Raw genomic sequence first — 110,748 nt, 5'->3', positions numbered from 1 at the left:
AGAAATGGAAGAGGCGAAGCTTTATCCAGATGTAATAAGAGAGTCTATGTGGTGCAATGGTTAGAATAGTGGTTCTCAAACTTTTTTCTCTGGGCCACACTTTTTTACGGGGGGGGGGGGATTGCTTGCACCACACAGAACTTTTTATTGATAACAAATACATTGGAAAACAAAAGGAAAGAACACCTAGCAGTGCTTGATTTATAACATAGAATAGAACTACTTTATAATATGATCACGGGAGAACCAGAAAGTATAAAACAATGCAGCTCAGCATCATCAATCAATTCTTCAGTTATTTTGCCTGATTTTTTTCTGTTGAGTAGGCAATTCAGCCACTTGGTAAGATATAATCTGCATCTTATCCGAGATTTCTACACATTTTTTAGAATATGATTGTTGTCATTTCTGCTGTACCAAAAGCCTTTCAAAATACTGAACATTCTTGTTTGCAAGATGTCCATGTTTTGACAACAGGTGTCTTTTCATATTGTTTGGGGCCATATTGGAATTAGAAAGGTTCTCACCACAGATCAAGTCCATAGGCTGAAGGACACTTTCCTTTCCAGGCCATGTGAAACTGAGACTCATATAGCTATCCACATTCCACATATAAACAAACTTTCTCTTTTTGGAGGTTTGCTTGGGCCTGCTATTGGTCTTGAATTAAATGAGTCTTCTCCAGCACTCTGAGCAGTGATTCTCGATCGCAGCTACGATTGTCCTAAGTATCCCTTGCTGCCCTAGGTATCATTTTGAGAATATATCTATCCATATTCTGCAAATTAAAAAATTTATTTTGATACTGTACTGTACTGGGTAAAAGTAAAGGAACCCTGGATGGTTAAATCCAGTCAAAGCCGACTATGAGGTTGCGGCACTCATCTCACTTCAGGCCAAGGGAGCAGGCGTTTGTCCACAGAGAGATTTCTGGATCATGTGGCCAGCAGGATTAAACCACTTCTGTTGCAACGGGCCACCATGACAGAAGCCACAGCTCACGGAAACACTGTTTACCTACCTGCCACAGCAGTACCTATTAATCTACTTGCACTGGTGTGCTTTTGAACTGCTAGGTTGGCAGAAGCTGGGAAAGAGCAACGGGAGTTCACCCCGTCGCGGGGGGTTCAAACCCCCAACCTTCCGATCGGCTAGCCAAAGAGGCTCAGTGGTTTAGACCACAGCGCCACCTGCTCCCCTTATACAATATGATACTACACTACGCCAGGGGCATACCCAGGATCAAAATTAGGGGGGGCAAGGGGCGGGGCAAGGGGCGGGAGGGGAGGGGCCACAGTGGGAATGTGGGCGGGGCTACATGGCCTGCGTCCTCCCAGCTCTTCTGAGGAGGCAGCCCCAGGCTCTTGTTCCCGGCGCGAAGCTCCAGAGGCGCGCGGGGAACGCAAGCCTGGGGCTGCCTCCTCCGCGCCTCCCAGGTCTTCCGAGGAGGCGGCTCCAAGCTCCCGTTCCCGGCGCGAAGCTCCAGAGGTGCGCGGGGAATGCGAGCCTGTGGCTGCCTCCTCCACTTACACTCCCCGCTCCCGCTTAGCGCTCCTCCGCTTACGCTCCCCTCGCGCCTCTGGAGCTTTGCGCTGGGAGCCGGAGCCTGGGGCTGCCACGCTGCGCCCCTTAGCCTTTTGCTTCTAGGGGGGCAATTGCCCCCTCCTGCCCCCCTGCCCACGGCACTGCTCGCCCCTCTGGGCAGCTCGCCCCATCCCCCGGGTGCGCTGTTTCTGCCCCGAGCGCAGACGGCTCAGCCTCCTCCTCCTCTGCTTCCCACCCGGCTCCCCACTGTGCCTCCTGGGCTGGCTCCGCAGCCACTGTCCCTGGCTGAGCTGCCCCTGCAGCTGCTCTGCATAGACATCAAGGCACCCAGCCAGAAAAGTGAGTGTGAGTGCCTCGATCCGGGGAGAAAGTGGGGGGAGGGAGGATCTTGGAAGGGTTGAAGGAGCCTGCAGTGTGTGTATGTGTGTGCGTGCGCGTGTGTGCGTTTGCTGCTGCTGACTGACTGTATTTCGAATTGGGGGAGTGTCTGTTTCTCCTGCTGCAGGGGAGAAAACTACAAAGAAGTGACTTCTTGGTGGGGGTGGTCGGGGTGGGGTGGGGAGAATAAGCGAGGATCCCTCCGTCTCTTACGTTTACACCCCACCGCTTTTGCAGCTCGATAGTGGGAGGGGGAGAGGAGAAAGTGCGATGGGTTATGGAAAGGGGAAAGGGGGGAGGGCTGGTCTGTTTCTTTCTGGCTGGGGCCGTGTGGCCCGCTTTTTGCATTGAGATTTCTTCTTTCTTTTTAGCTTGGGGGGGGGGCAGCTGGCTTCTAGAGTAGGGCAGCTGCCCTAACTTGCCCCGTGGTGGGTACGCCCTTGCACTACACTACACTACACTACACTGAAATGTTTAATTGTTTCTTTGATTGTCCTTGAATCTTCCTGCCTCACTTGCCACCCTCTCCTACCCTACACTGTGGACCAGGGATTCCCAAACTAAGGCCCGGGGGCCGGATGCGGCCCAGTCGCCTTCTAAATCCGGCCCACGGATGGTCCAGGAATCAGCATGTTTTTACATGAGTAGAATGTGTCCTTTTATTTAAAATGCATCTCTGGGTTATTTGTGGGGCATAGGAATTCGTTCATTATTTTTTTTCAAAATATAGTCCAGCCCCCCACAAGGTCTAAGGGACAGTGGACCGGACCCCTGCTGAAAAAGTTTGCTGACCCCTGGTGTGGAACATCACACCCTCTGAGAACCACTGGATTGGATGGTAGGGCTAGGAGTGGGCAGGCACAGGCTCGAATCCTCATTCAGTCATGAAGACCACTCAGGTCTTGAAGCCAGTTATTCTCTCTCTCTCTCTCTCACTCTCTCTCTCAGCCTTGTTTACTTCACAGGGATGTTAGGTGGGGAAAAGAGACCCCTGTATGCCACCATGAGTTCCTTGAAATAAGAGTGGTGTATAGTAACAGCAGTACGGAGAATTGAGGTATAGATTGCAGTGGAGGGGAGTGTCCTTCTGCTTGACCTGCTGCCCACACTAAGCCTCCCATGAAGCCACATCTAGCTTTTCAGCATGCCACCCTGGATGGGTGCACACGGGTGTGTGTGCAGAGCATGGCAACAATGGACTATCAAAATTGCTCTTCTCTATGAAATCTTGAAATTTGGTGCCCACATGGAATCCAAGGCAGCCATATTACTAGAAGAGTCTAAAAGCAGGACATTTATTTATATGCATTTATGGTCTGCTCTTCACCACATAGACAGGTTACATACAGTTTAAAACAACAAGCAAATCACATAGTGTGTAGCAACACCAAACTATCCATTAAACTGTGTCAAACAGCAGGCAAAACCAACAGGCAACCCAGCAGAGGGAGCGGTACATTGGACTCACATCCCACCCCAAGCTATGTGCAAAAAAATGTGCCTTGGCTCACTAACAAAATGCATGAAATGATGGGGGTCAGACATGCCTCAAGGGGGAGGGGGTGTCCCACAGCCTGGCCATTTGGTAGCCTCTCTCCTCAAATGGGGGGGGGGTCCCCAAGTGGTTAAAGCAAGAAAAGAAGAAGGTGTGGTACATTTGTATCCCAAGACACCACAATTCCTGGGAACATCTGAAAAGGGAGGTTATAAATCTCTCCCTCAAGCCAAGAAACTTGAGGTGTGCCCTTAAATACTTAAGCCCAGTGCTATTTTTCTAGATGGCAATGGCACCTGCCTGAGAGGTGCCAGAACTGAGTTCCGGTGAGTTATAGCTGGAAATAAACCCTGCTTAAGCAACTCCACTTTCAAAATCAGGTGTCCCCACAGCAAATGCAGAAAAGTGTTTTTTTCAAGGAATTTCAGAAATAGACTGGAAAGAGAAGTTGCTGAACTACAATTTATCACCAAACTTAAAACCACAGAGAAACCTGGTCTGAATAAAGACATTGGATTCTTATCTCATTATACATGATAAAGGTATCTTTAGCCATCTCACCCCTCGCTTTTCCTGTGGGACAAATTGCAGGCGTAAACAGTCGTAAATTCTTCCTATAAGACCAAATGCAGTCATAAACAGTCTGGTTTCCCACCACCCTTCTTTGTGGTGCCCCCCACCCTCTCACTATATGTGGGGATCTGGTGAGTTCTGTTTCAGTGTATCTGAAGAAGTGTGCATGCACACAAAAGCTCATACCAATGACAAACTTAGCTGGTCTCTAAGGTGCTACTGGAAGAAAAAAAATATTATTATTTGTTTCAACAATGGATGAGTATCTTTAATTAACTAGCAGAATGACAAACAAGAGCTTAAAATGACATGGGAATGGAACTGACAGTGTCAGACATCAGGTGCTTTGGAAAACAGCCTGCTTTGGTCCAAAGTGCTTTGGAGGGAGGCTGCGCAACTCAGCTCAGGAGCAAAGTCCAAGGCTGGATCAAGAGACATCAGGAAAACCTCATAATGGGAAATCATGTCGAAACAGCAACATCTGGTGTCACAGTATTAAAATGCTGCTTTTTAAAAGAAATGAATGTCGCTGAGACCCAAGCCTGCTTCGTAAAAACAAAGGGTCCCCCCCCCCCTAGTTCCGCTTGTTCCATGATTTCTGGTCACGGGTCCGAAAGGTTCTTTTTATGTACCCATCGCTTTCCCCTGCGGAGACCCGCCGCTTACCAGTGAATTGAGCCAGCGTCACTTGGGCTTTCTGCAGTTTGGTACTTGTTCAGATTCAGTATGAAACAGCAGCTGTTGGGACCAGAAATGACAGGACAAGCGGGAGTGAAGGAGCCCCAAGGATTCCTCCTGTTTTTCACTGCTCTTAGGAAATCAAACTCCTTTTGGCAGAGGTGGATGAAGTTTGCATACTAGTCCCCCCCAGAGATTTGTTTCGTGGGGAATTGGTCTGAAAATGGCAGGCGTAACAAGAGAAGAGCCCCTAACTTGTCAAATTACAAATAAGACTAGGCGCTTTTGTGCTGGGCACCTTTAAAGTAGTCTAACCTGTCCAAAGAGGTGTTTGCTTGTTTGTTTTCCAGTGTTGAGATTATATTTCTTTTTGAACACAGGTAGATCAGAAAGAGGAAGCTTGCCATCTAGTGGCAAAATGAGGAAAAATTGTTTTTATTAAAGATTTTCTTGGGTTACAAAGTAAATACATTGTCTCCATTTTCCGATTATAAAGTCCCTTTGTAAACCAAGCAAATACTAAATAAAAATTAATATAAAGTCCTTTATGCAGATAAATTATATTCAGTGTGAGACTTTAATGTTTTGTCTTCATTTAACTCTTGGAATAAAAATTCATAATCTAAAAAGAATCAGGATAATACCTTATTAAAACCACACTTATTTTAAAAATGAACCAAATTGCCCCTAGGGGTGGAAGTGTCTCTAGGGGTGGTTTTTCCTATCCCAACGTAACCTGGGACTAACAAAATGTCCCTAAACCAAACCAAGAATGTGGTGTCAGAAGTCGGCTTCTCTGGATCAATTTTTTGCTTGGAAAAAAAATGGAGCATTTTTTTTTAAAATTCCAAGATATCAATAGTAGCTGGTACCAAAAAAAATACCATCTCAAAATCAAGAGCTTTATCAGATACAGTATATGATTCTACTGCATTGGCCCAAATATAAGCTGCACCCGAATATAAGCCACAGCTTTAAAATTGGAGGGTGGGGTGGGGGGGACACAAAAAATGGGAAAAAAAAATCATTCACAGAGGCTAACGTTTAAATATTTCAAAATGTCAACCCCACATTCTTATCTCTCAGGGCATCCTCTGTGAAATATTTGTCTCTCTCATATCCCTCTAGAGCAATTCAAGGCCTTCTTGGTGCAACCCAGATCATACCAAGAGAAATTGTTGTTTCGTGTGCTTTGGATATTTCCAGTGAGAAGCCACTCCCCAGAATATTGTAGGTTCCCGGAGCAGTGATTCTTCATGCTTCAAATTTGGAAAGAGACGAGAGACCAGATGGTAAGAAACAGTAGCCTGGCAGAATCACAAAGATTCATGGAAATATCAGATGGCAGAGTCCAAAGGAGGGCAATATGGTGCATCTGGCCAAACCACTAAATAAATTCTATTGTAGAACAGCAGACTAGAGCAGGTCATTTGATAGCCACATTGTGATGTCACAGAAGGTGTCCCATGAAACACACAACTAGCAGCTGGATCTAACCATCAGTACCAAAACAACACAATCATCAGACACCAGGGAGCTTGACATCAATACCAGGAAAGGTCCTAGAACAGGTTATTCAACAGTTGGTCTGTGAGCACTTAGAAAAATAAGTCATGCCCAACACACCTCATTTCATTTTTTGATGGAGTTATAAGCTGAATCAGGTGAATGTTGTGGACAAAGCGTATATTGATTTCAGTAAGGCTTTTGACAAAGTCTCCTATTATATTCTTGCAAGGAAGCTGGTAAAATGAACAGTTAGGTGGATTTGACCCAGCCCAAAGAGTATCATTCTTGGTTCCTTGTCATCCTGGAAAAAAGTGACAAGTGGGATGCCACAGGGTTCTGTCCTGGGCCCATTGTTGCTCAACATCTTTATAAATGACTTGGATGAAGGAATTGAGGGGATGCTCATCCAATTTGCAGGTGACACCAAACTGGGAGGGGGAGCTAATGCCACAGAAGACAGAAGACAAAATGAATTTCAATAGGGGAAAATGTAAGGTTCTACACTTAGGCAGGAAGAACCAGATGCACAAATATAGGATGGAGGATACATGGCTTACTAGCAGTACATGTGAAAGGGATCTGGGGGTCTTGGTGGACCACAAGCTTAATATGAGCCGAGTGTGATACAGCAGCAAAAAAAGCTAATCCTAATCTAGGCTGCATCAACAAAGTCTAGTGTCCAGATCAAGGGAAGTAACGGTACCGCTCTATTCTGCCTTGGACAGCCCATACCTGGAATACTGTGTCCGATTCTGGGCACAACAATTTAAGAAGGATGTTGACAAGCTGGAGCGTGTGCAGAGAGCAACTAAAATGATCAAGGGTGTGGAAACCAAGCCTTAGAAGGAATAATTGTGGGAGCTGGGTATGTTTAGCCTGAAAAGAGGAGACTGATATGATAAAACTACTTCCATGCCTGTGTCGGAGGTGGAGTTGTGGGCATCACGACCCGACCACGCGCGCAGGGGCTGAGAGGCATAGATCCGCTGTGCTTCTGCCTGGGGTTTCTCCCACTAAGCATGCTGTCTTACAATATCTAATGCATTTAAGAGAGTTTGGTTGCGCTGCAAAGGCACTCAATATCCATACTGCAGCAGTATCCTTCTTCTGCAAGGCAGCTTATTCCATTGACACCTGAGTAGATTTCCTAGTGCTCTCGAGGGTTGGTGCAGGCTACAGCCGCCAATCAGCGATGACGGGGTGTTGGCTATATCAAATTCATAAACAGTTGAGGTGCAATTGTTGGTCCAAATTCGAGACATGACTCTTCTCTGCCGCCTATTCTAATAGCCTATGTTGGGGTGGAGAGGTGGTTTGTGGGCCATCCTGACACAACCATGGGAGCATGCTGCAGGATGTAACATTGTCCAGTTCCCAAGTGCATATTCGCCACTCCAAGGCAGACCGAAGCAGGTCGCCTGCAGGTCGTAGGGGTCCTTGCCCAGTAAAGGACACAAGGTGATTCATCCACCGGGGGCCAGCTGGCCCGGCCCACCTCTAATTTTCTCATAGTAGTCTGATCACCAGGATGGTTCACGCGTGTAAGACGCAGGGCTATTGCCATATGCGATTGTTGGCCAAAAGGATTAAAGACCTTGGGGAGGTGGAAGTCTAATGCCTACAAGGGGTACGTGCAGGCCTCATGGTAGTCTGTGTCCCTTCTGACCCTTTGCTGTCCTCCTTTATTCCAGATTACCATCAACTGCAGGTCTGGTCAGTTGACCACAGCCTGGTTCACGGGGCCCATACACATGCGATTGAATCTGGCCTTGGGTGTGGCCTTGGTCTCCCAGGAAATGTCAGAGTGGCCTGGATTGTAAGGAATGCATTGGGATGACCTCTTGTCAGCCATAAAAGCTGGGGCTGCTTCACAGGGGTCCCTCCGATGCTCTGGTCATACAGCTCGGGGGAAAGAGACTTGGCCTACAGTAAAGCCATGGATTTGAGGTGGAAGATTGATGGGGACTTTGGCGAACTGTTGGCAGCTTACCCAGGCCTGATGCTTTGGTGGTCATTTCTGCTTCAGAGGCGCTCGTGGCGTGATGGGCGTTGCCCGGCGCCTTAAATAAAGCACGGAGGCTCTTGGACTCTGCTGTGGCACGTAGGGTGGTAATGCTGAATGGTCAGGTTACCCAGCACCCTGGTGAAGCACCCCCTTTGCCGTGACGATGGCGTACATCTTCCAGTAGCGGGAAACGATATTGGTTGGCTGACATAGTTAAGGGTATAAGGTGTTGGTTGCAGGTGTGAGGGTATTGGCGGCGAGCCCTTTGGGCTCAATTGGCGGTTAGGCACTGGAAATTGCGTTAGAGCGGAGGAGGGTAGGTAGCGCCATCGCCTACCCTGCAAATGAAGGAGTATTCCATTAAAGGATTCTGGGGGCACAGTCTGGTCCGAAGCCTAGGGAGGTTAGGGCCATAAGGCACGCCCCTAACGGTGATCACAGGAGGAGTTCCGGTTGATGTACATCAATGGGCTCCTTACTGGTGGGTTAACTCTTCCCAGATGTCCAACACACGGGCTGGCGTCCAATATAGACAGTTAGGGTCCCATGCCTAAGCCAATACTGCTCAACATCCATAACCAATAAAGTTGTGGCCTTTTCGCCCATTTAAATCTATCTGATGTGTTGTGTGTCTTTATTCTCACGGGGAGGGAGGGACATTGCCACACAACTATCTTCAAATATCTAATCAGCTGTCACAGGGAAGATGGAACATGCTTGTGTTCACCTTCTCTGGAGGGGAGACTTAAACCAATGGAATAGATGAAAACCTGTTCCTTGATCTCAAGAACCTTCCTGCAAACATTTCATTTCCTGCCCTCCTGACAACACTTCAGAAAGCAGGAGGGTCCAGTCCTGCAGGGTACTGCTTCATCAGTGAGGAAGAGTCCTGTGGCCAGCAAGCCTGCACTTTTGGCGGATCAGGAACTGCCATGCCAAATGGCCTTGGTACATCCAAAGATGTCCAAATTGGCAGAGTCTGGAGCAGTTTAGTCCACCATCTCATTCCAAAACATCGTCACAGAGGAAAACCAACTGCTTTGTGTTCACAGCTTGGGTGACAATATCTCAAAGCCCCCCCCCCAATAGAGAATAGACAGACAGATCACTCTGCAAAATGTATAAGAGATGTCAGTTTAATTAAATGAACACATACAAAAATGAATTATATATTTTAGCTGAAACAAATATTTTCTAATATTTGAAATTTGGCAAATATTTCCAACCTGCTTTTCAGAAAGATGAATGCAAATTCTAACACAGAATAGTTTGTTCTGAGTGACATTTCCTCTCCAAATTAAGTTCGTTGGATTTGTTCATAGTCTCTTGAATGTTTTGGCTGGTATTACAAAAAAATACCAGTCCCACTTCATGTCTATTTAATGTGTTCCATAAAATGCTTTCAGATACTAATATATCATATGCTAACTATCAAATATTATTAAATATAAAATATTGGAATCAAGTATCCCATGATATCAAATACAGATCTCAAATATCAGACAAATAATTTAGCTTCAAAAATATTTGGATAATATCTGCAAAGCAGAATTTGCATTTATTGTCAGGACTGATGTACAGCAAAATTATTTTGTTTAAGCAGACAGTGCACAAATATAGTTATTCACTTGAATAAAAAGTGCGGCTCAATTTACCACTTGGCATTTTCCCAGCATTCCATCTAGGCTGTAGCTATGTAAATCTCTCCATTCCATTTCACTATTCCACTGGGTCAGATTCTGGGCTGGCCCAATACATTTCGACACCTGAGGTGAACCACAAAATGGCATTTCCATCCCCACCAGTGTTAAGAAGGGCTCAGTGAAGATCTACATCAGAAATCACGGCTCCATCAGGATCTTGACGCCTGTGGTGATTGGCTCACCTTGCCAATCATTTGGCCTTGGTCAAATGTGCCACTCAGCTGAAGTGTCACAACCAATCTTTATGCACAACAAGGGGGAATCTGGTGCTTGTCCACAGATTAGGTAATCAACTTGCTACACTGCTATGAGGCAACAGATCAGCACACAAGGACTCTTCATACACAGGCTGCAGTCCTGTGCAAACTAAGCAGGGAGCAAGCCTTGCTGAACGTAGTGGAACTAGCAAGCACTGGATTGCAGAGATTGCATGCTTGGGCTGCAAAGACACAATCTTGTACTGCATTATGTTTGTGGTGGTGAAGCCTTGCCATGAGCAAGAAGAGCAAAACAGGCCAGTGCTGCATGAAAGACAGAGAGGGGAAAGAAAGAAAGAAAGAAAGAAAGAAAGAAAGAAAGAAAGAAAGAAAGAAAGAAAGAAAGAAAGAAAGAAAGGGCACAGTACCAAAGTAGTAATGGTATCAAAAAAGGAGATAAGGTTGGTTTGGAATGATCTGTTCTGGATAAATTCATGGCAGCTCCTCATAATCAACACATGCTTTTTAGATGCTCAAAAGCAGGCCAATTTCCCCTCCATTCCGGCTTATATTTGGTGCTAAAGCCCACCTGCTGGGTGAGCGACCAAAAGCTGGGTAAAAAACAGAAAGTGGGATTACATCCAGGGCCGTCTTAAGCACCTCTGGTGCCCTGGCGCCGTGGTGCGATGGATCCTTCTGGTCCCCCGCCCCCCCGTTTCCCAGCGCGGCGGGTGGGTGGGCTCCCCCCTGGCGGGCCGGCGCTGTGGCACCCTGTGCTACCCAGCCTGGCCGGCCCTGATTACATCAGCCCCGAAGCTGATTGTATGTAAAATTGCGGATTAAAATTGGTGAAATGCAAGGGATGGGGGATGCTGGGAGATTGGCAGTGTGAGAGGGGGAATGTATATTATATATTTATACAAAAAATTCAAGGGGGGTTCATTTTCACTCTCTGTTTATTACTGGGGCAGGCCATGTTAAGGAGGAATATGTGTGTGTTGTCTGGGAAGAAGCAAGATCTGTTTTTCAGATCCTTCAGGGCCTTCTCGGTAGTGGCACCCGCCCTGTGGAACGCCCTCCCAGCAGATGTCAAGGCAATAAGCAATTATTTTACTTTTAGAAGACAACTGAAGGCGGCCCTGGTTAGGGAAGTTTTTAATGTTTGATGCTGTACTGTTTTTAATATTCGGTTGGAAGCTGCCCAGAGTGGCTGGGGAAACCCAGCGAGATGGGCGGGGTATAAATAATAAATTATTATTATTATTATTATCAGGCAAAAGTGCTACTCAAGAGGCATCAGAGGGAAATGTTTCAAAACTGATTAATGACCATTATAGATAGATAAAAGAGGATAGGTTATAACAGGCCTCCCCAAATTTCGGCCCTCCAGATGTTTTGGCCTACAACTTCCATGATCCCTAGCTAAGAGGACCAGTGGTCAGGGATGATGGGAATTGTAGTCCAAAACATCTGGAGGGCCGAAGTTTGGGGATGCCTGGGTTATAACAATGTATAAAAGCCATAGCAGAAATTGGTAATTGGACAGGTGATGTGTAGGGAGAAGGGATGAGTGTATTTTGAAGAGATAGTTGTAGAAGTTATTTTATTGGGAGCAGCAAAGAAGGGAGGAAAATAGAGGGGACATTTGGGGGAGGGTGGGAAATCAACTTTTAAATTTGTATTAATTTGGTGGCAATTTGTTAAAGATTATGGAAAATCAATATAAATAATTGGCGAAAAAACAGGTCTGGAAGAGTCCTTTTTTGCAGGTGCCACTTGCATTTGTTTTATTTACAAGCAGTGCATCCTGGAAGCTAACAGCAGGCACTGCAACAAGGCAGCAAATTTGCTATCCACGTTAAAGCCTTGACTCCCAAGCATCTAAAACTATTTCTCCCCCACACACACTGTGCACACACCCCATACTTAATTTAAATCAGCTGACTATTTGAGGTTATTAACTATCAATCTAACTCGTGAAGTGGCATTCTGAGGACATTAAATTTCCTAGTCAGCATCACTGCCCTGCAACAAGTCTCTTGTGAACCTGAATGGAAAGCAGAAATCAAAAATTATCAAGCACATAGAGTTGCAAAAAGTGATCCACATGATTAGCTGTGACATGTCATTTCTGAATGTTTAAAGGCGATTGACATTTTACTCATAATATTGGAGAAGATCATTTTGCTGTTGAGAACACATATGAATAATCTGCCAGACTGTCCCATACGCAGGTTTAGCTGAGGAATCATCCACCTGTTTGCTCTTCAGCAGATGGTCAACGTGCGATAACGTTCTTCACTGCTGCAAGCACTGGCGATCCCACGGACAATGTATCTGGATGGTGGACCTGCATCTCAGGATGATTCATCAGGTATATTCCAAACTTAGTCTGAGGGGGGGGGAACATTTGTAAGTAAGATCAAATACCCAACAGGTGGAACAGTAACAACTGCCATGCCTCTGGATGGTTAAACTAAATTCCTATAAGTACCAGTATATTGACTACAAGCAGTGCAATGAACAGAAACAATGGTCAAGTTATTGAAGATGATGTTCAGAACCATTTCCATCTTCCTTGCTTAAATTCGGCCTTAATTTATGCAAAGATTCCAAGGAAGTATTTGCTGTGGGAGTTATCCAGACTTTGGCTTGCTGGCTTGCATCATGCTGTACTGTGGGACAATTTCTGGCCTGTTTTGTGGTGAGCTCATCCTTTAGTGGGCTGGGGTGGCATTTGGCCTTTCTATAGTTATCACTGGGTGAACACTATTAATAATCCCCCCCCCCAAAAGCAGGAGTAAGATAGCAAGGGGGGAGGAAAGGAGGCATGCTGCTCTGTTAAAAATTAAGCTTAACATTTATTATATTTACAGATCTTTCAGGGCTTGAGGGGGCAAAAAAAAGGCAAATGAAAGCTTGCCTCTCTCTCTCTCTCTCTCTCTCTCTCTCTCTCTCTCTCTCTCTCTCTCTCTCTCTCTCTCTCTCTCTCTCTCTGTGTGTGTGTGTGTGTGTGTGTGTGTAACTTTTCCTTCTCCCCTTTTTTAAAACCAAAAGGTTTTGTGGGAGTGGCAGCAAAGCTCCATTGAGCAGCTCGTTCACATTTGTATATTCCCTCATATGAATCTGCCTGGGTCCTGAGATCTTCAAGGAAGGCGCTCCTCTTGGTCCCACCACCCTCACAGGCATGCTTGGTGGAGATGTGGGAGAGGGTCTTCTCGGTGGTGGCTGCTCCCAGACAAATTTGGAACTCCCTCCCTGGAGTACATACATACATACATACATACATACATACATACATACATACATACATACATACATAGTTAGTATTAATTCTATTAATGTTTAATTGTATTTAAATTATTCTTTATTCTCTCTGTTTTCAGCTGTTCTTATTTTATCTGTAAGCCTTCCGTGTCAGGGAAAAGGGCGCATTATTATTATTTTTTTAAAAAGTAGTTGTATACTGACTTTTTTGTCTTTAGTGGCAGCCAGAGTCTGAAGAAATTCCTTGTTCCGTTCTCCAGTTTTTTGATCAATGCAGATAACCAAACACCTGTGGCATGGCCCGATAACCTGAAATATGCACAAAGAAGATCTTGAAGCCCCCACTTAGCCAAGAATCACAACACACCTGCTTCTAGAGGAGTCAAATGTCAGTAGCAACCATTCTGACCATATAGCCAGCACCAAACATTTTTGGCCTGCAAAGTTGAGCAGGGGTGGGGTGGGGGTGTAAACCAGGACATTCTATACAAGATCTCAAAGCAGCTGTTTTATTACAGAAAATTTTCAGAAACAGACTGGAAAGAAAAGTTGCTGAATTGCAACTCATTAGCAAGCTTAAAACCATGGAGCCACCTGGAATGAACAAAGACATACGCTTCTTATCTCATTATACATGATCAAGCTTTCCTTAGCACCTCAGCCCTTGCTTCCCCCCCCCCCCGCAAGACCAATTGCAGTCATTAACAGTCGTTAACAGTCATCAACAGGTTTACCACTCCTATCAGCCCATCACCCATTCCCATCACCCCACCCTCTGAATATACATAAGGGTCTGGTTTCTTCTGTTTCAGTGCATCTGATGAAGTGTGCATGCACACGAAAGCTCATACCATTATTTTCATTGCCATGCTCCTACACTTTGTTGAAGGGAAACTCCCCACCGGAGTACAAATCATATATCGAACAGATAGAAAGCTTATCAATCTGAGCAGGCTGAAAGCAAACAGTAAGGTTACCGTAACGTCCGTCATAGAGCTTCAGTATGCTGGTGACAACGTAGTGTGCGCACGCTCAGAGGATGACCGCCAAACCATCCTAAATATCTTTGCAGAAGCTTACGAAAAGCTTGGCCTATCACTCAACATCCAAAACACCAAAGTGCTGCACCAACAAGTACAAAATAACCCAACTCAGTGGTGTAATGTTGGAAAATGTTTATCACTTCTCCTACCAAGGCAGTTACAGGTAGGTAGCAGTGTTGGTCTGAGTCGAAACAAAATAAAAAAATTCCTTCAGTAGCACCTTAAAGACCAACTAAGTTTTTATTTTGGTACTAGTGTCATTCAACCCGTTAAGTAAACGGGCGCTAGAAAAGTGTGGGCACTCTGCACATGCTCAGAGGGGTTGCTACCCAGAAATGAGTTCTGGAGCGAGCACCGCTCCCGCCGCTGGGAAAAGGGGGTAGGGAGGCGAGACAAAGGGAAGGGGGCTGAGGGGAAGCCATGAGCCCCGCTCGTCGTCGAGGCATTTCCCCAGCCGGCCTCCGAAGGGGGCGGAATAAGGCCTGAGGAAGGTTTCCGAGCTGTCCGGGGGCCGAGGGAGGCAAGCAGCCTGTTTCCCCCTCCCGCCCTCAGACCACCGCGCTCGATTTTATTTTATTTATTTTTAGTGTGAAAAGCAACGTGGGCCAGAGAAGCTCCAGTCGAGCCCAGCCTCTCCCGTCCCCTGCCCTCCCCGTCAGGCACCGGAAGAGATCTCCGGGACCTGAGAGCAGCGCGGAGCGGCATGGGCACCCTTGGCAAGCTCAGGGCAGCGCTCCCGGCTGGCCTGCGGGCAGTTCAGCTGCCAGAGAGGCTCTTCGGAGGCGCCTCCGCCGTGCAGCTCCGCCCTCAGCCTCCCGCTCAGGAAGCGGAGGCGGCCGCCACGCTCTACGTCCACGTGAGTCCGGCGGGAAGAGGAACGCGACCCACCGCGCGCGAGAGGCAAAAAAAAATTTGGCGGTTGGCGGCCACAGGGAAATGGTTAGGGAAACGGTCCAGTCTCTGCATCCAGTCCCTGTGTCCGTGGGACACATGCGCAGTAGCGCGGACACAGGGACACAGGGAATCTGGACGCAGAGACACTTGCATATTATTATATAGGATGAGCTTTCGTGTGCATGCACACTTCTTCAGATACACTGAAACCTAGGCAGTTACCTTTCCACAAGGGCCAACATTGATGCCGAAATTCAGCATCGCCCGAGCTCTGCGAGTGCAGCTTTCTCCCGATTGAAGTGCAGAGTGTTTGAGGGCCGGGACATTCTCCCCCACCCCCAAATAATATTTATTGATTTTCAAACATTACAAATTACAAAAATTCACAAAAAAACAAGAATAAAAACATAAAAAAGAAAAACATATCAATTCTAACATTTTAATTAACATTGTAGACTTCCTCGATTCCCCTCGCACTGGCTCCATTTTTAACTCCAAATTAAGCAATTTTCATTTATTATCTTAAATCATTCTAACACATTTTTTCATTATCTCACAACTATTTCTATTCTTAAAAGCATCGACTGTCTTCCACCCATAATTCACCTTAGTCCAAATCTAAATTTATTTTCCCAGCCATCTATTTCTCTCCTTAGCCTCAAATTTATACCCAAAAATTTTCCATACATTCAAATATTATTTCTTTTATCATAATAACATTTAAACACTTAAATCTAATTCAGCCCCCCCCCTCCCCTGGACTCAGGGTCTCCCAGATGAATCAGCCAGTTCCATAGGTCATTCCAGTTTTGGGCCATCTTGATCAGTCAGAAAATAACATTCATTATATCCAGAAAATAACCACCAATAAGGAAGCAGAATCCACTGTGAAGAAGCCCTTCCAAAAGTGGCTATGAGGGAATAGTTGAGCGGGTGAGGGAAGTTGATAGAGTGAAAGGAAACATTGGCAGACTCAATAAAAAGAGAGCAGGATAAAAAAAGGGGGGAGGGGGAGAGAAACCTGGAGCAAACCCAGGGAGTTACTTGAGCAGCAAGGTTACATTTGTGCTTCCTGAGGAGAGTGGGGAGTGGTGCCATAAGTCTCTTAAAAGGTAAAGGTAAAGGAACCCTTGACTGTTAAGTCCAGTCGAGGACGACTCTGGGGTTGTGGTGCTCATCTCGCTCTAGGCCGAGGATGCTGGCATACAGCTTCCGGGTCATGTGGCCAGCATGACTAAGCCGCTTCTGGCGAACCAGGAAACGCTGTTTACCTTCCTGCTGGAGCGGTACCTATTTATCTACTTGCACTTTGACGTGCTTTCTTAGGCCCATCAATTGCAATCCTCCTTCCACCACAGCATAGCCACAAGGAACACCAGTGTACAGATCATGGTGCTGCTGGCTGGGCTCTTGGTCAGTCTTGTAGGGTTCCAGCCTCATATAATTTTAGCATGTTTAAATCTAATCAGTGCATGAAGGGGTTAAAATAATAGAGTAAACTGTCCTGTCAGGCTGAGCCTATGCCATCACCCTCCACCTTAGCAGCAATAGGTCACCTTTGCTGTACAGTGTATCTCTCTCTGAGGACTTCGGCATGTAGGGAGGTTTGAGGTGGTCATTCCAGCCAGCCACATGACTTTGACCAGCCTCATCTATTTCAGACCAGAGTCTGAAACTAGCATTTTTTTCAACAGTTTATCAATAGTTTAACTTTTACCTTTTGTAACTATGCAACGTCTTGACTGCCTGTGCATCTTTTCTGGCTGCTGTATGGAAAAGCACATGGATCTGACATTTGAAGAGTTTTTTTTAAAGTTAATTATTTTATGACTTACTCAAATGTGTGGTCAATGTCTATGCTGGGGAAGTGGAACAGTTTGGAAAGAGCTTTTGAAATGGGACATTTGAGGGACTCACTGGAAGAACAGTTTTTAAAGGCTTTACACCAGGTTTTCTTTGCTGAATGTTTTGCGATGCTAGTTCTCTGCTGGGGTTCTCTTACCATAGAGTACCTGCCCCAAACTTGGGTCTTGGCTCCCAGTATTCAACAAATCTGACAGTACCAGCTGCCTTCTTGCCCTGGCATCACAGTGCCATGCCAGGTCACTTCTGTGGTAGCAGAGAGTCATTGTACACACAAAGCAATACACTGTTGCTCAGACTACTGTAGCTGAAAGCTGTTCTGTATCCCAAACAGCTGTTCCAGATCCTTGCCTGAATCATTGTCTTGCAAGAAGCTGCTGCCTGCTATTTCTCAGCATGCCGCCTGACACTAACAAACCACTGCAGCCATTTGTACCTTGAAACGCAGGGGACCTACTGCAATCTCCTCCCACAGGTCTTCTTCGAACGGCTCATCTGTGCTGACTACAATGTTGGCACGGAAGCGGTGGACAAGTTCCTGCGGGGGAAGTGATTCGCCTAGTCTGTTCCACAGAGGCAGGGGAGAAACAATATGGTCTAATATTAACCCAAATGAGTTCAGTAACACTTGTGCTTTCAAGTTTCCCAGCTCAGTGAAGACAGATTTCACAAACCCTTAATGACTAACATGAACAAAGTTTGACCAAGTGCAATCAGTGGCGTAGCTAGGGTTTTTGCTGCCCGGGGCGGTCACTGAGTTTGCCGCCCCTCTTGCTGTTCCTCATCTGGGAGCCCCGTCAGCTTGCCACAGTCCTCCCCTCCGCTCTGAATTTCCTTTCCTTCTCTCTCCCCCCCCCCCACTTCCCAAGAGGCAAGAAGGAATTTGGTTCCTGTCACTTCAGACTCCACCTCTTCTTCGCTTTTCTTAATGCCTCATCATGTTCTTTGTTTCTCTTGTTTCAACCACAGGCAGAGCTCAAGCACCTATTCCTGCCTGGCAAAAGCACCCAAGAACGGTACAAAGCAGGAGCAATAAGGAAGAATGTGATCTCTCATACCTGCATGCTGCTTCTGTGAACAGCCATAATACTGCTCAAGTAAGGTGGATTTTTCATAGGCGCTCCACACACCCCCTCCCCATGCCTGGAACAAGTTCTCATGGCCCACTGCTGGCGTGTGACAGGCCAATGGGGCTCATCACAGGCAGGCGTGGGAAGGCCTGGTGACGCCTGCCACAGCAAAGCCTGGCCCCTCAAGGTTGGGGGGCTCCATAGAGAATTGGTGCCTACTCCACTCTGAGTAGGACTAGCATGGGAGGCAACCATATATATGTGTTTGTGTGTGGTGTAAATTTACATAGCAGGAGGAGGGCAAATGAGGGCTGAGAGCAAAAAAAAAAAGGATGAGAGCAAAAAAAGGGGGGTGGGGCAGCTGGTCCTCATCAGGGTCCCTTCCCACTCTACAATACTATATTTCTATGAGAAAGGAGCCAAAAGGGGGAAATTGCTCCCCAAAGGTGTCTTTCCAGGGTGAGAAAGGGTTTAAAGTGAGGCAGGAAAGAGTCGTGCGCCTGGTTCCTGGTTGTGGGCTTTCAATTGGCATCTGGTTGGCTACTATGAGCACAGGACACCGGACTAGATAAGCTACTGGCCTGATCCAGCAGATGCTCATCTCACATTTTTATTTTTTCTTAAGAATAATAGTTGCCATAATTGTGCATGTACAGTAGTCAGTGTACAAGTTAAAAATTAAGCAGGCTGGGCCGGAAGAAGCCTTGCTCATGGAAAAGGCAAAAAGGGGCAACACAAGGAAATGTGGCTTTTCAGGTGAGGAAGCTCTTACCTTTCAACAACTTTATCTCTCAGCTGTAAAATACTTGTTCTGTTGATCAGGAGGTATTGTGCTTCATTTACTAGCGAGAGTGAGGCCCTTACAGCAGAGGTCTCTCCTGAAATACATTCAGTAGAAGGTGATAGTTATTAGAAATACTGAGCACAGTGTAAGGAATCCAGTCTCTATGAAATGCCTCTTATAGCTAAAACAGACACTGTGAAGATGAGGGGGAAAGGTGCTCTTGCTACTTGCACAAGTGTTTCATGCAGTGCACATTTTTCTAGAAAAAGAGGTGCTGGAGCTTACCGCAAACATATCCCTTGTTCTTTTAGAATGGCAATGGCTATTGGAAAATAATATATATGATAAGAATAATAGTGGAGAAAACTGGGTATTGAAACTTGCTTAACCTAAATCATATATCCCAGTTTCCAGCGGCCCTTTAAAGTACGCTTCACGCAGAGTATACGCAGTCAGAAGTTGACCTGGCTAAGAAAACACCACCAAGAGCGTAGGGTATTATCTCCCTTATATGAAACCCCTTACTAGCTGCACACTTGTAAAAGTATGCAGATGAAAATACAAACGGTTGGGTTTCTTTAACTGAAAAACAAACTGAATCTAAAGAGACTTTAAACTAAAGATAAATGCTTTCTCCCACATTCCAAACCCCCCACAAACTCCCACAAAACTCCCATTAAACTACCCAAGAATTAACAGAAACTAGCTTTATAGCAACTCTCATACTAAGATTCAACTGGGAATCTCTTAAACTGAGAACAACTGAGAGAGTGATCTACTTGGAGATGAATCAAACTGAAAGATCTAACTAAGAGATACAGAAGGCTTTCTGGCAGAGCCTTATATACAAGAAGCAAAGCCCACGCCTGTGAGCAATTAACAGAAACACCGGCACCTGTTTCTCTTAAACAGACAGTATTTACATTAGACCTCTAAAGTAACTTGACTATTCAAAAAATCCAACAATGGCGCCCATCTGAGAGGTGCCAGAACTGAGCTCCAGTGACACCCTGGTTCCATGCATGCCATTTCATGCACCAGCATGTCAGCGAATTGGAAGCCAGGCAAGCACACTGCTTATGCACTAATGCTGTACATGAACAAGCCAGCATGCAAGCTGACTGCCTCTATATATGACAGGGCATGTGTTGAATATTTGCACGGCTTGGAGCCAGACTACATGTGATACTCACAAGAACAAACAGCTTAGCTATGTCCCTTGAGAATTCTTATGGCTCACATGCCTATAGGCAGAGAAAGTTGAAGAGGACTAAATTTGCAGTAAATCTCCTATCTCTGCCTTTCTTTCTTTCTTTCTTTCTTTCTTTCTTTCTTTCTTTCTTTCTTTCTTTCTTTCTTTCTTTCTCTCTCTCTCTCTCTCTCTCTCTCTCTCTCTCTCTCTCTCTCTCTCTCTCTCTCTCTCACACACACACACACACACAGAGAGAGAGAGAGAGAGAGAGAGAGGGAGAGGGAGGGACGGAGAGGGGAGCCCACTTTCCTGCTCCCCCAAACTTCTATTGCGAATCAGCTGCTAAACAGAGAAAAGCAAGGATTAAAGGCTCCTCCATCTCTCTGTGTGTCCATCTGATCTCTCCAGCTTTCTCCGACTGTAGATGGTGTGATTTGAAAACTCTTATCAGGCAGAGCCAAAATGTTCTCACATGGTGAGTGAGATGTGTAGTCCCACTCGATTCATACCAGGTAAAAAAAGGTAAAGGGCCCCTGACCATCAGGTCCAGTCGTGTCCGACTCTGGGGTTGCGGTGCTCATCTCGCTCTATAGGCCTGCTTCTGGCGAACCAGAGCAGCGCACGGAAACGCCATTTACCTTCCCGCCGGAGCGGTCCCTATTTATCTACTTCACTTTGATGTGCTTTTGAACTGCTAGGTTGGCAGGAGCTGGGACCGAGCAACGGGAGCTCACCCCGTTGCAGGGATTCTAACCGTTGACCTTCTGATCAGCAAGCCCTAGGCTCTGTGGTTTAACCCACAGTGCCACCTGGGTCCCTTATACCAGGTAAAGATATTAACTAATCCTTAGAAGCTTCAAGAAGATTCTATCTCTTGAAAGGCATGGAAGCATTGCTTGGGGCAATCATCATGAATGAGCACCACTCCTAATATGATTTATCCCTGCCATCCATGAACCCAAACTTCTCCTTACTCTGCATGCATCTCCAAGTCCTCACTCTCCAAATTCATTTTCTGATCTCTTCTCATTACCCATCCAACATCCCATTTACTATTCAATTTATGCACCCTTAACAATCCTGCCCTCCCACTGGCCTGGCCACAACCACTACTTGGTCCATTTGAACTGACTTGGCTCACTTCCATCAGCATCTGACCTCTCATCTGACTCATCACATGTCTCAATTCTAAATCCAGAAACCGAGGGGAAGGTTTCTTGTACCCTGTGTCCATTATAGCTCAAAAGAGGGCATTGTTCTTTGCTTATGCATTAAGAGCAGAGGGGAAAGTGGTAATGCAAAGGAGAAGAGCTACATACAATGAATGTGTTTGGGAAATGCTGGTAATAATATTGTTTTTTCCTGCTTATTCTTGGAAAGCACCCTATGTAAGGATCCCAGCAGCCTTCTATCAAAGCACTAATCCAACCCAGGCATATGCAGCTTCAACTATGCTGGAGCACATAATAACGTGACATAATGTTCAAGTCCTTGGTTTTCTCACAGAAACACACAATTTTCAGTTGCAGGTAGGTAGCCGTGTTGGTCTGAGTCGAAGTTTTTATTTTGGTATGAGCTTTCATGTGCATGCACACGAAAGCTCATACCAAAATAAAAACTTAGTTGGTCTTTAAGGTGCTACTGAAGGATTTTTTTTATTTTGACACAATTTTCAGATATTGTTTTAATTACAATTTTATTTAATAGGATATTCAATATGAATATAGTTTCAGTGATGGTTAGGGAGTGCTAACCATATGTTGTCGGATATAAAGGAGTGCCTCTTATTATGAAACCCAGAAGTTTCCCCTATAAGTAGTGTGGTATTAAAAGTCAGTCCATTGTGTGTGTGCATTTTGTAATTCCAGTGCATCCCATATCACTGGGGCAATTTTGATTTTCATCTATGAAAGAGCATATAAGCTATGTTGACACTTCACATTTGCGGAACTGGGGTGTTCATTTCCTAACAACCATGCAAAACGTATACCTTTTTCATCTTTCTTATTAGCATTTCTTTTGAAGTCTGAACTCTGCCTGATCAGGCGGCACTGCCGGCCAAGAAACGAAGAAAACCAATCAGCCACTCTTCCTCCACAATCGTGTGTCTGCACCCTGTAAGGGAAAGGTGTAAGGAAGTATTCAGAGCTCCCTTTCAGTTGCAAAACTAATGTCAGGCTGGTGGCAATGCATAATTAGATATCTTTTATGCCAGCCACCTACAATCCAGCTGTACCCATTATAACACAGTTTTAGCCGAAAACAGCATTTGGAAGAACTATTTTGTTAATCGAGAATATTACCGTATGTTCTGTTATTTACACAGCACAACTGTAAACCGCTTTATAGATTTCATTGTGTTTCTTCCTATTGTTTCCATTTCAGATGGCTGATTGAGGCTAAGTGATACTTGCATAGCTAGGGTAACAAGTTGGTGAGGTTTGGACACTCAGCCCTGGTTCAGGAAACCAAGGTTTATGGAGCTGGGGGCTGGTGCCACAGTTTGTGCTCTTCTTCCCTCACTTTCTTTGCCCCTAAACCAGGGGTCCCCAGACTTACCTGGCTTTGGGCCGGAGGGCGGGGGAGTGTGCGCCTGTGCGCATGCGCACACACACTTACTGGTGCAGTGGTGCGCTTCCAGGTCGGAAAAAGCGCCGGAAATCGTTTGTGCGCATGCGTATGGGCCTCCCCCGACCCGGAAGTGCACCGGAAATGACCTCTTCTGGGTTGAGAGAGGCCCATACACATGCGCACGAACAATTTTCGGTGCTTTTTTCCAACCTGGAAGAGCGCCACCGCGCTGCGCGCCGTAAGAGCAGGCGGTGGCAGTGGGTGGCGGGGGTCGTCACGGGCCGGATTGGGAGGCCAATTGGGCCGCATCTGGCCCGCGGGCCGTAGTCTGGGGACCCCTGCCCTAAACCCATGCTTGGCTTCAGCATAGAGATCCTGTCTTGCATTAACCCAAAGTTCCAAATTACTTCTCTTCCTTAATATCAGTTAACAATCCAGGATAACAAGTCAGAATCAGATCACATTACACACAGGTCCTGCTATCAAAACATTATCCACATATTCAATGATCTGGACATACAGAATTATGCCCAAACGTGTGGCTGATTCAGATATCCAAAGAGACAGAGTTTTCCCACTTCCTTACTTGTTGGCAGGGACTGGGCGGAGGAGGAATGGTGGAGACCGCCTTCCAGAGAAGAGGAAGACAGTATAGATTTATAACAGGGGTTTGTGGGTGGTCACAGCTCAGAGACAGATGAAGGGGAAAGTTGGGAAATAAAGGGAGGAGGAGGAGGAAGAGGAAGAACCAGGGGGGCAACAGTGTCTTTAGAAAGCATTCCACACTCACCCCCCCACCCCCCGAACCCGGTGAGCCTTGAAAGTAGAAGAGCAAAGAGCTCAAAGACAGAGGGCACTTCTCAACACCCATAAAAGCGGACGGTAAGAACATTCCTTGTCTTTGTATGTTCCTGGGCAACTGGCTGTGGGAGTCGCTGGCAGCAGCCTGACACTTGTTTGTTCTTTGCTGGTTGATGGCAGCCAATTTTGGGCATTTGATGGAGGGGGAGAGAGAGAGATTGGACAAATATCATTCATTTTAATTACGCTCCTATTTTTGAAAGTCTTTTCAGTCCATACTCTATTATAGATATCTTGGAATAAGTTCAGATTTTTAGATGCAATCCATACTCCTAAGTATTTAATTTTCTTTTCCACTTTAATTCCTAAGTAATTTTCCAGTTCTCTCTTTGTTTGGTTATGTATATTCTGAGTTAGTATTTTCATTAAATCTTTCATTTAAATTTTTTATTGTTTTTATTTGAGCAATCTAAACAAATGTATACAGCAATAATTGGTACGTATAGAAAGTAAAAGCAAACATACAGATGTATACACGTCTTAAATAAAATTGATTTACAGAACAAAACTTGTGTCGTGTCATATTTACCTCTCTTTTCTTTCCTATAAAATTTCTTCTTGTCCACTTGTTCTCTCGAACTAGACTTCCTCCTATTTCTCTCTTGGTTTTATTTCCCATCTCACCATTTTCGGTGCCATACTATTTCTTGCCTGAGTATTTTCATTTAATCTTTAGTAATATAAAATTGCTGGCCTGAAGTCCATATCATCTAGGATCTTTGTCATAAAGCTCCATGAAACGTTCTCGAAGGCCTTTTCCAACATCTAGAAACAGAAGCGCTGCTTGCTCCTCCATCCTTTTTTTCCAGATATTCAATTATATTCAAAATATTTCTAATAGATGGCAAAAACCTGCTTGATCTTCACAGATTACTGTATTCAATTGTGTCATCATTCTATTTGCTTTGATATTTGTAAATAATTTATAATTATTGTTTAATAAAGATATTGGCCTGAAATTCTTTGGGTGTATAGTTCCTTGGTCTTGCTTTAGAATTAATCCTACGAATGCCTTTTTCCACAAAGGTGGGATTTCTTCCCCTTGAAGAATTTGGTTCATTACCTCCACCAGTGGTTGAGCCAGTATTCCTTGGAAGATTTTGTAGTACATCAAGGATACTCCACCAGGTCTAGATGATTTTGATAACTTAGCAAGGTTATCGGGGCGTTAAGATTTTCAGTTTGTTCTTTGGTGAAGTGTGCTGTAGTCATGCTGGCCACATGAGCTGGAAAGCTGTCTGTGGACAAAAGCAGCTCCCTCGGCCTGAAAGCGGAGATGAGCACCACACCCCAAAGTCAAATTTGACTGGACTTAACCGTCCAGGCGTCCTTTACCTTTAACTGTGAAAGTTAGTTCAGATACAAGGATCTGCCCTATATTTTCTGCTGCAAAGACAGACTCTCCATACCTATCCTCCTTTAAGCACAACTTTGACTCCCTTGCCATCTAAATATGTTTCAAAGAGGTTTTTTCAGAGGAAGAGTGGGATATTATTATAGTAATAATAATAATAATAATAATAATAATAATAATAATAATAATACACCACCCATCCCCGATACAGGGCTGCTTTCAGATCTAAAAGTTGTGTAGTTCTTTATCTCCTTGACATCTGAGGGAGGGTGTTCCACAGGGAGGAACACCTCCCTGGCTTGTCTCCAACTACTAACACTTTAAAATAATGTTTCATTTTTTTGTCTTTATGGTTTTAGCAGTGATGAGCATTAAACATGACACATAAACATTCAACACAAACGGTTCTAAGGCACTGTTATTTAATGTCACCTCTTTGCCGTACATGTACCCAGTCTACATGTGAATAAATGAAGTCACCTATCACTGCAGCACTTCCAGTTTTGGATGCCTCCTTGATTTCATTCTTCATCTCAAGATCACCCTAAGCATTTTGGTCAAGGCAACAATAGCACGCCCCAAGTACTAAACTACTCTTTTCACCCAGTACTGCCACCCATAACAATTTTGTGGATATGTCTGCCCTTTTTACAATTTCTAGTTTGTTGGACTCTGTATCTTCTTTCTTTTTTGTTGTATCTGTATCTTCTTTGTTTCCTGCTTGGCAGGGGGTTGGACTGGATGACCCTTGTGTACAGAGTGAAATCATTCTTTTCTGTCCTTCCTTATAATCCAAAGATTTTGGATACATCCTTAGATGTATCCAAAGATAACCATACTCCTCTGGTTCTCTCCAAAGCCCTACTAAGCCTCTTAAACACAAATAATAGTGTTACATCCAAACACAGCTACTGTGCTCATACGGATTAATCATGGCTCCTCTTCACCCACGCCCTCTACACTGGGAAAAAGACCATTGGTTTCCACCAACACAGTGTCCTTTCTCTTGGCAGATCAAGATGAGCAGGAGACAGCAAAGGTTGCAAGGTTTTTAGCTGGGGCAATCAGAATAAGATCCACTATTTGACTATTGATTCAAAACCCTAAAATGTATTTTAGATAATTGACTTTTTATTTCTATTCTTTGTATATCATTTGTTGTTGTTTAGTCGTTTAGTCGTGTCCGACTCTTCGTGACCCCATGGACCATAGCACGCCAGGCACTCCTGTCTTGCACCGCCTCCCGCAGTTTGGTCAGACTCATGTTGGTAGCTTTGAGAACACTGTCCAACCATCTCGTCCTCTGTCGTCCCCTTCTCCTAGTGCCCTCAATCTTTCCCAACATCAGGGTCTTTTCTAGGGAGTCTTCTCTTCTCATGAGGTGGCCAAAGTATTGGAGCCTCAGCTTCACGATCTGTCCTTCCAGTGAGCACTCAGGGCTGATTTCCTTCAGAATTGATAGGTTTGATCTTCTTGCAGTCCATGGGACTCTCAAGAGTCTCCTCCAGCACCACAATTCCATATCATATTGTATATCATATTGTTGTTTTATTGTTATTGCTGATGGCTGACGCAAATAAAGATTCATTCATTCATTCCACCAACACAAGCTCTGTGGCTTCACTCCCTGCACACACACACCCCTCACCTGTGTGAGCAGACTTTACTCTGGCAGGTCTGCGTCAGACTTTCACTGTCTTCTTCCAAGGATAAAGAAATGGGATCCATCCCTACATAAAGAGTTATAGAAAACATTATTCATACAGTATATCCATTTTTAATAGAATTGAATAAAATGATCCAAGTCATGGGCTTCTGTAAACCAAATGCTTGCCTTGAAAATTCTTCACCTAGAACCTGAGAATGCATGTTGTGGTGGATTGAGGCTGTAAGCATATAGGTGGACCTGTGCAACTAGGAAGTATAGATCACCTGTTTGAGGCTTATGGGGGACTGATTCCAGCCAGTCCACAATCCTCAATAAGGGGGGAATGGTCTCTGAGCTAACAGCACTGACCATCTTGGAGATCCCTACATGCATCTATGAACAAGAATGTCTGGATTTAAGCTTCAATGTTTTTAGTGGCATTTTGAAAGGGTTCTGGGCAGAAGTTGGATGCAGATAGATTGTTAACTCCCTGCAAACCACAGTTTGGAAAACAGAATCCTTGTCAGCAAGTACATTCTGCCACTCTTTCTTTGCTGGAATTTAGTGTTGCACACATCCAGTGTTCTGGCTCCCGCTCCAAAACATAGCAGCAGATGTAAGTATGTACTTGTAAGTTAAGGAAGTGATCTTTATTGATGGAATAATGGTACAGACTCAATAGCAAAAAATAAACTGATCCAGACACCTCATAAGGGAAAGGACAGTCTCAAAAAGGATACTGTATAGTTGAAAAATAATTTGTAAAAGGGCAAGCAAAATGATCGAGGGGGTGAAGCAACTCCTCTATGAAGCATATGGGACCTTTTATTTTAGAGGAAAGGTGAGTAAAAGGTGACATGTTAGAAGTTTATAAAATTGTGCATGGTGTGTAGAAAAGTCCCCGTCCCCCCATAATGCTAAAACTCATGGACATCCAATGAATGTTGGACGATTTAGGTCAAATTTTTAAGAAAATGACTTCTTCATGTCATAGTCCAACTATGGCACCTGCTCCCCCAAGAGGCAGCTTGGATGGCTTGAAAAGAGGTTGTTGTTGTTGTTGTTGTTGTTGTTATCATCCTTTATCAACATTAGAAACACATTACAAAACATCAACAATAAAAAACAAAATAAAAACATAGTAAAAAACATACTGGCAGACATTCCAAAAATTAAATAATCATCTGGATACATAAATTGTTGAGCTTATGGGGTGGGGGGTGGGGCTGCAAAGGTTGCACATGGTTCTTGACAACAAAACTGTATCTGCCCCTCTGCCTTCAGCTCCTCCTGTTCAGTCCCTCTGGCTAGTCAAAGGCCTCCCTCCTGCCTGGCGAGGTTCTGAGCTCCTCTAGAGGAACAGAGGAGACACCTGGAGTCAGAAGAGGAGGACCTCTCTTCTCCATCCCTGGGTCTACCAGCCCCAAATCTACTGCTTCTTCCTTCTCCTCATGTGCCATCTGGGGCTGTCAAACCATGCCAGGTTTGACATACACATTCCTGAGGCCAGCTTCTGTAATGCAAACTATCATTTGCTACAGGAGCTAGCATTACATCTGTGCTAGATCAAAATGGTACAGCATAGCTTCGATACAGAAATATATTTTTGTTCCTGCAGGTGGCTCCAAATGATCATTAAACAAGGATATAGCAGAGTTTTGTGCAACCTTGATCCCCACAGCACGCTTGCACAATTTTAGCTTTTAGTAACTTCATTCCCTCTGTATTTCATACATTGGAATAGGCAGAAATTTCCTGCAGCCCTGATAGCTGCAGCCTATGAAAAGCAGTCTTATCCCAATTATGTCACCTCTAATAAATGAGAATATAGGCTTCTTTTAAGAGGGGGAAAGAGAAGTTCGAAAGGAAGCAAATACTTGACATTTTAAAATATGTTTTCGAAAAATATTCACTAGGAAAAATGAGGGCACACCAAAACATTTTTGCATGCACAAAGACATCTTCTCAGGTTAAAAACAGGGGTTCCCAACAAAATTTTCTCGAGGACCCCTCATCGAGCCGCTATTGTGACAAGGACCCCCATTAATTCCTAATCCTAAAATTAAAAAGTGAGAGCCAAATTAAGAGTCTTTTTATATTTTATATTTATACATTTTTTACAGTTCTTCCCCTTCATCTGTAGGCCTTTGTCGTTTTAACAAACCACTTTTTAACCGACGGTCCATTTTTAACTACGCGAACTGTAGCTTCCACGAAAAACAACGCTTTGTTTACAAACACTACTGTTTTGCAAAGAGGCAGCGCGCGCCAGGGAGGAGGGAGGGGAATGGAGAAGACAGGGTACCTGCGCAGTAGCGCACAAATGAAGCCGACGCGCGCAAAGCATCTTGGGGAGGTGAGCATTAGTAGAATGCGCGCACTGCCTCTTTGCAAAACAGTAGTGTTTGTAAAGCGCCGCCTAACAGCATACAGCAGAACTACTGCCTCTATCTAATTCTAATTTTGCGCTAGACTCTGCTCATGCAGGAAGCGGCCAAAACAAAAAATCTGTTATCATACGAAATATATTTAATATATTTTTTATTCTAATAGCATCTTGCGGACCCCTCTGGCATAGCTCGCGGACCCCTGGGGGTCCCCGGACCACCTGTTGGGAACCACTGGGTTAAAAAGAATTGGGGGGGGGAATCAACTCGAACTGTCTCAACTGTAATTTTCCCTTCTGGAAAAAATGAACTGCGGGAATGTAGATGCTGAAATGCTTTATGAGATAAGAGAAAAATGTGAATGGTATTGGATGTGGTTAATTGAAAATAATCTTACCTGGCAAAACAAATTATTTTACTATCTTGGGGACACATATTTGAGTACTTCATTAACCCAAAGAGATTTTAATTTCAACTGAATAGCAGAGGCATCATCTCAGAAAATATCAGGATAAAAGCAACAAGGCCATCTCCCAAAACTTTCTCATTCCAATGCTGTGTTTTATCCTTTAAAAAGGTAAAGGTAAAAGACCCCTGACAGTTAAGTCCAGTCGCGAAGGACTCTGGCGTTGCAGCGCTCATCTCGCTTTACTGGCCAAGGGAGCCGGTGTTTGTTTGCAGACAGTTTTTCCGGGTCATGTGGCCAGCATGACTAAGCTGCTTCTGGTGAACCAGAGCAGCGCATGGAAACTCCGTTTACAGTGGTGCCTCGCTAGATGAATTTAATTCGTTCCACGGGTCTTTTTTTATAACGAAAAATTCGTCTAGCGAATCCCATAGGAATGCATTGATTTTTTTTGCCCATAGGAACGCATTAATTGAATTTAAATGCATTCCTATGGGAAACCGCGATACGCTAGACGAATTTTTCGTAAAACGAATTCGTCTAGCGAGGCAACCTCCACTAGAAAAAACCTTTCGTTAAGCGGAAATTTCGTTAAGCAGGGCATTCGTTAAGCGAGGCACCACTGTACCTTCCCGCCGGAGTGGTACCTATTTATCTACTTGCACTTTGATGTGCTTTTGAACTGCTAGGTTGGCAGGAGCTGGGACCGAGCAACGGGAGCTCACCACTGCCAACCTTCTGATCAGCAAGCCCTACCTAGGCTCTGTAGTTTAACCCACAGTGCCATCCGCTGTGGGTTAAACCACACAATAGATAACATACTTGGTATCTATTATTTGATTTGCAACAACAGAAATTCTCAGCAGGGCATGTCAAAAACACTAGTAATTTGTGATACTACATATTTTACTGAAACCACCTAACAATGAAAGGATAATGAAGATTTGCATACCAACCTTCTGCTCTGATGATCATCACATTTTGCTCCAGGTCAATAAAGGGCTGCACAAGGCACAGTCTTGGTTCCTGCTTTTGAGTGATGCAAACTCCATTGTGATTTGCAACCATGAAGCTACGATCATACAGCAAACCTTTATTTCCAATGGGCCATTGCATCACCTGATGGGAAACAGACCACTTCTCACTTAGTAAGTCTTTAAACTATACAGATGTGCACAGATGCTGAGCGAAGAAATGGAAAAACAGAACTATTCATGACTACCTGATAATCAAATGAGTTTAAAATGATAGGTATTTACTTCTGGTTTTAAAATAGAGACTTTTAATAGTCAATACCTCATTGCAAGAGCTGAAAAGATATGATAGCATACTATTTGTCAACAGCAAACAGGATTAATAGACTATGGTACATCTCAAATTTCTCTGGGTTCAGGGAAGAAGTCCTTCTGAAATCATGAATGTCTAGGGGAAATTTAGCGCCAATGTTCTAGAGCAGGCATGTCCAACTTTCAAGAGACTGAGATCTACTCCCACTATAAAAAAACTGGCAGTGATCTACCAAAGTTGTTGAGCTTTTTTTGGGAAGCCAAAGTTGTTGAGCTTTGCAATCGACCTGTTGGACGTCCCTGTTCTAGAGGATCAGTTTCCCACTGCAACCCCAGCTTTTTTCTGCTGGAGGATAGAACCTGTGCAGGAATTTGGAATGCCACAAATTCCAAAACATATTTTGGGAGAATATTTTTATTTAGAATGCATTTTTAATACATTATGTTTTAATATATATGATGTTTTATTGATTTTATAACTGAAATTGATCTGAGTTTATTTCTTACAAAGAAAAGCAATATATAAATTATCAACATAAATAATCAAAGTAATATACAAATTATCATCATAAAAATAAATGTAACAAGTACAAAACAGAGATTATCCTTGGACTAATAACTTAGAGGAAAGACTTGGTAAAATTTGGGAAGTTTGGAATGGTTTAAGGCAGTGGTTTTCAACCAGTGTGCTGTGGCTGGCCTCTTTTTCTCTTTCCTTCCCTCCCTCTTCTGATGCCCTCTCATGTCTCTGCCTCCCAAAGGCTTGGGGGGGTGGGAGTTAAGAGACCAGGAGCAGCAGCAGAGGCTGCCCAGAGGCTGGTGAGGGAACACTCCACAAGGGAGGGTGTTTGAAAAAGGGTGAGGGGCTGTCGGCTCTGCAGGCAAGGGGTGACAACACGACTGGGCTCCTGAGCCTCACAAGGGAGCTGCAGAAAGAATGTAGTTGGTTAAGGGAGCCGTGGACTCAAAAAGGTTGGAAACCTCTGGTTTTAGGGCAGGCCCTCCAGATGTTTTGGACTACAATTCCCACCTTCCCCAACCACTGATCCTGTTAGCTAGGGATCATGGGAGTTGTAGGCCAAAACATCTGGAGGGCCGCAGTTTGGGGATGCCTGTTTTAGGACATGGGTCCTTCCCCAGCGGCAGAATCCAGTGGCTGAATGCACTTTATTGTGTTAGGCAGCAGGCTCAGGGCCAAGAGAAGCTGCAGTAAGGCCACTCTACCTGGATTGTTGCCCTTATCCTATATAATAAAGTCCCTGTGTCTCTGCGTCCAGATTCTGTGTGTCCCTAGGTTATTGCGCATGTGCCCCAGGGACACAGGGATTGGAGGCAGAGACAACCGCCAACCGCCGCTCTGAAGTCCCGTCTCATGCTGGAGGTGTGCTGCGAGGCGGCGGGGGAAGAGAAGCGCTCCTCCCCCCCCGCCGCCTTGCCACGCACTGCCAGCATGGGACAGCGCTTCCTCGGTGAAGGCAAGCAGGCGAGCTGTCTGCCTGCTTGCCGTAGCCGAGGAAGTCGAAGCGGCAGCGGGCAATTCGGCTGGGGGACTGGCTTGGCGGCGGCGGGAAGAAGGGGAGTCTCCCCTTCTTCCCGCCACCGCCAAGCCAGTCCCAGAGCCGAAGTATGGCGCGGTGGGGGTTTTCGCCGTTTGCCTCCCCCTGGGGGGAAGGCAAACGGCGAAAAGCCCCCGCTGCGGAGTTGCTGGCTCTGTCGGGTGTGGGGGAGGGAGAAGCAGAAGATCCGATCGGTCTTCGGCTTCTCCCTCCCCCCCCCCGCCCAACAGAGCCGGCATTTGGCTCTGTCAGGCGGGGGGAGGGAGAAGCAGAGGATCGGATTGCTTCTTCCTCCCCCCACCCGACAGAGCCGGCAACCTCTGTGCTTTCTGTCAGCGGTGAGAGGGGGAGGAACGAACGGAGAGAAATGGCTGCTTTCTCTCTGTTCGTTCCTCTCCCCTCACCGCCGACAGAAAGGGCTGTCGGCGGCGGGAGGAGAGGAAGGAAGGAGGAGAAAGGGCTGCTTTCTCCTCCTTTGTTCCTGTCTCCCTGCCGCTGACAGCAAGGACAGGTCCCAGGGTTCGGAGAAGCGCTGCGCAAGCGCTTCTCCGAACCCCGGGATGTTCTAGCGCCCGTTATTGAACGGGCTGAAATACACTAGTTAGGAATAATTAGACTGCAGCTGCCAGACTGGTGACTGGGAGTGGCCATTGGGACCATATAACACCAGTCCTGAAAGACCTACATGGGCTCCCAGTACATTTCCAAGCACAATTCAAATTGTTGGCACTGACCTTTAAAGCCCTAAACACCCTCAGCCCAGTATACCTGAAGGAGTGTCTCCACCTCATTGTCTAGCCAACTCTGAGGGTCTTCTGGCGGTTCCCTCACTATGAGAAGCCAAGTTACAGGGAACCAGGCAGAGGGCCTTCTCGGTAGTGGCGCCCGCCCTGTGGAATGCCCTCCCATCAGAGGTCAAGGAGATAAACAACTGGTTGACTTTTCAAAGACACCTGAAGGCAGCCCTGTTCAGGGAAATTTTTAATGGTTAATGTTTCACTGTGTTTTTAATATTTTGTTGGGAACAGCCTAGAGCAACCTAGTCAGAGGGGCAGCTAATAATAATAATAGATGATAGGTAGGTAGGTAGGTAGGTAGGTAGATAGATGATAGATAGATAGATAGATAGATGATAGATAGATATAAGAAAGAAAGAAAGAAAGAAAGAAAGAAAGAAAGAAAGAAAGAAAGAAAGAAAGATTTGGCTTTTCAGCCACAATATTGAAAACAGGATTGCAGGGCACTATACAAAATTATAAATATTACATAATTTAATGTTATCTGGATAATTGTCCCCGTGTTATAGAAGTGGGCCCTTCAACAAAATCTTGAAGCACTGAGTGTTTTTGTTCAGGGTTCCAGCGACTCCACTGTCCTTCCTGCTGGAGTTGCAGGACATTCTTATTCCTGCAGACAGTCAGCATTCTAGGCCCATTGATCAGGCTCTATCCTCAATGGCCACCATGCTGTTTTTCTCATTTTGTTTTGATTTTTTGCAGAAGGGGGGTGGAGAAACCTGTGCCCAGTCTCAGGTACATTAAAGTCTTTGATTTCTCCACTGACATCTATGGGCAGCATAGGATATTTTAATGCAGCTTTTTTGTGTGAATGAAGAAACAACATATCCTGATTTCTCTCCTCCCTCTTTTGATATCTATGTGTCTCCCCTCCCCCTGCCCCTTTTCCAGACACTCTCTTCTGTTCTCCCACCCACTCCCACTCGCCAGTTTCCACCCTCTCAGTCAACATCCTGTACCAGTAAGTTCAGAACCTATCAGCCCTGTTGAATCAGATCAATGGCCCATCTAGTCCCATCCAATGGCCAGCTACTGGTTGAAAGCAAAACCTGAACACACTCTCTCCACCTGTGATTCACTTATTCAGAGACATACTCCCTCCAACAACAGAGGCAGAATACAACCATCATGGCTAGCAGCCATTGAGAGCCTTATCCTCCCCTGAATTTGTCTCTTTTAAAAGCCATCCAAGTTAGTGACCATCTATTCTTGTGGGAGTGAATCTTTCAAATGCCCACCTTGGTTAATGGTTACGTCTGTTCTTAAAATAGTTTTAGGTGTTTTGCTGTTTTTAGATGTTTGCAACAGTTTTTAAGCAGGTTTTTAAAATTATTTTAAAAATTGTTTTTACAGTGGTACCTCACTTTACAAACTTAATCCGTTCCTGAAGTCCGTTCTTAAACCACAACCGTTCTGAAACCAAAGCGTGCTTTCCCACTGCCGGTGCCTTTCCACTGTTCGGATTCTGTTCTTAGACCGAGGTAAAGTTCTCAAACCAAGACACTACTTCTGGTTTTGCAGAGTTCGTAAACCAAATAGTTTGTAAACAGGGCTGTTCTTAAACCAAGGTACCACTATATTTTGTTTAAAGTGTTTGCTGCCCTGAACTCTTTTGGGAGGAACAGCAGAATATAAATTCAATAAACAGGAAAACAAATTGGAGTGGGGGAGGGGCAGGAGAGAGACTTGATACTGGAGCAGCTTCTGCCTGGATTTGAAGAAAGGCCTAAAAAGCATTCTGTGCTATGTTGTATATATTCACTAAAAACAAAAACAAAAAAATGCCAGAAAAAGTTCTTGTCTTCCTCCTTCCTTTTTAACAGCCACCCCTTTCTCCTGCATGTTATCCGACAAACATACCGGAAGATTTAATTTCCCCCCCAAAAAATGATGCCAAGCTAATAAAGCAGATTTTAACAAGAAAGATAAAGCTCGGCACAGTGGCGAGGTGTTGAAACAGCCTGAGGAAGTTCCATTAGAATATCCTGTTTTATTATTTGGCAAGGAGGTAGTGAAAAAGGTCGACTGATTTATTCAGGAAAATGTAAAGAGAACAATATTATAATTCATCTTAGACCTGGGAGCACTTAAAAATTAAAATAAAATCTAGTGCACAGTGATCTCAGCGAGTCTAAAGTATTTATTGCATCCGAGATTAAATACTCTTTTATTTATGTAGTCTTGAGCAAATATGTGTAGCCTGAAACCTGCTGTTACGACGAAGTTATTAATGTTTAAAATTTACCTTTTTTATTCTGCAGCATTTACAATGCAAAATCCATGCACTTTAAACGTGTGTGTGTGTGTGTGTGTGTGTGTGTGTGTGTGTGTGTGTGTTCATGGAATCATTTTCTCCATTGCTGATGTCCAGTCCCATCACTACTGTAGTCAAAACAGATTCACCCATACAGGCATGGCTACAGATGAGGAATTTGGAGCTGAAAGAGTTGATTGGCACTGAGCCCTGCTGGGATGAGCCGCACGAGGGGGTTACCCCACTGGGATTCCCTTCCTCACTATTCTTCCCACCCACCACAGGTCAACTTGAGTGGTGGTTGGGACCACCTGTCAGAGAACGGGACTCTCTGACAGGCAGAGACGAGACAGATACAGTGGAAGGAGGGAGAGAATTCCTAAGAGAATTCGACCTTTGCGCCCGCAGAGAAAGACGGAGAGACACAGAGAGCAGGAATCCAGCTGCAAAGCTCAGATAGTGACACAGACACAGGAATTGTGGGAGTGCAGTAATTTTTCCTGTTGGGGGAAAAGGGGGAGGAGTTCAGTTCCAGCAACTGTGTCATCGAAGGAGGACTGAAATTACGGTAGCTGAGCTCCAACCGGGGCTTTTTAAATGGCCAGTAAATCTGAAATACTTAACTGCCAGAGTCGTCTCATGTGTGTGGGAGAGACCCAAGCCTGACACCACCTTCCTTGTCAATCATCTGACAGCATAAAGAGCTGATTGGGCTTCCGGTCCGTTGCGCTGGTGCAGTAGGACACAGGGACTTCGCGCTCCGAAGTCCCTGGCTTCGTGGAGGGGGGGGGGAAGTCCGCAGAGCGAGCGGACTCCCCAAAAAAACACCGGGTAGAGTGTCCCGGTGACATAGCACCCAGCTGCTTGCTCCAGACGCAATTCCTCCGCTGCCGAGAGCTCCGTAGAGCGATCGAGAGCCAGCGGAGTGGAGTCACGGGAGCCATTTTTGGGTCTCATCTTACCTCCGTGAAGTGAAGCTCCGAGTCCTCAGCCTGCAAGCGGCGGATTCTTCCAAGAAAATAAAAGACTTTTCCAAAGTAAGTCAAATCTCTATTTGGACTTTAAAAATTCCAATTTTGAAGACAGGAAGAGATTTCAAAACAACGGAAGCCGATCTCTTCCAAATGGTCAATCAGGAGGCGCATTAAATATCCTCAAGTCGAAGGGGGAAAAGTTTTTTCTAGATTAAGGACCCGAGAGAAAGACTTTTCAAAACCTCCCCAGCCCCCGGTGTCGATACCCCTTGAGGTTCAGCAGTAACAAAGGGGAAGATGTTTTGACAGCTGTCAAAAGCTGTCAAATTGCTAAAAGGATTAAGAAAGTCGATTTTATTGTTGTGGACTATAAAAACTGACTGAAGAGGATTTAGAAGTAATTCAATGGGAATTTAAATTTGAACTGTGATGAAGTTAAAGACAAAGGGAAAGACCAGCCAAGATGGAGCCGACAACGTGGTAGAGAGGAATTTTCCAGTACCCTTTGGCCCTTATCTCTGGTCTGCCTGTGGCTAAGTGAAGTATGAAAACAAAGTTTTCTCGAGCCTTCCAGGAGGCAGTGCTGAACTATCTACAAATATGGGAAGATATTTACAAGGAACGCCAATGTTTGAATCCAACAACAATGGAGAATGAGGTGCAAGATCAAGATTTAGAGGACAATTTTGAGACTGAGATTGTGTGCGAGGAGCAACAATTTGACAATTTGGAGACTGATTTGGACCCAAAAAAAAATGTGTTGGATGATGAAAAACAAAGACTTGAACAAGGAGACGAGGCCGACAAGGAGAGGCAAAGTGAAGAGAAGACTGAAGGAAATGAAAATCCTGGAGGGATTGAAATGGGGAGTGGAGTTAGTGAGGGGGGGGGGATAGGCAGGAAGAGGGGGGAGCAAAGGCCTGGAAGTGGAAGTGGGAAAGATCTGGTGTGGGGTGAAAACTTTAGTTTAAGGTTATTTTTCTGGTGGATGAATGACGGTTTCTGAATCTTGGCTTGCTAAAGGATATGCTGATCCAATTGGGGGAAGGGACATCGGGAAGGGGGAAGGAGAGAGTTTTAAAAGTTTAGGGTTAAGAGTTTTCTGGAGGGAGTAGAAGAATGGCTGAGGAAACATGTTAGAGTTTGTTTTTAATATTTTTGGTGAGCAGACAGAGGTTTGGGTAGAGATCTGCCTGGCTCCCTCTCTCTACTCTCTGCACCCAGTGGCAGGGGGTGTTTTGGGGGGAGGGGGAGGGGTGGAAGGAAACCCAGACACAAAAATGGAACCTTTTGACTGCTGAACCCCTCGAGTTACCCTAGTGGCAGGAGGGGACTCGGAGGGGGGCAGCATGAAGAAGGAGGAGGATTAAGTTAATATGATAAGAATAAGATTTTGAATTAGAACAGAAAACCCGCCATAATCAATTGATGAAGTTAGGAAATCCAGGAGGACGAGAACCGGGGAAGCCGCAAACAAACTGTGATGAGAATAAGATATTGAATTTATATTTTTTTCTTTTCCCTTTTTCTTTTTTCTTGTTTTTTTTTCCCCTATCTGTTGTTTTGTTGTTAAGCAAAGTGATATTGAAGAATTAGCTGGGGGATAAACCAAACCCCAGAGATTTTCCGCCTATGTCCTCTCAGTGGCAGGGGGGGGATGAGGGGGGAGGAGGGAGGGGGGAGGTCAAACCCAGCTTAAAATGGACCCCTTTGTTTCCCAATGCCCATGGGTATCACTGGTGGCAGAAGTGGTCTTGTGGGTGGAGGGAAAATGAAGGGACTGAGCTTATTTTGTATGTGTTGTATGTTTTGTCTTTACAAAATTAATAAAAATTATTATAAAAAATAATAATAAAAAAGAGCTGATTGGCACTGAAAATACATATGCAGAGGAAGGTGTTGTAACCACTGCTAAGCTGATTGAGAGTTTACAGAGACCACATTTGAATTTGACAGGTATAAATCACCTGACATGATTAAGACATCAGGTGATTGGCAGGTGAATGGTCCAGCCCATGTGTCAAAGTTTGCCCATATGGGAGATTTAGGAATCTGGCCAACTAGCCCAAGGGCAGTTGTCCACCCTTGATTTAGGGATCAAAATTTATAGCAGTTGTACCTTTTGGAAGTTAGGTTTGGCAAGGATACTTAAATTATATAATCCACATGTTGTTGTTCCTCCCCTTCTTAATTTTCATTTTATTCATTTTTAAATAAAATGAAAGTTTGTACAGTACTTATTTTTTGCAAACATTTGTAATTCTTATTTTGAAGATTGCAGTGGTGTCTATTGCAGTGGTGTGCAGTGATTTTTTTTTTGTAGGGGAACAATTAGGGCCAGAAGTGTCAGTTTGCGAGGCCGATAGTTCTGTGTAAGTGTCTATAATTCATGTACAGTGAATGGGGCTTCCACCCTCTGCAGGGTGGAAAAACAATTCCTTTGATAACCAACAGCTAATCTATTTTTTGTTGTTCTGGAGTAAGGTTCCATATGATTAGGAAGTAACCTGGTAGTACTATGAGTTACTATGGCTTTACTGAATTATTTTGATGAATTTGTTGTTTGCTTTATATCCTATGGTGTTTGCGATTACAGTGATTGCAATATTTGTTGTTTCTTAACGCTGTTGTGATTAGTGTGAGACACTTCAACATTAATTGCTGGAAAAGCAGAATACAAATACTAAATCAACTCAACTGGGGAAAATGGGGTTCTAGACAGTTGGCCGGATGGCTTCTTGCCTGGGGTGTCTAGCTGCCTGCTTGGGTAGTTGGGCTGCTGGCTCCTGGACTTCTGTGACATAACTTCTTCCTCCCTGATTCAAGTTGTGAGTATACCAGAACTACATGGACTCCAATACCATATTCAATAGAACAGCAACTGGGGCCATGCTGGGAACCAGAAATGCATTTCCCCTTCCTCCATGTGTGGCCTGCTGGATGGGGCCATGACTCAAGCCATGTGGGAATGTGAAAATAAATATATTTCATTTATCTCCTGCCTTTCTTCCATCATTGATCCCAAACTTCTGGTTCCCAGGCAGCTTCAGCATGTGTCTGAGTCAAGGTTGGCATACTTGAGCTAAACTCGTGCTATTAGTACTTAGTGAAGAAAACCATGGAGAAATAGGGAAAGCTTTAAGCTGCTAAAATCCTTATTTGCATATGCAAATATGGTTATACTTATTTATCGGTTACTTAATGTGTTATCCCCCATTAAAGCCAGTACAATTAAGTCACGTGATTTTATGCAGCAGTTTGTGAATCCTTAATGTGGTATCCAATATGTTATATGAGATCCCTTATACCATAACACAAAGGTAGGCCTACAACACTAGGTCATAGGGTAGAAATTGTTTTTTAAAAAACAACTATTAAACTTAAACCTAAGACAAGAAATAAAGAGCAAATAGTTAAACGTACAGTGAGGGGGGGGAAGTATTTGATCCCCTGCTAAATTTGCCCGTTTCCCCTCTGACGAAGAAATGACCAATCCATAATTATAATGGTAGGTTTATTGTAGCTGTAAAGGTAAAAAGATAAATGTTTACAAATTTATCTGGGCAACAATGACCCAAAACAAATGGCCAAGACAACAAAGGAGTGGCTCAGGAAGAAGCACATTAAGGTCCTGGAGTGGCCTAACCAGTCTCCAGACCTTAATCCCATTGAAAATCTGTGGAGGGAGCTGAAGGTTCAAGTGGCTACACATCAGCCTCGAAATCTTACTGACTTGGAGAGGATCTGTAAAGAGGAGTGGGACAAAATACCTCCTGAGATGTGTGCAAACCTGGCGGCCACCTACAAGAAACGTCTGACCTCTGTAATTGCCAACAAGGGTTTTGCCACCAAGTACTAACTCATCTTTTGCAAAGGGATCAAATGCTTATTTCACTCATTATAATGCACACCAATCTCTGACTTTTATCTTCTGGGTTTCTGGGGTTTTTTCCTGTTGTTCTTCTGTCTCTCACAGCTACAATCAACCTACTATTAAAATTATGGACTGGTCATTTCTTTGTCAGAGGGCAAATGGGAAAATTTAGCAGGGGATCAAATACATTCCCCCCTCACTGTAATATGTGGTGTGCTGCAGCACAAATGGATGCCTTCATCTGCCCCAACAGCAACAAAACATGTCTCGCCCCATATCGGTCTCTACAGCCACATAGCAGGTGCTGCAACCTTCCATACAGTTTGGCCTCACAAAGGCACACTCCTCCATTGTCTCCTGAGACAGAAATGTATACAAACTACTAGCCTAGTGTAAAGCCCCCTTCCTAAAAGCACAGTTCATCTCTAACACATTAATTTTTGACACCCCCCCTCCCATGTAAGCTTTATTGGAAACACAACTTTTACCACGGCAAATAAAGCTGGCTTTATTGAGTGATTGTTGCATGTATATAAAATTAATCTGAATAATTCATGCAGATTGCAGAATTCAGCTTCATTTCTTTTAAAAAGAAAACTTTGCAAATTCTGCCAGAACCACCAGTACCTGTATGTAAATATTTGCAAAGTCATTTGCATAACTCTGCCCTCAGCAGTTGCTTTGCTATGCCAATGGAATTCTGAATTTGCGTTCGAGTCTTCATTTTCCAGGATTGCACCTCTGAATTAAGGGCTGTGCTCAGCGCATGCAAAAGTAATGTGCCATTTATACTTGCGAAAAATATGTGACTGCCTTGGTAATGTTTCTTATTATGTTTTGCTTTAAACTCCCAGGCAACTAAAAAACTTATTACTGAACAGAATATATTTTAAATGCAGGTGAGCAGTCAATGGCTTTGACCTCAATTTTCATGCAGATGCAGGGCTGTGATCCACAGCAGGAAGTTTTCATAAAAGAAGCTATAATAATATTGACATCTATTAAAGCATTGCAAAATACATCGCAAAGGAAAGTCAGATTCTAGGTCAGTGTGTAGACCATCTACCTATTTCATCATGCCTCATTCAAAAGACGGTGGGGGTGAGGGAGTGTCACAGGCAAGGTGGTAATGTTCTTAACTTTGAAAAAGAAAAGCAATTAAAATCTTCAAAGAGAGAATTTTCAAATAGCACCGCAACACTTAAACGCCATATTTTTGTTGCAAATGTATTTTTAATGTTAACATTTCTTTGTAATGCAAATCAGTATCCTCTCAATTATAACATGTTAATCAAGTGTTTCCTCAATTGCTGTACGCCCATCACCGCCTGCAGCCCATGTTATGTTAGTGCATACAAGCATGCTAATTATTGAATTAATATTTATTGTAAGTTTTAGGATTAAGCTATTCATTTCCATGCACTCTACTAAGCAGTTTTGGGGGATTTTTGTAAAATCGTCCATGTTACGTGAAGCCAGTTCAGGGAGGCTGTTCTTGAAATTCCCAACATTAGACCTATTGCCACAGTTAGTGGTCCTGGGATAACAATCTCTGAACAATTGCTACTGCTGCTGCTACTACTACTATTGCTGCTGCTGCTGTTGAATTAGAAGTTGGAGGCAGTTTCAACCAACCCTGGAAAGATCAAGAGCTCTTGACAGCCCTCTTGCATCCCTGGATGAGTATGTTAACAAAAGAAGGGTTGTTATCTTTGGGATGCAGGGGTGGGATGCCATTCAGTTTTCACGGGGATACACTGTCAGCTATGAATGATCCTCCTAGATTACAGAGGAGTCCCTGGTCCTCTGCTTGCCTGATTTATTTCTTTGTTTATTATGTACTTTAATCCCTTTCTCTCATGCCAAGGCACAAGCAAAAGACTCTTTAAGCCACTCCCTCCAGTATGAACATAAATGTAGGCTGTGTTTTCTTTCAGACTTCAATAAAACTGGGAAGATAAGTAGAAAATTGATAATCTCTACTACTACTATTTACGCAGGGACTGTCAGGAATGAAAGAGATCTTTCTTTGATATCCTGCCATCAGTGACTAGTGCTGTTGATACTGGAGACGAGGGGCATACTTAACTGACCAATTGCATTGCAAATAACTCGGTTCTGCCTAACATAATGCCTCCCCCCAAATAAATAAATAAATCCTGGTGACACCCATGGGGGGTATTGCGTTTTGACATGTTTGGGAGTGAGTCATGGAGCAGAGGCAGTGTTGCTAGCTTGTCAAACCCTGCTCAGTTCAAAATATGGAGCTGTTCAGCAACTGTCCCACCAGAAACAGTCATCAAGAATATGGGACTGTTAACACCACTGAACTCTTTGAGTAGACAAGAGCAGTTTCAAGATAACAGAATATTACCGTAATATTTATTTTGATACGACGGGTTCTCCATTACAGAGAGCACGATTTGCGGTGGGGGCTGGAAAACCACGCCTTTGGCAAAGGTGGGGGCATGAGTGGCCACCGTTTGATTGGATAAGGGCTGTTGTTGGGCATATTTGTATGTAACAATTTGTAAATCCAACCCTGGGGGTATATAAGCTTAAACATTGGGTTTTTTCTTTACCCTTCTCTTTGGCTGCGTTTCTGATCCCCGCCCTCCCTCCCTGTTGTTAGGCCTCTGTGTTGACATTGCTATGACTTTTCTTGGTTGCCTGTATTCAGGGGCCGGTAGGAATTTTTCCCATTTGGCTGATTGGCTGGTGCCATTTGGGTTTTCGCCTACTGCATAGCAAATAGTCACAACTTGTAAGGTTGGCGGTTAGGCATTGGTTATGTTGTTTGTATTAAGGGTCTTAAAGATTAGTTGGCCCCAAGTTTATGCCTGAGTGGTGGGGAAATCCTGGTCAGGAATACAGTGGCTCTATGCTGTGTCCGTAACCCCTAGGTAGGGGCCAGGACGGCATATTGAAGCCTCTGGGAGCCTGAAGGGAGAGGGGAGAGTTCTGTACACCCGGTCCCCGTCTCTCCCTGTGGGGATTTCCCCGTGTTGACAAGGCAAGTTTTTATTTTATTATCAGTTCTGTCCTTAGGTGACAGTTGGGAACCAATGCCTACGCAACCACTCACACATTGTTTTGGATTTAATAAAGTTGTGGCCAAATTCATGCCAAAAACCATTAAACTTAATCCTGTCTACGTTGTGATTTATTTAGAGGTGGTTTGGGGACCTCCACACGCAATAAGCATTCCATATATTTAAGACAATGAGTAAAAAAAAGGTTTAACTTTAGTTGCTGTGAAGTTGCCTCATGCTCTGACTGGTGGTCAGTAGAATTTGTGACCCACAATTCTATACGCAGCCTCCAGCTGCACAGTAGTCTGTGAAGTGACTGTCAGTTTTTGTAGTTTTATACAAGCAGCTAAAACAGGAAAATTATTGAGTCCTTCTTCCTCCTCCTGTTGCCAGAGAGCACAGTTCCACGGCCATTTTAATTGTCCCATTATAGTGCCTTGACTAAAAACACCATTTTTCCCCTGAATGTCACTACAAGTATATGCCCTGGCCAAATCTGGATGTGAGTTTCCAGCGAAAATTCTCATTTGGCATGGACAAAGGTGTGGGTCCTGATGCACATTTCAGCTAACATGGGACCTCCTGAAATTGCAATCACACACCTTTCTCACTGACTACCAGAGCACTGGGAAGTAAAGCATGCTGTAGCAGAAGTACTGTAAACCCTACTTTAAAATTAACCTGAAGCCCACTACCACCTTTGTCAACAAACCTTGGAGGTTGTCATCCCAAAAGCACCTCATTCTTTTTTCAGGTCTTCCATTTCCAGACTTACAACTGCCATTGCATTGCAGAGCTCTGAGAGTTCTTTACCTCCCTGGGTTTGCGTTTGCTCTCCATACGATCCCCATCTTTCTTCCTCCTCCTACATTTCTGTCTCCCCATTACCAATCAACCCTCAGTTTCTCCAAATTCCTCCTTCCCATTGTCAAGATTGGTTGAGCAGTTGGTATTCACCTTGCCCCACCTTCTCCATTGTCTCCAACAGGCTTAAGGAAGAAATATTCCAATTCTCCCTCTTTAAATCTCTTGTCCTGATTCCTCTGAGGGTTCTTTCCTCTCCCCCCCTTCTCCTCAAAAGCCAAAAGGCCCATTGCAGAGCCAAATAATGCAGCCCACACATCCTCCTTGATGGAGCAAAAAGTGAGTGAAGAGGTTGCAGGGGACCCTCTGAGCAGTTACTAAATGGAATAGGCAAAAGCATTACAGATGGGACATTACAGAGTACAGCCACTCTAGCCTCAGTGATGCAATTCTCCTACAAAAACACTAATAATAATAATAATAATAATAATAATAATAATAATAATATAGTAATTGATTCCCTATATGGAAAGACATTTTTCATGTGTACCCCAACCTGACATTGTACAGGCCAGGTGCAGGTTCACTACTTGAGTGAAACACAGGCCTTAGTAGACCACCTTTACCTGCTGTTGACACGCTGATGTAGCACAACACAAGAGTTTTGGGGATACATATAAGGATAAAACTGGTGTCCAATTATTCATGGAAAATACAGCTTTAGATGAACTGAAGCCTCCCTTGTGGTTATACCAACCAATGGAGCGATCCTTTCAGGGACACCAAAACGACCCTTTTCTGAGGACTTCCGGTCTGTCGCGGCGGAGAGAAGGACGCAGGGACCTCGCGCGCCGATGTCCCTGGCTTCGCGGAGGGGGGGGGGAGGTCCGCAGAGCGAGCGGATTCCCCGTAAAAACACCGGGTAGAGAGTCCCGGTGACTCATGCGCCCAGCGGGGTGGAACCGCGGGAGCCATTTTGGGCTTTATCTTACCTCCGAGAAGTGAAGCTCCGAGTCCCGACCCGGCAAGCGGCAGATTCTTCCGAATAAATTTGAACTTCCAAAAAAGTAAGTGGAACTGCGATTACGGACTTCAAATTCGTTAATTGGAAAAACAGGAGAGACTCTAAAGAAACGGAAGTCGGTCTCTTCCTAATGGAAAATTGGGAGGTGCTTTAAATAACCTTAAGCTGAATGACAAAAGACATTTGAGACTGTGGACCCGAGAGAAAGAAAGACCTTTTTGAACCCTCTCAACTCCCGAGTCCGGCTCCCCTTGAGGTACAGCATCATTAAGGGGGAGAGCGCTTTGACAGCTGTCAAAAAGCTGTCAAGCTGTCAAAAGACCGGGTGGACTGATTGTACTGTTATAATCGGAAAAATTGGATGAAAATGTGGTAGAATTATTTAATATTGGATTTAAGAATGGAGTTGTGATTGAGTTAAAAGACAAAGGAAAAGATCAGCCAAAATGGAGTCGGCCGTCTGAGAAAGGAATTTTCCAGCACCTCTTTGTTCTCCACCTCCTGTTTGTCTGCGGTCAGGAGAAATATGAAAACAAAGTACTCTCGAGCCTTCCAGGAGGCTGTGCTAAACTATCTACAAACATGGGAGGATATCTACAAGGAACGGCAGCATCCCAATTTACCAGCAGACGAGGATGAAGTCCAAGCCCAGGATTTAGAGGAAAATTTGATTTTGGAGACTGTGGAGACTGAACCTGGATGTCAGGAGGAACAATTAGATGAAAATCTTAAAGAGGACTTGGACTTTAAAAAATATGTTTGGGATGAAGCAAAGCATGGACCTCAAAAGGAAGAAAATCAAGCAGAGCAAGAAAATGAGAAGCAAAGGAATTTGAGGAGTGATGGACTTGAAGATCCTGGAGGGGGTGAAATGTGGGATGATGTTAGGGAGGAATGGAAAAGACAGGGGCAGGGGGGGACAAGGGCCTGGAGATGGACATGGGAAAGAATGGGTGTGGGGTGAATATTTTAGTTAAAAGACTTTGTTTTTAGCTTCTGAGAGACGGTTTTTGAAATTTTGGCTTGTTTAACGGAAATGCTGATCCAATTGGGGGAAAAGACTTAGGGAGAGGAGATGGAGTCTAAAAATGAATGGAAAAAGTTGTGCTTTCTGGAGGGAATTATAAGAGCAGCTTAGGAAAGAATTTAAGTGAATGTAAATCTTTGTAAGTTAAGTTAGGTTTAGGCAGAAAGCTGTCTACTCTCCTTTCCTTACTCTGAGATACTCAGTGGCAGGGGGTGCTCAGAGGGGTGAGGAGGGGATATAATGGAACCTTGGAAATGCTGTGCCCCACGGGTTCCTCTTGTGGCAGGAGGGGGTCTGTGGGAGGGCAGCATGGAAAAGGAGGAGGGTTGAGTTAATATTATAAGAAAAGGATTTTAAACTGAAATAGAAAACCCGCCATCAACCTTAGATTTTGTTTAAGGAAAACCAGGAGGAAGACTATCGAGGAAGTCACAAGTATAAGGTTAAGGTAATAAGAATTGGGGAGTTAAAACTCTCCCCTATTATGTTTGTATTGTGTTAATGTATACTTATGAATGAGCTGGGGGAAACCAATCCTCAGAACTCCTCCACCCCTGTCCTTTCAGTGGCAGGGGGGGGGAAGAGGGGGGAGGAGGGAGGGGGGAGGCTAAACCCAACTTACAATGGACCCCTTTGATTCTCAAAGCACACGGGTTTCACTGGTGGCAGAGGTGAACCAGTGGGTGGAGGGAAAACGAAGGGACAGTATTATATTGTATGTTTGTGTAGTTTGTTTAGTTTTGTCTGTAAAATCAATAAAAATTATTTTATAAAAAAAAAACGACCCTTTTCTTCTTTTTATTTGCTGGGCCAAGCCAGAAGAGACGGATATAGAGCATAGCCAATGCTCATTTAGTTTTACTTCAACTGATCTCTATTCTGAATTTTAATTTTTCTCTCTCTGATCTGAACAAGCCAAAAACATTTTGATGCATTAGAAGAAAATCCTAATGCTGTACTTCTCCTGCCCCATGATGGATACACATACACTAAATAACCAACAATTTAATATCAGTTAATGGTATCCCTAAAATTGGCACTGGGAGCTTATTGTTTCTATCTATGTGAAGGTGAAGCGGCTCTGGCCCTGGATGCCTTTGTGAGCTAAAAATTGCATGCGTGCATGCACACACACACATACATATAACACATCTATGTAGATATAGATATAGATATAGATATAGATATAGATATAGATATAGATATAGATATAGATATAGATATAGATATAGATATAGATATAGATATAGATATAGATATAGATATAGAGATAACCCACCCCATATCACTAAAAGCATTTACCTCAAATGCAGCACATGATTTGATTGGGTAGAGATAAATGTTGGTGACAGTGACTGGCCTTCTACCACTTGGCATGTCTTCTGCTGGGTTCCCAAAAACCTCAGTCATGTCTCTTTCTGAATGTCTCTTGGCCGGCTGTAGATTGACCTGCAGGTTCACGGAAGTGGAACAGGTACTAAGTCCAGAGTCCCCAATGCTCTTGTTCGGAGGTAGCTCATTTGCACTGTTGTTATCACAGGTGTGACCATTCTCCCTGGGAGACGCGACCAATTCTGAAATAGTCTGTGTTGGAGATGGAATATTAACTATGTTGCAGCCAGTGAGTCTGGTGGTTATAATGAACTTTAGGAAGGCTTGTGCATCTTCAAATGTAGACATATAGCCAAAGGAGATTCTCACAGACCCAGTGGGACGTCCATCAACTACATCTATGTCATCACCACAGACATGCCCAGCCTAGTTGGGGGGAGGGAGAGATAGAAGGTATTATAAACATTTTGTATACGCTATCAAAATGTAACGTGCTGTATTTTACAGCGATAAGATTTTTGTAAAAACACATAATGTCCCCCCTCCCGCAAGACTTCATTTTGGAGAGAGAGGTAATCTTGATTTTTATTCCTTGTGCCAAATTTGGTTATTCACAACCCCAAATCTTTGGAATGACCATACTTGAGAGACCCACCTTGATCTACCTTTACTGAGTTTTAGGTTTCTGTAAAAATGAACCCATTCCACCAGGCACTTGGAGAGGTTTACTTTTAAGTGGGCTGCTGCAGTTCCCGATTTTAAAAGGAGTATTTATTTTTATTTTAAGATGTTGTTTTCCCCCTTCTTATGCTTTGTATGTTGCCTTTAGGCACCTAGTAATATATATATATATTATTTATAAATTTTGCAAACAAGTCTCTATCGCTGCTCTCCCTTGGTTTTATAAACACCTGAAACTGCCGCATATGAAGTCTGGATTCTGGGTATCATTCTGTCTACTCTGACTGACAGCATGTCTCCAAGATTTCCCATTGGAGATACAAAGACTGACCATGGGACTTTACTCATGCAAAGCAAAAACGCTTTGTGCTTCACTGCTGAGCTCTGGTCCTGTTTTCATTATTCTTTCCATTAAAATGCAGCATGATAGTTACTGCGTCTTTTCACTAAGGTAATATGTACAACATGCTAGGGCTGTTTGTTTGCATTTGACAAATAAACTAGGAAATGGCACACATGGCAAAAGGACATGTGGCTTTACTAAATTTTGAAGTCCAAACTGCAGCTGATGTGTGAAGGTTGTCCTTGCTCCACAACAGGATACAGAGGAAAGCCGCCACCCATTCAGCAAGTTAAGGGTGATAAAGGCTTTGATTGCCCTGATAAACACATGAGCTTGCCATACAAACAGGCTGGGGGAGCCTTGGCTTGTGCATCTTCCAACTTACAGGACTTCCACCTTCAGCATGTGGCTGTGTGTGTGTGGTTCCATCCACCACTGACATGTGACTCCCAGAAAGTTAGCCACGAAGGAAAGTGGCTGAAAAGTGTTTCCCCAGCCCTGTTGTACAATTTCATGGCCAGAGGACTTTCAAAAAAGCAAAGTATACAAGAGGAAGAATGTAGGTTGAGAAGAGATTACACTGAATACTGTAAGGACCCCGAAAAAGGTAAACTACTGTCATATCTCTATGTACATGTTTACAGATGCTCTACAACAATCACAATCACAAAAAAGGATTTTTGTTGCAGAAATAATTTTTGCAGAATCTTGCCCACAGTTTATTTTGAGAGTGTGATCAGGATTCCTCTTATGTATTTGAGAACTAATAATACATCGGAGCAAATATTGTACCTGTGTCCAGTCCAGTGCTCACTCGTAATTCTTTAAGACTGCAACGCTGTGTGCACCTTGCTTGGGAGCAAACTCCACTGAAGTGACTGGGGCTCACTTCCCAAAAGGACTGCGATGCACAGAAACTACCACAGGGTAGCTGATGGCTTTACCTTTTCGTTTGAGAATATTGGACAGTTTGGAGCCTGTGAAAGACTAAAGACTGAAGACTTCACTTGGGAGCACCTAAATGAAACCATAATGCTGGACTGGGCAGGACTTGCTGGGATACATTGGGAAACCTTAAGATTAAATGGCACCCCTAAGCAGCGTAGCTGGTAGCATGAATGGACTAACCACATACTGACCTGCAGGTTCTTTTTGATGTCATTATTGCTGATCCCCAAATGCTGCTGACAAGCTCCAGTATTACAGAAACAGCCTGTGCGAATGTGTATGTTGTACAGCCCAGCCAACTTGTCTACCTTGTAGGTTCAGCAAAGAAAGAAAGATTCTCAACATAGTTAAAGATATCAGTTTGCTATCAATTAAAGCTACAGTTTGAGAAATCACAAAATATTTTCCTCTATTACTTAATAACTTAGCTGCTTTAGATTTTATGAATGTTCGTTCTAATGCAACTTGAGATTTTCCCCCAATATCACCTTTACATCCTAAAAGAGACTTTTCATTAAAATATATCATGATGTAATCCTCATTTTATAACTTCACAATGTACATAAGGCATGGCAGCTACCAGACTGGAATGAAGAAACATATTTGTCCCCTGTGCTTTTTTCCTAAAAAAATGTTTATGGGTACTCTTATTTTCGTACTCATATTGAAATACTGCTCCTCAATGAGGCCAAACTTAGATTCACAAAATGTTGAGGGGTATGCGTATCCCTGTGTACCCCAAGAAAAAAAGCTCTGTTTGTCCCTACATTGCAGTTTCTCTCACAAACTATTTTTGACTTTATATCTCAGCACTTGCCTAGATACAGAAAGTGAAACAGGGCCTGCCCAACACATTTTGGCACCTGAGGCAGACTCCAAAATGGCTCTCCCATCCCTGCCAGGGAAGAAGGAATGAGTGAAGATCTACTGTATATCAGGAACGGGAGGGGGGAGATTCACATTGGGATCTGCTGCCCCTGGGGATCTTGCTGCTTGAGGTGGTCGCCTCACCTTGCCTCATGGGTGGGCCACCACTTGAGTGAAAGCAAGTGAATGGACATAGCATGGTTCCTTGTCAAGTAGGTTCCTGTGAGGTAGGTTACGCTGAGAGAATGTAATTGGCTTGACCAATGTTGATGTATATATTACATATATGTGTGTGGCAAGAACAAATGCAGGAGAAGCTTCCTAATGTAGAATAAAGGTAAAAAGACCCCTGACCGTTAGGTCCAGTTGCGGACGACTCTGGGGTTGCAGCGCTCATCTTGCTTTACTGGCCGAGGGAGCCGGCATTTGTCCACAGACAGGTCATGTGGCCAGCATGACTAAGCCGCTTCTGGCGAACCAGAGCAGCGCACGGAAACGCCGTTTACCTTCCCGCTGGAGCGGTACGTTGCAGGGACTGAGGAACGGGAGCTCACCCTATCGCGGGGATTTCAACCGCCGACCTTCCGATCGGCAAGCCCTAGACTCTGTGGTTTAGACTAATTTCTTCAGATAAATTTTGGAGGGTATGCTAGTATTTTCAGGTTTTCTAGAATATAAAGGTAAAGGTAAAGGGACCCCTGACCATTAGGTCCAGTCGTGACCGACTCTGGGGTTGCGGCGCTCATCTCGCGTTATTGGCCGATGGAGCCAGCGTACAGGTTCCAGGTCATGTGGCCAGCATGAGAAAGCCACTTCTGGCAAACCAGAGCAGTGCACGGAAACGCCATTTACCTTCCCGCTGTAGCAGTACCTACTTATCTACTTGCACTTTGACGTGCTTTCGAACTGTAAGGTTGGCAGGAGCTGGGACCGAGCAACGGGAGCTCACCCCATCGTGGGGATTTGAACCGCCAACCTTCTGATTGGCAAGCCCTAGGCCCTGTGGTTTAACCGACAGCGCCACCCGTGTCCCTAGAATATAAGAGTTGTTAAATGCATCCATTATGTTGTCCTTTGATCATATGTCTGAGCCAAGATGACAGTTTTCCACCTAGTTAACTGTCTGCAGGAGACGTATCGTTTCAATACCTAGTCGGATTTGATTAAATACATTGCAAATGCACTTTGCCAGGCTGTAATAGCAAACCCCATTCTGATATCAGATCCATTTCAGTAGTGAGAACAACACAATCCAACTCTTTTGCCTTGGGAACTTGTGGTGAGATACCCGCTGGCGCTGCATAACTGTGAGGATGATACAGGCCCAAAGAATAACTGAACTGGAGGCATCAGCAGAATCTTTTCCCTCATCATCTGGTTTGTATTCTGTTCCTCCAGTCCATCGAGTTCTTCTGTCTGCCTGGAATCTTAACTGCTAAATCAATGGGGGGAAATCAATAGTGAATGATCACCCCCCCCCCGAGGTTTCGAGATGGCTGTTGGGAACATGGCCAAAAAAGCCATTAGGCTGGCTATGAATATTATCTTAACTGGACTCATCACATTTAATGTAATGAGTGGGTAGGCTCTTAAAAGCATTAGAATTGCTAATTCATATTCTTTGATCATTGTTGAACAATATATTCTTTATTTTTAAAAACGAGGAGGTTGGCCTTGACTCTTTCCAATATCACTCAAAAGACTCTGGTGACGTACCTCATGAAAAAAGGACAAAGGGGTAGGTTTTCATCATACTTTTGAAGATAACATGCCAGCCACACGGAACACTGTGCTTGGTGGCCATGTACAAATTCCAGAGGGAATCATCTTTGTTTAGACAACTTGTCCTCCACTTTGTCAAAAGATTTATTCCCTTGTTTGTTATTTTTAATATAAAACAACATGTGGGAGGTTCAGAAGGAATAATTCAGCAAGAAAAGGTATTTTGAGTGAAGGTAGTCAAATGATCACAAAAATGCATTAGAAGATAACAAGAGAATTATTAAAGCATACCTGTGAATAACCAACTATATCTCCATTTTCATCCAATACATTAAAATTAATGATTGGACCCTGGACTTCGGGGCTGCTGAAGTCTGTATCACTGTAAAGATGCACAACAGATGCCCCGTTAGGATATGTTAACGTAGAGAGGATTCTGTAGGTGTAGTGAGCTAAGGCAAATGTATGTTGTTCTATGTTCTTCATTCCACCTGCAAGGGCAGAGAGAGGCGAGAAAAATTCAACAAGTCAACTTCCAGTTTCATTTTGAGCCATTTCCACAGGGACATCAAAAAGTTCTCCTAAAATCAAGTCAATTGTTATTATATTTTAATGTAAGTTTTTAAAAGATGTGTTTATTAAGTTTACATAAACAACATAAAATATAAACAAATCAAAAAGACGTTTCAATACACTTTTGCAGGCATCATAGTAAAATAGATTCTTTGAAGAGACATTTTGGAAGTAAGACTCACATATCGGTAAGAGAACCTGCCCACATAGAAATACATTTTGTTGGGGGATTTTTCTCAAAAAAGCTACAGCAGCAGGCACTCCCTCACTTCGTCTTTCCTGGGCAAACCCAGCAACTCCAGTGTCATTGGTTGATGACTTCACATGAGGAGGAGGAGTCATCACAGATCTAACACCAGGGACAGAATTTTCACACCATTTTTCATAACTACAGAAGCAATTATTTTCAGTAGTCAGTTTTATGCATTTAGATTCATCTCATGAATTGTGGGAAATAAATAAAACAAACAGATTATAAGAATTACGCATTGTCTGTTATAAACAACAAACAAAGCTTGGTACATCATTCTACTGAAAGTTTTCTAGAACCTGTTTTGGCTTTTTTCAACACCTGTCACACATCTAATTTATTACTGACATGGGTAAACTAATATTAAAATAGGTCAGATATGCATTGAAACCACACATCTACTCTAATTAATGGTAGGAACATTTCATCTTCACCCGGTTCTAATTGGGTGTGCAATTACTTTTTGTTCTCTCCTCTCTTTCTCTGCCTCCTCAGCCGAAGCTTAATCCTCTCATTCACGATGGCATGCTTAGACCACATGTGATATGTTTTCAGTATTTATCTTAATGAACAGATGGCTTTTGCAAATTCCCCATCTTATTTTGTTGAATAGCTAATTTCTACTCCTTCTTTAAACTCAATGATGTTAGCAACTTGTATTTTGAGAGTCAATTGTAAAGAACCTTATATAGAAAAGCCATTACTGGTAGCCCTTGCTCAACTAACAGTCCATATAGAATTTGTTGGGAGGATTACACAAAGTGGTAATGGAATCTAGCTGAAGTGAAGCTGATCTATTAGATTTTAGATGTAGTAATCTGACCCAAAAAGACGAGCAAACCAATGACGAATCAAAGTAACTAGGAGTAATCACATCTCCGCCCATTTAACAAAAACATTGGCAGAAGCAGTTCCAGAACCAAAGGAGAAAGAGGGCTTTCAAACCATGGAGCTCAGCAATGTCAAAGATGCACAAAGCAGACATCTCCTTTCAGCATTTATGCTGCTGAAGGAAGTCGACACTCACACATGTAGCTTTCTGTTGGTCCCTACTGCATTCTGTTCTCCAAATCAAAAGGAGACTCCATATTCACTGCACTTTCCCCATGAGTAAAATATAATTTAGTGTTGTAAAATAATTGCTCCCACCACTGTAAAGCCAGGAACACTCTCTTGAAAGCTGTGTATGCCAAAAGCAGCTTTATTTTATTCCTGGTTTTTGTCGACATTTCCTATTTGTATAAAACTGATTTATCATCCCAGTGCATCACAAGAGGAAAACATTTTTCTGTAAATCTGATTTCAAAATGTCTTCTTTTTCGTAAATAAGCTTATGTATTGCTTTGAGATGTTTCCCAGGGATTCACAAACAGAATTAAATAAATAAATAAATAAATAAATAAATAGAATATCAGTGAATTTAATTAGGGTGGTTTGGGGGGGGGCAGGCGGAGGAGAACCTTGTAGTAACTGTTGATAGCAAAAGCAATGAAAACTTCTAAATTTAACAGTTTTAATAAATGCCTAGTAATGCATATAAAATATCACATAACCAATATTTGCCACTATTCCAAAAACTGCATTATTAATGTATCACTTCTAAAAGATATGAAAAAGTCAGCTCCTTGATGTTTACTCATACACACACATCCCACACATACGCCATTTGATTTAAAACTACTGAGAACCACAGTGTGTCAGTACAGTCACCTGGCAAAAGAACTGATAACCTGAGATTCACAGCAAGATTCCCCTTCTTCAAAATCCAACTTGTTATTCAAAGAGCAGTGCCAGATGAAAAGCAAAAGGTTCAGGATTTAAGCTCAGTTATATTAAGCCTCTTATGCAATTCACTTCAAAGAGTCATTGGGATTTTGGCACAAAACGGTTGATTAGGTCAACTTGAAAAATGAAAGATGCTTTCTAAAAACTCCAAACTACCAATCCTGGCAGTAGAGGTGGGAGGATATAAAATTCATTCTTAGAATTTGTGACAGAAAGCAGCCTCACTTCTAGAGTTATCAAAGTAGATTACGTGCTCCCGGCTTCCTTTTACTTTCTCAGGTGGAAGTTCTAAAAAACCTTTTTCGCCAGTTATTTTTATTGGTTTTCCAAATTATTACAAATCAAACCAAATTAATACAATTTCAAAAACCAGTTTCCCACTCTCATTACAGAATATGTCCAAGATATATTCCCACTGCTGCGTCAGTTTAGTCTCCAGTTGACATCACTTTGCAATTACCATAATATTTTGAACAGCTGCCCCTTTACAATCCTGCATACTGCTGTGGGGATTACATGAGGAAATGGTGCTGGCATGTGTGGGAATGACTGAGATCTGGTGCTGGCAAGCCACACCGATCTTCGAGAGTGTGGGCATTAGCGCGGCAAACCGGCTAATGTCAGAATGGGAAACACATGAAGAAGGACAGGTCAGAGGCTCAGGTCAGCAGGGCAACAGGTCACAACAGAGCTAGAAGGATCTAGGAGGATCTGGACGGAACTGGATGAATCAGGACAAACCAGATGGGTCAAGCCAAGGAGGGCAACACAATGGGAATGAGGAGGGGGTGTTTACAGAGTGACATGTGCTTGGAGCATGGACAGAGGGCATGGCAAAACAACACGTGGGCTATGGAGGATGTCTTAGGGAGTGACCGGTTGTGACGTTACAGGAAACATCACCTTGTATGGGACTGCACTGCTGTAATTGGCTAGAAGTTACACTATCCTTGTAATGATTAACTGTCATCCTGAGCTTTCAATAAAAGGAAGCGCTTGAGCTCTGCTCTTGGTCGCCTTCCCATTGAGTTCAACCTGCCTTTAGTCGTGTCGTCTATGCCATTACAACATACTGCAAATAACTCAAATAAACCTTGATTCAGGTAGGTAGCCGTGTTGGTCTGACGCAGTTGAAATATATAATTTTTTTAAAAAATTGTCCAGTAGCACCTTAGAGACCAACTAAGTTTATTTTTGGTATAAGCTTTCGTGTGCATGCACACCTCAAATGTTTACCATTCTGAATAGAGCTCTTGCCCCAGAATATGTCTGTGCATTACAGAATAATGTAATTTGTCCACCATTACTGATCTTCCCATGAGGCAGGGCAGACCATTGACTACAATCAACAGATAGGCCTTGTAGCAAAAGTGTGCACTGCATCACTTGAGAATTCAAAAGTTACTGTAGGTTTAGGTAGAGAAGCTGTGAGCACCTAGAAATAGCTCTAGCACCACTTTCACTGGTACTGCAGCAGGACACCCCCCCACCCCCCGCCTGCTTTTCATTCCATCTGTCATTCTTCTTTAACATTTCTAATCTTTGAAATGAAGATGCTTCTAATACCCTTAAAGAAGCTTTGCATACAAAATGAACTGAACAACTTAAGCTCCCAAGAACTGCTTCCATTTAAAGAAACTACCAATACCATGAAATAAAATTCCTGCCTTCCTTTTTCACAACTTCAGTATTTATTTCAATGTTGTAACATAAGCATGTGTAGTTTTTCAAGACTCCTGGAACATTTAGCATTGATATGCCAACAACCCCTCACAGACCAAAGTTGCACATGCAGCGTTGATTGCTTTCATATTAATTCACAAGGTTTTTTTCAACCAGCCTCCTCTTGGAAAAATATTTGATATCTATTTGTGTGAGGGAAAGGAACTGATATACCATCATCCTATATTATGCTCCAAAGGAGTGTGTCCACGGTAGAAACACACTGATTTTATACCAGTTTAGTGAAGTGATTCCCTGCTGGGAAGATCGGACATGACCTTCATAGAATCATAGAGTTGGAAGAGACCACAAGGGCCATCCAGTCCAACCCCCTGCCAAGCAGGAAACACCATCAAAGCATTCCTGACAGATGGCTGTCAAGCCTCCGCTTAAAGACCTCCAAAGAAGGAGAGTCCACCACACTTCTTGGCAGCAAATTCCACTGCTGAACAGCTCTTGCTGTCAGGAAGTTCTTCCTAATATTTAAGTGGAATCTTCTTTCTTATAGCTTGAATCCATTGCTCCGTGTCCGCTTCTCTGGAGCAGCAGAAAACAACCTTTCTCCCTCCTCCATATGACATCCTTTCATATATTTGAACATGTGTTTCAGAAAGAGTAGCAGCTTTGCTTTTTTAATATAGAATAAAAAACCATTCCTCTATTTTTTATAGCCTGAAATGTGGTTTGACCCCTAATCTCCATTTCTAGTCAGCCAAACTTGATAATGTATTTTATTTATGAACTAATCATTATTTTATCTTTCTGCTCTCAAGGAATAGCCAATGCATCACAATAAAAGCAAAACAATTCAGCAAATCTTAAAAAACAGCAAATAGGAAAAGCCAACAATCGACTTGCAACATTAGGTGAATCAGAGGTTTTCCAAACAATAAGGCAGGCATCCCCAAACTGTGGCCCTCCAGATGTTTTCGCCTACAACTCCCATGATCCCTAGCTAACAGGACCAGTGGTCAGGGTTTGTGAGAATTGTAGTCCAAAACATCTGGAGGGCCGAAGTTTGGGGATGCCTGCAATAAGGTCTTCAGTTGCCAGCAAAAATGGAAAGCAAACCAATCACCCCACCCAAGGTGATTTCTAATACATCCACGCCTCCCGTGCTGCAGAAGATCGGAAGACATACAGAAGGGCCGTGTTGTGGACACACAATTTTAAAATGATCCTTTGGGTCTCCTGGTTCTAAGCTATTTGGGGATTTAGAGGCGACACTAACACTGAACTGAGACTGGAAATGAATTGGTAGGCAGGGAAGATAATATAGAGTAAATCACTGTGGAAGACACTAGCTCAGGTTTTTATTTTTAAAAAGAAATTTAGATGCATGAATGTGAATATATAGCACTCTGCTGATACTTCACTGTATAACCCTTTTAATACATTTGTTGCTTTTTGACTTAACATTTTGTTTCCAGTGCAATGTCCCGTCCCGTCCCCCGTCCCCCCATGATTTCTTCAAGCTTAAATAATATTTTCAACTTTTTGCCAGCTTTATTTTAATTGCTCTTTCATTGCAGTCATTTCCTGAAACAGGATTTTATTCCTGCTATTTATCATTCCAGAGTTTGATGATTGTATCATATAAATACATTTTGCTCAAATGTAGAAAAGAACTTGGCATGAATGGAGATTCCTGCTGGAAAAGCATGTTACTATTTTATTTGAAAGAAAAAAATCTACCTGTTGGGAATAAACTGCTACACTATTTTTATTGTTATTCACATTTTGGTAATCACATTATAAACCTCTACTTAGAAATGAAACTGTAATGTGTTCTTTCCTGCGTCCCAAGAGCCCACTTACTTTTCCCTTGCCTGCCTCCCAAAAATGGGGTATCAAATTTAAACGCTAATAAAAAAATTATAGAGTTCTGCTCACTGATTCTGAGTGAATTAAATAATCTCACTGTTGGAAAGCACATCTGAACTGGAATTCATGTGAGCCCTTAAAATAAAAAAATATCGTATTTGTTGGACTACAATGGTCAAAGATGAATGACAGCACAGTCCTTGATTATCACTCCCGCTTCTTCCCCTGTTTTGTTGAAGACACAAGCTAGATCTACACAGCTATAAAAATGCCCTGAAAATGCTCTGCAAAAATAGTTGTAAATCTCACAATTGAAAAGATCATTGAGTTGTGTATTCAGCTCTACAGCGCCATCTGGAGTTACAGTGTTATAACGCTGTATTCTGACTAATGTAGACTAATGTCCACAGATGACAAAAGATAGGTTTCCATACAAGGGACATTCCTTGAGGAGTGCAGAACACCTGAAGTGTCAGTGAAAAAGAATGAACTTGCTTGTCTGCATCAGCTGTCACAATCCTGATCTTGAAGAGCAGCCAGCACTCTGACACAGAGGAGGAACCAGCTAGATCTGAACCCAGTCCCAGATCCTGAGACCGAAGCCCAAGGAGACAGCTTCCCCAGAGACTGACGACACCGATGCCAGGGGGCTCTCAAGTTCCCAGGTGCCTAATTGCCAGTGCAGGTCGCACACATGGCAAGAGCTCACACATGGAAAGCGCATGTTCCAGGTAACAGCTGCTTTACTTAAATGCTCCCTCTTGTGAATTCATTTTTTTTATCAAGGTGCTGTGCTCCAACATTACTCAGAGACCTTTTATGTCAATTGTTTTATTCAGTCCTCTCCCAGTCTGACTTAGATCATTTTATCTCATTTATATACATCCAATGTTATATATTATCCGAGAGAGAGCTACAGAGCATGCGCAACATCCGGATAAAGTAGCCCCTTGGAGTTCAGTTCAGCCTGTAATTTCAGCTATTTTCTGCAAAGTGAAGGTAAAGGTAAAGGGACCCCTGACCATTAGGTCCAGTCGTGACCGACTCTGGGGTTGCGCGCTCATCTCGCATTATTGGCCGAGGGAGCCGGCGTATAGCTTCCAGGTCATGTGGCCAGCATGACAAAGCCGCTTCTGGCAAACCAGAGCAGCACATGGAAACGCCGTTTACCTTCCCGCTGTAGCGGTTCCTATTTATCTACTTGCATTTTGACGTGCTTTCGAACTGCTAGGTTGGCAGGAGCTGGGACCAAGCAACGGGAGCTCACCCCGTCACAGGGATTCGAACCGCCAACCTTCTGATCAGCAAGCCCTAGGCTCAGTGGTTTAACCACAGCGCCACCTGGGTCCCTTCTGCAAAGTAGCATTATCATAATCCCTTGAAATTTAAGTGCTGAAGAAGAGAGATCTTTGGTCTTTAAACAACACATGCAATGTACAAAATTAAACTTAACTATAGTGATTACTGAGGTCTCTTCCAGCCCCCAGCAGGATACAGTATTCATTTTCCCACACCCATTACTTATCCCATCAGTTATGCAAAGAATAACAAAGAAAAAGCAAATGCTCAACTCTGACACAGGGCAATCCAGGCTGCCTCTATGTGTTTGTTTGTTTTGAAAAATAGGACTGTGAATGAGACTTTGGATGAAACTGAATGGCTGTACAGGTGGCGGCCATTTTAGGCGTGTCCAGTTGACATGCAATCACAGATGTGCAGGTCCTTTTGAACTCAGAAGAGGGAGGAACAGGGGTGGAGGCAGGGCAGAATGGGGTTAAACATGCTCCGCTGATGTGTGGAGGCAAGGCCAGGTAAGGTAAAGGTAAAGGGACCCCTGACCATTAGGTCCAGTCGCAGACGATTCTGGGGTTGCGGCACTCATCTTGCTTTATTGGCCGAGGGAGCTGGCGTACAGCTTCCGGGTCATGTGGCCAGCATGACAAAGCTGCTTCTGGCGAGCCAGAGCAGCACATGGAACTGTTATTCTGAAAAATAGATTAAAAATTAAAAACTGTTAATCTGAAAATTTAAATTTGCTCTAGTTAAGAAGAAGAGATGATGGTATGAAACCTTGTTTGTTAATACAAGAAATACTGACTTTTTAAACAATGGGTTTGAGTGCTCATGCCACGTGGCTACAGGCAGACAGGTGGGTCTGTTTCCATTCCAAATCACTTTCAAATACTCTCAATCATAGTTCTGTTTCATCTCACTGTTTGCAGATTTCTTTTTTTTTTAAAAAAAACCTCAAAGTGCATTTAAATGCTATAATTTTTTTCTCATTTTATATGTATTCTTTCCCTAAAGTATATAATCTTTGAATGTATTTTTCCGTAAAACATGCATTTTGGTGCACACGTTTTGAACCTAAAGTAATAATAATAATAATAATAATAATAATAATAATAATAATTTATTTGTACCCCGACCATCTGGCTGGGTTTCCCCAGCCACTGTGGGCGGCTTCCAACAAAGATTAAAAATACATTAAATTGAAGTGCATCACAAAAGTCATATACATGTGTACTGTACTCCAATTGACAGCTCTGTTCTGATCCACATATAAATCCAAGATGGGCAAATTAGGTTGGCTAATTATGGTAGGTTGTGGACGAAAAAAAATTATCCTCTACCCCTAATTTCAGTAAATCACACCCTGAGACTCCAGCAAATCCTACTACAATTTAATCTCTTGTGACGAATGCTCACGAAGAAAAGGACATAGCGGTATGCCAGCAACAGACAGTTTAGGTAATTTCCCAATTTAATTTGTGTATTTAATTAATGGGAAGTCTGGCTCCCAAGTAAATTATAATTAGTCAACTAAACCAAGCTTTTTCAGATGCAATTGATTGCATGCCCTTTGGTGTAAACAACAACAAGAACAACAATAATCACAACTCACACATAAATGTGAACTCCTTGCGGCAGAAAAATACTTTGGGTGTTCAGGTTTAGCTGTTAAGCACATGTAGCTCAATTGTCCAGTTCAACAGTGTCATCATCGTCATCTATATACGGTACCACCCTTCATCTGAAGAGCTCCGGGTGGTTCAGGAGATAAACGTAACACAGGCTCAGAGTCAGCAGTCTGCCCACTGGGGCATTTGCTGTAGTCCACAGACATGCAGGGCCCATCGAGGCTGACACTTTGCCTGGCCCCACCCCAGTGGTAGCATCCCTTGGGCCTCCCACCAGCAGCACTACTGCAGCTACCAATCTCTTTGGCCAAAGAGTGGCAGCAGTTGTTGTAATGTCCAGGGGCAGCCCATGCAGATGCAATGGCAGGAACAGGGATGGGGAAGGAACCTGGATCTGCCAGCATCGGGGGGGGGGGGGATTTTGCCTACAGCAGCAAAACAACTTGGGCCGACCCTGGCAGTGTCACTACAGGATAAAGCTGCTCGCCATAGCTGCCAAGTTTTCCCTTTTCTCCCGAGGAAGCCTATTCAGCATAATGGAAAATCCCTTTTAAAAAGGGATAACTTGGCAGCTCTCCCCACAACTACAACTCCGCCCTCCCCACAACGCTTGGAGAAAATGGGCTCATAGGGGGGCAGACAAGCAGCTGCAGGAGTGCTGGTCCTAGGGGAGCAGGTCTTTGGGGTGCTATCAGCACTGTGTGACCCCAGGAATCTCAAAAGCTGGAGCCAGTGTGACAGTTCAGTTCTTGAGCTAACCTATAAAAGAAGCTTTCCGTTCCCAAATCCATTTAGATGTTCTTGCTCTTATTGATTGTCTTTAAAAAATTGTCTGGATTGTCTTTCCTGGTTTTTTGTTCCCCTTCTCCCCCCACAAGCTGCAGCCCAATTCCCCCTGTGGTACAGTATGTATCTTAGAAATTTGCTTCTTCTTTTTTAAAAAAAAAAAAAAGCAAAGAGGTATTTCGGCTGGCAGCAATAAGAGTCAAATGTTAGCCTTGTATGCACTGCCACAAAGTACATTCCGTGCTTTTTCAAAAGATAATTTTTCAATCCAAAGATTTTCTCTGGTTATTGATCAATGGAGAACTCTCATAAATCCCACTGGGGCAATACATAAGATGGCTGACATCCAGCAAACTACAATTACCGGTATCTATAGACAACATGAAAGAAGCACAGAATGTTGTGTTTGTTCTTCTTGTCTAATTGCTGCAGATGAAGGGGAAAAGCTAGAATGATAACTTTATGAAAGGGTCAACTGATTTTTTTGGAGATACGTGAGCCATCTTCCCAAGAGTTATGGGTAGTATTGGCTACATCTAGCCCATCATTAGGGTCGCGGGTGGCGCTGTGGTCTAAACCAGTGTTTCCCAACCTTGGGTCTCCAGCTGTTTTTGGACTACAACTCCCATCATCCCTAGCTAGCAACACCAGTGGTCAGGGATGGTGGGAAATGTAGTCCGAAAACAGCTAGAGACCAAAGGTTGGGAAACATTGGTCTAAACCACAGAGCCTAGGGCTTGCCGATCAGAAGGCCGGCGGTTCGAATCCCTGCAACGGGGTGAGCTCCCGTTGCTCGGTCCCAGCTCCTGCCAACCTAGCAGTTCGAAAGCACGTCAAACTGCAAGTACGGTAGATAAATAGGTACCGCTCCGGCGGGAAGGTAAACGGCGTTTCCGTGTGCTGCTCTTGTTCTCCAGAAGTGGCTTAGTCATGCTGGCCACATGACCTGGAAGCTGTCTGCGGACAAACACTGGCTCCCTCAGCCAGTAAAGTGAGATGAGCGCCACAGCTCCAGAGTCGTCCGCGACTGGACCTAATTGTCAGGGGTATCTTTACCTTTTACCTTTACCTTAGCACATCATTACAACCTATCGTGTATTATGAGTGAAACTGAAAAACACAGAGTCTGAGACACAAATAAACCAGCTTTGTTTTGGATCCAGGGGTATGGGTGCAAAATGTTCTGTCTTACTCTCAGGTGACACTTCCTGATATATTACTTCTTGCGGGTGGGGGAAGTCCTTGAGAATCTAAGAACTCTTTACTGATTACTTAGGTTTGATTGTAGGGGGAAACCAGCCTGCCGCATCAGTTGACCAGAGTAAGAATAGGTGCTTTTCTTCTCCCTGCCAGAAAGAATCCTACTCCAGAGCTTATATTCACTCCTGTTTTCTTTTGCACTATTTCTTATTAGATTGAGATCTTCAGGGGGCAAGTGATTTAATATTTTAATCTTCAAACGGTGCTTAGTAAATGTTCACACTTTAAAAAATTGTTGTTCCCACAGAATATTTATTTATTTATTTATTTATTTATTTATAACATTTATATCCCACCTTTCCTCCAAGATGTTCAAGATGGCATACATTGTTTTTTTCCTCCTCCCCATTTTTATCCTCACAACAACCCTGCGAAGCAGATTATGCTTAGAGTGAATGACTGTCCCAAGGTCACTCAGTAAACTTAATGGGTGAGAAGGGATTTGAACCCTGGCTCTTGTCACATTCACAAAATATTGTGAGTTCCATTTAAAGTCAAAATGGCGAAATAAATGGATCCAGGGAGGGCAGGGGAGAGGAGGCAATAATATTCCCTTCAATATTTTGGAAATAAACCTCTGAACTTTCATTGCCTGGTGATTTGTTCTTATATTCCCTCGCAACTTTGCAGATTGAGGTCTGGTTGTTCATCCTAGTGTTCCCTTTTGGAAATAAAGATTCCCAGACTGTGTTTCTCAGGCCTGATCAACTTGTCACACACAGCAAAGGTGTTTAAAGTGAACTTCAAATTCACTTCCCAGTTCTGCCCCCAAACCACAACATGACACTGTTCTTTATACCTCTAGTAATTAGGAGAAGTTGTCAAACAGGCTTTATTACATATTTCATGAGTTGGTGGCTGAGTAAAGCACAGCTGACTTAATCCCATGGTGACTGCAGAATAATTTTCTATAGTATATCTGATATTTATTATTAGTGCCATTTAATCTGGAGCTGCTGAATAAGTAGCATTTCACAAAACATGCAAACTTTCATTTGTTTTAATATGGTCCTTCTGAAATTATCTTAATGTTTCTGCACTGAAGAAAGGATTGGATCAAGTCACCTGAGGAGCTATACATAGTACAAACAAAATAATCCCTGCTAGGATATCTTTTTTAAAAAGTAGTACTTAAATAGGCATCCACAGGAAAATGAATTTTACCTCCATAACATTGCTGAGCTGCTGTGTTTTAACTTCATGCATCACAATTCTCAGCAGTTGCAATTCTTCATCAAACAAACCCCACAGCAGTTGTAAGTAAATAATAATAATAATAATAATAATAATAATAATAATAATAATAATAATAATAATAATTTATTATTTATACCCTGCCCATCTGGCTGGGTTTCCCCAGCCACTCTGGGCGGCTTCCAACAGAAAAATAAAACACAGTAATCTATTAAACATTAAAAGCCTCCCTGAACAGGGCTGCCTTCAGATGTCTTCTAAAAGTCTGGTAGTTGTTTTCCTCTTTGACATCTGTTGGGAGGGCGTTCCACAGGGTAGGCGCCACCACCAAGAAGGCCCTCTGCCTAGTTCCCTGCAACTTGGCTTCTCGCAACGAGGGAACCGCCAGAAGGCCCTCAGTGCTGGACCTCAGTGTCCGGGCAGAATGAAATAAATCCATTCATATTTGAGAATGCATTTGATCTGCAAACAGATTGACTATATTGTTGAGATTATGGAGTTCTAAAAATGTTGCAGAGTTTGAAAGGACTATATTCTGATCCACTGCAAGGCACAAAGTATATTACTTATTTACCAGATGCCTTCATCTGCCCCAGATGCAACAAAACATGACTCCCCCATGTCAGTCTCCACAGTCACAGCAGGTGCTGTAACTTTCCAACCGTTTGACTTCATCCCCCAAAAAAAGACGAATGCCGCTCGGCATCACTGTGAAATAGTCTCTCTCAGACCCATTCTCACAAGTCAGCTCAGGAGAATACCATGGTCTATGGCAGTGTGGTCCAAGGCATCGCCTGAGAGCCACATGTGGCGCTCAAGGCCTTTTTTGGCAGCCCCCAGAAACATTTGATACCCCGCTCCGCACTTGGGCTGCCTTCCCAAAGCTGGGTAAAAGCCCACCTTCCCAAAGCCACCTCCTTGCTTACACAGCTTTGGGAAGGCAGCACAAAGGTTGGAGGAGGCATCAAATTTTGGCCTGGCTCCCCCCCACCCTGCCATACAACAAGGCAGCGTGCGGCAAACAGGTTCTGTACTGAAGTACTCTTGTGGCCCAGAGTGGGGAAACCCAGCCAGATGGGTGGGGTATAAATAATAAATTATTATATTATTATTACTTGGTTTGGGAGGTTGGACCATCCTGGTCTATGGTCTATGGTATCAAAAGCCACCAACAGGGTTGCACTCCCCATGTCCTTCTCCCAATAAAGGTGATCAAGGCCTATTCGGACCCATAGCCGCCATGTCTGTAGGCAAACTCAATTTTGTTAACTAAACATAAATCTTTAAATGTGACCTGATCAATATACAAACTCATTCCAGGCTTCTCATGAACTCTGTTCATCATACTGAAAAATCAGTTGCTGAAAGATCTGATTCATTAACACTGTTGTTTAAATTTCAAATGGAATATGTTGTTTTATTTACCAATTTAAAGAACCAAAATTCATCCATCAGCTAGACTCAAAACCTTAATTAAATTGGCAAAAACTCAACTTTGTTCCGTCATATGTTCATCAATCAAATAAATAAATGGTCAATGATTACATTTAGTTAATTAAGTCCATTTAGCTTAAGAGCATCTTGCGCAAAACACAACTCCTTTAAACACTTGCTTCCGATAAGGCAACTCTGTGCTTTAAATGGTTGCGTGTGCATTTTCATTAAGCAAAAAGCCAAACAATGATTTTAAAAAGAAATAAGCTGGCAGGGAGCTGTGGTTCCTTATTCTAAGACCAGGGTCTCTAGCCCTTATCTTTAACTCTTGTCATGGAAGAGGAGCTCACCAAAGAGGGGTGACCCTGGTTCAGCTGGGCCTCTCTGGCAGTACACGAACCATGATGGCTGCTTGCTTTGAATTGTTTTCCAGAAGCTTAAAAAAGGTCCTTTAAATAAATGTTTATAAAGGATCTGGGTGAAATGAGGGTGCAACTTGCTGTTTCCTCCCTCCTCAGTTCCAAAAGAGGGAGAACCCTTTGCAGTGGCTGGCTGGAGAGCCATCAGGCAAGAACGCCTTAGTTACATCTCATTTGAATTACTGTAATGTGTTCTACGTGGGGCTGCCTTTGGAAATTTGCCACACCTAAATTCCACATTATTTCCACATTATTTCACACCTAAAATAATGATTAAACACAAAAAAGTGGTGCCCAAATTAGACGTCACCAGCAGAAGCTCTGAAGACCCCAGCAGCATCCAATAGAAAGCCTGATCGCACGCTCCCACCTCCAAACACCACAAAAGCAGATCCCACACTGCAACTACCAAAGACACACGGCCATCGCCTCCTCAAAGCCTGCCCCCCATTTTAACTGCCACCCGACTCAAATCGCCCCTTCTAATGTTATAATCTTCAGTTTCTGAGCGGGGGACGGGCAGGGAAGGGATGTAGATTGGATGGTGTGTGTTTGTGTGTGATGTGGTTTGCGGGAACCGGATAGTGGTTTTTTTCCCAGCGGGGGACGGTCGGGGAGTGGATGGTGGGGCTGTAGTGTTTTGGTCGGTGTGTATGTGAGTGTTGTGGACTTACCGGACTGTACTTCCGTCTATTTTTGGAGGGGGGACGGGCTGGGAGGGGATTTTCCTCGACTCCTGTGTGTGTGTTGGGTTTTCGGGCTACTGATCGGGTTTTTTTCCAACGGGGGACGCTCGGGAAGGGGATGGTGGGGGGTGTACTGCTTCGGGCGGTGTGTGTGAGAGTGTTGTGGACTTAACGGGATCTACTTCAATCTTTTTTTGGAGGGGGGGACAGGTTTGGAGGAGATTTTACTCAGCTGGTGTCTGTGTGTCTTGCTGTGTTTTCGGACTACGGATCGATTTTTTTTTTAAATGGGGGACAGTCACTAAAAAAACCCCCAAACCAAACCAACAAACAAACAACAATCGTAATAACTCAAAAAATATATACCCAAAAATCCAAGGACAAAGTTAATACATCCGGACAAAAAGAATACATCCAATTTTTTTTAAAAAAACAAGCCATTACCTTTCTAAATACAAATGATTTCAAAACTCAAAAAAAAAAAAAAAACACAGCAACGCGTGGCCGGGTCAGCTAGTACAGATTCAATACACAACACCCAGGACAGCAGACTAACCTGTAAGTCTTTCCAAGGCATCAAATCCATGCTTTAGTGCAATAATATCAAGGAAAGAAACAGTCCCATCCTCAAACCTGCATGAATTGAAAAAAGAGAGAGAGAATCACATTGCAATCAACTTTTGTTGCTATTCATTTACACACTATAAAAATCAAAAGTTATTTAGCAAAAATTCATAAACCTTAGGAAGGTATTGACCTAGCTATGGGAATATATATATTCAGTATTAAATTACAGAAAAGGGATTTGCTAGACTTTTCAGGTATTTCATGGAGCATAGCCAAATATATATAGCAACCAAACAAAATATCACCATAGCCAAAGTGAATTTGGTAGAACTGCCATTTTTCTCATCTAATAAATCTTAAATCAGTCTTGACTCTTGACTATGGGAAGAAAATCCAAAATGACTCCATGTATCTGCCATCCCAAGTTGGGAATTTGGCTTTCTTGTACTGTACAATTTTTCTTCCTCAAGAGACTATCTGATGAATCTCTCCTGTAACACATCACCATAAGGGAGAGCTCAACCAGGGTACAAATATCCTTTCTTTGTAGGGACTTATTTTGACATGGTTACCTTAATCCCCCCTGTAGAATTTGAACAAGGTCTTATTGGGACTAAGAAACTGTATTAATTAAAACTCAGATATGTAACATATTAATCTCTCTAGAGAGACCAATCCCAGGTTTAAAGAACCCATAATAAACCTTACTTGCATTTGTAGGTTTGAAGGAAGATAATTAGAACAGACTGTCAAAATACTTCAATTAAGTTTCCAACAGTAATTATTGGGCAGACCAATCCCAAAAGTGCTTGACTTAGCATGAGCCCACTAAGAAACAAGATCTGCAGGGCGTTAGGGGAGAAAAAGAAAATGATCACTGATGCCAGAGAAGCGGGGGTTCTTGATACATACTACAAGTTGGTATACTTTGCATCAACTTTTAATTCAGCACATGCACAAAAAAAACCGCAATTGCAATTGCAATTTATCATCTTGCAGTACAGAGATCTCACACAAGGGAGAAATCACAAACCTGTGCTCCAAATCTGCTGGCTAGGAGGCTTTAGAAAAATAGTTCAGTCTTACTTAGGACTGTGGGTGGTATAATTTGCTCCTCTCTCTCTCTCTCTCTCTCTCTTTGAAAGAAAACTGAGATGTGTTCGTGTCTGTGAGACACTGGCAAGTAGTTGCAAATATGTTAACAGCGAAAGAGACTCAGCTAAATCATGTTTGATGTGTTTTTCATTTCCATGTATTTTGTGGAGACATTTATTTCACCCACCCACCCACCCACCCACCCACCCCACAATACTGCTTACTCCCTACTTGCACAGGGGTTATGTTCTGAGCCCTCCCCACGTTAAATCACATAAAGTGGGGAGCATTCTCTAAACATCCTTTAAACGCCCTCTCTGCCACTCTTACTCCAACCCACACCAAAAATACTGTATCCAAAAATGACCACCACTAGAATTGAAGCTCTGGGGCCAACAGGAGGCTGGAGGATGTGCAGGAAAAAGGCTGCTGCTGCTTTGCTATCCCGCACGCCAGCTGTTAGGTGGAGAGGCTTCAGCAGCCTAAACAAAGCTCCGCATCACCTCTGGTCTCTTCAGGGCTTCTTCCGCACTCACTGACATCCCCTTCAGGCCCCGGGGAGCATCTCCTAGGGAGCCTAAGGGACTCTCCAGCTCTCTCCTGCCATTTCTGGGTATGAATTAGATTATGTAATTATTTCCTGGTGCCGCATATATATGTATGTGGTTGTGCATGAGTAGAACATGTGTAAGTGGGGGGATGCCTGTACTATAAAATGATTCCTCATATAAGAAACAGGAAGTTTTCATGGGGTTAAATTGCCTTGTATGTGCAAACTGTTTTTGTGAGATGTGTAAGTTCTCCAAAACCAAACATAAATGAAAAAATGGGAAGTTCCACCACTATGCTCTGCATACTTCTCTCCATCTCTCTGCCTTAAACGTAGATCATGTAGGTGGACTATCAGGAAAAAATACTGTACAGGAAGAAGTTACAGGTAGGTAGCCATGTTGGTCTGATGCAGTCAAAACAAACAAACAAACAAAAAATCATTCCAGGAGGAAGAAACAGGAAGAAGCTACTGTAAAACAATCACTGTACAAACTGAATATGACCACAAACAGAGACTGGTGGTCCTGTTGATTTCAACAGAATTTGAAGTGCATGGAAATGGGTAACTGGACTGTGGCTAAAGAAACAAAATACTGTAAGTATAAAATTTGGTTCATGGCTTTCTACGGAAATAAAACCTGAATATCCATTTTAGGATTGGCAGATTCTCTCCCTAAGGGGGGCGGGGAACGAAGATCCCCCAGACATAATGCAGGAACATTCCAGCCGCCTCCCGACGTGATTCATGACCCGAGTCTGTCTGTAGAGATCAGGCACATGTTCCATAAATCTTGCAGAGTAAACACAGCGGAGTGAGGCCAGAGGTTGTGCACTAAAACTACTTTATTGCTAAGAGTTAAGCGGAACAAAGGAAAACATGTCTCCTCTCGCTGAAAGAAGTCCGAAGGAAAAAAATACAACAACGGAAACAGGAAACAGCATCACATCCTATCCCGTGATTCCAACAGTGCTGTGCTGGAATGTGCAAACACAGTCTTGTGACTGTCTAACTGCACAATGAGAGAAAATAGAAAGCTAACCCCCCCCCCCCACTTCTATGTATCTCCCTGGGCCGTGTGTCAAAACAATCGCAGTTTCTGTACATAAGTTCAGTGTTGTTCTTTGGGAACAACATTGGACAACAAATCAGCAGGAATTTCATTTCCTGGCATGCAGGACACCGTTACAAGTCCAGTCTGAACACATTCTCTTGCACATCATAATTTCAACTGCAAGTCCTTTGTGCTTTGCTTACAACTCTCAGAAGTTAGCAAAGCCAAACATGCTTTGTTGTCCTGATAAACCTGTATAGGACACTCTACATGAATTCTCATGTCTTTACCCAATTGCAACCACCATTCACATTCCATAAGTGAATATGACAGTGCATTGAGTGGGCCCACTCTAAGAAGAGATCAAAAATGAACTCAGAGGGTCCGTTGGATGTGACACAATTATGTCATACCCACATCCTGCTCATGACATGCCCTGTTTTTACCTGCTCTGCTGTTATAACTGCCAGAGATTCATTTATGTCACTCTAGCATTGCACTAATACCTCTTATGAACCCATTTGCAAGTTTGAATTTCAGCAACACAAGATTTAACCCTGGGTTGGGAGATTTTCATATCACTTTTCCTTTGGGAGCACAGTCACAAGAATCCTCCATACTGGGCTAAAAGTAGATTAGCTACCAAGGCTTCAATAAAGCTTGTTCCTTGCTGGAGAATTATATAGTATTTTTTTTATCCTGCCTTTCCACTCAACAGATACACAATGTGCCTTACTAACATAAATTTTTTAGTAAGTTCCCTTTGTAACTAACCACATTAAAACCCCATTATTTCTACAATTAACACAACAAAAGGAAAGCTCCAAGGTAGAAACATTTACTCTCCAAAGGTATGAGCTAGGGTCATGGGCTCTGCGAAGCAGAGCATTTCATGAACAAGGTTTCACTGCCACAAATTACTTGCCCCGATTGGGTTGCCACCACAGCACTTGAGATGGGAAAGAAAAGAGCAGGGGTCGATCAGAAGATCGCAATGTTGGCATATACTATAGCAATAACATACTGAACTTCAGGCCCAGAATCCAAATGTGGCCCTCCAGCATTCTGCACCTGGCCCCTGGGATTCTTCCCAAGCAATGCCTCTGCCCTGGTCACACCCCTCACTGGCTCCCCGAGTGCTTTGGCCTTGCTGGAAATGTCATGGAAATTGGACAATCCCCCTTGTTTCATTGAATGGAGAGCATAGCTGCCAAGTTCCAGCCTGAGAAATAAGGGACTGGACCGGAAGTAGCAGACCGGAAGTAGCACTGCCGCCATTTTGGAACTGGGCGGAGCATGCTCAGAAGCTACTTTTGATGCTGCTCTGCCCTGTTCCAAAATGGCCGCCGCACCAGACGTCACGCTGCAGCCATTTTGGAACTGGGCAAAGCAGCATCAAAAGTCGCTTCTGAGCATGCTCCGCCCAGTTCCAAAATGGCCACCGCGCCAGAATAAACCGGTAAAAAACAAAAAAAAATCAGTTTTTTCGGCTGGGAACAGCTGGAAAAATGGGGGTTTCCCAGGGAATACGGGAGACTTGGCAGCTATGATGGAGAGAGGTGTTTGTATGAACTTTTACATGGCAAAATTGTAGCCTACTGCACATAGGTAAGAGTTGTGTACTGTATGTTGCTCAACTCACCTGCCAGGGGCACAGACTTGCCCCCCATGTTGAGGGGGCCCAGTATCGCATGATGTCATACACATGTGCCCCTCTACGCGTCCTGCCCCCTCCCAGTGCATGAGTGCTCACCTGGTGGTGGCAGTGGGCAGGCTATGCAGATATTCACCTTCCACATACCACGCCCCCTGCACAAGCTCTCACCCAGCAACAGCAGGGGGGGTGCGTGGAGGGTGATCTTCACCCTCTGTGCATCCCACGCCCGCCTGGCAGCACCAGGCTACAAAAGATAGCAGCGGGGCTCAGCCCCCTACCCATAAATAATGAGGGGGCTGAAGCCCTTTCCACACCCTATGGTTGGCGCCACTGGGCCCTGCCCAACACTGGCAAGCGGCCTATGAGGCAATGAGCCCTTGGGCTGGAAATGTTTCTCTACCTCAGTAATGAATAATAGGCACACACTCTAATGTGCCCCAGGTCATGTAGGGCTTTAAAGGTCAGTATCAACCTTAAATCTAACTCGGAAACAAACTAGCAGCCAGTGAAGCTCTGCTATATGGGGTTAAATATTTTATCTATACATACTTCTTACCCTGTCTTTTCCTGACTATTTCCACAGCTGAGCATTGGCAGCTGGGTGACACAAAACACACACACACACACATATGCATTCAATGCAGTAACATTTGTAAAGCAAACAGTTGAAACTTTTCCAAATATTTTGCTATCTTAACCTCAGCCTGTTAGGATTTTTCAGGTCATGCAGATATATTGCCTTGATTTACTGCCTAAGTTTATGAAAGTATGTTTTTCCCTGTACATATTAATGTTTGCCTCTATAGGTTGCAATTACTAGGCAAAATCCCAGCTGTGATTACATTTCAGTTATAATTAATGACAACTGAGTCAAAGTTATTATGATGCTATTTGTCATACTGCCTGAAATGTAATATGGAACATAATACTAAGACCCACTTCTGTGTGACAGTTACTCAGCAACTAAGTCTTCTTAAGATGCCCTGCTGAACATCTTGAAAGCTAACTATATGCAGATTATTTCACAGAAAAGCAGCTTCAGGCTAAAAACACAGGGAGAAGTTTCCAAAACCCAGTAGAAAGTGCTTGAATCGATGTCATTGTTTAGTGAAATATGATAATTAACTAATTTAGACATGCAGAGAAAGCTAAAGGATGAAATGGGAAAAAAGTTACTGAATGGTTCCAACTAGATGTGAAGAGAGGCAGCACTTTCCAGAGTAAGGCAAATTAAAATGAATTTCATTTTCTCCTTCCTTCTTTCCACATTAACACAAGCCTGTTTTGGCATGCCTGTTTTGGGTTGGGGTAATCCTTGGGAGTGTCTGATCAAGTTTACTGTCCTGACACTGAATCAAACTCAAGCATCACCCGATTACTGAATCCAACTTCTTAACTAGCAATTGAATTTATGAACTTCAGCACAGTTGTATGAGGCCATCAATTAGCCTTTGGAGAATTGCTAGGGTTACTTCTCTTATATCTGCTCAAGGGCTGCCCTGAGGGAAGTCAGAAGAGAAAAAGTCTATGTTCTATCAACCTGCCTGAGAAAATCTGCATTTCTTTGTTTTAGTATATAAAAACTGGGTAACTTGGCAGGAAGATGGTTGTTGTTGTTTAGTCGTGTCCAACTCTTTGTGACCCCATGGACCAGAGCACGCCAGGCACTCCTGCCCTTCACTGCCTCCCGCAGTTTGGTCAAACTCATGTTCGTAGCTTCGAGAACACTGTCCAACCATCTCATCCTCTGTCGTCCCCTTCTCCTAGTGCCCTCCATCTTTCCCAACATCTTTCCCAGGAAGATGGTATATAAATGCAATAAATAAATGCATAACATCTTGTGACATTGGTACATTTGTCTACAGAAATACAGTGAGCTTTAAGGGCTGGAAGCAATGGCGTGCGGTCCAGCAACTAGTGGGAGTAGCCTAGCCCCCTTAATGCTCGCCAGCAGCAGTACCTTTCCATGTACCTGCTTAGCCAGGGTCTCTAGGCTCTGTGTGTGTGTGTGTGTGCGCGCGCGCGCGGGAATAGCCGGGGGGGGGAGGAAGCCCCAAAATCTATAAAAATACATAGCTGAGGTTCTGCCCCCCACCCAACAACAGGCCTGTCCCCCTAACAAAAATCCTGGCTATGCCCATGTGTGCATATGCATCTGCGTCTGCCTGTCTCTCTGATTACCTCCACAAAGGCTGCAAAACCGCATGACCCTGCAGAGCAATACACACCAATGAGCAGAAAGTGGCTGCTTGAAGCAGAACTGCAGCCCCTTCTCCTTCCTTTTAAAGGAAGAGCAGTCGGAAAGCCTGAGGTGCCTATGGGGTGGGAGTGGAAGACAAGATACCGGGTTTTGCAGTAGGGGTTAACAGGACATCCCCTGGGGTTGCTGGCCAGATTAGTCTAATGGCCACAGGGGGATTGGACAGTTTGTTGGGGGTGGGGAGTCATGTTGCAAGTTAATGGTTGATAGTGATAGCGGGTATAAATTCTTTGTGTGCAGCTTTTAGTTTCACTTTTGCCAGTGCAACGGGTCACCCGCCCGTCCACCCTCTTTAAGGTCCTTATGCTTTGACATTGCTATGCTTGTCATGGGGCCGCCTGCTTTGGGGAAGGGGCCCGGTAGGAATTTTGTCCATTTGGCTGATTGGCTGTTGCCATTTGGTTTTTGCCTACTGCATAGCAAATCGTCACAATTTGTAAGGTTGGCAGTTAGGCATTGGTTAAAAAAATTGTTGGAAAGGCTGGGCCTACTCCTCAAAATTGCTGCTGCTTATAGGGGTATTCCATTAAAGGAATCCTGGGGCTCAACGGGCTCTCATCTGTACCCCCACAAGGGGCTAGGGCCATACAAGAGCAAGAGCCTCGGGGAACATTCGGGGAGAGGTGAAGGGCCATCCTCTCTCAGGGGGTGTTTACCTACTGACTTCCCTAGGTGGCTAGGGATGTCAGATCTGTCCCAGGGTGGGGGGACAGATGGATGAACCAATGCCTAAGCAACCACTCACATTTGGTTGTATTTTAAATAAAGTTGTGGCCAAAATAATGCCAAAAACCTTAAACTTAAATTGCTTTGTGATGTGTGATTTATTGGGGGGATGTCCTTGACACGCAACCTCGACACGCAACCCTGCAACCTTCATATTTCACTTCCTCCCTCATCTCCTTCAGCCTCTGTGTGTGTGTGTGTTTTGAAAGCATGGTGTTTTAATAAAACAACCCCCTCGCCCCAATCTGCCAGAACCTGAAAGAACAGCAGCAACATTCAACAACTAACAACACAATCATAGGGAGATGATGAAGAAAGGGTGTGTGTGTGTTTAAAATGGTGTTTTTTTTAGTGGGGTGTGTGTGTGTGGAATCCACCCTTCCGCCTGGGGTTGTCAAAGCAAAGCCAAAGGTTTTTTTTCTTTTTGCAAGGTGCTAGGAATTGGCAAATTGACTGGCTGGAGGATGGACTTCCTTGGGAGACTGTGGACTCTCCTTCATTGAAGGTTTCTAGGCATCTGCCAGGGATGCTTGAGTGGAGATTCCTGCCTTGCACACAATTGGACTAAGTGACCCTTGGGGTCCCCAACTGTACAACCCTAACTGTTCCCCTATGAAAAATTTCACCGCACGCCACCGGCTGAAAGGGGATTTGAACAGCAGCTTCCCCCTCTTTTCCCTCTACCTCATAAAGCCAAGGAGTTCACATTCTAAGGAGACACAGATAATGCAGGAGGACAGCTATTAGCATCACAAAATACTCCTCCAGCCATTTCAATAAAACCTCATATCCAAAGTAAGGGAAGCAATATTTTAAGTGGGCAGAGGGAGGGAAACAAGAATAGTCCAGAAATGTTCTGAGTAGCAATATATTCTTCAAACAGGCTTTTCATACCTACTAGAAGGGGGAAATTGCATTGCTTTGGTGTCCTAATCAGAAATGCCTGTGTTGGAATTAGTCTTGTTCCTGAGAACTCTGCAGAATAAAAAAAGTGTGACTTCTCTAGTGATTTTTGCCCCATTTTTCATTGTAAATGGATTTAAGGCAAGCTACTAAAGTGAATTATTTTACCAACATATTCTGCTCCACAAATTAATACTAAACATATAAACTCTTTCCTTGTTACAAGATTTTAGAACACAGCCTTCCATGTCACTTCCTACCTCCACATCTTTTTTAGAATGTAATTTATTAAATATGCTGTAAAGGTAAAGGGACTCCTGACCGACTCGTGACCGACTCTGGGGTTGCGGCACTCATCTCGCGTTACTGGCCAAGGGAGCCAGCGTATAGCTTCCAGGTCATGTGGCCAGCATGACAAAGCCACTTCTGGTGAACCAGAGCAGCGCACGGAAACGCCGTTTACCTTCCTGCCGGAGCGATACCTATTTATCTACTTGCACTTTGATGTGCTTTCGAACTGCTAGGTTGGCAGGAGCTGGGACCAAGCACTGGGAGCTCATCCCGTTGCGGGGATTCAAACCACCGACCTTCTGCTTGGCAAGCCCTAGGCCCTGTGGTTTAACCCACAGCGCCACCCGCGTCCCTTTAAATATGCTGTAATAGCTCCCAAATATATTTCAATTCCTGCCATGTGAATGGAGGTCTTGATTCAAAACCATTGAAAATTAAATTCCTTGTATCATTCCCCCCCCCCCCAATCTGGGGAAGATTCATACCTCACACCACATGAATTTAAAACTTTTGTTGCTTTGGTGGAAACATTGCCACTGTTGGAAATAAAAACAATCCAAATGTTGCCCAGTAAACAATTAGTTAATAAACAATGTATCTGCAAATAAAAGTAACAATCCATCGCTCTGATTCAGAGTCTCGAAAGTTCTCAAAGGAGGTCCTCTGTATACTCTGCCACAATCATTTCAATAGAGAGAATGCACACATCAATCCATTTCCTAAGCATCCTGTATCATTTTGGGGGCCATAATCCACAGCCAAATGTAAAGGCTTACATCAGGAAGCATTCCAGGTTAGACTATCCAACAATAAAAAATATTAACATGCATTTTAAGAGCTCTTCCAGTTTCCACACATTTATCCAGTAAACACATAGAACCATCCCAAACATAGCCTCAGGTTCTAAACAGTGTACCAATTCCTAAACATAGAAGTGTACATATTTACAAAAGAATATATGTGCCAAAGAGGCAAAGTACTGGAGGTTTGCGATGTGGAAACTAGGGTCTACAGCACTCATGCTAACTTGAACAAACATGTCATGAACCAAAGGAACATCACGTCCTTGTCTGACATGTAATTTCTTATCTTACACTAAGCATATATTGAACATTTGCTCCTGTGTTACAGCTCTAGGTCACTCTGACACCATAATCTAAAAGCCCTTGCTTACAACATTCACAGGTGGCAATGCCAAGCTGAAGACCGTTGGGCAAACCGTTCTGGGAGAAAAAAATATATATCTATTAACATTCTCTGCATAATAGCTCTAACTGCCACACACTGGTGACAAATGTGGCACAAGTAGCAATGCTGACCCCTGCATTAGTTCACACGTGCAAGGCACCAGCATTGTGGGGCAATCTCTCCATCTACTCCATTTTACTGTCAGACAGAACAATGGACCATGCTCCATAATCATGTGTATTTCAAGAAATTGTGCTCAGGAGCTTAATTTATTCTCTTAAGGACATCACAGTTCTTTAGATAGTTAACAAGGCCACAGATAATCTTACTCACAGGGACATTCTGTTTGATGGTGTCTTCGATAATGATTGAATGAAGCCTGGTATTTCCCCAGAAAATGATGGGAAATAAAGTGTGTGTGTTAAATTCTCCATGTGTGAGAATAAAATTTGAACAGGCAAAAAACCCCAGTGCTCACAGGCCCAAAACTCAGTGTTCATGGATTCTACAACTCATTCCTGATTTGTACGCCTATGTGTTTTACATTTTATGCACTGGTGCCCTATTCAAATGCTATGGCTTTAGATGCATGTCTCAAAGAATATGCACATCCAGTGGGTGGGGTGGGGTGGGGTGGGAAGAGTCTGTCTTGCTCTCCCACCAGGAGGGCATTATAAAAAACAATTCCCCTTTTAAGCAGCTTTTGGCTTAAACAAGTGTAACCACTATTTCAATAAACACAATGGAGAACTATTCTAAGAAATAAGATTCTAAAACCCAAACTAAATATGGAGCACAATAACAGTGCTCCCTCTTTCTACCCTGCCAGAGATAATAGAATCACAGAATTGTAAAATTGGAAGGGACCTTGATACTCATCTGATCCAACCCCTGCAACTAAATCATACATGGCAGATGACCATTCAAACTCTGCTTAAAAACCTCCAAGGAAGGAGAGTCCACCACTTTCCAGGGGATTCCGTTCCACTGTCAAACAGCTCTTACTGTCAGAAAGCTCTTCCTGATGTTTAGTTGGAATCTAGTGGTACAGGTCCTACCCTCCACAGCAGGAGAAAACTCTACCTTCCAAGTGTGACAGCCCTTCAGGTATGTTAAGACATTCCTGTTTAGAAGGTTCTTTTTAACAGCTAGAAGGCCTCCCTAGGGAAAGTTTCCAAAGTCAGGGAGCCCCAAAAGAAAAGGCCCTGAATCTCATTGTCCCTTTCCATACATCCTCCTAAGAGCAGGTAACTAGGTTATATTTTGGGTGGGCTTTGGAATTCATAAGCAATCCTGGCTGTAAATTCTGCGCTGCCTTCTGTGTACAAAGAAGTATTGAACTCAATGGAACCAAGCATGAATATCTAAGCACAGGATTGCAGCTTTTGTCTGAACCAATACTGGCTTTCATAGTAGAACAAGGGTTTATAATTAACTGAGATTACCCAGTTGACCTTATTATTCAAACACAGGATTGAGGGGCACACTGACACATCAATATATTGTACAGAGAATCAGAAAAAGGTCGTGATGGTACTAAGAAGGCAAAAAGGAGTCAGGAAGGACTCAAGTGACTAAGGGCCTTGAGGTGAAAACCAGCACCTACTCTTACTCCTATGAGGTGGTCCAAAGGCTCCCTGTTAAAACCACAACAGGCTTTTCAAGCAGTTTTGAGCTACGTACTAGAAAATGTAACAATTGCTGTGCAAGTTGAAACGAGACTGGAAATGCCCCTGGGAGGATCTGTATATCATGGCATGCCATTCCTCACATGTACATTGGGTGGGTGGGGGGATGGGGGACAACCTCAGATATGCAGATGACACAACCTTGATGGCAGAAAATGAGGAGAAATTAAAGAACCTTTTAATGAGGGTGAAAGAGGAGAGTGCAAAATATGGTCTGAAGCTCAACATAAAAAAAAAACCAAGATCATGGCCACTGGTCCCATCAGCTCCTGGCAAATAGAAGGGGAAGAAATGGAGGCAGTGAGAGATTTTACCTTCTTGGGTTTCATGATCACTGCAGATGGTGACAGCAGTCACAAAATTAGAAGACACCTGCTTCTTGGGAGAAAAGCAATGACAAACCTAGACAGCATCTTAAAAAGCAGAGACATCACCTTGCCGACAAAGGTCCATATAGTTAAAGCTATGGTTTTCCCAGTAGTGATGTATGGAAGTGAGAGCTGGACCATAAAGAAGGCTGATCGCCGAAGAATTGATGCTTTTGAATTATGGTGCTGGAGACTTGAGAGTCCCTTGGACTGCAAGAAGATCAAACCTCTCCATTCTGAAGGAAATCAGCCCTGAGTGCTCACTGGAAGGACAGATCATGAAGCTGAGGCTCCAATATTTTGGCCACCTCATGAGAAGAGAAGACTCCCTGGAAAAGACCCTGATGTTGGGAAAGAGAAGGAGAAGGGGATGACAGAGGACAAGATGGTTGGACAGTGTTCTCGAAGCCACCAACATGAGTCTGACCAAACTGCGGGAGGCAGTGGAAGACAGGAGTGACTGGTGTGTTCTGGTCCATGGGGTCACTAAGAGTCGGACACGGCTAAATGACTAAACAACAACAAACAACAAAGAGGAGATTGAATGGGAAGAGGTACCTACTTCCAGATCTGAAAGTAGATATCTCCTCATTTTCAACCAGGGCTTGTCCACACTTCCGTTTGGCTCAGTACTTCCCCCTGGGAAAACCTGCAGTTTAGCACTGAATTGGAACAAATGGCAATCAGGTTTTCCACGGATTGCTGTTCATTCTGATTTAGTGCTAAAGAGCAGGTTTTCTAGGGGCAAGTGGCTGGGCAAAGGCAACACCACTTGGACCTGTGCCTAGAAAGCATGGGGAAAGCAGAAATAAATTGAATAAATAAGTGGATGAGCCTCTAGTTAATTTATTGCAGCACAAACGCCTGTAACCCAAGCAGGCCTAACATAATTTCACCTCTATATTTCAGGATCCCCCAAAACACATTTCTATATGATTCAAGCTCCCATTTCTGGAGGTAGTTTTATGGCACTTACATCTCTTACATAGGATGTAAATAAGATTTATTGGCACCCAAATGTGGTCCTTTTGCCTCTGGTGAGGAAGAATAATGCTGCAACAAACTGAGAACCACATTTACTCTCAACAAAACATATTTACTTTAAAAAGGCAAAATGATCCGCCTCCTAGACAGACGGCACGGAAAACAACCAGGAATGAACATCTCAATCGATAAGCGTATTTACTTTATATCCTTCCTTTCATCCAAGGAATCCAGAGCAATATTTAAAGACTGCTTGTTTCATCCTTACAGTATGAGGTTATGCAGCTGGTAGTATCAGATGTCAGTGCCCCCTCTGACATTTAAGTCTGCAACTATACCATTCACTGCAGTCCAGACAGACCATTCTACCAAGAAGGCATCAACCACCAAACAGTCGTTGATGCCATCAGACTCCCCTGTACAATATTATGCTAGTATGCTGTACATCTGAAATATCACAAGAGCAAAACCTTATTCACTGAAAAAAGCTACTGTGTATATTCCCTGACCTTTTCCTCTTATGGAAAAATACAGTACCCTTTTTTTAAAAAACAAAGAGGCGAACAGCTAGCAGTTAGTTGGGCTTAAAGACAGACTTCAGCTTACACAGCTACAGAACCTTAATACAGAGTTTCCCACAGTTTGGCAAAGCCAGAGGTCCCCAAGCTAAGGCCCGGGGGCCGGATGCGGCCCAATCGCCTTCTAAATCTGGCCCGCGGACAGTCTGGGAATCAGCATGTTTTTACATGAGTGGAATGTGTCCTTTTATTTAAAATGCATCTCTGGGTTATTTGTGGGGCATAGGAATTCGTTCATATTTCCCCCCAAAAAATATAGTCTGGCCCCCACAAGGTCTGAGGGACAGTGGACCGGCCCCCTGCTGAAAAAGTTTGCTGACCCCTGGGCAAAGCCTTCCTAGAACCTTTTCCCAATTATTTGGGGCAGAGGCAGGAGGAAAGTATTTCAGGTGAGAGAGTACTTAGTGAATTTACAGCTTCAAATATTCCAGGAAATGATGTTACATGATGACACAGCACTGTTGACAGGGATGGAGGGTGGGGGAGTAGAGCTTGTCCCATATTCTATGACCCCAAGCTACCTCCCAGTCAAACAAGTGCCACCACTGTCCCTAAAACCTCTGGTAATTTGGCCAGCCTAGACTTCTTATCAGCCCTAGTAGAAACTTTGTGACTGTAAGCACATTTATTTAAAGTATGAGACATTCAGAATGGCCATCAGAATCCTGCAGCACAATATTTCTAATTGAAATATATTTATTTCTGATTTAAGTCATCAAGTCTAATACGGACTCAGATTATGTAGACGTGAACCAGATCACTTATTAAAGCAGATAATTATCACCGGGAGTGCTCTTTTATATCTCATTAGTTAAATGCAACATCACAGGAGGACCCAGCAAATTAAGAAAACATACTAAAAATGCTTAATAATTTAAGTGCCAGGGGTGGGTGGGACGGGGCCGGAAGCATCTCAAGTGAAACATGATTGATATTGAACATCTTAAATTGCCTTTTTGCTACAAGTAACTTTGCATAAGCTGGAATTTGGATGTCTAAATGGAACACATAGTCACACACTTTTGAGATTTCGTTGGTGTGGATTTGGAAGGCTTAATATATTTTTCAGTGCATTTTTAATTCCATGGCATTTAGTGTGACTCTCAACATAAACTGCACCACCATTTACTAAAAGTATATTTTCAAAGTGAATTTCAGATAGAACAATCCCCAGCATCAAGACACAGGGGCCTGTATGGTTCCGTCGGTGCCTCAGGTCTGATGGAACATAGAACCTAGGTAACAGGAGTTTTATTAAGTAGATTGTGTTTCATGGTTTTACCTCTCAGCCACTGATTTTTTCGGTAAATAGAAATCCTCTCCTGCAAGGTAGGCAGCTGCAGTTCCCCCTCCAAAATAGACCTTCCTCAGGCAAGCAGCAGCTTCATTCTTTACCAGCAGTGCGCCTAGACCAGTGGGGAATCCAAACATCTTATAGAATGACAGAGGCACAAAGTCTGCTTGATGAAGGCTTAAGTCTAACAGGGAAGTGCTGACATAAGACGCTGCATCCAAGAGTACGCTCCATTTCCCTTGGACCTTGATGGGGCAGAGCTGCCCAGATTTTATCTGTTCTATCCATGCAAGGGGATACCTAGTCCCTGAAAAATTGCTCTGAGCAGGATAGCAGAACAAGTGAGGTGTTTTGCAGCTGTTCCCTCCAGCCACTATGTCATCTGTCCCCGACAGTATATCCTTTGGTTTCACTGGAACTGACAATACATTCATTGCATCAGCGATTGCTCTCATGCCCACCACAGATGTGTGGCTATCAGTGAGGTAGCAAAAGCGGCTGCCAGGCTCCTCTGCTGTTTCAGGAACCCAAGGGAAGGCCTCTGCAACAAGTTTGAGTGCCGCTGTACTGCCTGAAGTGAAGATGACTGTGTAGTCTTCTACAGATGTATTGAAGTGCTGCAGTATCCTGAAAAAAGAGAAGGGAAACATAGCATAATGGAAAAGGTCTTTTCCCTTCACTATTATATACTACTACAATATTTTTCTTGCCTCTTGTGTCCTGGCAACCTTGCTACGGTAATTCTGTCCACTGCACCAAGTAGTGGTTTTTACAAAGTTGCCCAATCGCATAAACATTGCCTGTGGGGAATACATACATTTAATTTCCCCCATCAAATAGGAGGTTGACGTTCAATACACTGCAAAATCTCTTTGACCTGGGGTGACACTGCCGCAGGAAAGAAAATAGTTCAGCAACCCAAATGGGTAGTTTGATCCAATGCTGGAGAAGGTGCCAGAGGATATAGGCTAAGACCACCTGACTACATAGCAATTAAACACAAAGACATTCTGATCCCAAGTCCGCTAAACAAACCTCCAAACTAGATGAGAAGGGGGGGGAGCTTTACAGATGCCAGCATAGGAGTTTGAGGAGACAGGGTAAACTTGTAAAATCTAACACCCTTTGATCAGGAACCCAGAGCACTGTCATAAAAACACAAGAAGAATAAAATTGTTTTGTTCCTAAACTATTTAGCATCCAATTTCAAGTTCATATACTGTATTGACAACCTGCAATGTTGTCAAGCACCTGCATGCAGAGAACAGAGCATGTTGCTGTGTGAAAGTTACATGGGAAAGAACATAGGTGGTATTTTGCAAGCAGGCTGGGGGGCGGAAATGATGCCATCTGCTGTGATAAAGACCACTTACTGTTTTTGGTGGCGGCGGCAGCTCAGCGTGGCCGTGAGCAAGCAAGGGAGAATCCACCAAAAAGTTCCTGTGTGGCCAGCTAGCCATATCATCAGGCTCTATTAAGCATAATTATTTTATGTGCATTGGAATGGAAAATATATAATGTGCCTGTATTGTACTGATGAAGCATGACTGGAAATATCCATTGAAGCTGAAGAGAACCTAACAGGTTGATTATTAAGTAGGGCTGTATCTTTTTGGCTCAGTCACAAGGTGTTTAAACCACATGAAAATGATTGCATTGGTCTATGCATATGCTAATCTGTAGGCATTTTGTGTGAGAGCTCTTTGTTTTCAAGCTACTGAAGAGAATGGACATGCTAATTCTCTGTCTCCTGTAAACTGCCTCAGGCAAATGGACAGCTGCAAGCTACAGCCACTCAACAGCTGCAAGCCACAGCCCTGCTTCTTTAAGTACCGGCTTAAAGTGAAAGGGCAGGGCTTGGGCACTCACATTAGAAGTTGCTGGTTGCAATGAGATTAGAACACTGCATCCCATGAAGAACAAGGTGTGGACCAACTTGGCCACATCCACTGGTTAGAGAAAGAGCAGCTTCAAGGAATTTCCTTCCTCCCTCCCAGCCAAAAAGAACACTTGTCTCCAACTGCCAGTTGCCCCCTAGAAATGCACAATGGAAGGGAAGTGTGCTGTAGCCAGAGGACTAAGGACTCTTGAAGTGGGGTGGGGGGCACTGAGAGAAAGAGGGAGTGAGGTTTGTGGGGTGTGTGCGTGTGAATAATTACCTACAGCTTGTAAGCCACATTGAGAATCATTGAGTTGAAGGACAGGGTGTAAATACACACAGCTCGTTCTCTTAATTGCTACACTAACTTTTAGTATGCAACTCACAGATCCACATTCTGTCATTAATGTAGTGCAGTCCAGATGAGAGAGACTGCATTGTACCAGCGGTTCTGACTAATGCTCTGCAGCATCTGATTTGTTTACACAAATATGTTGCATTGAAATATGGGATCAGGGAATTAATTAGGCAAACTACAAGAGATCTCTAAACAAGCACAAGCAATTTAGTCCATCAAAACTTTGGGCTTTTAAACAGATGCACTGAGCACAGTAGAGTGCTCTAGTTTCATTCATTTGAACAGTCTCCAGTTAGTGACCTTTCAAAAGGACAAATCAATACTAAGCAGGTACTGCATCGGATGTTTCTTACTGTGTACTAAAGGTCAAATGAGATTTTCATGTATTTTACCAGTTACAACGCTGTTTTGAGACAGACCTTGCTAACATTTCAGAGGAAAACCAGGGAAATTTCAATATAGAAGAGTCATCTCAAAACCAGCAATGACTTCTAGGAAAATAGGGCACCAACATTAATCAATCTTTTTTGCTACTTAATATGTTTTGGCTATGCTTCTAAGAATGCTTCCTCAGAAAAGTTCTGCTGAGTTTAGGGAGACTTAAATTTGAAGCAGAAATATATGGGAACGGGTAAAAGGATTGTTCTAGCTGGCAACTAGAGGCAAGTTGTGATGAGAACTTTAAAGTAAAAACAAAATTTGTTTGGAAACGGTGCATTGAAAGCCATACCAAAAAACAACAACCCACATATGACTTGTATGTATACCCCTGCCAAAATGCATATTTTGTAGAATCATAGAATTGTAGAATTGGAAGGTACCCCAAGGGTCACCTAGTCCAATGTGGGGTTCAAACCCACAAACCTCAGATTAAGAGTCTCACGCTCTACCGACTGAGCTATTCGTTTGCTTTTCTCTGCATTTCCTCCTAATATATGTATGTATTTGTGCAATTTTATATGGCTGTGAACCAAAACTGCATTGTAAAACTTAGAGAAGTACGGAATGTGATTGTTACCTGCTTGCTAATCCATGTACAAGTCCAGGAACTGCAAATTAGGTCACTTTGCTTTAAACTGCAGGCCAAGCAAAATTCTCTTCCATTCCTATTTACATTTCATTTCATGCCCCGTTTGGCCCTCAGTTTATACCGGAAAGGGAGGGGAAGATATAGGTGATCTAAGCAGAGGCTAAAAATCACACACATACATGGAACTGAGCTATTTGAAATGAACAGCATATCCACTCATTTCTAACGTAAAAGTGATCCACTTTGGGTAAACTCAATTTACCACTTTTACAATATATGTACATGCTGCCCTTCAGCAAAGTTTACCAAAAAAAGTTTACAGAAAAGACAGTTTACAAAAAAGAAGGGAAAAGAGATAAAGGTGTGGTCCACACCTGGAATACTCTGTGCAGTTCTGAGTGCCACAATTTAAGAAGGATATTGACAAGCTGGAATATGTGCAGAGGAGGGTGAAAAATTATCAAGGGTCTGGAAACCAAACTTTATGAGGAACAGTTGAAGGAGCTAGGTATGTTTAGCCTGGAAAAGGGGAGACTGAGAGGAGATATGATGGCCATCTTCAAATATCTGAAGGGCTGTCACATGGAACAAGTTTGTTTTCTCCCACTCAGGAGGTTAGGACACGAACCAATGGATTCAAGTTACAAGGAAAGAGATTACAACTAAACATCAGGAAGAACTTTCTGACAGCAAGTCGGCGCCTGGTCGGTGCCTGCGCAGAAGCGCAAAATCACACTTCGCGCATGCGCAGAAGCGGCGCTTCGACAACCGATGACTTCGACTTACAAAGACGGCCGCGGAACGGATCGTCTTCGTAAGTCGAGGTACCACTGTATTTCTAGCAGTGAAGAAGAAGAAGAGTTTGGATTTGATATCCCGCTTTATCACTACCCGTGAGGCAATACTGTACAGTGAGGCAATGCTGTACAATAAATGGCAACAGAAGTGGTTATAGTGAAACTAAAGATCCAAGGCAAATGTGAAATACAACATCTGATTTATAAAATGAAGACTACTCTACCTGTATCGGACATGTTCAATTGTGTCACATGTCAATTTGCTGCTGATATTCTGGCTGTGAGGGTTTCCTAAGAGGCAAGAGAGACGTTCATGACTCAAACAAGACATTTCATATTTTTGTCAAGCACTGCCTCAAAAAAACTCCTATAAATGTGATTAAATATAACATTCATTTTATATTTCACTGCTGTGTCTTGAAGCTCTTTGCAACAGTTTTCCAAAGCAACTAGTTAACAAGCAAGCAACTTCCTATAAAGAGATTGAGTGAAAATAATTACAATTCTAAAAGAAGTTTCTTTGCAACTGAAACACACATCAGTTGAATACACGTCAAAGCCATTACTATTAATCCACATAACAGTTAGTGGATTATGGCAGTGCACTGCATTGATACCAATCAATCCCATAGATTTTTGCCAGCTTTGCAAAGGCTGCAAAAACATACTCCCCACTTTTGCTGACAATGAATGGAACCATGTGACAATAGGCCACAAATTTCAGCCCAGCTTTAAATTCTGGAAACTTTAACAATGCCAAAGTGAGGGAGAAAAGATTTACCTTGATTTCTCCTTACCATAAACATTTTCATTGAGGTCATCAGTGAAGGCTTTTAGTAAACTCTGTGGGAAGAGTGCGGTTCCTGCATGGTCAAGGTACGTAATTCCTACAATGAAACATGCAAAAATGCATCACTCACTGAACTACCATGCTATAAAAGCTGGAAATCTGAAAATCGAGGAATTTTCAATAAATGTTTTCAGTCGGTGCAGAATAAAATCACTTGAAACAAAGTTTTTTGTTTTGTTTTTAGAAGCTCACTACTATACTCATCCAGGCAATACAACTCAGGTAATACCTGACAGTTGTAATAAAGGTGACAGTTGTAATCAAGAGCTGCTTTCTATACCCACAGGCTTGGGTATTCTTAGGATCCACTCTATTCTCAAAACAGGTCAGAAGATTTCATAATAAAGTTGGCCAGGTAAGGGCCTAAGTGTTTTCAATACATGCTCAGGCATGACATTACAAATACATTCATTTTCACATTGCATACATGTTACAACCAAAACAGAAAGCTACTCAAGTGTTGAATATCTATTGTTTATTGGAATGCTGTAAATTAGATGTCCAGGATCTCATGAATCAATGGAATAGAGAGTTCAGATCAGTTCAGTTAAATCCATGGAAAGTTGCTTTAGCATCTACATGTAGTGCTTCTGTAAAATGGTGAATGTTTAAACAGAAACTGATGTTTTGGGTGTCCTGGACTCCACAGTGTCTTTACAAGAATTTCAGATACAGGCAATGTAATGATGAATGTGCCTCTTTGAGGCATATGGTACAGGCATGTGCTATGATGTCTTCTTGCTGGCTAGAAATTATGGTTGGTATTAACTTTGTTTTGGGGGAAATCCTTCGTATTTACAGTTCATGTTCCCTTAAATTAATGGATGGACAAAACTGAGGATTTTATAAGCCTTGATGGTGTAAAGGGACTTGTATTACAGGGCTGGAAGGACAAACACCCACCATCAGTGGTCAGAAGATCTAAGTCTGAGTGCATTACATATAATCATCAATCTTGTTTACATACCTGCTTAGACACAAGGGCTGCTTATATTAATCTTTACATAAATTAGAATAGATGGAATACTGTATTCCCATTGCTAAAGTCAGCTTGCACTGTTTTTACCCTTTTACCTTTTTGTTATATTTGCATATAACAATTCTAAAAAATTTTTTAAAGTGTTGAGCGTCTCTAGTTCAGTTTTTACAGCATAAAAATAATATTTTCCTTTTAAGTAAAACTGTACACACACACACTCTCTCTATTCAATTTCTAGATTAAGATTTTGTAGGCCGCCAAGAGACAGACACAATTGCCAACTGCTCATCCCTCCTCTACTAGGACTTCTCATTACGAAAGGATTTAGACCCTGGTCAAGCACACAGTGCTCAGACTGCCTGAATATTCTGTTTAGAAAATAAAGAAAAGTGAAGGAAAGTTTATTTTACTAGTGTTGGAGCTTCCCAGACCTGCCGCTCAGCCAAGGATCTCATGTACCAATGAGTACATGATTACCAACAGGGGTGGTGCACATGTTTATTTCATGTACAGTGGACCCTCTGGATACGGATTTAATTCATTCCGGGGGTCAATGTGCGCCCCGAAAAATCCGTAACTAGAGGCGCCGCTTCTGCGCATGCGCACGGTGTGAGAGCGCTTCTGCGCAAGCGGCGAAACCCAGAAAAATACTTCCGGGTTTGCCGCTTTCGCAACCCAAAGATTACGTATCCAGAGAAGTACATAACCCAAGGGACCACTGTACAAAATGGCATCCAATATCCTTGTCATTGAGCAGCTCTGCTGATTACAGCCAGATTCAACACACCAGCCATACTCTCAACTGGCAAGTCATAGTTATTCCAAAAATATGGAAAACAAAAAGACACATAGCTCTAAAACATGGTGTTCTTGTACTCTAAGGAAACTAAGACCATGATTTGGGTTCTAAACTATAGCTTGGCATTATATCTAAATTCAGCCTGTGTTAAAAGCACTTCTTTCCAAAGATTTTGACACAGAGTTCTGCACATTCTCAGATAGGGATCTGTCCTATACCCCAACCTCCAAAGCTGCAATGCATTCAGTGATGAAAGCAAAACAGCTGGATGCAATGCTGTCATCCACATCATCCCGAGGGCCATACAAACCACTGATCCTGAACATCAGAGCAACAGTTGCATGGCACAAGGTGGACTTTGACTGGCATGTAGGGTCATCCAGTTCACACCCTAGTGATGGGGGGGGGAGGAATTTACCCACTTCAATCTTAATTCAAAGTACAGAGCATTCATCCAGCAGCCTAGAGACCTGTGGCTTTTCTTTATACTGATGTGATTTCTACCACAGTAAATCATAAACTATTAAGTTTGTGCTGATAACCAAGATCATGTTTGTGTCTCCTTTTAAACATCAGGTCAGGAATATATATAGTCTAAGAGTCTCCAGTTCCTTGGCCTGAGGACAATAAGATTAACATACCACCACCACCCCAGGGCTGATATTGTACAAATGTTTAACTCTTCCCATTGCTGTTCCTTCAGTAGTACCAAGAAATTGCTAATGGGTTTTTAAATTTAATATTTAAGTCTGCACTACCACCCTATCTGCATATCTGAATTTGTTTTAGTCATTAGGTTAGTGTTATGTACTGAGCTGAATCCTAGAACAATAGGATTCAGAATCAGCAGTCTGATTGGTCCGCAGGAGCTACCCAATCCAACTCCAGGTGGTAGTGAATCCGCAACCTGATTGGCCTGCAGGAGCAGCCAATCAGGCGGCTGGCAGAAGTCAATCCACAACCTGATTGGCCCACAGGTGTAGCCCTGAAGTAGCCAATCACGCAAGGCCCATTGTGTAAATAATGTATATAAGCAGATGGTTTTGGGAAAAGAGCCATTCTTCTCTTCTTCTCCTTGATGACTATGAGCTGAATAAAGAGCTTGAAATTCACTCGACTCCCAGTATATTTCAGTTAGCATTCCCAAGCTCTGTGCCAGAAGACAACTGCTGAGCAGGGCTGGGCCACCCATGGGACAGGGTGAGGCAGCTGCCTTGGGCGGCAAAAACCCAATTAGGAGTGCCCCCAGGGGCATCCCACCACCAGCAGCAAGATCTCTCCAGAAGCTGCCATTGTTGCTGCCACTTTGTGGGCGCTGCCATGCAACCCAGGTAAAGGACACTGCAATGGCATGGCAAAACAGGTCGTGGTGCCCCTGCTGCTCAGTGTAATATGGGAAATAAATGATTAATGGCTCATGTACTCTCAAGACACCCTCTCAGAAAGGAGGCTACCTGGTCTTGGTGGGCACTTTAGGGCAGAGGAAGCCAGTGTGGCACCGTTCAAATATTGTGGACTACAACTCTCATTATCCTTGACCATTTATCTATATCGGCTGGAGCAAATGGGAATTGTGGTGCAAAACATCTGGAGGTGACCGTTGGCTCCCCCCACTTTAGGATCACAGTAGTCACTCAAGATGTTGTTTATTTCTCAATGCACATGAAGCAGTTGGTACAGAGATTGTCTGAGAATTCAGTAACTCCCACTGTAAACAGAATCACTTGCTCACAGGCGGCATGTCCAGAACAGGGATTCATACAGAAACAAGTGGGGCAAATGCTGTTCTCACTTTTGCACTTGAAAGCATTAGGTTTTAGAGCATGTAAAAGTGAACCATGCACACCAATTTGATTTGAACATATGTGTAGGTTAATTAGGTAAAGGGACCCCTGACCATTAGGTCTAGTCGTGACCGACTCTGGGGTTGCGCGCTCATCTCGCATTATTGGCCGAGGGAGCCGGCATATAGCTTCCAGGTCATGTGGCCAGCATGACAAAGCCGCTTCTGGCAAACCAGAGCAGCACATGGAAACGCCGTTTACCTTCCCGCTGTAGCGGTTCCTATTCATCTACTTGCATTTTGACATGCTTTCGAACTGCTAGGTTGGCAGGAGCTGGGACCAAGCAACAGGAGCTCACCCCATCACAGGGATTCGAACCACCGACCTTCTGGTCAGCAAGCCCTAGGCTCAGTGGTTTAACCACAGCGCCACCTGGGTCCCGTAGGGTAATTAGTAACACTTAAATTGAAAAGGGGAGAACAACTTGCTTAGATGGAAGTGTTTTGTTTTCGATTCCAACTGCATGTGAAGACTTGATATTGAAACAGAGTTCTGGCAACCTTCCTAATCTATAAAAGCAGGCTTGTTTAGGAAGTAATTTATAATATTTTCTTGCTAAGAAGACAGAATAGGGTTTGATTTCAAACAAAAGACTGTCGTTAACTACTGTGTCACCCAAAATGCCAAAATAAATGTCTCTGCTAAAATAGAATGGAGTCTGATGACAAAAAAGCACGCTGGAAGTAATTTAGAACACTCAATTTAAGTGCAAGTTGGTTCACACAGGAAATTAAACTGTTCCCAAAACACAAGAATCTGAGTGAATTTATAGCAACTGCATTCAAAATGGACAGAAACATTTACTATGTTTGTGATGCATTTCAAGACTCCAATGATGGGGGAGGGGCGATCATTATGACATCATGTGGTGTAAGGCCGAGGTTTTCAAGCAGTGTGCCATGGCACCCTGAGGTGACTTGAATGAGAAAATGGATTGGACTGCCATTTCCCCAAGGGGCTACTCAAAACAAATGGTAACACATTTACTGAAAGATGTAGTAGTCATTAAAATGATAAATGATAAAAATAAATGAGTAATCAGACACTTTTCCATAACAAAGGAGAAAACTAGGTGTTGAGAGTCTACTTTCATGATGTCACTGGTACAATTGCCATAGCCACCATTAACAATGAGGTCACAGTTACAGCTTATCTTGCTCTAGAAACACACTTTAGAACTATTTCTATCACTCTAATGGGCAGCAGCAAGACCTTGAGGATCAGTGGGAGCAGGTCTCCGCAAACAAGATGCAGGGGACAAGCTATTGTCCTTGTGCCTGCTCCTGTCTCGCTGGCCACCACAGGCCCTTGGTCTGATCCAGAAGGGATTATTACTAGTAACATTATTTATTTATTTATTTATTTCCTTCAAATTTTTCCCCTGACAGGGACTTAAGACAGCTTACAGATAAAAATAAGAGCAGCTAAAAACAGGGGACATAGCTGGAACTCAATAAATAATAATAATACATTTATTTAATATTTAATAATAATAATAATAATAAAGTGATAAACATCAGACATTAAAAGCTTCCCTAAACAGGGCTGCCTGTTCTTGTTCTTTATTTCCTTGACATCTGATGGGAGGGTGTTCCACAGGGCGGGCGCCACTACTGATTCTGGCACCTCTCAGGTGGGCACAATTACAATTATAAGAGAACAAGGTGAGTTCATGGTGAGTTCCGGCACCTCATTTTCTAGAAAAATAGCTTTGGGTTTACCCATGTGTATTTGGCCCATTGTTGTTGCAGAACCACAGTGTTTTATGCTAATTCTGTTCTAGCTTCAGGTATGAATAAGTTCTTCACAGTTTCACCTATTTGCATTCTCCTGCTGCAAGCTGCTGGGTCAATGTAGATTCAGCAGCTAATACTGTACTGTTTTAAGCAATTTATCAAAGGAGTTGCTTTACTTCCTGACTCTTGATTAACAAAAGCATAAAAATGCGTTCCATCGTGTATATTTTTAGTCTTTGGGATATCACAAGACTCTTATGCTCAATTAAACCTCAAACAATGAAGGCAGGTGGTTTGAGGAAGTATGAATTAAACACAAACTTGCACCTCCCTCTTCCCCCAGCCCACTCTTTGCTTCTTGTCCATTTCTGTCCAGAACGAATTGTGATGTCCCACTCAAATAACTATGGCTGGTGGTTCAGGGTTTGGAATGGTTTCTGATTCTGGTTTACAAGACAAGCATTAACCATAGGGTGCCAACAAGGACATCACAATAAACGTTGGTTATAGGAAATAAGGGATGAAGTTTTGCAGAAGAGGACAGAGCACTGCAAGTTTGGTTTGGGGCAGCGTTGGCCAACCTGTTGCCCTCCAGATACTGTATAGCATGACTGCCATTAGCCCCAGCCAGTATAGGAAGGCTGACCAGTCTTAAAGATTGGGGGGGCAAGTCCATCTAGTCCAAGGGTCAGCAACCTTTTTCAGCCATGGGTCCACTGTCCCTCAGACCATGTGGTGGGCCGGACTATATTTTTTTTAAAAAAATATGAACCAATTCCTATGCCCCACAAATAACCCAGAGATGCATTTTAAATTAAAGCACACATTATAAAGGTAAAGGGACCCCTGACCATTAGGTCCAGTTGTGACCAACTCTGGGGTCGCATTATTGGCCGAGGGAGCCGGCGTATAGCTTCCAGGTCATGTGGCCAGCATGACAAAGCCGCTTCTGGCAAACCAGAACAGCACATGGAAACGCCGTTTACCTTCCCGCTGTAGCGGTTCCTATTTATCTACTTGCATTTTGACGTGCTTTTGAACTGCTAGGTTGGCAGGAGCTGGGACCAAGCAACTGGAGCTCACCCCGTCACAGGGATTCGAACCGCCGACCTTCTGATCAGCAAGCCCTAGGCTCAGTGGTTTAACCACAGCGCCACCTATACTCATGTAAAAACACACTGATTCCCTGTTCACTTGAGAACAACAGCATTCCTTCACCTCCTGCATTTTGAAGCAACTCGTATTCAGAGGCATACTGCTTCTAGTACGAATTTAGTAAAAAAGCAAGGAAGGGGAGGAGAACATGAAAGAGGTGTATAAATTTATGCATGGTGTGTAAAAAGTGGATAAAGAAAATGTTTTCTCCTTTTAGGGCCATCCAACAAATCTGATAAATGAAAGAAAGTACATTCTTCACACAGCACATAGCTAAACTATGGAATCGGTAACTGAGAGTTAGTGATGGCCACAGACTGGGTGGCTTCAAAAGATTAGACAAATTCATGGAGTATATGGTGATCAATGGCTATGTGCTACCCACAACCATATTTTCTGAGCATATCTAATAAATTAATGGCATCAAGCAGAGTTCTTACAATAGTAACATGGTGCAGACTTGTCAACTCAGAACACGCCTGAAGCACATCAGCAAAATTTTAATGATAACCCAGACTTCTTTGAATGATAAAGTAACTCATATAATTTTATTCCTCAGCTTTAAGGGTGTGGTGAATCATTATGAAATACTATCTGCCATTATGAAAGCTGCTGTTGCACTCGTCTTCCTTGTGTGCTTCCCATCTGGTTAGCCATTGTGAGAAAAAAGTTGCTAGATTTGACAGAGCTTTATTATGTTATTTATTAAATTTGTATACTGCCCTCTACCCACAAGTATAGGCCTATGTGCTCTTCGTGTGCTCTTAAAGGCAGCTTATATGTGGAGGGTGGTCCTGTATTCTGCAGAAGTTCTAGAGACAGGTGTACTTTATGCACAGAGATGTAATGCAGACTACGCAGAGTACATAGGTGATTTTCATCTTCCTCATTAACTGCCACTTTGGACTCCATTGGGAGGTGGGGTGGGAAATAAATAAAGGGAATTATTTCCCGAACAAGCATACACGCTACCTGATCATTATACTCTCTAGGATTTCAAACAGAACCATTCCAAGCCCTCTCTGGAAGTCACGCGATGGAATCTGGGATCTTCTCACATGAGCTTCTGAATGCCCACATCAGGCTATCCCCCAATGAGTCAGGGAGGGGGTCCTTGCAGGTAGTTTGCTACTACTAGCATAAAAAACCAAAATGGGTATTTATGGAAGCTATTGTTGCATTTATATCCCACTATTGCTTGCCCCCCATTTCCTTTTATCCTCACAACAACCCTGCTAAGAGACAGCAACTTGTGCAAGGTCACCCAGTGAGCTTCCTGGCTGGGATTTTAAATCCTTCACAAAATTGAATAAATGCTGCAGTTATTATGATATATTATGTCTGAAGACCTCAAGGACTGACCCATCTGAGGCCCTTCTTCATGTGCCCACTCCATGAGGTCTAGAGCAGGCATAGGCAACCTTGGCTCTCCAGATGTTTTGGAACTACAACTCCCATGATCCCTGACCACTGGCCCTGTTAGCTAGGGATCATGGGAGTTGTAGTTCCAAAACATCTGGCGAGCCAATGTTGCCTATGCCTAGAGGAAAGCAACACAAAAGAGGGCCTTTTCTGTTGTGGTTCCCTGTTTCTGGAATGCTCTCCCCAAGGAGTCTTGCCTTATGCTTTCATTACATATATTTGGCACCAGGTGAAAACAATTTTCTTTTCCCAGGCCTTTGGCTAATTAAGCCATCTATGGCCTTTTAAACTTGGGGGGGGTGTTGTTTTATTTGTCATTATGGGATGCATTTTTGTGTTTTTATATTGCAAACTGCCCTATGATCCTCAGATGAAGAGCAGTATATAAATTTAAGAAACAAATATAATGTTAATGAGTACCCATAACAAATGAATATGCTGCTCACTTTTTAACACTTTAAATCTTGATTTATGCAAAGCATGTGCATCTGAACAGAACTTCTATAAAGCTTAAATCACTTCTGACCCCCATTCATCGGAAGTAAGCATTACCAGACAAAGATCTGCTGAAGAAAGACCTATAGACTGTAGCATAGCTCATGTACAACTCTCGTCACCTTTAAAAGTTATGTAGGACACAGAAATTATACAGGGTAAATCTTTTCTAGTGTGGAACTGCAGTTATTGGGAAAGCTTCACCTGTTGGCATTCTGCCTAGTAGAAATTATATTGCATGTGTAATACAATATACAGTAATAGATTTGCATTATGCAGATTCTGGTTGTTTTTTGCTTAGGAGTGCAGCAGAGGCCCAATCCACGTGCAACAAACTGGTTTCAGAAAGTCTTGCTGGTGCTCCTGGTTAGAAATAAATACTGATGGGGGTGGGTACTTTATAATATATACTTTAGCATCTGGATTGCTTCTGTAAATGAACATTTTTGCAGGGTGCGGGAAGAAAGATTCTGCCAATTAGAGATACCACTTAAAAGGTTTTGTAAAATATTGAGTGGTTTATCTATGCATTTAAATAAATACATAAACTCAAGTGTGAGCTGACTGTTGTTTTCAAAAAGGCTATACAGTATAACATGTGAAAACCTGTGAAGGCAACTTTGATTACATTACTAAAAGAGTGACCAAAAAGAATCTTTCCAGGGCAGACACCATACACCAAGTAACCAGGGACACAAATCTTTCGGTACGAATCTATAAAAGCAGCTTCCACGTCTCTTGTTTCATTACCTTCATCTTGCTTGTGTACTTTAAACACCACTTTTGTTTAGTGCTTAAGAGAGAAAACTACCCGGCCGTTTGGATATTTGAGAGCAGCAGGACAAATTACTTCACCGCTGTCACATATGATATGCCCTTGTTGTTTACTCAAAAGTAAGCCTGGGAGTGGAGTCGCCTCCCCGAAAAGCAAAATCCCCCGCGAGGGTCTTGTTCCTTAACTGGATCGCAGCAGGCAAAACTTCCACGCGCGCCGAACACGCCGAGTCCCCGCGAGGCGCCCGCTCAGGCAAAATCCCCCGCTCAGGCAACTAGGGGGCAAAAAGCACCGAAGGGAGCGGCGAAAAGGGAGAGTGACGAAGCTAAGAAGCACCTGAGCACTGAAGCAGCCAGCCCGCCCTTTGGTGTCAGACGCGGAGCGACAAGTTTGCAACCCGCCCACCCGCCGCCTGTGGAGCCGGCGGAGAAAGTTGGTCCGCCTGCAGCTGCGCCCGGGAGGGTCTCCCCGCTTCTTCCCACGAGAGAAGCCAAGGGCCGGTCGGGGCTTCTGGAGAGCGGAGCGCGGCAGCCGCCGGGCGCAGCAGGCAGGCGAGGCTGGGGGTCCCGAGCGCACCCGCCGTGGGCGAGACTCGGCACGGCTTCCTCGCCTCCCGCCCAAACGCGAGCCGCAGACTCGGGTTACCTCCCAGCCGGGCGAGCTCCGTCCGGCGCAGCCCCTCCGGGCTCTCCCCGCCGCCGTAGCCGTACGCAGCTCCCCGGGGGAGCCCGCTCTGGAAAGCGCGGAAGGACAGCCGCTCTGCCCAGCGCTCCAGAGCCATCGCGCGCCGAGAGAGGCGGCCGGCCGGCAGGCAGCGGGGCCTCTGGGAAAGGCAAGACGCAGCCGAGCCCGCCCCGCGCCAACCAGGAAGGGCGCTCGCTCGCTCGGCTTCTAGGCGAGGCGGGCACCCCGGGGCGGCCCTGGCTCCTCCCGCCGCCGATTCCCACGGGCAGAGCGCCGCCGCGACGCCTGTAGCCCCGCTGGCTCCGCGCGAGAGACTGCTGCCTCCGACGGGGACCGGGCGCGCCTTCCAGGACGGTGTCCCGGGATAGTGGGGCGGGGAGAGCCGCGTCCACCCCCTTGACCTCTCTCGCGAGGGTGGGGGGAGATGGGACCTAAAACTCTGATTCAACTCCCAGCCGATAGCGTGTAACTTGATGAACTGCAATTTCATACTGCAGTTACTGTACTCTGAAGTTTATTTGTTCATGGATGGGTACTTTAAGGTCAGCTAATGATTGGTTGGGAGGTTGTTTCCTTGTGGTTTTTTGAACACCACAATTGTAGTTCTCAGTAATAATAATTGTAATAATAATAATTGTAGTTCTCCATTATTATTATTTGATTGATTGAATTTATATACTGTACCGTCCCATATCCACAGGTCTCAGGGCAGTTCACAGAATAAAATCAAAATATAAAACCACAAAATGCATTAAATAAAAGCAGCAGCAACCCAATAACTAACACACACACACACAAACACACACACACAGAAACCCCACCCCCACCCCACATTTTAAAAGAGCAAAGGATGTCAATCCAATCAACCAAAGGTCTGGTTAAAAAGGAACATTTTTGCCTGGCGCCTAAAGGTGCCAGACAAACTAATAGTGTAGTTGTGTCACAGACAGGTTGGATGCAGAGGAATGGTGGGATCAGTGTCGAACGGTGCCACTTGGCTGCCTGGGGCAGCGCTCCCTGGGGGCGGGGTGTCACTCCACAGCGCTCGTGATGTCACGACGCGTGTGCCAGGACGAGCCAGGACGGACTGTGCATGTCCGCACATGCACAGTCCGTCCAGGTTAGCACTGCTGCTCTGCTCAGCCGGCACGCTCAGCTGGCAGCAGTGCTTGGCTGGCGGCAGGGCTCTGCTTCTTCCTGCTTGGGCGGAGGAGGTGAGGGGCGGGCCAGGGGCCGGGGATGCTGCCCCCGCGTGCTGCTCCCACCAGAGAGGAGCTAGGGGCGGCCTGCCCCCTTCGCCCCTCCCTTGCTATGCGCCTGGGTGGGAGGGGAACCCCCAAGGGATTCCCTACTGAGGGGTACAGAAGCAGTGATCTGTGGGTCTGACAAGATGTCTCGAGAGGTGTGCTGTCTCCCCGGGGCCAAGATCAAAGATGTAACAGAATGGCTGCAAGGAATCATAAAACCCACTGAAAAAATACCCCTTCCTCTTGGTCCACGTGGGAACCAATGACACTGCAAGCCATAGCCTCCAGAAGATCAAAAGTGATTATGAGGCTCTGGGCAGGAAGTTGAAGCAATTAAATGCACAAATTGTCATCTCATATGTCCTCCCAGTTGAACAACATGGCCCAGGGAGAGAGGGAAAAATAGGGGAATTGAACAACTGGCTTCGCAAATGGTGCAAATGGGAACGGTTTGGATTCTTAGATCATGGTCTGCAGTTTCTTGAAGACGGACTTCTGGCAAGTGATGGGCTGCACCTCACAAAGGTTGGGAGGAATGTTTTTGCCTTGAAACTCAAAAACCTCATCTATGATTGGTGGTAGGATGATGATGAGTGATCAGAGGGAGAAAACTGGGAATAGGAGGTGTTGGAAGCTGAAGAAGTTACAGGATCCTTCTTAGCACTAGGCACTAGGAGAGTGATCAGCTACACCAGCAAGATCCCTGTAGGTTCATCTGCAAGAAAGGGGAGAGGATATCCATAAATCCTACTCTTTTCTGAACCATACCAAGGTTGAAGATTCTTATAATTATCCTTTGGACTGAGAAATGCAGCTTTGGAGGTGCCTAGTGCGGGGACTTCCAGATGAGCAGCACAGCAGGGGTTAAATTCCTAGAATCATAGAGTTGGAAGAGACCACAAGGGCCATCCAGGCCAACCCCCTGCCAAGCAGGAAACACCATCAAAGCATTCCTGACAGATGGCTGTCAAGCCTCCACTTAAAGACCTCCAAAGAAGGAGACTCCACCACACTCCTTGGCAGCAAATTCCACTGCCGAACAGCTCTTACTGTCAGGAAGTTTTTCCTAATGTTTAGGTGGAATCTTCTTTCTTGTAGCTTGAATGCATTGCGCCGTGTCTGCTTCTCCTGCATTTCCACCTGTGCAACACACCCCAGGCAGCAGCTACACAGGAACAGCTTCTCTCCCATTCCTTCCTCATGCATTGGGGGTGGGGAAGGAGGAAGCCACACCTGTTGAATACTTTCACTCAGCAGTTGTTAATATTTCTCTCTCTTTCTCAGACAGATACAGAATATTATGTTAGCTCAACCAACATACCATTGCAGTTGCAGGGGTGTGTGTTCTCTTAGAGTTTTATTGCTTTATTGAGGTTTCAGTATTGTCATTTCCGAAGATCTGTGTCCATCTATTATTTTGTTCAGAGACTAATGCTGTATACTAAAACCTGTCCCACCCCCATTTGAGAATTTATTTATTAGTTTGGCAGGTGCTGGGTTGAGTTTACCTATCATTGCTAGGTGGACAAGGGCAGCATGTATTTAAACATTACTCTGGGATTCTGCAGCCTGCACGCACCTTGTAATGTCTTCCTCTGAACTTTAATTGAACATGTGGAAAGCCAGGGAATGCTAGCTGTCAAGCAACTGAGACTGGTGCGCTTGCTGGTTGTGTGTGTGTGTGTGTGTGTGTGTGTTTGTAAGAGAGAGAGAGAGAGAGAGAGAGAGAGAGAGAGAGAGAGAGAGAGATCATTTCTTTAAAACAGAAAACACTTCGTTTTGAAAAGTAATGATGATGAGCAATTGTCAGGCAAATAGGAGGGGCAAGTATTGGGAACCTTTTGTAATATGGATGGCACCCTGTGCAAGGCCAAAATTTGGTGCCCCCAAATGGATCTTCTCATTTATAGATCTTCTTAATTTTGCATCCCCTCAGCTTGGTGCCCTTTGGAGGGGGGGGGGGGACGACGACGACTGCCTGCACTGTCCTAAATCTGGCACTGCAGAATGTGGAAATCCTCTCTGCCTTCCCATACATACAGGAAAGCCCAGCCAATAAAATCTTTGTGTTTTCAGAAAGTACAGACATGCAGGAAGACTGTAAACGCAGACCACTGACTAAAAGTCTGTATGCTCACAAAATCCCTTGGCCATCTCAAGAACAAGATAAGCTCAATTAAGAACGCTCACCCCATCTATGAGAAATGTATTGACATTTCCCTTTTGTTTGAATTTCTGAATACAATTCATTTTCTCATTGATTGATGAAGAATGGTAAAACACACCGTGCTGTACCTCAAGGGAAGGGATACCTCAAAAGAGGAGTGCTCCATCTCTTCCATGGGCCCATGCGTCACTAAGAGGGTTAAAGAAATAAAGCATTGGTCTGCATTTGGTCTGTTACAAGTATTGCTTTATTTCAGGTATGTTGTTTCCACCATGATAAGTAAGGCCCTTCAGTAGGGTGTCTGGCTTTGGTGCTTAAGTCCAGGACTCTTGTGCCTGCCTGTGGAGAAACGGGGCTGGGTGAAGCCCAGAGAATTGTTCCCTCTCTAGCTCTGCTCAATGGGGCTTAAGGGGAGGGCCATGGCCTTAGGCAGGCACCTCACTTAGAGTCCTAGCTGTTTCAGTCTCTTTCCTGTGCCTCGACCACCTGCGATCTCTCTCCCTCCTCCTCTCCCTCTTGAGGCATTTTCTATCAGTCAGACTTCTCTGCCAGAGGCCCTGCAGCCAAGCTCCTCCCCACCCATTTGGCAGATGAATAAGTGTGCCTTGCCCTGCCCTGCCCCTTCCAGCCCAGCCCAGGTGGTGCCTCCAGGCAGTATCCAGTTATGGTCTCCCCAAGAGTCATTGGCTGGTTGGCGCTGCTGGTGTGGACTGGGAGCTACTAAAAGGATAAGGTGCCAGCAAAAGACCAGGAAGTCCCTGATGGCCCATCACTCTCCAACAAAAGTTTCAGCATAGCACTGGTAGAGTCTTGCCTATCTGTCCTATATGCAGAAGAGCATTGCTAACAGACGAGGGCATATGCATATTTGCAACCAGTGCTTTTTTTTCTGGGGGGACGCAGGGGTATGTGAGGAGTAACAAGTAACAGAAGGGGTTAACTGTGTACTGTGTAGCACCTGACCACTGAGGAAGATATCATGTTACAGAATGTGCTAGAAGTGTTTCTGTGTGTATCAGTTGGTTTCGTTTTTGCCTGGGAGACGGTCGCAAGATGTCTGCGCTCTCACCAGGTTGTTTGTTATTTTCTCTGTAGAATAAACTCCAGTAGTTATTAGAACACTTTGGACTCTGTGTGTTCTTAAGAGGCTTTTTATCCAACGGCTATACAAGCTTCCGCTGTGTGTGAGAAGAAGAAGAACTCTGCTGTGTGTGTTTTACTGCCAGCCCGGGTCTACAGAGCAGAGGCGCTAGAGAAAGCGTGCCGGGCGGTAATTAGTGGCTCCTAATTGAGTCATAAACAACTCAAAGGAGTCCTATATTCGTCACAGGTTATGGGTCACAGGTCATGGATCCACCTGTCACAGGTTCTGGGTGACAGGTTCTGGGAGATAAGAGGTCCTGAACCTAATCAATCACCAAAGCAATAAAAGGTGATTGCAGCTGTAAAAGCTGTGGAGAAAGCCGGTGTAAAGAGCTAGCTGGGAGAAACCTGTTGTTTTGCAGTCCGCAATTAACAGATGCACTCGCTAGCAGAAAGACCCTGGACTAGAGGCTGGGATCCGCAGTCTACCCGGAGGAGCAATGTCAGCTATTCTGAGTGAGTACAGTACAGTGCTGGACACGGAGCCCGGGGGTGGACAAGATGACGGAGCAGCTACAGGAGTCATTTGTCGTGCCGTTCCAGAGGTTGAATGGCGACAACTATGCAGAGTGGAGAGAAAGGGCCAGAATGTGGTTGCTGGGAAAGGATTTATGGACTTGTGTGTTAAATCCTCCAACCTCTGTCGCTGATAATTCAGCAGCTGAAGCACAGAGGTTTGCAGCAGAAACCAGGAAAGACAATAAGGCTCTATGTGCCATTGCCATGAGCTGTGATGCTACGCAACTGCCCTATGTGCAAAATGCTGAAAATGCTAAGCAAGCCTGGGACAGTTTGGAAAGGGTCCATCAGAGAAAAACAGCTGGAGCTAAGCTGCATGCTATGAGGCATCTCTTTGAGTTGAGACTGAGACCAGGGCAACCCATTAAGGAGCACATTGCCAATGTGATTGATGCATTCCATAAGCTGCAGCGGCATGAGCTTGTGTTCAAAGAGAAGGAAAAAGTTTATATTTTGCTGTCTAGTTTGGGAAACGCCTATGAGCATTTGTGCTTAACGTTTGAGGCAATGCCTGAAGATGAACTCACGATTGCTTACGTTTCTGGTCGTTTGGCGGACGAGGAACTGCGACGCCAGAAAGAATCAGCTGAGAAGGGGGGCCGTGGGCGCAGAGAAGCCAGTGGGGGTGCAGGAAAAAGCACTGAGGAATCCACTGTGAGTGCGTGCGCAACAAGGCTTTGTTTTCGGTGCCAGCAGCCTGGGCACGTAGCGAGATTCTGCCCAGCTCCGGAAGCAGCCAAGGTCACTCAGCCAGGTGCCAGGCAACCCAGCGGACGTGGTCGTGGGACCAGCCAGCAGCGCCGAGGCAGAGGACGTGGGAAGACTACAGATAAGCCTGCCAGCCAACATCTTTCTGCTGCCTTAGCAACGGTTGGAAACAGACAACAGGACAGTTTCACTTTTATTATTGACTCAGGCAGCACCCATCATCTTGTACCGCCTTCAGGACAGATCCTGAACTGCAGGCCACTTGAAGATGAAAAAAGCCTGCATCTTGCTGATGGTTCTTCTGGAACAATTAAAAGCAAGGGTGTTTTTTATATGCAATGCTTAGACACTAACCTTGATGTTTATGTTGTACTAGGCATGGAGAATGGTCTCTTAAGTGTGTCTTGCTTATTGCGTGAGGGCTTTGAAATAAGTTTTGCCAATGGTGTTTGCAAAATTGCCAGAGATGGGGCTGAGCTGATAAGCGTTACTGTTGGGTCTGATGGTCTGTTTGTCCTAGATGGGAGGGGGCAAGCAGGTGGAAGTAACACTGGTGATGCTCAGGCTAAACGTGCAAATACCCCAAAGGGCACAGAGGGCGCTATTCATAAGGATTGTATTCATGCTTGGCATAGGAAATTTTGTCACATGTCTTTTCCTTATGTGAAAAAAGCCCCTGATTTTGTCAAAGGTTGCAGGTTCAAGCCATGCAATAAACACCTGCAATGCCGTGCATGTGCGAAAGCGAAGACGAAGAGATGCTCTTATCCTAGGTCTGAGAGGAAGCGCACAAAACCATTTCAGTTAGTGCACTTGGATATTTCTGGGCCGATGTCAACGTCAAGTTTAGGTGGTTCAAAATATGTTTTGTGTCTTCTGGATGATTTCAGCCATTTTTCCTGGGTCATAACACTGAAAGAGAAGGGGGAGGCTGCCAGAGTGATAAAAGAGTGGGTAGCCGAAGTAGAACTACAGTTCTCTCTCACTGTCCAGTGTTTCCAGAGTGACAGGGGGGGAGTTTTTGAGTGCAGAACTACAAGGGTTTTTCCGCAGCAAGGGAATTAGGCACAGGAAAACCGCCCCTTTTAGTCCACAGGAAAATGGTTTAGCTGAAAGAAAATTTAGAACGCTGTCTGAACTGGTAGAGGCAACGTTGTTTGATGCAGGATTACCCCAGAGATTTTGGGGGGAATGTTATAAATTTGTGAATTTTTGTTCAAACCGCGCTTTTAATTCAGTTGTGGACAACACACCCTACTACATGTTGTATGGCAAAGTTCCGAAGGCGCACTATTTCAGAACTTTTGGGTGTGAGGCTTGGGTTCTAATTCCAAAGCAGAAGCGCAGAAAGGGTGGATCAAGATCCAGGAAAATGATCTTCTGTGGTTACGAACCAAACTCAAAGGCTTGGAGGTTTGTACCAGCAGAGGGGGACCAAACCCGCATTCATATTAGCAGGAGTGCTACGTTCTGTGAACAAGAGGGCTGGAGACGCATTCATGCTAACCCCGAAGTTCTTCTTGACTGGTCTTCAGGTTTTGACCAGGAAGAGGAAACTCAGGTGGCTGATGCTGGAGTTCCAGCTGCTGCAGGACCAGATCCAGGTCAGGCAGCTGGTCCAAGTGGTGTAGCTCCTAGGGAAGTGAAGCAAGTAGTCAGAAGCGCACCGACTTCACCCCAGGTCAAGCCTGGGAAGTACAGCAAACGTGGTAGGTCACCCACTTCACCCAAAGCAAGCCCAGAGGGGGCTGCAAAGCGTAGTAAGTCTCTTGACAGTGCTGCTAGTCCGAGAGAGCCACAGTCAGAGACAAGCAGTTCGGATTTAGAGGGGGAAGATGTGGGACCAAGGCGTTCAAAACGCACCACGAAAGGTAAACCACCTGAAAGGTTTTCAGCTGTCAGTGTATGGGCGAACCTAGCAGTGTGTGAGCCTGAAAGCTTTGAAGAGGTGCAACAGTTGTCAGTGGAGGAAGCTAGGAAGTGGAAAGTTGCAATGGAGAAAGAGTTGAACTCCATGCAATCTCTTGGTGTGTATAGTCTAACACAGTTGCCAGAAGGTAAGAAAGCAGTCAGTTGTAGGTGGGTTTACAGGCTGAAACCCACAGTGACTGGAGAGCCTCAGTACAAGGCTAGGTTAGTGGCTAGAGGTTTTACTCAGAAGAAAGGAATCCACTACACAGATGTATTTAGCCCGACTTCGAGATCGGAATCTTTCAGGATGCTTTTAGCGACTGCAGCGCAGAGAGGCCTAGTGGTCAACCATTTTGATGTGGACACCGCTTATTTGAACTCTGACCTCCAGGAGGAGTTGTACATGTTGCCTCCTCCAGGGTTTGAGAGTGACGTGCCAGGTCAGGTGTGGAAGCTGCACAAGTCGATCTACGGTCTGAAGCAATCCGCTAAAAATTGGAATTCATGTCTTGATTCTGTTTTGAAGAGCCTAGGTTTCAAGAAGAGTCTAGCTGACAGTTGTCTGTATCTCAGAGGTGAAGGAGAACAGCAAGAACTATTGCTTGTCTATGTAGATGACCTGATTTGCTTAGCAAAGAGCCAGATGCAAGTGCAGAAGTTTGCAAAAGAGCTAGGCAAGAGTTTCAAACTCAAGAATCTAGGTGCAGTTAATGTTTATCTAGGTGTGCAGATAGACAGAACTGAGGATGGAAGTTTTTTGCTCAGTCAGAAAGGCAAGATTGAACATTTGCTGGAGAAGTTCAGAATGTCTGACTGTAAAGGGGTCAGAACACCCATGGAGACAAACTTTGTGAAAGAGTCACAAGTGAAGGACAAAGTAGCGTTTGAGAGTCCTGAAGTGTTTCAGTCAGCGCTAGGGAGTCTGTTGTATTTGTCACAATGGAGCAGACCAGATATTGCTTTTGCAGTCAATTTGCTCAGTAGAGAAGCATCGAAACCTAGCGTGCATGCTTGGAATGGCATTAAGAGAGTGCTTAGGTATTTGCAGGAGACCAAAGAGTATTGTTTGGAGATGTCAGCGCAAGGTGAGCCACAACTCACTTGTTTTGCAGATGTTGATTGGGCCAATCAGGAGGACAGGAAATCAGTGACTGGTTTGGTAGTCAAGTTCGAAAATGCCCTGATTGGTTGGCGGTCGCGCAGGCAAAGCCTAATAGCAATGTCTTCCACGGAAGCCGAATTCTGTGCGTTGTCTGCGACATGCACTGAGTTGGAGTACTACAGATGTTTGGTCCAGGAAATCTGGGGTGATTGTAGCCAGCCCATCACTGTTTGGGGCGACAATCAACCATCTTTGAGACTGGCGGAGTCTGGACAGTTCAAGGCCAGAACCAAACACTTAGACATCCGCTTCCGAAACGTATGTCAGAGCATACAGGTAGGCTTGGTAAAGTTGAGGTATTGTCCAAGCCAAGAGAACCTAGCAGATGGGTTCACAAAACCCTTGAGTTTCCAATGGCATGGGGAATTATGTGAAGGGTTGGTTTTGGGGTAAGTTTGGATACCCGCTATCCCCAGTGTTCAGGTGAGAGGGGGTGTGAGGAGTAACAAGTAACCGAAGGGGTTAACTGTGTACTGTGTAGCACCTGACCACTGAGGAAGATATCATGTTACAGAATGTGCTAGAAGTGTTTCTGTGTGTATCAGTTGGTTTCGTTTTTGCCTGGGAAACGGTCGCAAGATGTCTGCGCTCTCACCAGGTTGTTTGTTATTTTCTCTGTAGAATAAACTCCAGTAGTTATTAGAACACTTTGGACTCTGTGTGTTCTTAAGAGGCTTTTTATCCAACGGCTATACAAGCTTCCGCTGTGTGTGAGAAGAAGAAGAACTCTGCTGTGTGTGTTTTACTGCCAGCCCGGGTCTACGGAGCAGAGGCGCTAGAGAAAGCGTGCCAGGCGGTAATTAGTGGCTCCTAATTGAGTCATAAACAACTCAAAGGAGTCCTATATTCGTCACAGGGTATGCATACCTGTGGCGAATTTGAAACTGTTATGTCATGTTTTTGTTTCACAACCAACCTATCGAAGGGTTAACCCAGACTCCTGGTTAACTGGCAGCAACATTCCATGGGAGGCGTGGCCTGCATGGGGTTTTAATGGAAAGGGGAACAGTTATGTCAGTTGGCGGTTGGGTTTTTTTGTGTGTGTGTGGGAGCTTGGGTGGTTGTGGAGAAGGTAGATTTTAGAGTAGATGAAGTAGTGGATAGGTATTCTGTTATTTGATTACTAAGAAACGTTACCAGTGAAATTAAGTTTGTACCAATGTTACCAGAAAGCAACCATTAAGATTCAAGCCAATAAATATCCATCTTTAAAGTGTCACATTAGTAATCGTCTATTTCATTTTCCAGCTAAGGTACCCAGGAACCCAGGTGGTGGGGAACTCTTTTAAACTGTCAAAACTGCCTTTTAGAGGAGAAAGGTTAGTTTGTGGCTGAGAGTGCACCAAGAAAGGGGGGGGGCTAAAGGAGGAGACAGGTTCTGAGTGGTAATAAAGTTACCTCAGGAAGGAGGTTAGCTTTACAGTAAGGGAGGTTCTAGTGAAGGGAAACCCTTATCTGAGCGCACATAGGAACAGTCTTGTTTATAGCCCCAAGTCTATATAGGTACCTGGTCACATTTAGGCTGGAAGAGGACTCTCTTTTATTTTTGAAAACCCACAAGTGCAGAGGGTTTAAAGAAAGGCTAGAGGGATAAGTGGGAGGTTTGATTTACCTTAGCGCTTTTAATAATTGAGAGGTCAGAGTTATAAGACTGAAAGTGAGAGGGACTTTCGTCGCAATACCCCTAAACATTTTGTGGATCTTTCTACTTTTGTCCATTTACTGTATTTATTTTTCCCTATTTGAACTATAAAATGGTGATTTTCTTGAGTCAAAATGAGAGTACAGTACCCCTAAACATTTTTAAAGAAAAAAAGTAAGTGAGTGAGCTCCTGATCTTGTGTCTGATGTCATTTGTTCCAGTAACAGTGTTTTCAGAGTAGGAAAGAGGAAGAAGCTGGCGTCTGGGTCTGGGTCTTGCATCATCTACTCACCAACCCGATATTCCATTAGCGGGTTATAGCTATAAGCAAGTGCAGGCTTAGCTGTGTTTTAAGCAGGCAATGTGTACACAGCTTAAGAAATGGTGGCCCCCTTCTGGCAGGAGTGAAAAGGGACAGAAAGGGAGACAGCACACCACTGCAATTTGTTTCTTTTTTAAAAAAGAAGCAGAAGAATAAAGCAGGCAAATATTCATGGGAAGAAGTAAGGAGTAAGGTAGAAAAGAAAAGCGTGATAGTTTGCGGGGAGAACAGAATTCCAAGTACTATACAGAAAAATTCCTTCCAGCAGCACCTTAAAGACCAACTAAGTTTTTTATTTTGGTATGAGCTTTCGTGTGCATGCACACTTCTTCAGAAAAATGTAATAGAAAATTGATTAATTGATAATTTAATTTTTACACTGCTTAATATGTTTAAAACATCTCTAAAGAGGTATACAGAAAACTTAAACAAAATATTACAAAAATACACTGCTACATATAAAAATGTTACATTAATCACAAAAAATGGAAATCGGAAGTAGCACCAACATTAGAAGAGTGGCAAAATAAATTCTTTGAAATGATTGAATTAGCAAAAATGACGGCAACAATCAGAATGCAATCTAATCAAAATCTCAAAGAACAATGGAAATGTGTAGAAGAATACACAAACAAAAGATGTTTTAATAAGACTTTATTGGTATGTATAGATTGAGCTCACAAAGTTAAGATATATATAAAGTTAAGTCAATCAATGAAACAATAAGGAATGTACAATATCATGGTACAGAGATATAATCTCAATAAGAAGGCTATTAAAATTACTTAGGAATCACACGCGGGTGAAGGGAAGGCATGCGGGGGCAAAGAAGAAATGGAAAGTGTTAGAATATAAGGAAATGAGAATTCGTTAAACCATAAATATTAAAAATAAAATATGTATGTATAAATGGAATGTAAATGAAATATATTAAGACTTTTGTGAATGTACAAAGATCTTAATTACAAATGTAATCTATATATATATATATAAATGTAAAAATGGTGAAACTGTGGGCTCCACTTTTCTCGGTAACCGCTAGACCAATCCCCCTGAAATTTGGACACAATGATCCATGCCACTTCCCGAGTGTTCGCAGAAGCCTCACATCTCTTACCTGCGCAGGTACACACCTGCTTTTCCACAAACTAAAACAGCGCCCTCAAGTGGCGTTATTCCCTCAGCTCCTCCTCCTACACCCCCTCCCTTCCTGTGAAATCTACACCACACCCACAAACCCCGCCTCCACCACGAGATCCACCACTCACATACATCCATGAAGGCCAAACCAACTGAAAACAGGCCTTTTCCAGCAACAAGGCCCAACATTGCCAAGTGGAGGTAGGGGGCTGTCTGGGGGGGATGAGGGCCCGAATAGGGGGCAGGGATAGGTAATGGGTCAGAACAGGGTGGGGGGGGAGACACAGGGATGAAACCTGCCCTCTCCACAGTATCTCACAAAGGGTATTTGCCCCAAATTTAGGTCTTGGCTTCCAGAATTCCAAGAATAATCAAGTATGAACTGGGAGTTGATGCCCTCAAGACTGCTGCCCCTATAGTTGCAAAGCATTGTACTGTATTAAAAAATCAAGGGAGTGGGCCCTGATTTGATGTCATGCCCAAACTATGCAATTCTCACCATTTTATTATTCTGTGATTCTGGTCTTCCAGATTTTTATTTATTTAAGAGTTAATGCATTGGAGGGGGCATTTACACCTTGTATTCCACCTTTCAAACACTGCCCATGGCATATTTGGATACAAGATATAATAATAATAATAATATATTATTTATACCCCGCCCATCTGGCCGGGTTCTCCCAGCCACTCTGGGTGGCTTCCAACAAAACATTAAAATACAGAAATCCATCAAACATTAAAAGCTTCCCTAAACAGGGCTGCCTTAAGATGCCTTCTAAAGGTCTGGTAATTGTTCTCTTTGACCTCTGGTGGGAGGGCATTCCACAGGGTGGGTGCCACTACCAAGAAGGCCCTCTGCCTGGTTCCCTGTAACTTGGCTTCTCGTTGCCAGATTTACAGATATGCCAGAATAGTACCTGCAAATCATTGTTTGTGTCCCTACAGTGAGGGAGAGTAGGGAAATATTGTACTGCTCTGCATTGTTCCTTGTATAATTCTCCTAGGGACAGGTTCTCAAAGGAATTCTCTAGAGAATTTCATTTTTGAATAATAGGAAGAAAATCTGTTATTTGTTGGTGGATGGGGATGAATACACTACATATAAGGTTTCTATGTTTGCCTTAGCAGCTCAATGGATCAGACAGAATTTCACTGTACAACATGAGCCCTCGTGTGCCAGGAACAACCTATGCTAGAATGTTCTTCTATACTGCTTGTATTTTTGTGATGATCAATGGCTCCTAAAAAAAAAAAATTGACTGACTGAATTGTAAGTGCAGGCAAGAGGACAGTGAGTTGAATCCAGGGGAGATGGTAGGCTAGGAAAGCAGTAAAGTTCCCTGACTAGTTTCACCTCATATCCCTGCTGTTTTTGAAGATTTTACTACATTCTGTCTCCTTATTTCCAAACTGTTCCCTATGAAGACTAGAATATTGCTTTTAAAAATATAGTAGTAGTAGTAATAATAATAAATTTATTTATTTATACTCCGCCCATCTGGCTGGGTTTCCCCAGCCACTCTGGGTGGCTGCCAACAGAATATTAAAATACAATAATCTATTAAATATTAAAAGCTTCCCTAAACAGGGCTGCCTTCAGATGTCTTCTAAAAATCTGGTAGCTGTTTTTCTCTTTGACATCTGGTGGGAGGGCATTCCACAGGGCGGGTGCCACTACTCTTCGCCCACTGCTGTTGCTGGACCTTGCACTTTAGCTTGGTTGAAACAAAAGTGACTAAACCGCCACTAGGTCGGCCCCGGATATTTGGTTTTATCGTGGGGGTAACAAAGGCTTCGTATCCCTGCAAAGAAGGGACATGGAGATCTAGACACCATGTCTCCTGTAGACATATAATCTGAAATTTTGTAAGGAAATCTAGAAGGTCGACATCACCCTGCTTAGATAACCATCCTGCCACATTCCAAGATAGAATGTGGAAATAGGCTGATGGTGGAAATAGTGGCAGTCAATCTCTTTTCCGA

General features: G+C 43.8%; 1 protein-coding gene across 1 annotated transcript; it reads right to left on the bottom strand.

The window, feature by feature from the left end:
• Positions 1–9,301: 9,301 nt before the first annotated feature.
• MOCOS (molybdenum cofactor sulfurase) lies at positions 9,302–97,133 on the bottom strand. Its single transcript, XM_035135079.2, has 15 exons — positions 96,766–97,133; positions 86,863–86,952; positions 86,290–86,356; positions 81,990–82,628; positions 67,355–67,431; positions 52,236–52,435; positions 49,547–49,663; positions 47,354–47,809; positions 30,380–30,542; positions 26,631–26,712; positions 22,187–22,311; positions 18,993–19,098; positions 17,587–17,713; positions 13,555–13,659; positions 9,302–12,475 (listed from the first exon to the last, which is right to left on the bottom strand). The coding sequence occupies exons 1-15, from the start codon at positions 96,899–96,901 to the stop codon at positions 12,362–12,364; spliced, it is 2,604 nt and encodes an 867-aa protein (XP_034990970.1). The 5' UTR covers positions 96,902–97,133; the 3' UTR covers positions 9,302–12,361.
• Positions 97,134–110,748: the final 13,615 nt, after the last annotated feature.

Source organism: Zootoca vivipara, chromosome 13, assembly GCF_963506605.1.
Source record: "Zootoca vivipara chromosome 13, rZooViv1.1, whole genome shotgun sequence".
NCBI lineage: Eukaryota > Metazoa > Chordata > Lepidosauria > Squamata > Lacertidae > Zootoca > Zootoca vivipara.
Note: the sequence above shows the minus strand (reverse complement) of the source record. Positions and strands in the feature narration are given on the sequence as shown.

Excerpts from the sequence above, each read along its gene's own strand:
- MOCOS (XM_035135079.2), bottom strand. The coding sequence starts at position 96,901 with ATGGCTCTGGAGCGCTGGGCAGAGCGGCTGTCCTTCCGCGCTTTCCAG. Across the intron at positions 19,099-22,186 it reads TAATAAGAAAGATGAAAAAG|GAGAGACCTCTGCTGTAAGG; the intron begins GTATACGTTTTG and ends AATGTATTTCAG. Across the intron at positions 13,660-17,586 it reads TAGGTCCCCTGCGTTTCAAG|GTTATCGGGCCATGCCACAG; the intron begins GTACAAATGGCT and ends TGCATATTTCAG.